The following is a 144179-nucleotide window of genomic DNA, read 5'->3' on the forward strand; positions in this document are numbered from 1 at the left end:
GGCTTTCCTTTGCCTTTTCCTGTGTTGTTCTGCTCTGTCAGTTCTTTGACGTACGTATAAACGTTCTAATAATTCGACGTCGCAGAACAAAACACTACTCTCTTGAGTGTGTTGTAGCCATATAAAGTTTTCAACAAATTTCTATAAAAAAATTATGTATTTTTATTTTTTCGCTTTCAATAATATGTTATAATTTTAGTAGGTTTGAACGTGAGGTTTGCGAAAGATTAAATCGTCAATTAAGACATTCATTCATAGGCTCTTATGGAGACGCCATGTCATCGAGAAATGTACACGATCAAACGTAACTTCAAAATTATTAGACAGAGTTTCTTAAAAAAGTAGTATTTTATTGCCGAAAAAAATAGAATGACATACAAATTTAAAGAAGCCTAACGACACTACTGAGGAAATATTTTGATTCAATGTTTATACGTAATTCTATTAGCATATCTATAGAGACTATACTAGAAAGATATACTATCCATTTATGTGATCTACAAGTAATATTATACTATTTCACTACTTTTTCATATATAACGGTATAATATCAAATAATTTGCGCGATTCATCAAGAATAATCGTATTAAAAATTTTTCTAGTAAATAGTGGGTAATCAGTAGAAGTGTGATGTATTTTGGTGGGACATGTTTGTCATAATGCCCACAGGATATAATAAAAAAGAGAGAGACGAGCGAAACAACTAAAAAATTATTCATAACAGTATTTATAAATGTCCCCAAAGCAGTAAATGTAATATCCACTTCTCATCAGTTCCTAGAAGATAACAACTCACATTTAAACGAGAATTCTACAGTTACGCCCGTTGTCGAACAAAGTGTTATTTTAACTTTTGTATTTCTATTACAGATCTGGTTATCAATAAAAATCTACAAAAAATAATTGATGAAATGGACTTATTAAACGAGAGTGACAATCTAAATAGACAGTCTCCTGCTGAGTTGCCGGGTACCACACCTTCACAAAAAGAAGTACCCAGCTTCACACACGATCGCTTACCATTCAACCGACAGCAAGTACACTCATCTACACCTTTACAAGATGAAGTACCCAGCTTCACACACGATCGCTTACTATTTAACTGCCAGCAAGTACACTCACCTACACCTTTACAAGAAGAAGTACCCAGCTTCACACACGATCGCTTACTATTCAACCGACAGCAAGTACACTCATCTACACCTTCACAAGAAGAAGTACCCAGCTTAACACACAATCGCTTACCATTCAACCAACAGCAAGTACACTCATCAACATCTCCCCAAGCAGAAGTACTCACCTTCACACAATCGCTTACCATTCAACCGACAGCGAGTACACTCACCCATACCTCCACAAGCAGAAACACCTAATCACATGCAGACACCCTTCGATACTAACAGTGTAAAATGTCTATATGTATAAAATACACAATTTCAAAATGAAAATGTACTTAGTGAAATTCCATCAGACCAGGAAATAACTTTAGATTCTGTTCATCTAGAAGAAAGACTGTCACTCAACTGGGACCAACCTCGTCGAACTTTTCATGATTATGATTTACCAGTTAGAAAAGGACAACAATATGAAACAACTGAACCCCAATTAGTGAACTTTTTAAAACAAAATCGTTCAAATAATATTGGCGATAATGAAATGCATAAATATGAACCACTTAGGAATAACGTGACAAAAAATTGTGGTGAGTACAAGTTTTTCAAAATAATTCAACGAATAACCTGGAACAGACTTATTTTAAATTTTGTAAAAAAAGTTGTAAGCGTATGTAATGATAATAGATTTTTTTTTATAATTAAATGTAAAGTTAATCTTTGAATTGTTTGATTTTCATAAAAGACTTACTAAAGAATAGTAATAAAAATAAAAACAATAACGTAAGTAGCCATTATTTATTACAATACTCTTATAGTATTGCCCAACATGTTTTGGCTAACAATGATATTTAAATCTCGTTATTAATATATTATTATAAATCCATTGACATCTTACAATTAATTACTCAAAATAAATATTCATAATACATTTTTAGACCACAACAAAAAATCTGGTTTAGAAAAAAATAAAATTGATATGTCGAGTACGGATGGTTCTTTAGACGCGCATGACTTGAATTTAGATCCTGTCCATCTAGCTGACATATTTTCACCTGACTGGACCCAACCACGAAGAAATTATATTTACGGTGTATATTTTGATAAAGCAGGACATAATGAATCTCTGACAGGAAATCTTTCACAACAAATTTATCCTAGTTGTATAAAAGATAATGAGATTAATAAGGCTGAGTCACGTACCAACAACAATAACATTATAAGTAATTATGGTGAGTAAAAATTTTATAAATAATTTATTAATAAATTTGAAATAAATTCATTTGAACATTCGTATACAAGTTTTGAATAGTTGTAATGGTCATACAATTTTGTTACATTGAATGTTCAGTTAATTTTAAATCCATTCAACATTTACAAAAGGCTTAATATTTAAATTATAATTTATACAATGTATATATGTGTGTATTCAAAAAAGAGACAAATATAAAAGTCAATAAAATAAAGACAGAATAAATCACACGAGGCACCCATTATAAGTGGTTCCAAGGGTTTGCAAGAGTTTTGAAACGATATGAAAATCTTTTACAATGTAAGTTGGCTTATCAACGACACTAAATCAATAATTAACGTAATTCGTTGAAATTTAGTTAAAACTCAATAAATATTTCCCGTATAACTTTCATTTTTGCGTTAATTTTTTTTTTCAATATTGGTGTAAAACTGAATAGACTGGTTAGTACATTTTTTTTTGCAATTTTGTGCGTAAAATTTGAGTTGACACATGGTTATGAGTGCGTAAAGATAGATTTTAAATATATGTTTGTAAAAAACATTTTTCACATCATTTTCAGTGCGTAAAAATGATGTTAAACATACGTAAGTGCAAGAAATTTCAATTTTAAAAGTAATTGAAACAAAATAATATTGTAATTTGTAATTCAATTGAGATTAAATATTTATTCTCAAACAGAAAATTGCATGTTGATTATTTTTCTAGAAATTAAAAATTTTGTCTCTAACATACAATGCCATTATGTATTTTGTAAATCATTGGCTTTCAGAAAGTGACAAAGATATTTTTGCATCATCTAAATGTGACAGTTCATCAGATTATCCACAAAGGAGACAAGGTTATTTGGGTAATAGATTTTTCTACATTTTTATTATTTGCAATAGACGAAGGAACATATCTCAACATTCTACATGTACCAAAGCCTATTCATATGATTTCTCTGACAAAACTAATATAATATAAGTTTAAGCAAAAAATACGCGCTTTTACATTTCGTACAATATGATGCTAACTCAAACACCCATATTTTATGATTCCAATCTGAATTTGCGTGCAGTATGATTCCAACTTAATTTTGCGTGCAATATAAATCAAGTTTAAAACGAGTTCTTAAGGATTCTATCTGTAACCTCATATCAATATAATTCTACTTTGCAAGTTCTCTAAGCAGTGCCTATTGAAAAGTGCATAGAATAAAATTATTATCCAGGTTTACCTCAAAATCATGTACTCACCCCTAAAATTGAAAGACAAGTTTTTTCATTTTGTAAAATAAACAATTTATAAATGTTTTCTTCAATACATGAAACAACTTTCCAAATAAAAAGTCAAAAGTTTCCAAGAACCTAAATTTATAAAAATTTGTACAATTTCGCATAGAAAATATTCAAATGACATTAATCAACTTTCAAATAATAACATCCATGTTGATTTTCAGGTAACAATGTAGAAAGATATGCAGAAAAAGTAGAAAAAGTGTTATTGTGGCAATTACAAAATGAAGAAACTGAAGAACATGTGATATCCGAGTCCGAAGACGAAATTTCCGAATTAACAAGGTATAGAAAATAGAGTATCATATTGTATACGAAAAATAAATAATAAGAACTGTACATTACAGATATTTGTTGTAAGAACTTTTATAAGCCATGAATTAAAAAAAAAAGTAAATTATAAATTAAAATTTTTTTCTTTATTAATGTTCTGTATTTACAATAATTCATGAATTTATTATTTTTAATAATGTTAAAGTTGCCATCTTAGTCCACGATTTTATAAATGCATCCCATTTGAAATATCCATAAAATGAAATTTATTACATGGGCTTTGTCAACTACAGAAAAAAAAGAGGAGACGCATGAACAGAAAAGGTAGTGCCAAGCGCCACGCCGCAAGACGTGGCTTCAGAAGCAGCAAAACTTGACATCGGCAATTCCAGAATAAAGAGTAACAGAATATCAAGTATGAGAGGTAAGTACGATCTGGATTTTGACGAATGGGTAGCATGTGTGGTCGAGTTATATTTTGACGTGGTGACGTTTAATTGTTTGGTTTTTCATTCGTGATATCATGCTCACGGCTACTTATATCAACAGCTTTTCAACAAATCTTACTGTAAATATTGTAAATGTAAGGTCATGTGTAACAATAGAAAAGTAGAAATTAATTAGTATCACTAACTCTTGAGTAAATGTCTGACAAATGTTTGCTTTAAAGTAGAAAATCCGTTAGTCAAAAAAAAGTAGTGCGTCATTTACCGTATTAAGACAGTCTTGTAGGTTTTATTATATACATTAGTAATGGGAGAAATTTTATTCAATCAACTGCATTTGGTTTCGTGCTGTCACCGTATACTTAAAAATAAAAAAAGGAAAGCAGAAATGTTGAGGATGTGCCTACTATTTTTTATAAAATTATTTGATTTTTTGCGTATGTCTTTTAAGCTGGTGTTGCTATACCCCATTCCAACCTATGTTAAAATATGATATTTAGAACTGAAATATTTAAAAAACGAGTACCGACATCCCAAGTTAAAAAAATTTGTTATAACGTAGAGAAATTTAATGTGTAACATATTTCAAATTTAAGAAAAGTTTGATTTGTTAGTGACGACGGATTTTCTACTTTAAAAAGGTAATTTTATTCAAATGATTTCAGTACTTTCAATTTTTGATATTAGTCCCCAATTATTGTTTATCCTTTTTTTATAATAAGACTGAATTAACGAATATTTTTTTCTGACATGTGGTAGAACCAATATTTATATAAATATTTGAACCTCAAAAATTTATGATAGCATTTTTTTCCCTGTGATACTTTGTATATAACATGTGTCACTGTCATAAGAATTTTTAATATAATATTTTTGGAGAGGATAGCACGATGCAACCAAATAGCATCTGAACACTCAAGACACATTGGTAACTTTTGAAACAACACTGATAATTTTCAAGCGTGCTATCTTTAAATAAGCTATAAGTATCAAGTATTGATATATTTCGAAAATCCTGTAATGTTGCACTAACTTGTTAATGTTGAAAATATTATCACCACACATGCTAATCACGTTACTAGATAGTTCTTACTAGTAAAACGGTCCATACTAATGGAATACGAATGATGATTTTTTCTAATCACGTCAAGTCTAATAAATTAAGAAAAGTTAATTTATGAATCAGTGAAGGTCTTATAAACTACTAAAGTCACGAGATTAAGTAACGTTTTGGTATTTACAATCCTTATCATAGTTACTTTAATTAAAAAATTGGAACAAATGAAATTTTAGAAAAATTTAAAAATTTGAAGTTGTAGCTGCAAAATTTTTTGTTGAAACTTACAATGTTTAAGAGTACTTTGTAAGAGCAGAACTTACCAAAAATTTAAGCCCTATAGATTTAAGTTATAAGCGTCAGTTAATATCAGGAAATTTAGTTGTTTAACGCTCAGTTCACTTATTTTCTAGGTAACAGAAAACAAAAGGACAATAATTTGTAAAAATTTTAACGTAATTTTAATTAAGGAGTATTTAACAATTTCTCACTTGTTTGCCATTAGTTTACTTGTTAAAAAACTTTGTTAATTGAGTTGTAATGAGATTTTATGTATTTTTTTCAGCTAATAGAAAAAAAATTTGCATCTTTGAGAATAATTTTACTTTACAATATTAAATATAAGGGAAGACTTTATACGGCACTGATTTTTACTTTTCGATTACGCTATTATAAGCGTCACTAAAAAATTTTAATTTTGAATGTACGCTTATTAGGAATAATATACAATTTTTTAAAAAAGTTTTAAACATTTCTTTAAATTGACGCTTAATTTTTCTTTCGATAGTAAGAGAGAACAGTTACTCATTCCTGGGTACAAAGCTTCTTAAAATAATTTATATTGCTTTTTATTGTAATGATATGAAATATTTGTTGTACATCCCTAGTCTATGAATTTATCTATTGTAAACTCCTTTTCCATAATTAGTTTCTTTAAGGCAACATTGTATTAAAAATTTTATTATATAAATTTATATTGTTGCCGTAAATATTGGTTATACTCATTTTTCATTTTTATTTAGTTGATGTATCATATTGTAAATTAAATAATCATACCATTTTATTTAAAATTACTATTTCGTTTCCCGATACTCATACACACACGTGCGCGTCACACCCACGCATACACAAACAGCCATTTTTTTAAAATGAAGAATCATGGACACTTTTCCCAGACACAATTTTCATGATGTTGTTCTAAGGATAGTTTTCATTACATATGACAAGTCAATTGACCTGGAAAATATTAATGATTGCGGCGTAATATCGTCAAGGCCGGGTCCCGGAGACATAGGTTGAGACGTTGAACACCTAAGAGTCTATCAAGAATATTTTCGGCACTCTGACGCTGCTCAAATGTAAAAATAAGGAGGCCTGTCATTTATATTATGATTGAGCTAAATTATTTCGGCATCTTAGCAGTAAGTTTTGGTTAATTTAAATTGGCTTTATAGGCTAAGCAGTTTAATACTTGGACAAACATTATTAAATAGTTGTTGTGCTGTTAGATACTTTTCCTGGTTATAAACTTATCAATTACACGTAATTAGTGTGTGACATTATTTTGTAGTACAGATTTTTAGATTGTATGACACTTCTAAAACGAAATCATGTAAGGCATGATGGTATTGCAAGTATGGTTTTAATTACATAACGAAATGCCAATTTACATGAATAATATTAACAATTGCGGCGTAATAACGTTAAGACCGGGTCCTGGAGTCATAGATTGAGACGGTCAATGCCCAAGAGTGTACTGATAATATTTCTAGAATACTTTGACGCTGCTAAGGTGTGAAAGTGAGGAGGCCTGTCTCTGTCATATGATTGGGCTACATTATTTTTGCATCTTAGCAGTTACTTTCGCAACTTTTGATTAAATTTGTATATGGAACAGTTAATACTTGTACCAGCATCATTGAGTAGTAGTTGTGTTATTTGAAACTTCTGGTTACAAAGTTACCAATGATAACTATGTAGTTTGTAACACTATTGAATGGTTAATATTGGTGTTCCATCCAAGATTTTATTGATAATATTAATTGAATACTTTCAACGCTGCTTGGGTGTAAGGAGGCCTATCATTTTTTAAATGATTGGGCTATATTATTTTCAAATTGTAGCAGTTGTTTTAGTCAATTTTAACGTTTTTGATATGTTAAGTAATTAAGTAATTGTAGAAACATTATTAAGGTTGTATTGGCGTCTAGGACCTATGTGGCGCTTAACTGATTTGGATTACCTACTTACAGTTAACTTACTAGTACTCGAATAGGCATAAAAAAAATCTCAAAAAATTCAGAATTGTTTCTCAAGGCCCTTGGATTCCAATGGTATTTATAGAAACTCAATATGTTGTTTTGTTTACTAAAAAAATGTCTTGACCTCAAAAGTTACGAATTTCCTAATTTCAATCACCAAAAGTCTGTTACAAATTTTCGAAAATCCAAACTTTTACATAATGTTTTTTATATTACGTTATTCGTTTCTGTCTACAGAATACGTACATTTAATTTCAGACAATAATATAGAGTACCAAAATTTTTACAAACAATGTAATAAAAATGCATCAAGTCGTAGCTTAAATTTTCGTGACTTTTTCATGACGCTTTTGTTAATATCTGCAAAACTATTTTCGAATCATTGCGCACAAAAATTCTGTTATTTTCGGAATTGAATATGCTTTTAATATTTTATCACTCATTCATTGACATGGTACTGTTGCTTTCAAGTGTTCAATACGAAAAATGTGAAAAATTATGAAGCCTAAGAGAAATACACGGGAATCGATATTTTCCTTCGGGATTTGTGAAAAAAAAAAAAAAGGCAATTGTTAAATACACTACCTCTGTAATTCGATGTTACATCAAGCAGGGCCATTTTGGGGTTGTACCCCGTGGCCTCAATAAATTTCTATTCTATTCTTGTTCCGTCACGAAACAGAACTTTATGATCAGAATAAAACTTCGGGTTCAAGTTTAGAATCAATTGAAAGCCATTTATTCACGTTATTCAGTTTTAGGTTACGAACAAAATTGACGGTGATCACTGCTCGTTTGTCGGTATGGTTCTGCCCGTTTTTCAAAAAACAATTTATTACTTATTATTTTTTGGTCGTCATAGTAACCAAAAACGAAAAAGAAGACAACCAAAAAAGAATCGCCTATTGGCCCATCGTCTGCGATTGAATCCCTCTGTGTTCGCTCGCTCCGTAGATCCCTTCTGTTATCGGTATCTTTTACCGGTGAAGGGAAAATAGCGTTCACGATCAACCCTTATTTGATTTATCGCAACGCAGCCTTGAAGAAACTACATCTGTTTACTTTATAAATAGACGACCCCTTTAATGATTAAAAAGCTCAATTAACAAACGAACATTAACAATTGTGAAATAATAACAATTCCATTCTATTCTCTACTATTGATTTTACAGTTTTCATAAAAGGTCTGTGTGTATGTGTAGTTGAATAAGTTGTAGATCTCATTGAAATACAACTTTTTTGTATTGTACACTTTTATTCCAAAATGTACTCTAGATTATGTAGAAGTCATCAAACATTTAAAGCCAAAAACATTTCTGTCCATTACAGTATGAAGCCAACGTAATATCTCAAAGTTGTGAGTACAAAGTTTGCATACCCAAAGAAAATTAAAACTTGTATTATTTTTATGCATTTGTAAATGCTTTCTATATGCTTTGAAAATTGCAGGAAATATTAAACATATGAAAAATATCAGTACTTACCTTTGCTACATTATCCGCTTTAAGTCTATGTGTCGTTAAAGAAAGTCATAGATTTTATTTAAATATATTTTTATAATACTCATTTTTTATCTAAAATATAATCACTATGTTGAAAATAACGAAAAATAACTATAATAGCTAAGAAAGTGATGTAATATTGCTCATGTTAAGTTATAAAACAATTTTTATGAAATTATTACCAATAGTTACACTTTCTGCTCTTAAAAAATGTATGAGTCGTGCCTTAAATGCAAAAATAAGGCCGTTTGTTTAATCTTCATATTTAATTATATAATAATTTTATTTTTGAATTGGTATATACATGATCAGAGTTTGATTTAAATAATAACAATATTGTTCAAATAAATACCAAAACATATTTAACCTGAACATTTTATTTCATTTGTAAAAAACTGTATAATATATGTACAATTTTAAACCATTTGTATTGTCTTGTTTACTTCCCTTTTTTTTAGTCATGTTGCAGAAATTTACGTCAATACAAGAAATCGTCAGACATAGTGGGGAATGAGCTCATGCCAAAAGTCATCTTATATTCCAGATACTCGTCGTTGTTACTAATTAGCAAGTTCTTTTAACTAAAGGAGGAAAGCTTTATTGATATTTCTATTTCGTTATTGATTGATAGCGATTTAAACATAATTGGTGGAAAAAAAAGTAATTGATAAACTAGATTATTTTCTAAAGGTTTCAGGTGTATTATTTTAATTATCTACAAATATTTATGATTAAGCATAGATAAAGATAGATTAATGCTAAAATTTGACAGATCAAATAAGTGATATTTTTCTAAAGTGTGCAAAAAGGGATGTATGAAATCGGTGTATAAGGCTAACAAAAAAAAAAGTTATTTAAGAGAAGCAAATATTTTCAATCTGTTTTCAACTGTAAAATAGTTAAACAAATGTGTTTGTTATTTATGTGTTTAGTATTTTTGAAATACTTTAATAGCGATTCTCACTATAACCAGTTATTTTTCTAAATAAAAATCATTAAGTTTACAAGATTTATGAGTTTATAAGAATTTGTAAATTAATGGTACACTCTCTTACCAAACTATTTTCTCTAATACCCATTTCAAATATTTGTGAAGTAGGTGATGCGCTATGTTGTATTGGCCACCATTTTGATTTGAAGGAAATTTAACACATTTTATTGTATTCTAGTTATATTGTACCTTTACATTTGATAAAGTTTTTAAACCACATATACTAAAGTGATTTCATCGAAATGTAATGAAAAATTAGATGAAAACAAGCGATAGTCCTTGATGTGTTTTTAAAAAGTGTGCGCGAACCAGACAACTTTATTTAAATTGGCAGCTAGCTGAATCATTTCGGAGTTGCGAATTGCAAGTGCCGCCATGTCGCTACAATAATGCGGATCGACATAAAATAAGTTGAAAAAAGTTAGATTTGGAAACATTCATGAATTTGCTGAAATTTTTTTTTATAAAAATTAATTCTTTGAATTACAATGAAAGATAGTATATGTTTCAAGATAACAATGTTATCTCAAATTTAAGTCAAGAGGTATGCAACCAGGTATATTGTACTGAGCCTTAAAAAACGAAAACTAAAAACAAGGGATGTAGAAATAATGGAAGCTGAGGGGGGGCTTACCCGCAATATTAGTAAGGAAGTCACAGAGCTAAATGTATTCTATTTATCAAACCTTTTTATTTGATACCTATATCAAAGGAAATATAAAGAAACAGGTTACTCAAACAATTTATACTTGATCCATGTTTTTTAATACTGTACTGCCTTTTTATTGGGTTATTGTACTGCACTAGCCAAACCCTATCATTTCATATTTATGTCGAGGAGGTCATGTAAAAAAAAAAGATAATCTACCATTTCATAGATGGCGGCCGTTTTTTGGCAATAATAATATCCATTATACTATATGTTTAAGATAGTCCTTAGAACGAAAAAAGTGTGCATAATTTTAGTATAATCGGATATTGAGAAGTGGTTGATGAATTGATTACCCACTTTGTCCCAGACATACAAACAACCAGGCAACCAAGATAAATAAAAGCTTATAAAGTACACCAACCTGCTACAATTAAAAATGTTAAATATATTGATAAATTTGTTTTAATGTGAAATTGTGTATTACTTTTAATCATTACTAATCATTATTGATTATCGTGCATCTTTAACGTCATGGACAAAAATGTATATCACGTTTTAATTTTCTATGTTTCTTTCATTTTTTAAGTTTTCTAGCCATGATTGTTAGATATTTTATCAGTTTAAATGATCTAATTATATGATTTACTGTAAAGAAAATTCGTCGATAGGCGATTTGCCGAAAGCAACATTTACCGAAAGTATTATGACGAAAAGCAATTTGCCAAAAATTTTCAGTTGTAATTCGGAAAATTTTTTTTCGATATGCTTCTTTTCGGCTCATTAGTTTTCTGCGAACCATTGTCGGCAAAAATTTTTTTTGGTAATTTTATGTATCGGCAAATGTTATTTCGGCAGAATACGAACCCCTCGATACAATTGTATGGATGTAGTAGCTCAGCTCTCTATTAAACGTGGAATGTCAGCCTTATCGACGCTAAATATTTTATTACAAGTTGGAAAGAGAAACGTCATTTTCTCACGGTTATTTGTAAAAGATCATTATAAATTTGCAAAGTTTATTATTACAAATTTTGTCAAATACTAAATCAAAAGTTCAAAAAGTTTAATGATTTATATTTATTTAGAGTAAAAAATTAGAAAGAAAACTTTTTTTTAAGGTACAAATTATTTAAAATCGATTAGCCACCAATTAAGTAATTGAAATATAAACAATTGAAAACTTTTTTTTTTTTTAATTAAAAAATAATGTAATCAAAGTAACTATCATTAAATGAATAATCATTTAACATTTTTGTACCCACAACAAAATTCAGAATTTACTAGTACTTGGCGTATACGTATATTGTAGATGTCAGTTTCGTAACCATGTAATATATAATAATAGGTAATAAACTTCCATACGAATTAATGTCTTCCCTTAAATTATTATAAATAATTTACATTGATTGGCACATTTCTTGAATTTAAAAATGAGTGATAATTTTATTCCAAATTATTCACAAAGAAAAATAAAATATCGTATTTTATATAACAATAAAACAAATCTTTTTTTATTCTAGTTTTTATATTTCGTTGGTGTTATACACACACAGAGAACATCGCTACCCTCAAATGTAGTGGAGCCTATTTACAAAAATAAAATTAAGTTGAGTATGAAGATTTTACGTTACAAGAAGGTTCGTAGGCATGCCTCGCAAGTAAAAGAACAAAAGTAAGAAAAAAAAAAAAAAAAAAAAAAACTGGTAAAACAGACGTGTTGAAGAAGTAAAAGAAGTATGCACGTATATCGCTTTTTTAAGTTTGTATGTACACGCTTGACAAGTGTACCTACATACGTACGTCGTGAATACATGCGCCAAGAATTTTGACCTCCTGGAAGCCAGCCCGCAAATGATCGATTTAAGCAATAAAAAAAATACTAGGTGACGTGTTTTTATCTGCACATTTTGTTTAAGCAAATAGTTGGAACTGCACATGCCTCAATTTTGCATAAAAAATTAAAAACTATTTGCGATTTGACGGCCGCAGTTGGATAGCCATATCTCGTTAACAAGGGCACATTTGCAACTGCACACTGTTTTAATAAACTGCACATTGTCCAAACTTAATTGCACAATTAAAATTTTGATCTGCACTGCCTTAATTAATTGAAAATCAATTAATATGAATAATCCATATTGTAGCTACGAGTTTCCATGCACTGCGCATGTCCAGCTGTTGACGTTGGCCACTGCGTGTGACGACCACCAGAGGGCGCTTAGCTTTGGTGGCAAAGTTTCAAAAAAATTTAAATACAGGACTTTCACATACTTTTACCTTTTACTCTCTGCTTTCGTTAAAATATCAGTTATGAACATGTAAAAAAAAAAAAAAAAAAAAAAACAGGATTAATTTGGACAGCTCAAATAGAGATAAAAATTTTCGAGCAGATTATTAAGAGCTCTTAAGGAATTTTATCAGGTTGGTCCGTTGGTGGTATGTACAACCAAGGTCAGGACAGTCAGGACACTCAGGACTTTTACCATCAGGTGGTCAGGACAAATACTATTTACGTCTTACCGTGGCTATCCTGTAAAATTCTGTGATGGGAATGTTGCTAAACCATTTCCACTCAAGTCACAAAAATGAGTTTGAAGTAAAAATTTAACGTGTGATGTGCATTATAAAAATATTGATACTGAATGTATTATAAGTACGGTTACATTAAAATATATGTAGGTTTACAAGTAAGGTTTGCTTTAAATAAAAAATTAAAATTCAGAGCTACTCCAATTTATCTTTTTTTTATGTTTTTTTATTTTATTTCAATTTTTCATTTACAAAGAGACTGTACTTATTATCATGATAGAGGGAGTAGTATTATAAATCTACAGTAGATTACTATATTCGAAAACCTTAAACAATAACATTTATTTGAGTAGAAATTTTCGAGGACATTCTGGATTACTTGTTTGCTTCGTACAAAAATTCAAAGTCAAAATTGTATTCACTAACTATATTAATGCTTATAGGGATCGAAGAAAGAAAATTATCTTAATAAACAAGATAATTTATAGGTGCATCTGTAAAAACTTTGTTTCTTTCGCCTTTGATGGAATTACAAATAATTTGCATAAATTACACCTTATAATACTTTTTTAGTACAGACTGAACGAGAATTTATTAACCATTACTTGACGATTGCTGACTTATTTAAGTTTACTTTTCTCTGAACATAAGTGCTAAAAAAATTACAATGTTTATATTTTGAAAAAATACACGTAGTGTTTTATTACACAATAAACTGGTTAATAATTTAGTCAGATAACAAGAGTCTAAATTATGTTTTTAAAAAATTTATAGTAGAATAAAATTTAGACATGTGCAATGTTATTGATTTTAAAAATCTGTTGGAGTTGACTGATTAAACAGTCTGCCTGTTCTGGAAACTGGAATCGAGACCTTGACAGATCCTTTATCAGCTTCTCTAGCAGTTTAGCCACAGCTATTCCTATGTGCACGCCCCACCTCTAGGCACTGACCACCCATCCGCACAAAATCTCAACAATCGGCGCTTCGTGCTGCTAATTACACTCGGTCTTTGAATTAGCTTTATTACACGTCGAAATCGATAGGTTAGCACTGCTGCTGTCACTGCTGCTGCAAGATAGCGTAACTCCTACCAATGTGCCACCCACCAGCGTCTTTTGTTGAATTCGTAAAGATTTTGGCATAAAGCGTGCCCAGAGAATTATTGGCATCCAATCAAAACTATGCCGATCTAAAGCATCCAAGACTGTTAATACTCTCGTCTTTGTCATACCTGGAATGTGATCGATTGAATGAACCAAAAATAAAATCGAATTGTACGAATCTTTAAACGAATAGAATAATTCTCATCAAAAAGCTTACCAGCACTACTCTGCTGCCACTAATTGCAAGATCACCTACTTTGAGCAGCCTATTAACACAATCGAATATTTTCTTGAGCTATCTTGAGTAAGTGCTTTGTCGCATCAGCTGCACCTGCTGATGGGATTGGCAGCGCTGCAGGTGAGCATGGCAAATGGTCCAGTGGCGAATTGTTCAGCACCGAAATTGATTTACCTAAAAATCTATAATTCATTGACTCGAGTTACCTGAATGATAGCCGAGAGTCCATGGAGCATGTTCTTATGATGCGGACAGTTTAGGTAATAGTTAAACAAAGAATTCAGCTAATGGCAGCAGAAATTTTAGGATCCTGTCGTCAGACGGAGTCGAGCACATCTTATCCAACAGATCGAGGATCTACTAAGCAGAGTGGCTCTTGCCTGTGTAGCAGGCCTTCTTCAAACATATATTTGTGTAACTGAGTACAGCAGTGTCACTGTTTGAAGGCAAGCTTATGCTCCTCGCTCATGGCTGGTGCGTGATCGCACAGATTGTTTGAAACCAAATTCGCATTGGCAGTGACGGGCTGGACGTTCAGGATACCATTTGCGGTGATAACTTGTACGCCGGGTGTTGCAGTGCCGTTCATTGTTAGCGAGCTGTTGCCACCGCCACTACTCGAAAATATTTTGTAAGGTTCATTAGTTGTGGCACCGTTTCCACTACTACTGCTGCTAATGCCACTGGTGTTTAAACAGTCGTGAAGCTTTGACAGTTGATTCTTTAGAAACTCTGTCAACGTTCCCGTCCATTCTGTAAAAGATATAATAAGATGGTTATTGATGAATTTACTCTTGAAATCATATTAATCTCGAGGAGCAATTTTTAAGATTGGAAAAAAAAATACTGAGGAAAGTTGGGCACCTACATTTAACGAATAAGTACAATTCGAGAAAAATTCGCCAGTACATCTTTGCATTAATTATAGCAAAAAGCCTTAATTTTACACAGATATAGATATGCGTAGAATTGAAATAACTTCTTTTTAATTTTAGAATATTCAATGGATTAATTAACTTTACCTGTCGTTGGATTTGGTAATTGCCTCTTTTAATTTTAGCTTCTGAAATTGCAACTCTATCAAGAGAACTGAGCTTCATGAACCAGGCAGCTCTCAACATGGGCACATGATATTCGTACAGCATAGAAAATATTTCCTCTTCCTTATTGTAGTTGGGAGCTTTTTTAACCAAAGATAATAATGGCTTGCAGCCTAATAGATCCTTGAACCAGGCCTCAATACCATTTTTAGTTTTAGCAATCACAGGCCAGAAATTATCCGTGAGAATGATCTGGTGTCTCTTCCTACCCGAGTCAGGCACAGTAGCAAGCTTGTTAATATGTTATGAAAATAAGCTCCCGCCTGAGCTGCAGTGACACTGCAATTTCCAGCAGTGCCGTGCTCATCCAACAGTTATACGGAAGTGATGAAGCCACGTTTGACGTTATTTGGTATCAGTTCATCCTCTTTTTGCTTTGGTTCTAGAGGATAGACGTCTGTTGATCCTAGTCTTTTGAGGGGCCTCTTTTCGTTGAATATTCCCATCATGTTATGGTTTCAAATGTCTACACACCATTACACTGAATCAATGGGCTAAAGATTACTGTGGAACATCAAATCTGAAAAAGAAAAAAATTTTTTTTAGAAATAATACTTGTAATCATCAATTTTTTCTATGAAATTTTTTTACTTCATTTGTATTTTGGAAATATATTTAAATTTTATACAATAAATAGTATTTATTTGCTAAAATAAAGAAAATAATTTTTTTTAATTTGTACTAATTTTTTTTTATTTTACAACAAAAACCAAAAACATGTTTAAACTTGTTCTAGCTTGCTTTAGCAGAACTTCCTACTTACAGTTGTATCTTTACTGCAGACAACTATGAAGTAATGCGTCAAAATTAAAATTGCCTTTAAATTTGCATGAGAGAGTGGCTAATAATTTAGAAAATAGTACGTGTAAAAAAAAAGTGATTGGCTTTTTGAACATTCATTAAAAATGCCTGGACCAAAGCCTACTGTGCCACCAGAGGAAATCAAAGATATAATCCTTAATTATGATATTTTGAATGACCAGTGTAAATTAAAAAGGAGAAGTGATAAGGTGTGGGTTGATATAAGTGACAATTTATCCAAACAAATCAGCACCATCAATTTATATTTAATGGTTAATCGTGACAGGCATGGCATTCGTACTTTTTACTTAGAGAACAAGAATCTTACATCAGAATTTTTATTGAACAACGCTGGAAAAAACGAAAAAACATGTGAGAAAACTATACAAGTTGAAAAGGTGAGTTTGTCAGATGGCGAGTGTGATGATAATGATGATGATGATGATGATGATGATGATGATGATGATTACACTGACATGAAAATTCGATGGGACTTGATTGGCAAAGAAAAGAAAATTCAATTTCCAGTAAAATTTACTCCAACTGAGTGGGATTTCATTAAACCGTCACAAAAAATTTATGCAAACAAGAGGGTCGTTGAAGTTTTGAAACCAGGTTGGACAGATGCCATCGGTAAGGCTGCATATGAGAGCCAAAAGTTGCCCTGTTGTTTTAATTTCAAAAGACAAAGAGTTGGAGGCAACACATGTTTCATTTTTGTCGAAGGATTTTGTAATGAGTGTAACAATTATTTAGTAGCTAGATGCTTTTTGAAACCTGCAGATGGTGAAGAAGTAGAGTTCGAAGTGATAACAAACAACTCAAAAGAAATAAGGCACCATAATAAAAGGCGCTTGGCAGGACCAGAAAGACAAAGAGTAAAGAATGAATCCAGAACAACGGCACCCAGACAATTGAGATTAAATGAAGCAGATAAACAAATGGATTACAATGATTGCGAATCTCCCTTCGTTTACAAACTAGAAACCTACCGTAAAGCTGGCCAAGAAGCGAAGTACGAAAGCCTTGGACGTATGCGTGGAGAGGATTTATTCAAATCTATGGATAGGCTTAAAATACAAGATCCAACTATGAGTGCATATATCAGAAATATTGGGTATAATAAGGCTTACATCACCTACTGGTCCAAGGAACAGATAGAAATTTATAATGATGTCTTGATGCTGTTTGATAACCCCCTTTCCTTGGTTCCGTAGCCCTTAAAATCAATTTTCCAAGTGAAAAAAGTGGTCACATTTTCTTGAGTGTGCTTTGTACTCATATTGATCAAACAATTGTCCCTGTAACACTAGTACTTTCAGAAACAAATACCAGCAACTTTCTTTGCTATTGGCTAAGAGACTGGCAGGCGTCTGGAGCCAAATTACCTAGAGAGGTGGTTACAGACATGGGAAAAGCTTTACAACATGGCATTTGTATGGCGTTTAATTCCATAACATTTAACATGTACAATGAGTATTGTTTTTTGATTCTAACTGGGAACACATACTTACAACTACATACTCAGCTAAGAACTGACATAGCTCATTTAGTTCATGCAGTTGTAAAATGGCCATGCTTAGCAAACCACACATCATCTAAAGTAAAAGAAATTTATAAAAGATGTGTTGGGCTTTTGTCGACAGTGGACAACTTGCAAAACTTTGCCTTGTTTTTAAAAACATATTTATCTTATGCTACAGAAAGCATTATGACGATGAGTGTGAAAATGCATTTAAATTTATTAAAGAAAAACTCCATACGTTTAAATTTGATGACGCTGTAAATCGTGATGCTACAAAAAATTCCGAAAATAATTTTAAAGATGACATTGAATATGACCAAGGTAGTTCCAAAACCAAAAAAGCAAAAAGTATTATTGAAGAGTTTATAGACAACATTAAACGTAGAGTTAAATCTCTAGATCTCAATCATAGCTTGGATTTCCTGGATCAAGACAATATTTATTTTTTACCTGATTTTGGTAATAACCTGGTCATTTTATGCAAAGAGTTTCCTTGCTGGACCAATGTGATGAACAAGTACTTTGAAAATCCTAGAATCGTTGCCACGTCCGCAAGGTCAGAAACATATTTCCATCATTTCAAAAATTATGTACTCAAGAACAAAATGCCAGATAGACTGGATGTGCTAATGACAAAACATTGCCAAGAAATAAACAAAGAGTTGAAAATTATTCGATCTCAAATAATCAATCATACGTCATCCAATACAATTCAGTTTAAAAAAAAAGAAGTTAAACCAGTAGACACTGAACATTTGTATGCTACTGAACAATGGAGAAACAAAAATCAATTTATACATAGTGGTGACTCTGTATTAAATGATAGTAGCGAGCAAATTTTTATCGACAGTGGTGATACTAGTATCACTGAGTTCAATAAAAACGTACTTTTGTCATCATCGATTACTGAGTGCAATTACGTGGAATCAAAAACATTGAAAAACTTTGAACTATCAAAGCATGATGTGATTGAGATTGCAGAGGTTCTAGATGTACAAGATGATGATTCGATAATAATCCCAACAACAGAGAAAGTAACAAATAAAACAAAGAAGCAAAAAGAGACTCCTATACATTCAAAACTGGAGATCAAGTCGTCAGATTTGAAAGTTCAACAAAATAATAAAAGAGGCACGTACCTCACTGCAGAGCCGCAACTTTCTTTGTTTTTGCAGCAGCCGAAGAATTTTACTACAAAAATTAAGGTGGTCATAAAAAATGGACAAAAATGTAATGCTCGAAAAGTTCATAGTATTCCTACCAGATTTTCAAACACCTGTCCATTTGATTCTCTCACAGAAGTTTTCAGCAATGGAATTTGTATCAGCAACACTTTCAGACGTTTTATAGAAAAACAACAAAATAAGGCTAAAATTCTTGCTAATTTATGTTATCCAACGACACTGATGAGGTATGCTATTAATGGCCCAAACATTGAGCTTTACACGTGCCGAGCTTACTTGTTGGCATCTCTATTTGAACCTGTAAACAACGAAATTGACAGTAAGTGCAATATAAATAAGATGATTGAAGGCTTAATGAGTGGAAGTGAAAGTTTTTCAGAAATTATTCGATGCGGAAATTGTGGAAACCAGAATGTAGTGAATAAATTAATTGTACCCTTACCCTATGGTGAAATCGCTTGGCTCGACAATTACAGCAGTCTAGAAAAAGAATTGACAGAATATTTTACAGAAAGCACAAAACAATGTATTAATTGCAAACAAGAAAGTATTACACTAAAATTTGAAATAGGGTCTTACTTGATTATTGATGCACAAGACATGTGTAGAAAATCTCTCTATGCTCAAGAAAAATACGGTATTGATACTTCATACATGACTACAAATTTAAATATTTTACCAGTACAACTACGTATTAAAAACAAGATATTTGTGTTAGTAGGAGTGATTAGCTACATAGAAAATTATGAACACTATGTAGCATTTTGCAGATCAATACATGGTTCATGGCAAGAGAGAAATGATCTATGTAAACAAAGAAAAAAAGTGGTTAGTGAAAGTGTTAAAATACACTCACTTGTGTATGTTAAATGTGATTAAGAGTAAAAAAATTTTCGAAAAGTATTACTTTGTAAATATACATGCATACCTAAGTATTGATCTCAATTTTATCTATTAGTGTGTAACATAAGTAATTGTTTCATGTCCCTATTTCAAATTGTATGGATGCCTCTTATGGTGCGTATGCCAACAATGTTATTTAAATTTAATCTCGAACAAAGCTAATGATGTATAATACCATAAGACTTACCCAATAATTTCAGTTATGACTTGACAGTTCCGAACTGTCGAACTGTATACACGGCGCATGCGCAGCAATATGTATTATGTATTATTGAAATATTGAATTGAGAAAAAATCGCACATTCCACATTCGACAAAAATGATTATTTTACCTGCTATACATAAAAATATGACAATTTGCAACTGTTCAACATAAACGACAATTAAATTGCAAACGATCGATATCAATTTTGATAGTTTAGACACACTGCAAAGGGTGGAGGAGATACTTTTTATGTCTCTCGCACGACGGTATCAAATTTTTTTTTTTTTTGCAAAACTGCGTGATCCGACAGTTTTTTACAAAGCGGTTGCAAACGTTGCTAACGATTCCACAGTTTTGGGTATTTTTTTTAAGTCGAAATTAGCAAGTTGCTCGCGGAGTTCGCATTTCCACGCGAATCCGTAGGCACACACTCGGTATACCCCTTCCACGCGTCTCCAAAATATGTGCCTACATGCCCATTTCCACGTGAATCCGTAGGAACACACTCGGTATACCCCCTTCACGCTTCTCAAATAAAAAAAAAATATGTGTGCCCGGTTTGACCGCTTGGCCGCGATGGGGCGCTCGAAACAGTTGCCAAAAGTGAACTCGCGCCGTAGCATTGCAGTCAGCAATCTCTCTACTAATCTCTGCTGAGAGTAGGAGAAGTACAGAGCTTCGCGTACGCGGCAAGATTCCCAATGCTACTTTATTAAAACAAGCCATAGAACAAGCAACTCCCTCAAGTGATTCTGGTTGTACAATAAAAGAAGCTTTAACTCCAAGGAGTTTTAAAATGACTAAGTCCATTTGAAAATAGTAAATTCCTTGTTGCAGCGACCGGATTGGACCCTAGATTTCAGCGTTTACACTTCACATCTAGTTAAGCAGTTCCTAGCTTTGGTAGTGTACCAAATGAACTAAAGCAATACCTTGATCAGCCTCTCATGGGACGAGAGTCTGATCCTGTACAATTCTGGTTAAGCAGTAGACAATTCACGCCTGTTTTATCAGAAATTGCTCTCAAGTACATGACATGCCAAGCTTCTTCTGTATCTTCCGAAAGAGTAGCTTCTGTGGTAAACTTAACTGCATCAGATTCAAGAAGTAGGTTGACAGTGGAACATATTAAACAAAGAGTGCTTTTAATGTTTATATCAGACGAGTACTGGTTTGAATAGGTTTAAATAAATGCGTTTTTTTATCAAATAACCTTGTACCTACTATTATTTAATAAATGTGTTTTAATTTAAGTTTATATCTACTAATATTTAAATATAAACCCAATTATTGTATACATAAGCTCGATGTATCGATACATCGGTATAACTTTTTTACCAATATCGATACATTTTCGATAAAGTTTTTAAATATCGATATATTTTTTTAATTTGCCCATCCCCAGGAGATTCACACAAAAACATGAGTATAACTGTCGTGTTGTGATAATGAATTATATGGAATATGAGGAAAAAAAAACATTTTCTTATAAATTTTGATCCTTATCAATTCATGATGAGAATAGCTAAACTATTTTTCGTAAATTTAGAATGCATGGTCACTTGTCAATTTTGTTTCTTAAGACGCACTGATTTTACAAATCCTGAATGCATGGAATTCCAATGTAGTAGTTGCAAAAGATTTTTACATAGACAATGTATTGAAAGAAATAATATTGCATTAAATTCTTTGGTTTGTACTTTATGCTTATAACTGTGAAATTTTTATAAAAGTAGATATACTTGCAAATATAAAACAGTTTGATTGACTACCAAGCTACAAACGTTTCAGAAATATTATAACTGTGAAATATGCCACTTAGTATGTGACTGAGAAATTCATCGTAAGTTATATGGCTGAGTAACTCGCCGCAACAAAATAAGTATGGCTGAGTAATCCACAATGACAAACATGGTCAAATGATTGAATTTTGCAAGTATAGTAAAATTATTACTACTAATAATACATTGTAAAACAAATGAATAATTTTTAGATAGAAAAAATGAAGTGCGCTGCTCCTGCTGAGTGCTAAGACAATAATGAAAACAGTTTAATCTGAATATCGATTGAACACTACTATTTAAATTAGGACCTTTCTCATTTAGTGGTTGGCAGAAACTACACATCATATTCATCTCAAGAGATAAATGTAATATAATCAAACTTTTTTAATGCGGGCGTTTAGTTTTCTAATTAATGAATCATATCGCTTTCTACGTAAAGTGTTATTAAAACAAATTCTATAAACGAAATGACAGTCTCAACCCCGTGAACCCAAAGAGAAATTGTTAAATCATATTGCATTCAAAATTATATTTTATTTTGTAATTCCAATCATTTTTGTAGCTAATGATGTATCAATATTACTTACCTACCTATATATATTTTTTTCTATATTATTTCATTAACTAAGGGTATGAGGCACGTATCAAAAATTTGAATATTAGATACAAAAGATGTATCTGATTTTTTTATTACTTTCATTTCTATTGCATTGAGTAAAACTAATGTTTTGTATGTATTGAAAATTACGTTTGTCAATATAATACATTTACAGCTAAGAATATTGCTTATAAGAATTTAATATTGTAATTTAATTTCTTTCAGATAGCATATTAAAATTAGAATAAGAGTTATATTTATAGAAAACTAGGATGAAAAAGTATTATGTGATAAAGTTATCAAAGTCCCACATGATTTCCTGTGGCACGATAAATATTCACGTAAATGACATTATTAAAATTAATAAATTACTTGAACCCACATTGATAAAGTCTATAGGCCAAACCTACTTTTTTATTATTTAACCATCCAATTATTGATGTAATGGTCTTTTCGTTACCATTTAAAGTAAGTATTTTTCAAGTCCATTTAGTAGAAAACGTTAAAGTAACCAACATTACTCACGAGAGATAGTTAGCTCTTATTAGTTTAGTTTGTGCTTTCTGGCCATTAAACTTGTAATTACGTGTACCCAATGTATCAGCTCAGATACTAAGTAGCTGAAAAGTAAGTTTATTAGTCCATATTACCCGCACGCACTTATAAATTTATCATTTATTGACAGAACCACCCCAGCTGTTACCGGTTACCTTCACCTAACCGGGCAATATTCTCGCGGCGTATCATTTGTTACATACTTAGAAGTGCGCGCGCACCTACATGATACCTCCAGCACTGCAAAGTAAGAGGAGGGCGATCACAATACACTACCGATAGTACCGATCGACGCGCGGTCCCGCAGTCAGTAGCGAGAGCTCGGAGTGCGTATACGTTGCGGTCGATGTTACTTTTCGTATAGTTACCCGTAACGTTAGTGATTCTTTGAAACACGCGAAAATCTATATGTGCATTTATGTGTTCGGAGTGCTGACCATATATAATACTGATAACGGTGAATAAGGTGCTAGTTAGTGTTTCAAGTTTAAAGTGTCTCCAGAGGAGGAATACTTGCCATGTACAACAGCTGCAAGGCTGATTCGCTGGTGGTGGCGGCGATGATTCAACGTGGTACTCTAACAATATGCTGACCCTTCAGATCGCGTGAGCGAAGGCTGCTGGGGTTCAACTATTTTTTCCCCTTGTAAGGTGTGAAAAATTGCGGAAATGACGACGAGGGAACTTTACGTCAAGGTTTGTGGTGTTTTTTCAAAGGGCAAGGGGGGGGGGTCAACGTTGACTGGAACTCGTTTACGGATGCCGCTAACCCAGATCGTGATGCTAACAGTTTTAAGGGCTCTTTGTTGCTGAGCTTTTTTTTAACTGTATTTACAGTAATAGAGCATGTGACGTTCTTACCAGGGAACGAGCAGATACGGACATTAACAATAAGATTCGTTTAATGCTTTTTTTACGTCAATCATGTGTTTATTACGGTAGTTTACGCGTCATCAATAACTGATAATATTTTCGGCAAAAGTGTGCCGTTTTTACACCTACATATATATGTATGAGCCATTTAACAGAAAATGGAATTTTTCATGTCCCAGTCGATTGAAACATCATTTATAGAAATTTCGTTTTAATAACTATGAAAGAGTATTTCTCAGATGAAGTTGCAACAGAAATTTAATCATGAAAACTATTGCTTCTATTTTTCATGGGAAAAAAGCTACATGCGGCTTTTAAATTCTTTCGTGCCATAGGATCTTGAAGTAATAACAGGGTTACCATTACCTTTCTACATGTTAGAGAATCAAAAGAAATTGCTTTGAATAGTTGTGTGATGTTTAAGTAGGAAAATGCTTACGCCTGCAGTTGTACCTACAGGTTCTCCAGCTCGAATGTTTTGTAATGCGGTTTTTCGTTGAATAGACTCGGCTGGTGATAAGTTAAAATATAACTGTTATGTTTAATACTATAAATGCTAGGGCAAAGTTTAATTTTTATTCAATTCGTCGAAAGTGCGATTTTATGACGATTTTCTCAAAGCCCATAATCCTACCCATTATGTTACTACTGTAAAATTTTTTTTGGGCAGTTCCAGCGAGGCTCAAAAAAATGACTGTTTTTGGTCACAAACCATGCAAACAAGAAAACAAATATTGAAAAATTATAAAGCCCCTTTGTCTGTTTCAGCTTACAAAAGTTGCCGGTTTTTGTAAAACGACCCATATATGTATATATCTAATCGAATAGCTACCGGTGTCTATATGTATAGGTGCAGCGATAACAACAGTCTTATCAAACTGCACTGTCACGTTTAATTTTAAATATACAGGTGCGTGCGTTGGTCATCACTTTTTCCTCCACTCGCTTTTCTACTTGTTTTCTCTCGTGTTTTCTTCTATGATAACCAGCGACAGACGTGATTAATCATACAATTATATCTGTAAGTACATAATGATGACTAATATAGTTTTGGGGGATAAAAAAAAAGTTTAGTTCTGGAAGATCTGACAGCACCAACAGCTACATTATCTGAAAACGTAATCTCGTCCGTCCGATTCGTACTCACCGCAATGCAAGTCTTTGTCACGTCTCTGGAGAACAGCTGTCATGGGTTTTCCTTATCTTGCGCTCAGTTGACGTTACTAATTCATTTTTACCAACTCGGTTAACTTGCTTTAAAATGCGAAAAGATGAAAAACAGCTTTTTCAGCTTTTAAATTTTGATTAAAAAATCGCAGGCTTTTTCTACATAAAAAAATCAACTTTACTTTATCCAATTTAATCACAAATTTGGTAAAGAATACGTGTATGCTGAGTTTTGCTCCAACGATCCAATAATATAAACAGATACGCGAGTGGAGAGTACTGGAGCATGCACGTGCATTACTATTCTTCTATTCCTTTTCGTTCCCATATAAATTCTACTTACTATATACTTACTATAGTAATATTATGCTTTGATGTAATAGATTTTTTGGTTCTTACTTCATACCTCCTTGGATACCTTACGAACTAATATTGAAAAGGTTTATCTGAAGGTATTTCGCTCGAATCTTTAGTTACAAATTCGCAAAGACCTTATCCGGGACAATCAATAATGTTGGGACGGTGTACGCCGATTACTAGACATTAATTTGCATCGGAACTTAAGTTTTCTTGCTTTTAATCTATATAAGAAAATATTTAGCACGCTGTATGAGAAATATTGTAATGTTAAATTATTCTTGAGAACTTATTTAACTTTAATAACTTAAACAGAATTGAATAATGTTATTAAAATGAAAAACAAAAATTCAAAAGCTTATGTTTTATTTATTATGCTCGATTGAATATAAATAAATCCTCATCAATTAGTCTATTTAAATTATTTATTACTATGTAAATCGAAAGAAATTCATTAATGTTAACGTATTTGTACATGGGATCTCAATGACTTACCAAAAAAAAAAAATTTTTTTGAAAAAAATTTAATCAACAATATATTGCAAGATTTACTAGTAAAACAACCCTACAAAATGAAATTGAGACATTTATATTTTAAAAGATTGATTTACAACTTTGAATACGAACCTACAAAATGTACGTGTGGAAGAAGCCATCTCTAAAAAACTGATTCTTTCTTCTTAGAGCCCTGCAGTGAATATGTCGACAAAATTTTTCTCCCGATTGAAATCAGATGCATATGCAAACTAGGGGTAAAGAGTACAGTTGTTGACCCCCCGATAGTGATTGACCACCACATGCTTTTTTAAATGGAGCCTTTATATATAGATATACAAAGTATACAGGGGTCAATCACTACCTTAAGGTGTCAATAACTGTACTGTTTACTTCTATCAGCTTCAACATTTAATCCGAAGTTACCTAAGAAATTTTAGCTTATTCGGACATTAATTACTTTAGTTAGTCGAAAAACTTAATTACATATACATACATAAATTCACCATGTAATGAACTCAGATAACCCTCATGTTAAGTTCAAAATTTGTTTTGCATCAAAAATAGACGATTTATAAATGGTTATGAATATCTCTTTTTACAAATATATTAAATAATGCTCAAAAAATGAATATTTTAACTGTGTGTTAAGTAAAAACTATTTAAATTACAGTTGTATGCAAGTTATAAAATTTATTTTCAGTTCATAATTCTCGAATGCCTATTTTTTCCAACATCGCACTTATTTTAAATGCAAGCATGCATTGATTTATTTATTGCAAGTGTAACTAAGTGTAAAACTTATCAAGTTATTTTTTTGTTGTTTTAAAATAAGTTTACTGCTACAAATAGTGTCTTTACTGCGAAAATTGAGAATTTGGCTTCGCCTTTATCTACGTTACTTTTGTAAATTGGGTGCCGAGAAAAGAAAAGAAACCGATGGTTAACAATGAAAAGTAGACAGTCTCATACTACGTCACAGTGTCCTAAAAATGAATAAACGACCAAAAAGCGAAAAATTTTTTTAACAATTACAGGTGTCTTGGTAAAGAAAGTCAGAGGGAAATAAAAGAGAGAGCATATGATTGTAATAGGTGCACCTGGTAATAAAACTAAAATTCGTATAAAATTAGAGCACATTACAAAGATCAGTTAGAGAATCGAAATATTATTAAAGCACCGAGACTCGGAATGAGCGTTGCTCTGAGATTTCTCCTTTAATTAGCAAAAATCGATATTTTGTCCCTCTTTCTCTCTCAAGATGACGTACATACCGCATATACATATATACGCGCGGCCTTGACACGCGTACGGTGCAGCTATGTTTGCTGTCTTTGTTTTATCCTTTAAAATTTTTTCGTTTGCATTTTTAATGCTCAAAAATCTGTCAAGACGCAAAATTAATACGCGTGGATTACCGAACTTTACCTGAATATTTTTTTTATTATTCCGTAAACTACAAGCTTTTATATTTTTTGCGTGGCCAATAAAGGTAGATAAACTAGTTTTGCTTCACGGGTACAGCAAAAAGTTTTTTATATCAGTTCCTCAAACCTGAAAAGATAAGCCCAAGATCTTTTGAATTTTTTATAATTAAAAATTATATTTAGTTGAATATAGCACGAATGTCACGACAAATACGAGTTAAATTTAGATCACTATCTCACAATAATCTGCATGTAAATATAACAAGATAAAAACAAAGAAGATAAATTTTTACCGAGTAGTGGGGTGTAAATTTATCAAAAAGAAACGAAAATCAGAATTAACAAATAATTATAGGAATGGTGGTAATAACAGCAGTACTAACATGTCTGATGAAATTATAGTTATGTATAAAAAATGATACGTTTATCTGAATAGCGATAATCTTACTAAAACCAACTTAAAAAATAAAAATATTAATAATAAATAAATAAAAACAAAAAAAAGGAATAATTTAATTTTATTTACATTGTGACAGTGAACCAAAATAGAATGACGCCATATCTTAAATGTAATTGAGGATATTAATACATATTATGAATTGTGTAACGATGAGGTGAAACTAGTAGATAATAATGATTAATTTTAATGTCAGGAATAAGCAAAAAAAAATTTCAACATTTTTGAAAAAAAGTGATTTTTTTATTAATAAATCAGTAAAGCTAGTGCGATTCGGAACCGATTAGTATCTCGAAAAATATTGGTCATCGATCGACCATTACCAAAAGATACTTTTGAATTCTTCAAATGCCAATTAGTAATTTGTCAGCAACCAACGAGATTTGTTACAAAAAAAAGTTTTACTCATTATCTCCGTATAAAATTTCACGTGCCCATTCACAAGTTCTGAAATTATTGATGATTAACAGCATGTTTGGATCGTTTAAAGCTTCTGAGTTGGGGTTAAAACTTTTTCCGAATAAATTGCAAGTTCTGAGGCTTCTCATCAAACGTATGAAGAATCCAAGGTTTTAGCGAGGATCTCCATGTAAGTTTTGTGATATTTTATTAATAAATTTTAACGCAAAAGTGGCTTCATTAATTCAACGCTCAATTGACCAGAGAGTAAGGTACGAGCCGTCTTTCGATTTAGTTACTAGTGATACTCCGCTGTTTGGTAGCGAGTTGATAAACATTATCAAAAGTACAGGTAAAAGCGACTAAATAAACTCGAGAGGATGAGTTTTGTTTTGGACACAGTCACGCGAGGAAAACAATACGTGGTATGTATACGTGGATTGTTTAGTTTACGGTGCTCGAGAGCAAGCCACGTTAGAATGAAATCAAAGACGGCAACAGTAAGTTTTTGAAATAACATGAAGTTTTCGTGCAGGTTGGAAAAAATCAGATCACATCAACTGAAGTGGTGAAACACAACTATTAGCTTTTGGAAATAATGCCTTAGTGTTTCCCTGGTTGGCTCATTAAACAAATCACGAATGGACGAGAAAAAACCTCACTCCTTACATTCCCTCGTATACGTAGTTGGTATTAATATCAAAGCAGGATAAACAATATTTTTCAAACATCCACGCACAATTGCTTGCTTGCACATGCTGCTGTTCTATTAACACATGACTTTGCATCTGCTCGAAAAAAAAAAAAAAAGAAAAAAAATCACCGAATCAGCATTTATTTGTGCACGAAGCGAAAAAAGAAAAATCCCGTACCATAAACTACTTGTGCATACATCCACATAAGCACGAAGATTTGTCGATTAATCAGCGATCGCGCACTTTGTACTCTCACCTACCCATATACATTATAAGTACCGAAAAAAGATTCCTTACGGTTTTTTCCATTGGCGAGGGACGTCCTCTTCCACGCGCGTATCCAAGTGAGAATGAGAAGGAAAAAAAAAGAGAGAGGGGTACATACGCCTCCGCAGTCACGTGTTAATGAGCGGGTGTAAGTTATGTTGGGTATAAAAAGAGTTTCCCGTGCATGTGGTGCATCGTGGTAAGTACCTGCATCACTTTGTGCACGACACGCGATAACTTATCTCTTTGTCGAGGGGATTAGCGGCTCGTGGGAGAGTAAGTACAGACAAAAAATGAGGATTTCGCGGGTACAAACTGCCCGAGCGCGTGTGCGTTGAGAGAAAGTGATCGGTTCAGAATTTCTAGATCGGTAATGTAACAGTTTTTTTTTTTTTTTTTTCGATAATGCTGGCACACGTGATAAAAATTGCATGTGGCGGTGGGAGCAGTTCTTGCTTCGGGATAACAGCTGCGGGTGCACGGTCAATGAAGCAAGACCTCCTTTCTACCGGGCGAGAGTAGTGCCACAATCGCTTTTTCTTCTCCCAGTTCAATTAAAGAAAATAATAAATTCTTTAGGCGCAGACAAGAAACTCCGAGCGTCGACATCGATACGAGTATATGAACCGTAAATTTCCTCGTGGTGAACTGCCAGCAGCTCGGGGCGATCCTACTCGTATACACGTGTATAGACAAAAGATCGAAATACATCCGCACTTGGGGGGCCGATCTCTGCGACAAATCACTCACCACTGGCGCCGCGTTTCTCCTATGCTCCCTTCCAAAAGGAACACCACGTAAGGTGGACTATTGACACAGTCAACGGCAGTTCGCCAAGAAGTTCGGAAGCGACTCTTCTTGTATTAATTTCACGTTGGTGGTCGTTGAACTCCTCGCATCCTTTTACTCGAACGCTCGCGTTTCGTATTTCTGAGGGGCCACATGAGATCCTTTTTTTTTATGGGGCGACTCGTCTTCGTTGTACGCATGTGCTCACCTCAAATTATTTGTTCAGGTATGGCCATGAGATTTTAGCTTTTGATGCGGAATTACGGTAATATTTGAATTATAGCTTTGTGTTTCCCACGAAAACTGTAAATTTCGACGCGTTGATTTTAGATTTTTTTTTTCTCTTTGTGTACACATGTGCTGCAAACAGTATATGGATACGGTGTGGCCATTAACGGTTCATTTTGATTTTTATGAGATAAGGTTACTCGTAGGTGTACGTTATCTTTTTTTTAAGGCGGTTCCCTTGGTGAGACAAGGACTCGATTACTATTGGAAAGAACCCGAATAACAATCAACTTGCTCGTGATTGAAGTGTTGTCATCAGTACATTACCAACAAAATAATTTAAAGGTCACATGCCTTTGATCCTCAAGTCTTATATTCACTTTTAAAAATGATTGTGACTTTACAGCGACAATTTCTGACGTTTTTGACCAGCCAACTAGCGCCGATGATTTTCTTATTTTAAACGTTTGTTTTCTTTTACACTCTTCATGCACATTTCGATGGTTAGCATCTAAAGTTTGAGGCCTCAATGCGTAAGAGAAAAAAATTGAATAAATGTAAGAAATTTTGTAAAAACGGTAAATCCTGTGTTCGAGATATTTTATACTACAAACGATTTTGCATGGCATACTGAACAAAAAAAATATACAGTACATTCGAGCCACTCGATCGTTAGTTGTTTTACATTCAATAACAAAATAGTAAATGATGATCGTTTGTAACTCACAACTGACAGTTCCAAAAAAACTCATAACAAATAGCTGTAGTTACAGCGGATCAAGTTCTACATAAAATTATTATATTGGGGACACAACGGTGAAGCATTGCCACAAGTGCATATTATTTATCCTGCCAGCGTTCCATCAACCAAATTTACCAAACTGTACACAAGAGTATACTCATACGTTAAAGAAGAAACCGTTGCATCGACAACCCAAAAACATGTACCCTAAACGGTGAAGTTTTAGAAAGTCGATGGTGAAAAAAAGAAAAATCTCGTTCGCCGATTCTCACAGGTAGATCGGCTTACCGCAAATTTTCAAGCTCAGTGCTGAAAAAGCCATGTATGTATCTCGGCCTTTCATTATCATTCCCTCCGCTCGCAACCGTACACTTATCCGCGATCTCCTTGTCCACTCCATTATAAAAATATACCCCCGCGGAGGCAACCAAAACATGAGCCCAAATGCCGTATAGCCAGAAGCACACGTGACTCCTTTCAGGGTCCTATTACGATAGGTATATATAAGGCGCACACGCGACTTTTCTTTTACTCTCCCGAATCAATGATGATAATCTACTCGCGCGTGCCTGCCACCTTGTGATACCCAGAATATCTATATATACGCACAAAGCCATGTATACTCACTTTTCCTAATGTACAAGTGTACCCATACATAAGCTGTGTAAATACTTGGGTATCTTTCAACAAGCGAGGAAGGAGCAACGCTGCGGGTACTTTGAAAAGGATACAGAGAGAGAAAAGAAAGTCGTGTGACCTATACGAGGTGAATGTGCGGTTGGGTATACGTACGTAGGTATATATACATGTACAAGTACGTAGTTGGGTGCTATGGTATTTCTGGGCCAACGGATTCGGATAGTTAATAAGCGACGTGACTCTCGTGTTCTGATGACCTTCCTCTCTCTTTTCACCTAGACATGCTCCCAGGAGGAGAAGTGTTTCATTACTTTCGACTCAATTCTGTACCAATCATCTTGACAAGCTGACAGTATATAATTTTTTTTTTTTTCGACTGATAAAACTCAGTGTCGAAATTTAAGGAATAAATAATACTGGTCTTCATCGGATGAATTGAACAAGCTTTAATCGAATGAATCGATATAATTGATACGGGGTTAATGTGGGTATTGTACCGACACTTTTTTTATCAAGACATATTTGAAGGTCTGTTGATGATTCCTGTGTACATTTTTTTCTTCTAAAGTAAAGCCTGTGCAATCAGGTATTTTAAGGAAAATATTTGACCCATTTTAATTGTAGTGTTAAATTATCATGTTGGTACTACTACCATCGTGCATGCACTATTGCCGCCACTCGTAAATAAGCTTACTTCTAACGTTATTGAAGATTGACTTTTAAATCAAAATACATCTCAACACATTAATTAAAGTGCCGTAATAAGATTAAATAGTAATTTTATAACTGTCATGTTTTGTCTGCATTACATGCAAAATTTCAGATATTCAAACAAACTTTGATCTTTTTATACAGTTACAGTCGAACTTCGAGGTATTAAGTTTATATTTTTTAATAGTAACCGTAAAATCTGAAAAAACATTGGGAAAAAATTTAACATTTTTTATCACGTAGGATACCTCTGGCTGACAATCACTGTTACAACTGAACCTATGGAAAGGCTGTGTAATATAATCGCAGCATGACCTGAAAATCTACTCACTTAAATTGAGTTTGAAAATAAAAATATCAGAGAAACTTAATAATTTAAATCAAAAAATTTAAAAAAACACGTTTTCTTACACGAGGGGAAATTAACATGTAATACTTTTTAATTTTATATTGAAAAACGCATGTTCGTTGATATTGTTATAATTAAAAATTAGAACCGTACAACCAGAATCGTATCACTGTCAGATAATTCTTACGTTTTGTTTATCCATAATTAGTTGTTACATCCATATTTGGTCGTAATATATTTGTAAGAACTTAAATAAACTACAATTTTTGTCAACCACTTATACTATAGGAAAAGTTATGTACAAGTTTATTCATGTTAAGTGGCAGTAATCACAGCAGTGAGAGTGATGCTCACATTTATCTCTATCACGTATGATTTTGTGTATCAATTCATTAAAGCTTGACTAAAATTATAATTGTACAACGTAAGCATATAAAAAAACTGTGCTTTGATTGAGAATTCCCACTGTAAGAGATTACTGATGATTTTAATTTTATTTCCCTATTTTTGAGCAAAGCACGACGAATATTCACGCGTTAAACTATTTACGTAAAATTGGAATCCATGTTGGATGTATTAATTTAATTACCAAGTAATACCGGAACGATCAACTGCAGCTACAATAATAATAGGAGATAACGGCGGTACTAATCAAAGTATAGGAAATGATTGTGTATTATTACATCTTGAAAATAAAGTTACAAGAACACACTGATAAAATTGAACTTCCATTAAAGAAGTACATTCAGTATGGAAATAAAGATTAGTATTAATTAACTGTAATCAGTTACAAAGTTAGTTTCCATCAGATACGAATATCGAGTTTTCTTTCAGTTAACCCATAGTAATTTGTATTTGCTAGTTAAAGTTCTTACTATTACTGTACGCACTTTCTCATATTTGAGACAAAGCAATTATTTCTAGTGTTTAAAAATTTTTAAAATTATGATAATTACAGTAGTAGTGGATGATGAAGATGCTGTTTCAATGCATTGCAATAAAAAAAATCATGGTACATGATGAGCGATTCTGGACGTGCAAAGTGAGATTGATGAAATGTATTCGATCTAACAACGCCTTGTTTCTTTGTCAAATATAAATTTGTATAATATTTGCAATCATAATGATACATAAGAGAAAGTTTGTGAAACAATTATTTTACAAATTAAAGCAGAAATGATGATCTGGCAAGATGTGCATAAATGCGATACATCTAAAGACGAATTCGGTTCGTTTTAAAACCAGCACTAATTATTTTATCACGTTTAAATAATAATTATAACAAAAGCTCTCATAAAGTCTTATCATAAAAATAACAAATATCGTAACCAAGTCTTTTTACAATCTATTATATTATTCCTCTATACAAAATAATGAACAGTACATACAGTATCGAACAGTAAAAATCTTGAATAAATCAGTGATTTTACAAACTTAAGTAATCGTAATTTATAAAAATCTCTGTTGAAATTTTTATGACAATATTATACTGGGAAATCCCTAAAACAATTCTACATTCTATACAATTTGTTATAAAAAATTTAGCTTACATACACCAAGAAAAATTTTTTCAATGTTAGGTATTAAAAAACTGGCAACCATACTCAACTCAATACTTACAAACCAATTAGAATCTTTTTTATATAGAAATAGATACTCTGTTATTTCTATTGAAAAAAGTTACGTTAATTTAATTTCAGTTGTAAAATAGTGGTTTTCGTACCTGGTGGCGCATGTCCCCAAGGCAAGCAACAGACCCGAGGAACTACACATACCATCTTATATTTGACAAACTCACTCGATTTCTACGTTGAGGAAAACGCAGAAGCATACAAATATGTAGAAAAAAAAAATACTCAAGTTGTGTATGTATACACGGATACTAATTGCGGACGTAATTAGATGGTTAAATGCATATATTTTTTCACACATTCAAGTACATATTAGAGCGTGTATTCGTTAACTTGAAAACTCGTTTGTTGCGTTCTCTATTTATTTCTTAACAGCTAAATTATCATGATGAGCCAAATTGTTTTACTTATAGTAATTTTACTAATAACAAACCAATTAATTTGGAAGTGAACGTTAAATATTTTATTGTATAGTACAACATGTATTACTTGCCACTTAAAAGTGAAACAACAAAAATCATTTTTCGAATGTTGACCATCCATATTCAGAGAATTTTTTGGCCCAGTGAGTAGTTGCCACAATATTTACTGCAGACTCTATTCTGAAATTCTCTGTCACTCATCATGAATTACCATCTGACCCAATTGATGAAGCGTTACTGAACAGAGCTACTGGCAGTACTGATTCACAAAACCATTAAAGCACTTTAGAGCTCGACAACGAACCAAGATTTTCAGATTTTTTAAAATCAGTTTCCACTGATGAAGTACCCTCGATGACATAAATTTTTTAGGGTGGTTTTTTTCGCATTTTTCTTTACCCCTACAGTTGAACAAAGAATTATTACGAAACTGTATTGGACGATAAGAAAAATAAAAAAGGGTTAGGAAGTACAAAATAGTTCAACAACGCGAAACATTAAGCTAATGAAACAAAAGGGGGTACCACAAAAGGCTGTGTCAGGAATGAAAAGTTTTTTTATAGTAAAAAAGTGTGAAGAATATAATCTAAAAAATACAATATATAATATCACATCAGACACTTCTCACACACAATTATGTAGGACCACCAAAAAACCATAAGCGACAAAGGCTGCCACGGTTATGGTAAAAAAAAACAAGTTATAATTTCTTCTCTATTTTAACCTCGAAAGTCTACCTGCGAAGAATACAAGAAAACAGAACATGGTAACAAATTTAATTTAAATAATAAAAGAATTAATCCCACCAACGAATAATTCAATATCTTTCGATTCTTCGGAATGTAAGTAAATAAATACACGTAAATACACTTTTGTGGTGAAAGAAGGTAAAATTCAACTAGGCCTGCATATATTTAAAACAGGAAAGGGGAGAAAACTAACCCTGTGCGTGGATATTATTATCCAGAGAAGACGTATCATTTTTGTAATAGCTGCTCCACATAGGAATTCCTCGAAAGCCCTAATACCATTAGGCACATGGGGTGCTAATATTCTGCGGTGCGCGTAGCTCTACGTGTGTCCGTGTATTTGCATGCGTGTACGTATGAACATAAAAAATGCTACCTCTTTGAAATTACAAAGCGAGTATGAAATGTACGGTTTTGGCTGCATGAGCGGAAATTCCCCTTCATTTTTAGTTTTTCAAAGTACAAAAATGCGAAGTTTAATTGAAAAGATAAACATTTAAGAAAAAAATATCCCTTACATTACAGATCTTACACAATAAGAATATTATTTACGAAGGGCTGCGCACTCTTGCAGTCATTAAAAAAGACTTCATAAGTCATTCTAAGTCTTTCAAAGATTTCAGAAGTCACCAAAAGACTTCAGAGTGCGCAGACCCTCGATTACTTATATTACCTTTTTTATTTTGGTATTTTACGAATACTGAATTTGAAAGCCCATTAATATTAACTTCCAAGATCTTTATTTTTCTTTTTCAGAAGACTTCCTATGACTTTTTTGAGAAAAGCTACGATATAAAGAGTATAAATACTTTTGACGTATTGTTTAAACTTTTTTTTTACCTCTAACTCTACTCTAAAAATTTCTAAAAATCTTTTAAGGCTGGAAAATAAAGTGCATAGGTTGATTGTTATTTTAAAACGTGCTAAAATAATGTGAGCGTTAGAATTTATAGTGGGCACATTTTGAAAGAGAAGCCAACCTAAGAAAAGCTTTATTAACTTAAGAGTCATTTTCGAGTTTTTTTGAACTTTAAATGCTTATAACTTTCGGATAGAAGACGATATTAAGTCCTTTTTTTCTTGAGATTCAACAGAACTTGAAACAAACAATTTGAGTGTCAGCACAGTTTTTTAAAGTTCTTATTTGATTTCCTGAGTAAATTTAAAAGACCGCATCCAGGTTTCGATAAATCGTACAAAATCGGATATAAAAAGAAAATAAAGTGCTAGAAGTAAAGGTAAACTTTTTATTCCTTTATTAAAACATCCCAAAATGTAGCCAGCATCAAAACTTATAAACATATGAAGTTCAAAAAAACTAAAAAATATCTTAAAGTGACAAAACTTAAGAGGCTTGCTTCTATTCTAAACTGTGAACGCTTCTAAATTATGTCGCTCACCTTATTTTTGAACGTTTTGAATGATAAATTAAATTTTACTCTATTCATTGTTTTTTCACCATGATAAATTTTTGTGCTACTTTCTTGGATAGAGGTAGAGGTGTGATAGTAAAAGCAAAGGTCTCAACCTAAAATCATAAATGTCTTAATCAAAAATCATAAAATTCATGAATATTTCGCTTTTTTCTCGAGCTTTAAATGTTTACAAGTTTTAACTCTGGCCTCTTTTTGCACGTTTAAAAAATAAAACCAAAGCTTTTTTTAAGTACACAATTTTTGTTATTAAGAAGCTCTTTATAACCTTAAAGAGAAAAATCATGATGAGAAGATTCAAAATCTTTGAGAATGGGTTTTAAAATTCGTATCATTTTTCCTTTGTTCTCAAGTAATTCTTGCAACTTGAACTTTTTTACTTATTTTTAATTTAAAACCTGTCAAATAAAAATTTAAATAATTCCACAATCTTTTGTAATAATCCCAAAAATATTTTTCTTGAGGAATGTAGAGTAAAGTTCTTCATCCATCTTACTTTCCCTGGTAAATTTTTTTCATCAATCTCATGATCCAAAGTAACACATCCCTAATGCTATTTTGTGCCGGGATTAAGATTAACTCTTGTTTTTTTCTTTCCTGACCACGCTATTCTCGATAATCCTCTTGATTCCTATCTATAGGTCTCTCATGTGTCGTATGTACGTACATTGCATGGATAGAAGCTGCCACAGTATTTTTCAGGATTAGCAAGAAATAGTCTGATTCGAAAAAATACGGGATGCTTGCTTGAAGCTGAAGAGCTTGAAACTCTTGGAACAGTTTCAATTAAAGTGGAGCATTTTGACTGTTCATAAAAAAAATCTACATACTTTGAAAACAAAAGATCAATCAAATTCATGTTATCTTGAAACAACAAAAATGAAATGGATAAGATGGTTGCAAATTCATGAATTTAACTACATATACCTGCTACACCGAAACTGCCAGACATCGTGTGACAATTTTGCTGGATGATAATTTTATTCTCTACAAACACATTCTAATCATTTATTTATCTAAAACTTGACTATTCAAAAAAATCTATCGATTTCATGGAACAAAATTATCAGGAGCGACCTGCTCTAACGATACACAAATCACTTTTATAGTTACATTGAAAAATCGTCGTCAACGAAATGAAGTAGGAAATCTTTGAAAATGTATAAGTTATAAAAAAAAATTTTTCAGTTCCTTGTGAATTGAGTCAGACTGATGCTTATAGCCTTTAATAAAACTAAGACTCACTTTTGCGTGTAAACACATACCCACACACATACGCATGCTAGTGTATTCATGTCTAATGGACTTTCCGGAGGCCTCTGATAAGATTACGGAGCAACGACTGTGAGCCAGTCGCTCTGCACGAATATCTTCTTTTTTTTCCCTCTTTCATATACGTTTCTACATACGTCGTACGACAATGACGGTAAGTACACGTAGACACGCTCGCGCGCGTCACGACCGAGTTCTCTGGGCTACTGTTGTTGTTGACATTTAATTGTATTACAAGTATACCAGCTCCCTAAGTTTTTCTATAAATATATAACTGCGGAAGCACACTCCAGTAATATACGTTTACTTGGTACTTCTTTTTCTTTTCTTAACTATTTTTTTACTCATTTCACTTGTTACTTTTTCTAATTTTTTAGAGCTACGAATCGATCCGTGTCTGTTTTTTTTTTTCTTCCTTTCTTGCTTGGACGCATTCACTATTACTGTAGATTCAAGTGTGATATTCAAATTTCCACACTAATACATCACTGCAGTGTTAGGGAGCACTTTGTCAACAATTAACTAAAAATATCTCCAACTGTTGGAGCAACTCCATTTAACAAATATATTGTGTGGGAAAAGAATATTGTAGGAATTCAATAGGACGTGAATAGAGTAAACGTCTGGCAGTTTTAAATTTTTGAAAAAGAGTTTAAAAAATTAGTTTGTGGTGTAATCAACACATTAATCATATACTGATGGAATCGATCTCATTAATCGTCGGTAAAATTAAGCTACTCGTTGATTATTTTAGTCTTCAAGCTTCTAAATATAAGACATCACGTAATCTGCTCAATCATCCTATATATATATATACGTGAACATATTTTACATGTATATGTATCTTGCTATACCTATTACGTATTTGTAAGGACAAAACTCAGTCAACAACCACCTTAACACCTCTTACTCAAAGTTTGTCGAGTTGTTCCTCGCGTTCAAAAGAATAAATACGTAACAACTAAGACAAAGTGGGTTAAACAATGAGTAAATAAATAAAAGATATAATACAAAGCGAAAGTTGAAACACATACTCATACATGGATTAATAATTTAAAACACAAATACCTAAGATAAAAAGAATTTAGACGAAAACAAACATACGCAAACAAAAATAAGTACAAAAAACGAAAATGTATATGAAGAAGAGATACTTATAAAAGCAGAGGTAACGAAACTAATATGTATACTGATAAATTTAAAGACAAAGAATAGAGTATTTAGAGATGACAACAAAACAAAAAGATGTGAAGTCAATTTTACAGACGTAGAGACACACAGGTGCAAAGTTATGATACCGTAACAGTTATATACTGTGGAGAAAAAAGTTAAGAACAAAAAGGCATAAAGATAAAATAACAACAAAATTATAAGAAAATAGGCTTTTAAGAGCAAATATATTATGTAGACACGAATCCCCTTAAAAATAGTTTTTTACAAACCTTAAATGTTAGGTAAGTTTGATGTATTGAGTTCATATTTCGTTAGAAATTTCTGAACCTTTACACACACTGGCAATGAATAGTATTCTTCCTAATGAATCTGTAGCCTTAACAAGTTCTGAAATCAAGATATAAAAACGGTCAAGTTTTTTTAGCGCAGCATACATTTTGTATGACATTTGTAGTATAATACTGTTTATTACTCGTACTTTAACATAAGCAAACTAAGTAATATTGCCTTTTGCCCTAATATTTTTATATACGTTCTACATAGCAAGGTATAAGTGTATTTGATATGAGGTTTGCATGAAATACCAGTCAAAAGTCAATATTACTTAGTTTGATTTTGTTAAAGTACGAGTACTAAACAGTATTATACTACAAATGTCATACAAAATGTATGCTGCGCTAAAAAAACTTGACCGTTTTTATATCTTGATTTCAGAACTTGTTAAGGCTACAGATTCATTAGGAAGAATACTATTCATTGTCAGTGTGTATAAAGGTTCAGAAATTTCTTACGAAATATGAACTCAATCCATCAAACTTACCTAACATTTAAGGTTTGTAAAAAACTATTTTTAAGGGGATATCATAACTTTATAGGAAAATACCATTTTTTAATGTTTAGTTTAAAAAAATTAATAATATTAAATGTTGCTCATATTAGAAAGTACTGGATAGAAACGAAGTCTGTAAATCATACCTATAGTGATCTACAACAGTCCCACTAAATTTCTACTAAAATTTGCTCATTTAAAAATGTTTCAAGTATATTTGAATGCAGTTAATTTGTAGAAACAGTTTCTTGATTCACCGAATGAAATAAATTGTTTTAAAAAATACAGTTTCAAGATTTTTATCTAAGATACTCTTTTCTTTTTCTTTTTCTTATTAAACTACTTTATCATATCATTCTTAGCAATTTTTCTTCAAGCTGACTACATAAATTCAATTACTTACTTCTTCCAAAAAATTTTTTAGATAAAATACTTAGTAATTATAAACATCAAAAATCCTAAATTTGTCATTTATTCAACGACCTTTAATCATTTTTTTTTTTTTTTTTTCATAGAATGATAAAATCCAAATATTCTAAATTACAGTTATTTAATACCTGAGGTTTTCTCACAGTAAACAATTATTTATCACGAAAATACGTACGAAAATCATAAAAGTGGTATCTAGGTTACTAAAAGAATTGTTTTTATTGAATTATTTCCTATTTTACTATAACTTAGAAAATTAATTATTAATGTATGATTAATTACCATACAAATCGCTAAATCAAATAAGGCTTAGGTTTATAGCTTGTTATTTAGGGCACTCTGGGAAATTGTTAGAGTTTCCAATCTAATCGATTAGATTATGTTGATACAGTTGCAGCTGAGTTACATGATTCATTTTAAATTGCCAATAAAAGTATACGAAAAAAATAATAAAATTTATTACTATTAATTAATTCATTTCAAATTTTAATTAAGATACTGAAATTAATGTGTTCGCATTTAAGGCACACGAAATTCAGTGTATGGGTAAATAGGGTATTGAAATATTCTTGATATTTACATTTTTATTCGTTATCAAAATTTCCCACGGTAGGTAGGTGTTGAGACTCGCAGCTAACTTAACGATAAGGCCATTTCTCGAACACTGAAAATCTTGTTTTGACCATTTCGAGATATACATGTCTCGTTTTCGTTGTCCTAACGACTTTTTGACCTATATTTTTTGGTAAAATTGTAGACTAGAATTAAAGAAACTTAATTAAACCAAAATACATCAGGTATGCCGGCAAAAATACTTATTTTTCAGTATTTGAAAATTCGAGTATGCGAATCTGAAGTAAATAGTAGCGCGGTTGCCGAGGCTTTGTCTGCTTTCTCAAACTTACTTCGTCGCGCTCCCGCGCGACTTGATACTCTGTGATATTATGTAGATACGAATACTCTGTGAGATATGAAAAAGCAAAGTAGCGATGCAGACAAAAATAGGGACGCAAGCAAAGACTTATGATAAAAAATACTCAGAGACATCTACAAACATATTAAGATTTAGTAACAAAGATACATGCATGAATGTATCAATAGCAAAAAGGCAAAGATAAATACAGAGGCATGGCAAGGACTTGTAAAAGAAAATTATTTTGAGACTAAAAGTAAGGGACGTAAGAATAAAGATATAGTAACAAAAATGTATACTTCTAAGAAATTAACGCAAATCAGTACATGCAAAAAATTAAACAGTTTAAGTGATACATCAATAGAATGCCGTTTATAGAATTGACTTAAGCGCAAAAATGAAGAAATAAAGGAATTACTGTCAAGAAAAAAATTAAACAAAAAAAGAGAGGTAATTTCTGGGTGCATAAGGTTGGGGGGGGGGGGAAGGGCTGGTGCCACTAATCACTTCAACATTGTGTCTCATAGTCTGTGGGGATCAATTCGTCAGTGACGGCCACTTGAACTATTTTTCTTCCATAAGATTAAACATGGGCTTTGGGGGTAAAATGAGAGCAGCACTGGTTGTGCACCTGGACTATAATGATAGAGATAGATGTGAAATAGTAAGACCATGAATGCGGGACATATGAACTATACCTGAAATTAATTAGATCTGATTATCGAAGACTAAATTTGAGATACATAATCGGAGAACACAAAGAATGTTTGACAAAAAACCAAAAATAGAGCATAAATAGAAAGACTCATAAATAGGAAGGGGCTGACTTCAGGACATAGGATGAGTTATACATAAAGACAAAGCAACGATAGGTATTTAGAGACAGCGAAATAAAGACAGATAGAGGTAAGAATACAAACATAGTCTTAGAAAGAAGAATCTAGTGCCTGAAATTGCATAAATGTAGAAACACAAAATACGATACACAAAAAAGATACTGAAAAAAGTAACACGTAAAAAAAATGAAGAAATGAAAATAAAGACAAATATATTCACATATTCAAGTCACAGAAAATCTTGTTTCAAACTGAATCGAAAAAGTAAAAAAAAAAGTTGTTAAAAAATGTGAAAAAAATTATACTGGACTAAGCGAAATCAACAAGCAAGTGAAATTTTATGTTTCGTTGTGTTGATTTATTTTATGTCTAAAATTTATCGTATAGGTGTACAAATGTTATAGTATGTGAAACTTGAGCCCTTCCAAAAAAAATACAGACATAGAAAGTAATAAACAAAGACCGATATAAGAGCTGAAGTACTTGTAGTTTTAAACTATAAAAAGCGAATATATATACACCTCTAAGCTAATTTCACAGTCATAAGACGTTCATTCCTTGGTTTAAGAAAATTTGCACTGTGATAGTTCAATCACGCAAAAAGCAGTTTTAATTAAATAGTTATTTAACGAAGCCGTGAATTACGTTTTAACTTTTACAAGTATCGACAAAGATGTCAAGAATGGCCACATCATGAGGTCAATTCAAAAAATGTATTCTTTAACGAGAATATGTAATGAAAATCATTATATTTTTGAGGATAGTAGGCTTTCGTAGCTGTCAAAGGGATGATGAAATGATATAAAAATATGTCAGAAATGTATGTGATCATGTAAAATCTTTCTCTTAAGGGAGTTGGGTTGCAATTCACTTAACGATGAAAATATTTTTACAAAAATACATGTTGTAAAGAAACATTGCGTGGATGTAGTCACCAAATTTGAGCACAATCGTGTCTACAGATTTCGAGAAAAAAATTCATGAAGTGTCCCTTTTTCGTCGTCTGTAACATGGGCTCAAATGTAAGTTATCAAAAAAGTTGTGAAAAAATACCTATTACTCTTGACACAGCGATGAGAATGTTTAAAAAAACTGATATGTTATTTATGACAACTTCATTCGTATACGTGCAAAGTTTCAATAAAATCGCGTCTGCAGTTATGGAGATATTTGCACAAACGTAAACAAATTTGTTTCCTGCAGGTGGCAGACAAGGACGCACTGAGTACACTGTTTGCTGTCAGCTCGACTTTTTCCGTGGCGCGATAGCTTTTCACAAAATCACTTCTAGAAGCCGTTCTACTCAAAATTATGATCTCAAACTTGGTATAGGCCTTAATGAGACTTTATACTTTAATGATATACCATTAAAACATCTAATTTCGAAAATTTATAGCACACTTTTATTAAAAGAAGATTAGATTGACTATACCGTTTACTCCTTATTTTTTATCTCTCATAGAGAAAGTATTTAGGCTATTTGATTAATACCATAAGAAACGAGATACCTTGAAGAATATTCTGTAATTTTTTTGAAGTATTTTATTTAAACGTTAACGAGTACTAGCGAGTCGAACACAAATGTATTTTCCATAATCGAAAGGGCGGATTTTTTTAGGCTAGGTTAGTACAGCAGACTTTAGCACGGTGCCTTGTGAACATACACGACTACACGTGCTCCCCTTCACCTCCCCGCGCGGGAGCGACCCAACTCCCTTAAACTACTATGCATGATTTTTCCTAAAATTAATTATGTAGCAGAACCTTCCGTCATCCCGTCACAATCATTAAAAAAATTTTTCTCGAAAATATGAAAAATGTCTGTTTGTGACAAATAATTCATTATCATACCGACGGGTTTTTACGAACAGTTGTCGAAACGTTTAAAAAAATATATTGTCGATTGAAACATCGAAAACAAAATTTTACATCTCACAAGCGTGGGTTATACGTATCGGTTTGTAAAAATGAAGCTCTCTTCCGTTGCATTAACACTTAGTAATGAGTTAATCCGGCAAAACGATTGTTATGATGTTAACATTGAAGATCAAGCATTTTTTTAGCAATGAAATACCACAAAAGTTAAAATATTTATAAACATTGCAATACATATGGTTTTTATCAAGGGTCCATATGGATACTAAAATCACATGCGCATACTCTCACTAAAAGTCGGGAGGTACAAGATACATGGTATACGCAGATTAGTTGGAAATAATATCCGCGAGTCGCGTATTAAAATCGTAAATTAAAGATCCCGAAAAAAAAAAAAATTTCCTCAGCCTCTGTTGTAAACACACGTGCACGCATTGTGGTGAATCCGTAAGCGCCTTTATAGCACAGTTTTCACGAGCAACAAACTGACAAGCCGGCTCGTTAAGTTATCAGCGCAACGTCTCATTATCCCGTCTACTGCCGCTTTTCTCTCTGGAGTATGAAATATAGCATAAAATCGCTTACTCTTTTAAATTTCATAACGATATAAGCAGCCACGCGCTTGAGAGAGAAAGAGGACGATGACGAGCTCCGATACGGTTGTGTACATACACGCGTTTGTACGTGTGGTTCTTCCTCTCTTTTCTTCTCGTGTGCAAATAGAAGCAGAGGCAAGACTCGAGTTCACTCTTGCTTTTATTTGTTCCATAATTATAAAAAAAAAAAAAAAAATGAAAGAGGAGAGGAAGCAGGATCACTTTCACGCCGACGGAGGAAAATAAAAGTTTGCACTCGTGATACGCGATACTTGCTGTTGATCTTGCGTTGCAATGTACAAGTGTATTTTTTAGGTATACATATATATGTACAAGTGTACACGTGCAATGCGTCGCTGAGTATATGGCAATAAGTGTTGGCAAGAGATGAACTCGTGGGTAAAACTTTCCCAAGGTTATGCTTATACGCATAACGGTATTAGGAAAAATACGGTGCACGCATGAGATGCTTAACGTGATCTACATCATTAAAAAGTATGTGACACACTATACCTATCCTATGAGAGTCAAATTATGGTTACGTTTTTTTGCACATTTCTTTCTCTTTGAAAACGTACATGCATCTTACCTATACAATCTTAAAATTGATTCGACTTGTTTAAATGTATTGTTGACGATGGCTTGTCAATGAAGAAATTTACATGAATTAAAAATACTTTTAAAACCATTATTCCAAAAAAGAAAAATGTCAGGGATACTATAAAATAACAATATGCGACCAATTATTTCGTCCAATTTGATTTTAACTCGAATCAAATTTCATTTTTTCTCCATACAGTGTTGTCACTTGGTAAAGGCAAGATTAAAGGGCAAGCAAATGAAATCACATCACTCCATATTATTTTCATATTCTAAACTTATTTCCTTTCAAACACTGCTTAATGATTTTTTTTAAACCCTATAAGTAAATAATGCAATCCGTCTAAACCACTTTTGCAACAAAAAAGAAAGCTGTAGTCATGTGGGTTTTCTGATTTTTAAAAAAAAAATTTTTTTTTTTATTTAGAAAAAATAACTAAATTAATTTTATAATTATAAAATCATATTCAGGTAATAATAGTTGTTTTTATTGCATAATCTGTTTTTACAGATTTGAGAAGCTGTTAACCAGATTCTTGGTACAAAATCTGACACAACGATGATGAAATTTCTAACAAAATTAGGATTATGATAACCTAAATTTAGCTTAATTGAATTTTCATTTATACTTAAATGATTTTCTTAGTAAAAACTTTTATTGAAAAAAATACTTTTTTACCTTTTCTAGTTTAATTTTTAAATAAAATGTTAGTTGATAATTTTTTTAAGTAAAAATTATTTTTGATACAAACTATCAGGATATCTTATGCCTTGTTTGAAATATTGATTTTTGTTAAATTTGTAAAAAGGAATGAGGTCATGTTACAAAATTTGAATAAAAATTATAAATATTTAGAGAAATATTTAACACGATAATTATAAGATATAACGAATTTTAAAACAACCGGCTCACCAGAGTTCGAGTCAGCTAAGTACGAGTCAACTGATTCGTAATATTGTTAAAGTAATAATGAAAAAATTTTTATCATGGTCTTTCGAATTATAAACCACAATTCTATAACTAAAGTTTTATTTGCTTAAAACCTTTTTGAAATTTGTAATACACAGAAAATTTATTCGTAAAAAACATTAAGTAAAATATAAAAATTGTGAATGAATTATTAGTTTTGTTTAAGCTCATCCATATACAATAATTCATAAGTTGACTCTCAGTACATAGCTTTATAATTTATTTAAGGTTGTTCCGCCATCATACAAAGCAAAGAGGAATCGATAATTTTTTGTTTATTTATATCAATCGTATAATTCAATTATCTATAATTTGACTCAATTTTAAATTGATCTCTTCCCTCACAATTAAGACAAAAGTTTTCAATTAACGAAAGTAGCCTTTATGCAAAAATACTCTTAATATGGATTGTCTTAAAAGAGCTCTAAAACTTTGAGTTTGAAGTAATTTTAAGAATGAGAAATTCATAAAAAATTAGTGTATTATTCTATGTGCCGTACGATAATTCTTCGCAAACATTTGAAGGATTTTTTTTGCTAGATTTTAAGATGTTTTAATTCCAAGACTAAAATTTATGGCGAAAATAATTGTCTCAGCGAGTTAACATTTGCTATATAGTCAATGTATTGATAATACTTTAAACAGAGATGAATTAGTGTATGAAAAACCTTCGATTCAAATTTCAAGTCCCTTTATGGCTTATAAAGTGACATATTGATAATTTTATTTTTGAACATTTAACTATGAGAATCAGTACTGTTTTGATACATAACCTGCAATATCTGGATGATCGACGTCAAAATTTGATTGGAATTTTTTTATAAAATAGCTAAAAACTTGGTGATTACGTAGCTATAGTCTCATCTTCACTTGTAGCTTATGGAATGAGCAATAAATTAGTGAATAAAATAATTTTCCTTCGACAGCTACCGTTAGTATGTCGCGTTATATCTGTATGTATAGTCATGCAGGTTACAATACTGCCGATCTTATGCGTCAAAAAGGTTAGGGAACTTCCTTAACCTATATTTTTTTAAACTCTTTTAGAAATTTTTTTTTAATTTATACGTTTATCATCTTTATTTTTGATATTTTGAGTTCAAGTTGAAGGGAAACAATTTTTTAAAATTGAATATTTTATTTTCAACAATTGGCAGCAAACATAATCACTTACATTCAGAGCACTCTGAGAGTATTTTTCTCATTTTCTAGACCACACCAATAGAAATATATAGAGGTATACTCTCTCAGTGATCTGAATAGTCGCTCGACACTAACAACGACGACAGAAAGAGTTTGGCCAAACAATTTACTTTTCATGATAGGTATACGTATGTATGTACACCATACTAAGTGTCAAAGCCGATAACGTGAAGAAGAGAACGCAAGAGTCTTATCGAGACATTGACGACAAGTCAAACAATCCATAGATTTTTCAAGGGAAACACGATCCATCCTTTGCCAAACAAGCGTTTTTATAATATTTTGAGTGAATGTAACTTATTATACGTAGAAAGGAGAAATCATGGCAGTTCAAACAATCACTGAGTTTCGAAAAAAAAAAAAAATATTACAAATGATGCTCTTATTACGGTAACTGTTATAACACTTTGTATTTGAAGAAAGGCAGCGATTGTGCACAAGAAAAAAATCAATGAAAGTCTGTGTGTGCGTGAGAGGTGTGAAATAAGTTACAAGTCGCCTAATTCGTTTACCAGGTGGCATAGTCGTTGTGAGACCGAATGCACGGATACGTTATATTTACTGTTTACTAGTATGATATTATAATCCCAAGTTTTTTTTTGCATATTGTAAGTCAAGCCCTTAAAAAAGTCTTGCAAAAATTTATAGTTTTTTAAAGAAGTAAAAATGAACAAAGAATGAAACTATTTCGTGCAAAGTAGAAATTGGTACCTACTTATACGATATAGTACTTTTTACTATGTGTGATAAAATATTAAGTACATAATGCACGCTTGTATTTCTACATTTCTCAGAGATGCAGTAATATTTGTTGCAACATTTTTGTTAGGACTCAAAGGTCTACTGCTATGTATAGATGATATTGAAAAATGCTGCAACATAATAATGTGCGATGTGATTATTTTCTACCTCCATCCAGTTTTAGAAAATATCCTATACGTGTTAAGTAATTCTCTCTGCTATGAATATAGTCGATTCAACTAGTACACTACAAAAGCCGCATAAAAATAGTCCCGGAATCGCTAAAAAAAAACATCTTTCAAGTTGGTTCAGACCATTGACACGTAATGCTTTTATCACAAGTGAGTTGCGTTTGGTAATAAATTGAAATGCACTCAAGTACAAAACAACTTCCTTCACCGCTTACATGAATCACGCCGAGAAATCACTTGTCCGAAACGCACATGGGTAATCGATTTTTTTTCGTCTGCGTGCTTATTTCAACTTCATTCTCGAGTGTCTCGTGGCGTGGGAATTTAATCATTTTCGTCTCTGTATCCAACGACAAAAATGAAGATACTTCCATTTGAGCCAATTCAAAAAGTAAAATCGATGCCTCCTTAAATCCGTTTCAAATTAAAAGTGTATCGTTAACAATGACACCCAAAACTAAATTCTTGTAGTTCCAAATTCCTTTTTCTGGCCCAACAGTCCCTATATTATATAAAAACTCTATCACTGTTAGAAATATTCTTAAATTTAAGAGACATTTAAGAGAAACTTTATGTTAAATTTTATGACTTCGATTCTTAAAACAGGATGCATTGTTATAAAGTTTCTTAGAAAAATATGAAATGTCATGGAGCATAGTATTAAATTCTATTAGTTAAAGTATTAATTTTAATAATTTCTTATTAATTTTGCTTCATGATGGTGATGAAATTTGCTTCCAAACCGTTTTTATTAAATTTCATGAAAATTTTTCTGACAGTGATATGGATGGTCGTTAAATTTTCCGTATTCTCATTGAATTTTATACTAATAACATGCAATAAGAATAAAAGCCGTTCTCTAATAACATACATATTATCCACATGCGTACATTGAACGATGCAGTCAGCTATTATTATACTATACTTCTCCGAGCGTCCTCTGCTTATTAAGTACTGCAGTTGAAAAGACAGACAACATTTTCACGCATACACGAGTGTGCATCATGGAAAAAAAAAGTCCTAACAAAAGAAAATGGAGCTACAGCTTTAAACTTCAAATCGGCCGTCGAACCTACATAGAAATACTATACAACATCACCGCTAAAAGACTTGGTCGTAAAAAAAAGAGAGAATTACACCTTCCGGGCGCTGCATGAGCGCCTTGCAGGGACAAAAAGCGAGAGCCGGTCTTTCTCGTATAGGTACTTAAACTTATCGTTCTCTCAGGCGGTGATTTTTTCTTCTCTCTTACCGTTAGGTATAACGTCTTGCACGTAGGTATGTGTAGTATCTACACACCCGTGTGTATCACTATGTACCTCAGGTCGGGAGGACATAGCAGAGAGAGAGAGAGAGAGAGAGAGAGAGAGAGAGAGAGAGAGAGAGAGAGAAATGAGAGTTCGAGAGCGGAATCAGCGGAACGTGCAAAGCGAAGCCGCGAGCGGAACCTTCACTTTCAAGGAGCTCCCACACCGTGACTGTGTACAACACCATGCATTGTGTGCGCGTGTATATGGGTTTTTTGAAAATAATGCTCGAGCAAAATCGCATATCAAAGACAGAATTTTTCAAATATCTTTTTGAAGACGAATTGTTAAAACTCGAAGGCTTGGAGATTTGTACGAGAGTCGTAGAAGTTACTGAGAATTTTGTGTTCAATAGTGCAGAATGGGGGTATAATTACACGAATTAGGTGAGGAAGCGGGCCATTGCGGCCTTTTTCCAGAAGTATTTAGTTAAACGGGTCAAGTAAGACAGAGCCATAATTTCATCCGCGTTTGTGCGATGTCACGTAAGTATGTGTTTTAACGAGTTTTCTTGTAGTTGTGATTCGAGAATATTTTTTTTTTTTTTTTTTTCAATGGGACATGAGTTTGCATTTCTTGTGCAATAAAATATGCTTTGTAAAAGACTAGTGTTATTTAAGGATATTAGTAGGTTCTTTATGAAAAGAATGACTGATGCAGAACACGTTTTTTTTAGAAATTTCACGAAGCAGTTAACTATATTTTTCTGTAAATTCTAGTCTAATCATATATTTTTGTGATTTTAATGTAAATATGAAGTACTTACTTTTATATGGTTAGACGAAAGATGTTCAGTACTTCTGTGATCTGATTAATAAGACAAAAAAATTGATATGGTACATTGAAGTTTAGGGTTATATTATTGGTATAGGGGATTTAAACGTGTAATTAATACTAGTTGAAACGCATCTGTACAAGTTGAGTATGTACCTATTGTTCTTGTTCCAAATTTGAAAAATAATAATTATTTTTCAATACTTTTAAAGAACATTTTTAAATACGTAAAATTATTCATCATTGATGTTTGAAAAGTGCTTGGTCGTAAGTCGCATAAATTTTACGTTAATAAAGGTTAGATACTTTATGTAAACTGTGTCAAGTAATGAGCGTTATCATTACTCTGCACAACTAATTATTGTCAAGTTTACTAATTTCAAAAGTTAAAAGACATTACTACTTTAAAATTTTTTTTAATACTTTATTTTCATTTGACACTTCTCAAATCACCCTAAAGAATCTGACCCATTACTCGGATTCGCGTCCGTATTCATGTACCCTATTGAATGTCTTCGATGTGCCCTATCCAAAAATAGAAATATATATAAAAAAAAATATAGCCCCCTAATACAAAATTACTTCCCTTTTAAATAACATAGGATTTTTTAACTTGAACTCTGTTTAATTTTTTTGTAAACTTAAGTATTTATTATGAATTTTTAAATGATACTATTTGATTTTCTATGTCTTGGACTTGATAAATTAATTTTTTCTAGTTAAAAATAAGCAAGTTGACAAAATTTGATTACTTGAATTTTTTGTTCTACGAAGGCTTCGACGGCTAAAATCGAATTTTTTCGACTTACTTATTTTTAATTAAAAAAAACTTATTTATAAAGTCCAAGTCAAGTTTCCGAAAAAATGAAACAAAGTTGAAATTTAAAAATCTTATGTTATTTCAATAGAAAATCGAAATGTGTTTAGGGGCATGTGTTAACTTAAAGTTTTTTTGGTCTTCAGGTTAAGGTTTTTATTTTAGGGCACAACGAATAGTTTTTAAAGGGTAGAAATGATGAAAAAGTTCAATTTGGTAAATAACAGACACCCTAATGTATAATGCCTATAATGGACTCGTTAGATAAAGCAAAGTACATATCTTCGAACTTCACAAGAAGTTCGTTTAACCATCAATTTAAGATGAAAATACATTTTGTTTATAGAATCAAAAGAAATCAAATCACTACATCAAAAACTACTGAAGTCTTAAATATGGTAATTTTTCAATGAGAGTTTCATTGTGATCGGAACCATATTCCAATCAATCAAATCGAAATACAGGAGGCCAACGTTTCATGTTTAAAAGCTCCCTAAGCCAAATGGATTCTGAGATACGAATATGTATAACATTGAACTGACCTGACGCGCTGAAAATTATTCACTACATACGAGACAAACAAAAAAAAGCACGTTATACTCAAGTATTTATGTATTCGTGTATGTTGTACTCAAGTATGTAATTCGTTTAATTAAAAACTGCTTGTGTATAATTATACCATGCAATACGTGGGAACAGACATGGCTTGCATGTATCACTACTGGATAGTTTTTTCTTTCAAATGTTATAACAAAGAAACAACTATGTGTCTAGTCATTGCCTCTGACTTTTCGTCTTTGATGAGCTACGCTGTACGTGTTTGTCTCTTCTACTTGTTTATTCCTCGTGCGTTTTCTCGGGGATAAAGAATTGTGTTGTACACGAGATTTTTTCTTTGACTTGCTTTTTGTGTGTCCTTTTGTTCACATTCATGGATACATATATAAAATATTTTGTTTATTGGTCAATTTTTTTACTTAATGTGAGATCACTTACTCTAATTTTTCAATCATTATCTTACTGTTTTCAAAATTTATTGAACAAATTAATTCCAACAAGTAAGACCAATACTTCTAGCCAAAGTCTTAAGATTTTAAATTTCTCACATTAATGTTTATAATTAAATTTCATTCTTCATTTAAAAATATTTACAATAATAATTGAATTTAGTTGTTGATCAACATTTTTTTGATTAAAAATTATATTGAACTATTAATTTATTAGTTTATCAATTGAGTATAAAATTTTATTGCTTATATAGCAAACAGTAACATGACACTTTTTCTTCACTGATTAACATTTTTCGTTCAATTTAAAAAATAGTGTAACTTCAACAAATTTTAAGCGTTTAAGCAGCAATTAACTTAAATGTTTTATGTAAATGATCAAAAATAAAATTTAATACTTATTTAAATCTAATTTTAGTAAGCAACTTCATTTTTAATCGCTAGATAAAAGTTCGTCTCTCGATCGTGACTACACCTTTAATAATCGTTATTGGGGATTAAAAACTCTAGTCCCATTGAATATACTAATATATCATACATAAAAAAATTATCAATCATTTTTATGAATCAGTTACATTCTAAAATAAAGTTGTTTTATGGAATACATCAGATAATAAATAAAACAATACATGCATACAGTTTTAAAATACATGTATACATCTTATCAGCAACAATTTACACTTTATCTTGCAATTACCATACCAAATCTTCATTTTAGTCCTAATCCAACGAACATTTAAATTAAGTGAAAGTCTTGGATGCAAAACTTACTCTCCATGCATGTTTAATTGTAAGGTATACGTACTCACTGAAAGATTATGTACAGAATTAATTTTCTTGAAAAAAAAAATTAATAAATAAAAAATAATATAAATATCCCAACATCCTACTAGTACATCGAAACTGAGATCACACACTTAAAAACTGCACACGAATGTTTCCCCCTCATGAAACAGAAATCGCATTTCATCATTACATAAAATGCAAACTCAAAGCCTACACTTTGGATTAAGACACTCGGGAAAGCAATCCAGATCTCACCGCACACTACACCCTCTCGCGCGTGATAACCATCCAACCCAACAACGACACATACGCAACCATCAGGCGCCACATCCAAGCCTTTGTTTACACCTCCGCGGTCCTTGCGTAACTCGCAAATCCAATTTATCTAGCCGCGAGTCTGCCGCCACCGACAACACGAGACGCCGAGCTTTCACTTTTTACCAGCGCAGCCTCATCCTCTGCCCTGTTTCCTCGATCGGATGGATGATACACCATCTCCTCCCACGTGAGCTTTGAATCCTTTTTTTTTATTCCTATTGCACTCTGCATTGTTGCGCCGTGCAATAAAAGACGGGTATGTACATGCACGCGTGCGTAATAGCACTGTGAGAAAATAATCGTGAACTTTTTCCGAGCACTGAGGCTGGATTTGTAGAGATTCGCGTGGAAAGCGTGAGAATGGACGCAGTCTTGTCGTGCTCGCGGGTTTGTAGTGCGAGCCTTTATTTTGCCTTTTTTTTTGTTCGTACCTTCGTATTGCCACTTTGCGCGCGGCTTTACAGAGAGCGAAGAAAGTTTTTTTGTTACGCGTGCAATTACGTAGTTGCGCCCGCGATAATTATTATACCATTACGCGAGTGCGTTAATGATTTATCTGTGATGATACCCATACGTACGCGTCTTGTTTTGTAAGAACCGAGGGATGCACTTTGATTGTGGAAGGAAGTAGTTAGGGTGAAAATCAGATGTAGTGATTGCTTTGTAAATTAATTTGTTCATCTTGGAAAAAGTTTTTTTTTTTTTTTTTTTTTGATACTCTTTAATCCTCGCAAAAAGATGTGTATTAACTCGAAAATAAAAACTAGGATCCATAAATAATAATATAAGATGTCCAATGACAGTTGGTTAATAATTAAAATAACGTGCAATGGTGGTACTGTCAAATTTTGTATTTATTAAAAAAAAAAACGACGTTTCGGCCGTTTGGACAATGTCCCGGCCCTCATCAGGTACAAAAATCTGTGAGTAATTAAAAAAAAAAAAAATTCTATACAATACAAATTTTAGTAAATACAATAAACGCAAATGAAGTAAAGTGTATAATAAACCTCTGACTCTTACGAAGGGGATGTAAAATCGTAATGTAGTCAAAGTTTCAAGTTTCGTTGCTTTTATACCCTGCACATACACAAATGTCACAATACACGCACATAATACAATCAAATAAGAATCGCAAGCAGTTCCTTGTGAGACATACGTAAACAAATCATGTTTTCCTAATACCATAAATGAAAGGGGCCCTGAAATCATGTACATCAAGTTAGCCTCCTTTCTTAATTGACTTAACGAGAGACTTGTAACAATTTTTCAATTTTTCTGAATCTTGTTGTCTATTAATATTATTATTGAAATAATGTACATTTAACATTTCGGAAAACAGGCTCTTTTTATAGTTTTGTTCTGTGTCTAAAATTTTTATTTTATCAAAATTGAAGTTGTGTGTAAATTCAATGCTATGTTGTGATTACGGAAGCCCGGTCACGACATCTGCAGGCAGACGAGTTGTCGTGCATGCAGTCAAGATAATGGGCATGCAGTCAAGTTAGTGGGCATGCAGTGAACTTGAAACGTATATACACTGGAATATTTCCACGAATTAACCAAAAATATAACCTCCATTTATATTTTACTATACCTCTTAAAAACCGTGGGAAACAACAAGCAACTACAGTAAAGGTAAAATTAATAATTTATTATTTAATTATTACTCGTAACACTGCATCGTTTTAATCGGTAGCTTGAATTCTGAATCATTAAGTACATCTATAAGTACTAATAAAGTAATCGACTGACTGAAAGTAGCAAACAACGTTTTATTAGTTTTCAGTTTTTCAATAGCTATACTGATTAATTTGTTTTAGATGAATGAAATTAATGTGGTTTTCGGGGAGCAAACCATTAAACTTCCTTTGAACGCTGAAAAAGTTCTCAGCTTACAGTCACTTAAGGAATATTTTCCTGAATCAAACGGTTTGATGTACACGGTCCATGGACAAAACATCGGATTACAAGTGAGGGATGGAAATTTAATTCCAAACCCACAAGTTGATACGTACCACATCCATGTTGCCAAAGGAAATGAAAAAATTGCAAATCCGGAAAAAAGTGAACGAATATCTTTTTATAAAAAAGCTATTCTTGGTGTAAATACAATTGAAGGGAAGCCAGAACCAATTCCCAAAAAATTAAAGGTAAAATTGTATATCATGTGTCACTTGTGTATATTATATCTTAACTAATCTGTGTTTACATATTGACAGATTGAAAATCTTCGAAGCATGTCCACTTCTCAATTGAAAATGAAAACAATTCATATAGGTTGGAAACACATGCACTCATCCAAAAATAAGTATGTGCTTCAAAAATTTCCAGTAGGGGGTACGAAAGAGTTGCAGTTAGATGCCTCATAGTTCTATTCGGTTGATAATGTGATAGAAGAAGGAACAAAATTATTCACCAATGAAATAGCTATTGAAATTTTTGAAGAATCTGATGTGCATCTTGGATTTTTTAGTAACTCTATCATTGAAAGTTTTTCTTTGCCAAATGGTCGTTCATGTGGTCTTTGGGAATATTATCAGCACTTTCAAATTCCATGTAATCGTATTAATTTATATCTATTTACGGATCAAAAAAGTACTTCTACAAAAGAAAATAGTCCTCATGCTCCAGTTACAAATTCCAACACGAGTGATTTGAAAGATGAAGAAAACTTTCTTAATACAGCCATGAAGCCTGATAATACCAAAGGATGTGATTCCAAAGATGAAAATTATATTCTTATGAAAGGTAGTTCTAAGGCAGTTTTAAAACCAACAGAGAACGTTCAAGCTCCAAGTAATGCTCCAGCTCTCGTTACACCTGTTTTTAACAAAGTCTGCGAAACGACTGAATTTTCTGATAGCAATGGACATCATATTTTTATTGTGAATAACAGTTTTAATAAGGTAGATATTTATTATTGTGTTTTCCTAAAATCAAGGTATGAAGACACTGACATCATCTCTGAGAGAGATAAAAGTGGCATATACTGGAAAATGGTGGACGAGGAGCAAGACAATAACTCACATATATCGAATATTCCGTTAGATGACTTTGATCCTCAGCAACATGGTTTTGAAATTAGCAGATTGATAGTCAATGGTATCGTTTACCTACAGCTGGAAGTTGATGAACATCTTAAAAAAAAATATTTGTTTCCAGAATACGCTGGCTCCAAGGAACATACTCTGATTCATAATACTGACATAATATCAGGTTTTTATTATGATAACTTTGGGATCGGTGCTATAAGTACTTGTTCTGACTGCAATCCAATGTATACTTGGTTTAAAGATGGTACTGAATATCTTAAAGGACTTCGCTTGATGTGTCTGGATAGAATACCAGTCACTGATGTAGAAAATGAATGGTACTGTACTATTACATGTGACCAAGGCTGTAGAGATCAATCTAAAAAAATTAAAGTCAGTACCAGTACCTGTAAAAATATAAAACTAGATATGAGTGATGTTCTGCAGATAGACAGATCATCTTTTACAATATCCGACGTACTACTTGGGGCTGGCTCTCAAGGAAAAGTTTATAAAGGTTCGTACAAGGATAAACTTGTGGCTATTAAAAGTATTCCAATTAATCCCCGTAGTAATAAGTATTTGGAAAAAGAAATAGCTATACTTAAGTCATTGAAGCACAGCAATTTCATTTATTTAGTGGGGGTATGTAAAGAAGAAAAAAAGATTCATATTGTAACGGAGCATTTTGATGGCAAAAATTTATGTGATATTGTATACGACGATAATTATAAAATATTGTTTAATTTGGATGAGAAGAAAAAACTGGCAGTTGCTCATCAAATAACACAAGCTGTCGTGTTTTTACACTGTCGTGAAAATCCTATCATCCATCGTGACTTAAAGCCAGAAAATGTTATGATTGATAAATCTGGTCTTGTAAAAGTCTGCGACCTTGGACTGAGCACCTTAAAAATGTTAGATAACATACTGCGAACAACTATATGCAAGCCCGTGGGAACACTACTTTATATGCCCCCCGAAATCCTTTTACGCAATGATGAAGCTTCAACCCACAGTGATGTGTGGTCCCTCGGCTGCACCTTAATTGAACTGTTTCAAGAAGAACCAGTATGGGATGCTTGCAGTGAAGATGAGTTAAAAAATATACTGAAAAGCCAAAAAGTTCCTGACGTCTCCAAAGTACCGGACAAACTTAAGTCTATCTTGGTTAGATGCTTATCTCACGATAGTTATAAACGTCCCTCAGCGATGGAGATCCTCAAAGCGTTCCTGTAGTATTCAAGTCCACATGTTAACTACATACTAGTCTAATGTCAAGATGATTTAAGTATTGATTGTAGTCTGTACCTGAAGAGTGATAACTAGTGTGTAAGAGATTATAAGAAAAATATCGGACTTAAGACTACTTTTTTTTTTATATAATTATTTCTGTAGGTTCTGTAGTTATTTAGATTCTAAGATATTGCGGAAGGAAATATTTATTGTCATTGTTTTGTTCTAACCAGTGCTATATACTTTATGTGGGAAAGTGTAATGTAGTAGGTAGTAAATAAATCTGTATTTTTGGCAAATATTGCACGCAAGAAATAAATTGTGTAAACGTGCGTTGTTCTGCATGACTCTTAAGCTGTTAAACAATACAGCCAGTAATGTAATGTTTTTATAAAATCATATTAAATATAAATAAATTGACAAGCAACATATCTTTTTACATTTTCGAAAACTACAATAATATAATCAAATAGTTTTTTGTTACATAAAGTTTTATTTAATAATGATAGTAAAGCATACATCATTTAATTACAGTAAAAATTAAAAAAAATTTTTAAATAATTTTTCAATATTCCACAATAAATCTTGACTACCAAATATACAATTAATCGTCAGTACTGTTCAATTTCTAGTAAAATTTTATGGTACATGGCAATTGCTTCTGAAGCGTTACTGGGTGCTTGTGTGTTAGGAAAAAGTTCATGAACTAATTGATAAAATTCAGGCTGACAAAGCTTTGGCAACTCTGTAAAATTTTCCCAAGCATTTAAAACTTCTTCTTCGCACACTGGTTTCCCACAGTCTTCAGTACCACTAGCACCTGGCACATAAAACAAATAGTTCGGTTTGCCATGAGAAGTGTTTACTCCAATTTGCTTCCGGATGTTATGACGATTCCACTCTTTTCGAGTTCGATCCAAATCACTTATCATTAAAGAGCCAAAACAATATTTAAGACATTCAACTTGCAAAGAATTTGAATTATCATAGTGCTCCACTGCTCTCATGTCTTTGAAAAGATCAATCCAAAAATCCATGGAACATTGTCGGACTCTGTGCCAAGTACTTTCAATTCGTTGATTTGATGTACTCTTTCCTGTAATATAGCTTCTACTTCCTGCGTGGTCGTCTGAATGATTAGCCCTCAAAACTTTTTGAACATTTTCAATAATACTATTTTCCGTCCCCTTATCAGATCTTACCAATGTTGGAACAAGATTGAATTTTCGGACTGCTCGAAGGTAGTAATAGCAAATAACTTCCGGCTTCTTGTTAGTAGATGCAACGGATAACCATAAAATTTTTCGTGAATAGCCGTCAATGCAACCATGAATTGAAAAACCGAATGGTTTTAATTTGTCGTAGCCGTCCAAGTGCCACAAAAAATTTGGGCCCGGCACGCAATACTCCCGACGTTTTAACTTGTATTTTGACCTATTTTCTACCCCTTCAGGATCTATAACAAGGAGCGCTTTTTGAACAGTTTTTCTGTACACTTTTAAATCATACTGCTGCTTTAATCTATTCCACATAGCTTTATATCCTAAGCATCTACCACTTCCATCTAATTCTTCAAGAATAGCACTGATCACTAAATCCAAATTCTCCTTGAATAATTTTCGACGTAAGCCCAATTCTTTCAAAATTCTTTGCAAATGTCTGTACGAAATTTCATATCCAAATTTTATCAATAAATTTCTTATTTCTTTGTAGCTATAATTTTCGTCAAAAAATTTCTTGATCAACTGATTTTTGAACATGGTTTAAAATCTGACAGTTTGTTTTTGTCGTTCAGATCACTACAAAATCTATTGAGGTTATATTTTTGTGTTTATTATGTTTTCAATTGCATATATATTCTTCAAGTCGACTGCATGACCACCAACTTGACTGCATGCACGACAACTCGTCTGCCTGCAGATGTCGTGACCGGGCTTCCGTAGTGGTGATAGTACAGATGTATCCTTTTTTTCTCTATGTCTCTTTTATGTTCTGCCATTCTTAATTTTACAGTTTTCGATATTTGACCGACAAAACCAGTTGCAATCCGCACATGGTATGTGGTAAACAACATTATTTTTATCGAGTGGCTCGGTTACATCTTTTCCAAGTGAAAAGATCAAATTCAATTTATTTTTTTAAATGTATACAAGACCAATGTGAAGCTTCTTACAAAAATATTTAATAGGACCGTGCAAGTGGGGAATATACGGTAATGATAAGATTAGTTTATAATTATTATTGTTTTTATTGCAAATGTCAATCATGTTCATGGTTTTTAAGGTATTTATTCTTTTGTTTAAAAATCGTTTTGTTTTTTATTAAATACAAAATTTGACAGTACCACCATTGGACGTTATTTTAATTAAAAACTAGAAGTTATACAATAGTTTAATAGCCCTATTGTCGATCCTATCCTCGTCATCGCGGATCTATTAAATTGTATCTTAGATATAATTACTTGAGTGGACTTCCATCAATATAAAAACAGCTCTTTGTTTTTTCAAGTCTCACATTTTTTTTATATAAAACAACAATAAAATCGACAGTAGAAGCACGTAAGGATCGTAACTCAATGATGGGAATCCGAATTTATATGGACCGGCCTCGGGATAATAGAGGCGTGCCAACATATCCATCGGTTACATACAAAAGAGACTCATCTACTACGGGCAAAATGATTCAATCATTCACTAAGTGTCAAAAACGTACATTATAAGTTGATTAGATAGCTTTGAAACTAAATAAAAGGAAAAAAATGTCACAAACTAATTTCGGTACTTTGAATGGATGTAGAAGACAACAACTGAAATGCCGAGTTCAACGTCCAACTAGCGAATCGTGGGGGATAAGCGGTCATGGCCATCAAACTCGCAACGAGACGTTTCCTTTTCAGCAAGAAAAAGGTGTTTGTAGTTTGTTTTTTCCCAGCTGTTCGCCTGAATGGGCACGTGCGACAATCATTTTTTTTTTTCCTTTCTCGCACTATGGTTTTTTATTCACAGTTTTTTTGAATAAATTTTACAGAGGTTGAGTTAGTTTTTATTTCGAAATCAACTTGACTGTTACAAAGATTAACTTCAAGTACCATCAAATACTGGAACATGTACGTATTAAGATTATCACATTAAATTTCAGAATATCGTTTGTATACCTTCGATAACAGGGCCATCTGCCCTCAAAATAATATAAAAATAAGAGATCTAGTTAATTTCAATGACAACATACACATTATAAGGATGCATATCGGTACCCCTTACGAATAGTGGCCCTGTTCGAAATTTACCATTTGGATTAACAAGGGGAGGGTTAATAGTGCTACTCTTCGTAAAAACCGTCTATATTACCAGCTATAATAAAATTTAAACTCGAATAATCATAAAATAATAATAATAATAATAATAATAATAATAATAATAATAATAATAATAATAATAATAATAAAAGAAAGAAGTAAAGCATTTACCAACGTAATTATTCTTCTATAAAAAAAAACCATTCACTCATCTACCAAAACTACATAATGACTATCATGTGCATGAAAATGCGAAAACTCATTTCCATACCATGACATGGACAGCAGCGTAGCTCCCTTTCGTGGCAATTACGCAATCATAAGCCTCTAGACTTCCTCAAACTAGAGATCAAAAAGCGTTTTAAGATCCAGGACCGCTGATTCTATCAGAAAACAATTACTAGCTTGCACTGAAATACGCCAAAAATTATTTAAAAAAAATCATAATTGGTTAAAAAAAAATAAAAAAATCAGTGGACACATCCGTTCGCAAAACCAAATAACAGTACCACAAAGCCGAGCGAAAGTTCCTTGTCTCTCTTTCACTCTTGAGAGTTTCATTATGCAAGCGTCAAGCGTATAGGCATGTGTGTTGCGGCGCAGTTATTCAACGCTCAAGTGTGTTGAGGGAAATAAGTAGCAATGAGAACGTGTGAATCGCTGGAGCGCGAAACAGCTGAGGGAGAGCGAGAAAAGTCCATTAAAGTTTGTTCACGCTGGCGCAATTCGATGAGCTTTTGTTCTGATGCGCAGCTTTTGGGGTAAGTTTGATGGCATTATAAACAACCTTGAGGGCGCATTAGAATCCACTTTGGCGAGAATAATGTATATGTATATTTTCAGTCTTGCGAGTCCAAAGGTGTTATTTGAATAGTGCAACTGCCATGTGTAATCTTATTAAGATGAAAAGCCTAGTTTGCAAATAGTTAATTAACTTAATTGTTAAAATCTAATTAACAAACAGTACGTATAGTATAAAAAGAGGCGTATTGTATGAGTTGGAGAAGTCTTTTTTTTTTTTTTTTTTCTTGTACTGTACATTTTCTAGTACTCTATACGTTTTTGGATGATTTATTTTATTGGATTTTAAAGTGAACTATATCAAAACCGTAATAATATGAAATTTAAAAAATGTTCTTCCATGTATACAATATTTCTCGTTTGTATTATACCGTTTTTTTGTTGAAGACGTTTATCACATTTGGGTTTTTCTGATAGACATTATTAAAACATTGAACGTATATTTGTCGTACTATGAAAATTTCCCACACAAAGTTTCAGATCGTTTTACAGTGCCGTTTTTTTAATCAATTTAATTTGAAAACAATCTTAATTGAACATGTAACCTAATGGAAGAATTACGTAAAATTGCATATATGTATGTAAGGAAATGATAGGTGGAAATCTTAAAATTTTTCTTTGTATGATATAATACTATTCTATAAATATTATTTTAAATTTTTAAACGGATCTACAAGTTGGTTTTTCAATAAAATAAGGAAGAATGGGTCGAGGATGCGTAAGGGTGTACGGATATAAGTACATCCCTACAAGCAACACAATTGCCAGCGTTACTGCATATTTCTCGTCCCCTCGCCTTTTGGAGTCCCCCCCCCCCCCGCTAACTAAGATGAACGTCCTTAACGGAACCCAAAACATAAATTTGTTAACTATTTGAAATTAGGCTTCATTTAATATAGAACTGCATTGAAAGATTTGATGTATAAACTTTAAAGTTTTAGGAACTACTAAAAAATTTTTCGTTGATAAAAATTTAAAAACATCCTAGACCTTGCTGGAATAAAAATATATTACAAAAATTATAATTGCTTCTGATACATTTTAAGAACAGTATACCTTACTTCATCTTTTTTGAATTACATCATTCAATATTATTGGTACATGTACATCTAATGATACGTACATAAGACCAAAAACAACAGTTTACACAAATCAGTTAAGTTAAGGAAGGTATGTATAATATAGGTAGTGCGGCCAAAACATTTACTGAATGTATATGTAAGTCGAAGTTTAGATGCCGACTGCGAATTGTAGGGAGTGCTTGAGGCACTTACACAGGCAGGGCTGTTAATATATCTTGAAGAGGCCTCCTCGAGGAAGAAACGTCGACAACTTTTTATTGAAATGAAAACATTCACTCCTCACATGGCTTGTTGATTGTTTCATGTATTAGAACCTAGTTGAGTGCTTTAGCTGTTTTGGAAATTTTTTTATCCATTCTGAAACGAATAACATACTACAGATAATTTAGAAAGAAGCAGGTTACACTTTAGAGGTTGATTGTAATAGCTCAACACTGTTTGAGCCGCGTGGGTCTAATTTCTTGACTTCTTATTCATTTGGCATTTGGATACGTAATTGGACTCCGTTATGCCACGTTTCATGCTTTGTTTTTGAGTATTAAATTTTTTTTGGTACCATTTTTTATTACTGACTACAACAGCAACGTAAACACCAAAGAGCCAGGAGCTATCACAGTGATAATGGAACATGTTGAGAAAAAATCCCACAGAGGTGCTGCGAGTGTACATCTGCTATGTGTAACCACGTGTGCTGCCGCCCTCCTGGTTACCTGCATAAACGATTTATTGTATGTCAACAAATCCAAATTGTATTGCAAAAGTAGGAACAAAGTCATTAAAATCAAATAATTATTATTTATTAATGTTATAACGATGAAATTGATATTTTTACGAAGGGAAACGTATGTTGAATAAAAAAGAAGTATAATTTTGCTTAATTGTATCTTATAGTTAAGACAAAAATAGAATTTTCTCTTTTTTAAGGTTGTATGCTTTCAGAGCTGAGCTGAGCATAATTACCTTAATGATATATAAGAGGTATAAATGACATGCAGGGAGCCATCTCTTGACATTTGTTTCATCATTGAGGTGATACAGATTTTATTTGGCTTAGCTCTGAAAGCATACAACCTCAAAAAAAGAGAGAATTCTATTTTTGTCTTAATTAAAAGATACAATTGAGCAAAATAATACTTTTTTTTTTATTTAAAATACGTTTCCCTTTGTAGAAATATCAATTTCGTCGTTCTAATATTAACAAGTAATAATTAATTTTATTCAAATGACTGTGCTCCTTCCTCCGCAATACGATTTGGCTTTGCTTACATGCGTTTACTCATTTCCACAAGTGGCCAAGAGTTCGGCAGCACAGGCGGTTACATAGAGCGGGGATTAAATCCTACCCCTCCTGGTGAAAGGCAAACGCTCCAACACTGAGCCACTGGTAGCTCTGTGCTGTGCGGGTCCAATGTATACAAATAAACCAATGTCAAACTGAGGAAGTAGGCAGGGGATTCCCCGGTGCGCACGCATTAATCTACGCACAGTGTATATATGAGTTAGGGGAATCACACATTTAAGTGTACTTTCTGTATGCAGCACGTATAAAGTCGTATAGTACTATTGTGAATTGTGAGTATCGAGGTGAGTATAGTGTTATGACTCGGGCCTGTATCGATGAACATCAATAAATCGGTTTCTCGACGAGAGCTTGAGGTAACTCCCTGGCGCCGGTCAAACGAGTCTTTCCGTTGTTAATTCGATATCACTACTAAGTACCAGTACTATACCGTTGCGTCATGGCTAAAATTGGAACTCGAACTTCGTGCACTTTCAGCGTTCAAATGAGTGTACGCAATTACTTAGTTGTACAAACAAATAATTATGTGGGACCGTAATTATTTTGTATACAAGCATATTTTTCTGATCACTCTGATGTATAAGATGCCGCAATATTTTTAAAATCGTCTAAAATACTAAAATCCATTAAAATTAATATTTTATAATAAGACATAATAGTATAGATAGAATAGTCGTCATACTTTGAAATACATATCTGAAAGTGCCATCGTGTCAGTGTACTTAGTTAAATAAAATTGTAATGAGAAGGTACATATATATTTACTTCAAAGGTGACGAGTAATGGGCCTACGATATCCATTTTTAAGGGGGCTCCTACGACTACTGCTGAGGTCAAAGACAAACGAAAAATAAAGTTTTGTTTTTCAATAAACAAATGTGTCTGAAAATCATTATGATATTTTTAATAACGAATGAAGTGGGAAAAATGATATTTATGTGTGTAGTTTAACTTTGTACGAAAAATAATTATTGTTTTGACCAGTCTAGTGCATACGAGGGTACTATATATAGGTATATGGTATATATATGTCGTGAACAAGTACGTCTGCTACCCACGTGACCTCCTGACCTCCCGGACACTATTTATTTATTTCCATCACAAATATCTCGCTAAAATGGTCCCTTATCCACAATTTTTAATACAGCATATTACAGAGGAAGACTTCATCTACAAAACGACTATATTCAGTCTGCTGGGACATTTAATTTAGTTTTATTATAAACGAAAACAAATTTTTTTTCACGCTGCCCCATAGGAACACGTGCTAGTAGTTACAACTTTGAGCTCGGATTTCTCAAAATTTTGACCCATTCGAAATATCATTTAGACCACCATTAAATTCAGTAGACTTTTATTTACAAGAAATAATATATCTCTGTTTGGGGACTTTCGTGAAGGATCCCCCTTAAGACTTCAAATGTTTCTGTAGAAGTCATGGTAACAGGCATAAGTAATTTCTTACGTACGTGGATGAGTTTTCGGCTTTGGTATTTTCCACCGCAGTTTTGATGTACTCTACACGATATCATATTTAATCTCTTCCAAATCAAATCCGCCGTAGATTTATTAATAAGTTTTTACACGCCTTCATTAGCCTCTGCTTAATAGAATCCTAAGTTTCGTTTAATATACGAGGTATTTTGACGTTGACCAACAACTATTTCAGTACAAACGGTTACATTAGTATTCCCCCGATTTTTTTATGAGATAGTCTACGATATATTTAATCTCGTATACTAATATTTTCATTCTTTTAACATTATCTTTGGAATTCTTTATTCCTGAGAGCACTCCCTCATTTATCTCCACCTTTTATTGGTCTTGGATGAAATTCAACTCGATTAAAGGATGATAGTCCGTTATCAGGGGAAATTTTCTTCTATAAAAATAAGATCGAAAACAGTTGACTGAAAAAACTATGTCGAAAAATTCTTTTTTTACGTAGTGTAATTTATTTCCAGGTCTCTTAGCGCCTAGTATAGAGGTGTAAGTGATTGACAGATCGCCTAACTCCACTCACACTTCGCTTGAAATTTCCCACCATCTAGCGAAAGTAAAAATTAATGAAGGCACTCATTAAAATTTTTTTTCACGCTCCATGACGATCAAACTCGTGTTTAGGACATCAGCATCGTCAATTTTTCACTTTTCATAACTTGACCAACGGCGTAATACGTATGTTATGAAAGCTTACCATTTTTCTGTTGTTTAATACGTAACCACAAGACGATTGGAAAATTAACTAATTATTATTTTGTACTGTTTCTTCAAACAGTTTTGTTATACGTGCTTCGCCCAGTCCCACTATTCTGGGTGTATTTCATCATCAAACTTGTACGCCATATACTACCTAAAAGTAAAATTTTTGCTTACATTTTTTTCTCGTTTAATGTTTAAAAATAAAAAAAAAATTTTCAATCCTTTTAAAGTTTTTATTTAAACGCTACTTACAATATGACTTAATGAATCAAAAAATAACAAAAAAATGTGTTGAATAAAAATATGTGTGATGTCAAGACATTCTAAAATAAAAACTATACATGATGATATAATTTTATTTAATATTAACTTTAATCATAAACAGCTTTTTACTTAACTGTTTCGTGTAAGACGTCAAACAAATCAATTAGCAGTACTTAAGATTCTTTTCATACTATAAACTAATTTAATGTCAATTATTTCTACAATTAATAATTGATTTTTGCAAGACTTCACCAAGAAGCCACTTACTCTGTTCTAATCATTCACTCAACAAACAAAAGGGCTTCAGTAACTTGTCAATTAATTCTTTAGGATACAGGAATAAATACTGTCCATATTTTTTAACTTTTTATAAGCCACATAAATTACACTTGGGAGGGGTAAAACGTTTGTTAATTCTTATAATTTAAAGAAAACAAAAATTACTTTCTCTTTTACATACATAGCTATATATCATGATTGTTGCAATTTAGATGATAAAACAGTCGTTAAAATTTTCTTTTTACGGAGTGCAGAATAATTACTTATACAATAAAGTTAGGTAAATAACTCGCGACTACTTTAGTCCAAGGAACAATAATTTGCTGTCGCACGAACTGTCTCACGTATTATTGACTGATTACCGCTAGTGCTTATACAAATTATACCTTGTTAAATAACAATAATCTGTAAAAAAGAATTATTTTTGTGATTCTTTAATCACGAGTCTTGGGAAAATTTTTCAAAGTTTAATGTGATATTACATGGTATTTGATGTATGTTCCATTATTTTATGGTAATTAAAATGACGAATGGGTATTAAACTAATGTACGTGCTATGTGTATGAGCTTTCTTGCATTATTAAATCAGTGATAACAGTTGCTGCAATACAAAATGTTCGTCACTACGTTCTAAGTACATTTACAAGGTTGAAAAATATCGAACGTGTGCATGCAGATAACCAATGAACGAGCCACGGTCGTTTGTAACGGATAAGCGCCTCTTTGTTCGCTGATGTCAATCACGAATTTGTACCGAAGCGGATTTTTACCAAAGAGTAGTAAAAGAGAGAGAGAAAGAGCGTGAGAGAAAAGCGGGCGATTGGCGCGAAACGGGCGCTAACGATGCCTGTAGGCATGCAACGCGCGGCCGATTCCGTTAGACCAGTTACGCAATGGGCTTTACATTTGAATATACCTGTATAGTCTTACTGCTGGTTAGCAAGTTTGACGCATACTACACACAGCCGGCGTTTAATGGTCTCGGTAAAGCTTTTGCGGTTTAAATTTCCCACGATTATTTGATTTAGTTTTTCATCGGGAACGACACGTAGTAAGTCTGTAGATTAATCGAAGTCTATAACCGAATCATTTGAATTCGTTGCTTTTTTAAACTCATTTTTACAGAACAATATTTACGACACCCTTATGTGCGTTATTCCGCATTGTTCAATGCTTCATTTAATGCACGTGGCCATGGTTTTTACAATAATGACATGTATTATGATACAAATTTTTGGTTATTAGGCATTGTACATACTTTTTTGACCAATGTGTGGCCCAACTCGCAAAAATCTACTCCGAGCAAATGCCGAGGAGTTCGTGTCCATTCCTTTTATGACCCACACATCATGTGCGATTTCTAACATGTATAAGTATCTCTTGGAGTGAATTCATATATTGCGAGGCATTTACGCGCTCAGACTGCAACAGTACCTCCTTTTTCACTCTTCCTTTTCTTATATTGGCTACCCGATTGTTCAGTTAGGTGCACTTTCTTCATTATGCCGAGATCAGATGCTTATCCCAGCTGATAGAACCGCGGCTCCTGTAAACGTACGCGAATGCATTACGTGTCTGATGTATGTGGGTTTAGTATAATATACCCCTCGAGCACGAGATCGAAATTAATTATCTGTGTTTACACGTCTTAAAGCTTTTGTACTCAATTTGCTATTCATTCAATATTTTTCAGAGACTACATTTATTTTGATGGTATGGATGCCATACACATGATACAATTTTCAAAAGTATAAGTCAATGACAAAAGCTTGCTGTAGCAAATCCAGTAAATAAAGATTCAGATTTACTTTCAACTGTTATTTTATTTTGGCGTAAAATTAATTACGAAAATAATACGTGTACTTAATTATACAAGTTAAAGAGGTTTTGTTGATTGGCATGTGTGAATACTATTTTTTGATTTACTACAGTTTTCAACATTTTTGGTCGAGATATTGTTGTTCACAAAGATGATACATAACTATGCCACTCCCTTAATGTTAATCAGGTTAATGTAAAGTTATGTTAAAAGTATTGTTTTTGTTCGATATTGTTTCAATCTTATTACCATTATCTATCCACCAAACGCATAAGTCTAAAAATTATTTAAAATATATCTCAAAGGAATCTTGAATGCTCCGAGATTTATACAAGATATCATTGAGAAGGTATTTAGAACTATTTTTTGATGGGTAATTATTTATCACGGTAATAGAATATATTTGAAATGATGGGATCTTTTACTGTTGGCAGATAATTTTTTAAAAAGATGATGATGGGATATTACTGTACTTGTGTAGATATAGTTTGAAATTAAAGACTTACTGGCACATTTACAGCAAAAAATAAAGCCGAAAGAAATGATGATATAAGTTCGGAGCACATATTTGTCTTTGTACTGTTTTTACTATTGGAACTATATCGTGAAGTCTTTCCCAACGTTAGAGTAGACACCCAACAACAAAAAGGATTCACCAAACTTTGACTTAGTGGTGGATACCGGAAAACTTCTGTGTTATACACCCCCAGTAAATGCCATTGCTATTTGCAGTAAAATTTCTAACCATACTCGAAAATATTTTCAGTACTGTACTAAAAACCAATTCATGATTCCCTGGTAACAATGGGACCAAGAAATCTTCGAAGTACAAGGGAAAGACAAAGAATCCGAAGCGCGTTTGTGATAACTCTGTACACACACATCTCCGTACGCCCACACTCGGTCGAGCTGCTGGAATGCAGCTCCACTGCGAGAGGAGTCGTTGCACCTCTCATCTTCCTCTTTTCAACCGAGGATCGGTATATCTTTCTGCGCTCCTTCTCTCTCTCTCCCTCTCGCTCTCACGCTTCTTCCTTTTTCCTCGTTTACGCTTTATCTCCGTTACAGCACTACCTCTATATTATACCCTTTTTTTGTCCCCCTTCAACCGCTCTCTCTCTCTCTTTCTCTCTCTCTCTCTCTCTCTCCATCGCTCCCTTATTCTCTGTTGTTTCGCTGAAGCTATGTAGCCTCGTATAACTACACCTTTCCTTCCCTATGCACAGCTCTTTTTCTTTATCTCTTTTTGTTTCGGTTTAATTCACGCGGATGGTAGAGATATATGACGATGATAATAGTGGCGTACAGGCTGGGGTATATTGATAATTGTTATCGTTTCCTGTATCGTGTACGCGAATGCATAGTTCGCTCGGGACGAAAGGCCGGGGAGCCGGGTCTTTTTCACGAAAGTTCTTAACAATTATAGGCTTTCTTTGAATTGGTAACAGTGATTTTTTTAATTTTTATTTTATTGCGTCAAATAAGAATTATCATTGACGCGGAAATCCTAAACAATTTATGAGAAACAGTAAAAGTTCGTGGCTTGAGGTACACGCATCCTTCTTGAAGGTATGTCTCGGTGATTGAAGATGTGCAATTGATTAATACGTGGATTCTTAAAATCGATTCATCGTTCTAAAGAAAAACATGGCGATGAATCCAAACTTTTGTATGTAAGGTGTGATTTTTACAATTTTTAACAATTTTCAAATTTTTAAAAATTAATTATAATTCCCTTCAATCAATGTAAGGTATTTTGTTTAACATAAAAAAGTCACTCTCTTTAAGGAAACACGTGGAGAAAGTTGTAATATCCTACCTTAGACATTTTTTTCAACTTCGGACTTTTTCTCACAACCGTCCAAGCCAGTGGAAAAGGTCCTATATAGGCTAGCAATTTAATCACCCTTGTTACGTCAATGTGACAAAATCAACTATTGTAAAATCTACAATTTTTCTTGATTTTTTATTTACCTTTAATCTCGGTTCAATACGAGTCACGTGTAAAAAAAAAAGTGGCTAAATTTAAGCAAAACACTATGTCTTGCTTAAAAGGCACGACCATTCTACAAGGTGCCAGAGCAAAAAGTGTTATTTCAACAATAGAATTCTAATTTAATATTATTCCGTTGATATATCCAACTGAGTATAAATATGCTAACTTTAAATTTAAACTAACAAACACTTTTTCAGCTTAAAACGTTTTTCGATATTAAGTGTATCATAACGACACTATAGATTAAATTATTCAAAACAGTAATTAGATAGTACAAAACGATTTGTCGGCTGTTTTGAAACGATTTTTGTCGATTTCATCGTTACGACGGCATTTTAGAGAAAAACTTACACAAGTTTTATTTTGATGAGCTGAAAATTTTTTGTGTTTAACATTTGGTCGTAGGATTTGAATTCATTTCTGTAGCAGGCAAAAACCGCTTTTTTCACTGTTTTCGTACGTATTTTGCTTTATAGAGCGTTTGCACTGCAAAAGTTGTATTTCAACGAGATCTACAACTCTGCCTTTGAACGCGAACGTGTGAAATGTATGTCAAAAAAGTTATAGCTGAAAAAACGATTTTTTTGTCTCAGACCGTTGCACTAAAAATTCTGTCAAAATTTTTCCTTTCAATCAAACTTCTCCAAATGCAAACCATCAGCTTAGACATCCAATTTAAAGTTACGTAAAATTTTTTAGCACATTTGGGTCATAGTTACTTGAGGTAGTCGAAAAACTTGATGACGTACATACTTTATTTCCATACATACACCATGTCACCAGTAATTGAGTCGTTTACCCTTACCCTATTCATGATGCAAAATTAAAACTATGGTACCCATTGAAACTCTTGTGACCTAAACTATTTCGTTTAATTTTATTCTTTGGTCACTGATTACCATATCGTGGATTTTATCGATCATTTCTTGCTCGCACGTCTATAGGAAGTTCCGAACGATGTTTGTCTTTCGTTTTCGTACGGAATTTAAATTCATTTATCCAAATGTAAACTGTACAGGGGCAGATATGCCATAAAATAAAATCCAACTTTGTCAGATATCTGTAGTGAACAATAATGCTTACTAAAAACAAAATTTGCGATTCTACGAGCGCTATGTCTTAGATTTTCTAAGGACTTATTGAACTACCCTCGTACTTAAAATACTTATCATTGAATATATTGAAATTTCGTTTCACGATAAAAAAAAGATTAAATATGAAAATAAAAAAAAAATTAAATAAAGGAAATACAAAAAAATAAAAAATGTAATAAAATGAAGTGTGAAAAAAAATAAAACAAGAAATGAAAAGAAAAAAAAACAAATTAAAAAATTATAAAGGAAATTAAAACAACAAACCAGGGGGTATTAATGGATCATGGGACCCACGGTAAGAATAAGAAAGACACAATTTCTCAGGTAATAAGGGGGTCGCCAGACCCACAGGAAGAACGAAGCTCTGTAAACGTTGGTACTGCATTCATGTTGTTTACTAAAACAAAAACTTGAAAAACGAATGAAAAAAAAAAAAAATGTAAGTAGTTTAGTACTCACGATGGTTGAACTTCGTGAGAACGTCGTGCATAAATACAGTACTCACGAAGTTCAACCATCGTGAGTACTAAACTACTTACTGTTTTTTTTTTTTTTTTCATTCGTTTTTCAAGTTTTTGTTTCAGTTAACAACATGAATGCAGTACTAACGTTTACAGAGCTTCGTTCTTCCTGTGGGTCTGGCGACCTCCTTGTAACTTGAGAAATTGTGTCTATACCCATCTCATGTTTAAAGAACTTCGTTCTTACCGTGGGTCCCATGACCCATTAATACCCCCTGGTTTGTTGTTTTAATTTCCTTTATAATTTTTTCATTTGTTTTTTTTTCTTTTTATTTCTTGTTTTATTTTTTTCTTAATTTCTTGTTGTATTCTTTTTTTTTCATTTCTTGTTTTAATTTTTTTTCACAATTCATTTTATTACATTTTTTTCATTTTTTTGTATTTCCTTTATTTAATTTTTTATTTTATTTTTATATTTAATCTTTTTTTTTCATTCCCTTTTTTACTTCATTTTTTTTCTTTCCATTGTATTTATTTATGTCTTTTGTAATTTTATTTTATGTTATATTTATATTTCATTTCATCAATTTAAAAAAAAAATTTTTTTTCACTTATTTTTTTGCGATTTTATAGCCCATCAATACAATTTATGTTTTATTTTTATATAATTACTCAATGACAGTGTGCCATTATTTAATTATCAAATGAAAAATAAGTGCCCATAAAAATCATTAAACTGATATGAAACTCGAAATATATTTATATAATGATCATACATAATTCATTTATAATTGATTTAATGAATTACTTTATTTATGTAATTATGTGATAATGTAACTTAATTTGTTTGTCAAATTCGAAATAAGCGCCTTTAAAAACCATTGATACGTTCTTCAATTGATACGTTCTTCAACTCTATTCTAGATGTTTATTTTAATTTTTTTTTTTTAAATGTATTATTGAAAACAAATACATAATTGAATGTATTATCAGTGAATACATTTAAAAATGGAATGTTATAGTTACGAACCACACGATACGTAGTACAAAACCGAGTTACCATAGTCGGCAGCGCTCGTAGCAGAGTGGGTATGGTACTGGACTCATATGCAGGAGGTCGAGAGGTTCATATCTCTTTATTGTTGTGTGGGCAGAAAATTGATAGCATAATAATTATATAAGTCAATAAACAAATAACCACATAACCTAAAACCCAAGCTATTTAACCCAGTGTCCTGGGGGCAGAAAACTGATAACATAATAATTATATAGGTCAATAAACAGATAATACATAACCTAAAACCTAAGCTATTTAACCCAGTGACCCGGGGGGCAGAAAATTGATAACATAACAATTATATATGTCGGTTTTAAAATTCCAGCCCCCCGAGTAACGCGACATAAAGAACTTCGTTCTAAAAATGAAAATTAACTGTTTTCAAGATTGATCAGAAGACTTTTCAAGTAACATTAACTTGACAATTATCAACTTTGCCGTTACTTAATTTTCTTTCTGCATTACATTATTTTATGTCAAGTTGTTTACAATATATATGAATTTAATACCATATAACCTTGACTTACCCATCGCAACTTTGATCCCCAGGGTGCTCGCGTCTGGACACCCAACCCCCAAAAGGTATGGGAGTACGCAGTGCTACTCGAGGACTACAGCTCCGAAAAGTCAACTCTTCAGCTGCGCATCGAAGATGGGGACGAGATTCGCAGTATAGAGATAAAATCGGACAGCGACTTACCACCTCTGCGCAATCCCGATATTCTCATTGGCGAGAAAAACCTAACCTCGCTGTCGTTTCTGCACGAGCCCGGTGTTTTGTTCAACTTGCAGGTCCGATTCCAGAGACACAGTATATACACCTACTGTGGAATCGTGCTAGTGGCGTTCAATCCATACACTGAACTGCCAATTTATGGCACCGACACGATATGGGCATACAGGGGACAGGCTATGGGTGACCTCGAGCCCCACATCTTTGCCGTTGCCGAGGAGGCTTACACCAAACTAGAGAGGTGAGAGTTTTGAATTATTTCATCTATTTTTCATACATGTCGCGCATTAGAACAAAGTATGAAAATGAAAGTTTGCCAGTCCTTAGTAACTAATTACAACCCCAGGTTACAGTCAGAAGGTTATACATATTTTATTTGGCTAGTATACTGTATCGCAGATTAGCAACATTATATTTCGTATGTGATCGATTTGATTGTTTGAGGTATGAGAACAAAGTGAGCTATCTTTATATATCCCTGTACTGTGCAATGACGCCACGTGCAAAAGATAAAGCTGCACAAGGGCCCGCCAGTTAACATGCATTTACTGGGGCCTCTCGGCAATGGTCTCTTTTGCACTCACGGGAGCATGAGGGTACAGGGTTGTGTAGAGATAGCGCACTTCACTTTTTATATCTGTATGATCAATTCTCCCGTAACTGTCTCAGACCAAATTAAAAAAAAAAATAAAAAAAACATTATCTTCTCAAATTTTTATTGTTAGGCTACGCTTATATGTAATTTATTTAAAATTAAAAGGCCTCGGAAAAGTTTGAATTTTTTTTGGTCTTACAAATGTAGTATGTTTAACTAGAAGAAAAAAATTTTTACCGACGTTTTAGTAAGAAAGCATCGATACAATAATTGTGTTCATGATGTAATTTGTTAAATAATAATTTACAACTTTTATCTTTTACATAGATAATAATGGTCGGTTAGCTGGGTCTCTTGCATAATCTTACATATATAACAACATTTAATGTGCCAACAAAAAGTGTTATCTCACCTATTTTTTCTTTAGTAATAGCTAATGCAACAATTCTATTAATATAAGGTGTTTTTTTCTAGATTTGTTGATAATTTTCAGAAACTAAAATTTAAACATAATTCAAATTTTGAACAATTTAAGTAAATAATATTGCATGTAAACGCAGCTTAAATGTCATTTATAAAGAAGACCAGAAAGGATAAAAAAAAAATTTTTCAAGCAAAAGATACATGACATTTTTTAGTAGTGGATTTTAATTAATATTTGAAAAGAACGTTCGTCTTTAGTGCGTCTGGGTATGCTGCAGCTGAAATAAAAAGCCATACAGATAAACAAAAATTTGTTTAATTTAGTACTAACGATCAAAAATTACCAGTGTCAAAAGAAGAGCAATGAAATTCCCAAAAAATGAGATATTATGGATATTTGCTGAAAATTTGTTATTGCTCTTTACAACGGTATAATTTAATTCAATATTAAATGCTTATCTCACATAAAAATCTTTGATTGAAATGAACATTAAGACACATGTCTTATATTTAGCCAAACAGAGCTGAAACAAAGATTTCTCCATAAAAATCTATTTCAAATTTATAAAAACTGTAATTATTAATGTTTGGTCTCAAAGGTACAAGGTCTTAAAAATTCTTGTTAAAGTATCTGTTAGGTATTTATTGTGATGTCAGTACACTATCGTCAGTGCACGTGCACCAAGAAAAAAAATTATTTGCTATAAATAAAAGTTAAATATCATTTCTCAAGTCGATTAACTGAAATAAAAATTTCATTACTTGAATTTGGAATACAAATTATAGTCAATTGGTTACAAGACTTCTCCTCCCCCAAAGTTATTCTAACAATTGTTTCAATGAATAAAGTGCTTTCTTGGTTGGTTACATGTATGGAAATCAATAATTTTTTTTTTCATCTTTCATCAAGTTGTTAAACTCAAAATTGAAAAATCGAGATCTTGGTCCTTTGTGTAAGTTCTATTACTATGAACAATTCCTTTGAATTTTCATTTGAACATTAATGTAGAGAAAGTCACGACCAATCGATCATCGTATCAGGCGAGTCTGGCGCTGGCAAAACTGTATCGGCCAAGTATGCAATGCGCTACTTCGCGACGGTCGGTGGTTCGTCAAAAGAGACGCAGGTCGAAAAAAAGGTGCTAGCCTCGTCACCAATTATGGAGGCTATCGGTAATGCTAAAACCACACGGAATAACAATTCTTCGCGCTTTGGAAAGTTCATCGAGATCCAGTTCAATAAGAACTATCACATTATTGGGGCGAGCATGAGGACTTACCTGCTTGAGAAATCGAGGGTTGTTTTCCAGGTAAAGCATAGAGTCACAAAGCTGATGATTTTAGATTTCAAGGTAATCATGGTTGATAACATTGGAGTTTTTTTTCAGGCAAATGATGAGCGGAACTACCACATATTTTACCAGATGTATGCAGCTGCAAAACGTCTGCCACATCTTTATTTAAGTGATCAAGAATTTCATTACTTGAACCAGGGTGGTAGTTTGGAAATAGACGGTGTCAGTGACCTTAAGTGCTTTGACGATACCACTAGCGCGCTGACGTTGCTCGGCTTTACGTCCAAACAGCAGGACGACATGCTACGCATTTTAGCAGCGATATTGCATCTGGGCAACGTCAACGTGTTGAGTAGTTCGAATGGCAAGGGTTCACAAGATAGTGACAGCTGTCATATATCGGTAAGCTTGTAAGATTGTTTTGGATCTTAGGGTCTAGTATTCCCTTGTAGCACATCGTAAGTTTTGAGAAGCAGACCCGTGCAATTCTTAAGGAATTTTTACGCACTTGCGTAACAAGTGCATGGGTCTACTTCTCAAAACTTACGATGTGCTACTAGGATAGACCAACCCACCAAACACAGGCTTCTAATGTTAAAAAAATCTTTTAGATAAATATCTTAAACCTTAGGTATAGGCCTTAAGAAATCTACAAAGTTTATTTGTAATTAACATTAAAAGTCTGTGTTAACAGAAAAACCTGTAGAGAAAATCTGCTTCATCGATTAATGGTAATCTTAACGGTATTTCAAAATACTGATAAATCCAGCAAAAGGAACAATTACTAATCACTCTGTTTTATAAACTCTTATTCGATTGCTTACCAAAATATCAAATTTGCTGTTCTGAAGTGATTTTCTTTTGAAACGTCATGTTGAAATGAGCATCAACTCTAAAGAAAACTTATAAATCTTAAAATTACTGTCACAAAATAAAATATCTTATCCGTAGATCTACTGATTCGAATTGTTCTTCGTTAAAAACGTAAAATAAATTTAAATTTATCGATAAAAATAGATTTCACGTTTAAAGTTGTCATAGTGCGTCCCCTTAACTAGACGACCATGCAGATTGAGGACTAATTTCTTTTAACATTAACAGCCAACCGACAGACACTTACTAATAATGACAGAATTGCTGGGTCTCGATCTATCGGCGATGCGCAAATGGCTGTGTCACCGTAAAATAGTTTCGATGCGCGAAGTAATCCTAAAACCCATGAGCACGGAACAGGCGATCGGCGCCCGGGACGCTTTAGCGAAACACATTTACGCCGAAGTGTTCGCTTGGATCGTAGCCCACATCAACGCATCCCTGCAAGCGCCATCCAATGTTCAGTGCTTCATCGGAGTCCTCGACATCTACGGCTTCGAAACATTCGACATCAACTCGTTTGAACAGTTCAGCATCAATTACGCGAATGAAAAGCTGCAGCAGCAGTTCAACCAGCATGTGTTCAAACTGGAACAGGAGGAATATTTGAGGGAGGAGATCGAGTGGACGTTCATTGATTTTTACGACAACCAACCGTGCATCGATCTCATCGAGACGAAACTCGGCATTTTGGATTTGCTGGACGAAGAGTGCAGGGTAGGTTGAAAAAGCAGAAATGTAAAACGCGGCAAAAGGACGCTATGGCCAAGTTCTTCTTTTCAGATGCCAAAAGGTTCGGACAGCTCGTGGGCTGAAAAGCTCTACGCGAAATGCTCGAAGTCGAAGCACTTTGGGAAGCCGCGTTTCGGGACGTCCGCTTTTGTCATTCATCACTTTGCTGACCTGGTCCAGTACGAGACAACTGGATTCCTCGAAAAAAACAGGGACACGGTTGTTGAGGAGCAAATAGAAATTTTAAAGAATAGCGACGTAAGTATACATGTATATTAAAATCATCACATACAAATCAACGTTCGATGATAACGATAAAAAGAAAAAAAAAAAAAAATACATGTTAACCTTGCGACAGAACGCGCTTCTAAAGCAATTATTCTCCAACGAAGACCCCAAACTGTCGGTACCGAACGTCAGGGTGAGAATTTCGCCCCAGAAACCGAGTGCTCCCACGCCAACGGCGAAAAACAAAAAAACAGTGAGTATTTAAAAAGCAAACGACTCATGGACATAATACATGCTTATTGCAATGTACTTACACACCCAACGTAAACCGACAGGTGGGCTCGCAGTTCCGTGACTCGCTGAACATGCTGATGGCGACGCTGAACGCGACGACGCCCCACTACGTGCGCTGCATCAAGCCGAACGACTCGAAGAAACCGTTCGAGTACAATCCACAGCGAGCCGTGCAGCAGCTCCGGGCTTGCGGTGTTCTCGAAACCATCCGCATCTCGGCCGCGGGCTTCCCCAGCCAACGCACTTACACAGACTTTTTCCAGCGTTACCGCTGCCTGTGCAAGTTCAAGGACATACGCAGGGACGACCTGAGGGAGACTTGTCGCCGGATACTCGGGGCTTACATAAAGGACGCGGACAAGTTCAAGTTTGGCAAGACGAAGGTACTGTTTCGGGCGGGACAGGTGGCCTATCTGGAAAAGTTGCGAGCCGATAGGCAGCGGGACGCCTGCTTGATCATCCAAAAGACGGTGCGCGGGTTCATGGCTGCGTCGCGGTACCGCAAGATCCTACGAGCGGTGCTGGGCTTGCAGAGACACGCGAGGGGTTACTTGGGGCGCAGAAGGGCTCGGGCGATCAGAGAGACGCGGGCGGCCACGAGGATACAGGCCTGGGTGCGGAGATGGATGTGCAGGAGGAGATATTTGGCGATCAGGAAGACTACGCTGGCTTTGCAGACCCATGCCAGGGGGATGCTGGCCCGACGGAAGTTCAGGCACATGCAGGACGTCGCTGCAGCTATCAAGATACAGAGGTGACTTTTCTTTTCTTTGGCTCTGTTTGATTGAATTTGATCAATACACCGTTGAACTCCGAGTTATGTTGATAGAGTATCTCCAATCTCTGGTGTTTGCATTGAAAAATATCGTTTAATAATTGTTACTAGAAAGGAAAATTTTAGCTTAGTAATCAATTAAGTAATTTGGGTAAAATGGATCGCACGTTTTGAGTTGGTGCGCAACATACCTTTAGTAAATGTACAATTTTGATGAGCGTGGTATATACATAATGTTACAGGTACGCGCGAGGTTACTTGGCGCGACAAGCTTACAAGCGAAAGCTTCGTGACATCGTGATCGTGCAGTCCTGCGTGCGCAAGTATCTGGCCAAAAAGGTATTCAGGCGATTGAAGGCCGAGGCTCGTAGCGTCGAGCACGTCAAGTCGCTGAACAAGGGCCTCGAGATGAAGATCATTAACCTGCAGCATAAGATCAACGAATTGGTAAGGTCATCGAGTTTTAGTAGAACTTGGCTGCCTTATCTTCGAGCTGTACTGCTGCTTTTTTTAGTTTTCTTGTTATGCTGACTCATATAGCTTGTTGTTATTTTTTATTCATTGGCCATTACAACATGCGTAGATTACAACATTGATGCTTTTCTTACGTTTCTCTCATTTTGCATTAGAGCACTTGGTTTGTAGATCGATTTAACATTGCTTGCTTATACGTATACATACATGTGTAATTGTACTTTTGTCTTTTTTGCCATTTATTTTATTGTTTGATGTTTTATAAAATTTTCTTCATGTATAATACATTCGGCACTTATCAAACGAAAGAGCTCAATAATAAAGCAAATTCTTTTGATAACTGTACATCGTTCCCTTCATCTATTCTTCTTTTACACAAAAAATAGTGTATATCTATATAGTACAAGTTTATGAAACTTTTGTTTTCTAGAAACTTTTCAACGCTTAATTTTTATCAAACTGGTAAGGAATTATTATTTTGAGGGTCAGCGCACTTTTGTTCGGATGAAAACTCTGAAGTTGTTTAGAGACTTACGAATTTTCCAGACTTCATTGGACTTCTAAAGTGTCATTCATTGACCTTTAAGGTTCATAGCCCTTTGCACAGAAATCATGTAAAGTCATTATAAAGTCATTCAAAGACTGGAAAGTATTAAAAAGTCTTGAAATAACTTGAGTCATTTATAACATATATAGTCTAATAGAGACTTTTTTTCTGGTTCACCTGCACCAACAGACTTTGAGTATTTTAAAATTACGGGCCACGTAAAATGATTTCAAAAATTTTTTTCACCGTCTACGGGATTGTACAGACTCTCACGTAATCTAAAATTTTTTCAAACAAAATTATGCTAATCGAGTACTTTCTTTTAATCGAAAAACACATAGTCATTTTTCACAAGGTATTCTTTCATTCTTCACGGTAGTTTCACACACGTACGATCAAGCATACCAGTTGAATCGACGAAACTATAATTCATTTTCATAGTAACTTTTTTCACCAACTTGCAATATCATTGTTTAAACATGACTATTGACATTCGTCTGGCGTCTCTCGTGTACCCCAATAAAGTCTTCGTAAAACGAAGAAAGGGGTAGTTTTTGAAATAAACTGCAAAAACAAAAACAAAAATGAGGGAGAGACGACCAAGTCGAAGATAAGGCACGTGGACGTGGCCGTATCTTCCCAAGAACCCAAATGACCGCCATCCCTAATAGAAGCGAAACCCGCTTTGCGCTCGTTTCAGGCGAAGGAGAATCAGCATAACAAGGCGATACAGCTGGAAATGGGTGAGATGAAAACGAAGCTCGAGAGCCACAAAGCTTTGGAAATGGAACACAAAAAGCTCAACGGATTGCTTCTCGAAAAGGACAAGGAGCTAGATGCGTTGAGGAAACAAGTAGAGGACGAGAGGAAAGAGAAGATGGAGCTGATGGAGGTCAGTGCAGGGGTCGACAGGGCGTGTGGTGTGAAGATAGTGAGTTTTTTTTTTTTTTTTTTTTTGACACTACATACGGGTTTTTGGCTTGATTAAATTCTGAAAAATCATCGGTGGTATTCAGCCATAATAGCACACAATGTTTCAAAAGTCAATTATATGTGCCAAATATGATTTGTGAAATGGTTCGTTATTCTAGTCATTTTCACGAAATAATTAACAGCCACTGTAACGATATCGTTGGTTTCTGCAAAATCAGTAAGGACGTTTTAATCCAACTGAACGCAGAGTGACCGTATATTTATTTGAAGTCAAAATGTTCGATGGCGAATAAACATTGCCAAAAATAGTTTCTACTCCATCAGAAAAAATTAATGTCAAAAAACATAACAAACCGTAAATTTCTGTGATATTGCAGTTACTGCTTGTTACGTTTTGTTATGTTTGATTATAGTCTACTACAACCCAACACATTATCTTACGACTCGTTACATTTTAATAAAATTCTAAAAATCTACTTGAATCTCGTGAAAAAGCAACTGTAGTAAACTCTAATTAACTGTAAGGGAGTGATGTCATCTGTAATATTTTATAACAGCTTACAGTTTTTGGCAGTTTATTACACTTTTTTATATTTTGTTATCATTAATAATTTTTTGACACATTTTCTCACATTTTCAAATAAAATTTACTTTCAATGAAAAAAAAAATTAAAAAATTATTAGTTTGATTGTAAGTGGTAAATCATAGTAAAATGTAACGAAAATGTAAGCAAACGTAACACAACATGATAAAATTTAAATAACGTCCAAAATCCATGAGAATATTACAGTTCTTTACATTTTCTTACGTTTTCTTGCGGGTCACGGTATATTATTACACATTATTACTTTTTCTTACATTTTGTTACGTTTGCAAATTTACGCTCGAGTAAAATAGTAGTTTTCCTGCGAGTTTGGAAAGTCTTTGTTTGTGAGCGGCCCGAGCCGAAGGCGAGGTCCGTAACGAGGTTTGTAAAGGAGACTTTTTGAACGAGTATCGAAAAACTGCTTTTTTGCCTGAGGAAGTACCAGCCTCCCAAAACCACCCGAGGGCGGAAATGGTACATTATGTGACTAGGGCACAAAGTACAAACATAAGTGTCCGAAGGGTACGGTTGTTGTATGTTAGTGCCCGAGTCGCGTATAATATTTTTCTTATCTAGGGCGCAAAGTGCAATTTTGCGCCCGTGGGCACACTTTGCGCCCAGTAAATCCCTTTGGGCTCTAGGGCAGAAAAGTATGTTGGGCCCGTGAGCCTAAAGTGATTACAAAGGCGCAAAAAACTGCTCATCTCCTCTAGAGATCTGACGATCCACGTATGAGACCTGGTCTCCGTACTAATCTCAAGTAACGTTGTTCCGTACAAAAAAAAATCTATAGGCCAAGGAGCGAAAGGGAACAGAAAGGGACGCGGAAAACCGCAAGCTGACGGAGGAAAACGAGCGTCTGCGTGCTGAACTGGCTATCCTCAGTGAGCAGATGCGCAGCAAGGAGCGGGGTGCCGAGGACTACGTCAAGTCGCGCCTCGAACGCGAGAAGGACCTCCTGCTACTCGACCAGGACCAAGATCGGGGTGCCTACCAGCGCCTTCTCAAAGACTACCACGAGCTCGAGCAACGCAGCGAGATGCTGGAACAAAAACTCGCGCGCTTCGCTCCTGGACACGCGAGGTCGCTCAGCAACGCGTCCAGCGGCAGTGGACAGAACAATGCCGTTACCGAACTCGCTCAAGATCACGAGAACATTGTAAGTTTTTTTGCGTGTTTGCTTGTTTTTGATTTACCCAGAGGGCTCGCTAAAGTATCATACGGAATAGCTAAACGTTGTTCTGTTATTCCGATAGTGTATGTTACAAGTCTCTCAAAATCGGTAAGGTAGTTCGTGATTCGAGAGTCAATTGGCAATTTCCTCTGAAAATGTTGTAAAATTACAAGTGTTTTTTTCGCAATAAAACTCCCTAAATGACTTATTTTCAATAACCAGAATCAGATGGAGCGTCAAAACTTAGTCCCCAACAAACTTTATCGCTATTTTATTGACATAGGTGTACGAATAGTTTACTTTATATGTAACATGTGGTAACACATTGTTTATTTGAATATTGAGTGAATTAACGAGTGGAATTATTTTATTTGTGTTATTTCAAGATGATGATAAGATCTTGGTAATGTAAAGTATACATTCATTTGTCATTGAAAACCCTTGAGATCGAATAAGAGAAAAAAGTAAAAAATGGTATTCTTACGAGAATATTGGAACGTTCATAAATGTTCTCCCACGAGCCGATGCTAAAAGCTTGCATCTTGACAGTGTTACGATCTTAGTTTCTAAATTTGTAAAAAACTCTTTATTTCAAGTGTGGCTCGCATTTGCAGGACTTTGGTTACGGCTCGGTGAGATCAACGGCGTCCTCGAGCACAGCGTACTCGCGAGTCGAGACGATCGACTGGAACCAACAGCAGCAACAGCAACAGCAGATTTCTGAAGGACAAGCAACACGCTCGCACAGTCCCTCAGAGGTCAAAGTGAATGGGCCAAGTCACGCACCGGTCGACGTGGGATTGGTGCTGAAGCTTCAGCAAAAGCTCAAGGACTTGGTCAAGGAGAATGGCCGGCTCATACGTATGGTGGAAGACCTGGAGCGCGAGCCTTTCGACGACCCGCATAGGACACAGGACTCGTTTAGGGTAGGCTTGGATCATTTAATCAAACATCGTCGCCGTGCATGCTCGGATTATACTAACGCTAACGGAGGAGTTGTGGAAGTTGATCCTCGATTTGAGATTATAATATGCTTTTGTAATATAACAAGGTTGATGGTAAACCCCACCCCGTTGCAGGTGTTCGTATGAGTTCCAAGTGGATTTCATACGTATTAAACATAGATTCTACATAGTATCCAAGTCTATTTTACGTAGATTCCATGTTAAAAAATTTGATTTGTACAATATCTAACGCCATAAGGACATTTTTCACACTATAATATTATCCTTTGAATGTTTATACGCAATCAATATTTTCAAATACCAAATATTTCATGATTCCACTTATACAAGTAATTACAATGAAGTACAAATTGTTAAAGAATGACGCACGATGGTATATTAGGTTCGTAGATTATAACCTTGGATATAACCACGATAACCCCAATAACCAAGAGTTTTTACAAATTTATCTCTATTTAGCTCATAAAATTCGCATTGCCACAATATGTGATTTAGGGTTTCTTTAGATTTACCGCATTTAAAATGAGGATCATCAACAATTTGAATGCGATGGAGAGATCCAGCTGAATTGTAATGATTTGATCTAATTCTGTTTATAGTGGTAATATAAGTAATGGTAATAAATTTTCGAGAGAGTTTTTCGTTTCTCTTAAGGTGGCTCCAGTGGCCTCAATGTTAAAATTACAAATAACCCAACCGAGGTTAATCAAATTGAATTATATTCTTTGAATTCCCATCTTTCTATTCGTATAAAAAAAAATTAAAGTTGACGATGAAAATTGTCAGAAATCATGCTTACAAAATCGTAGTTTTAAGACGGGTTGGATAGGAAATGCAAGCTTACGCGATATACAACCTACTGCTGCACTTATATAAATAACCCGTAAGGTGTAAAAAACATACTATCTTGTATATATTATTACGCAGTTTTCGATGACATGAGAAAAGTGTCTTGTTATCGAACAAAATCTTTAAATAATCGGAGACTAAGTATACAGTTGCGAGTGCAAGTCAGCTCTCAGCTGTCTGCATTCTGCAGAGTACATATACATAGGTATAACTACTCTTGAACTTAGGAGCGTACCGTAACAGTTCATCAATTAGGGCACCATAAAACTTTTTTGTTTTTTTATATTAACTCACTAAAGTAACAGATGAAATGTAGAATATGGCTTACAACAGTCTCTACGATAATTTTATACTATATTGTAAAGAAAATAATGATTAATTTTTAGTCTCCCCATTTTGATACGGCACTAGGCGCTGGAGCCACCTTAAACCTTATGTTCACGTTATTAGCTATTTTTTGTTTTGCATATCTTGTATTAAAAACTCCAACGTGAGTTCCACGCAATATAAAGTAGAGTTTCAATAACTTCTTGTTCTTATTCTTTATTTGGCTTTGGGTACCTAATGGACTCCGTTATGCCACATTTCATGTTTTGTTTTTTTGAGTTTTTAATTTGTTGCCGTTTTTGATAACTGACTGCAGCGCGGTATTATACCGTAAAAGTCAGTAGCAGTCACAGTGAAAATGGAACATGTGGAGAAAAAATCCCACAGAGGTACCAAGGTACCTCAAGAGTGGATGGAGCGGGGAATCGAACCCGAGCCTCCCAGGTAGAAGGCAAACGCTCTACCACTGAGCCACTGTCAGCTCGAGAGTTTCAATAACAAAATACGTTTTTTAAATACGTACAAAAAAGAAACTAATGATATAAAAATTTATGTAAGAACTTAGGTGCCCTAAAATAATATTAAGGTGGAGTTTACAGTGTAAACCCATGTGGAAATCCAGTCATTTCCAAACCCCATTACGTGGATTTTCAAACAATCTAAATAGATTTCAGGGTCTTTCCATATCAATTTTCAAGTCAATACAGATAAATTTTCAGGCCTTTTCATGTGGATTTTTCAGCCAATCCAGATGAATGTATTAATCCACGTAGAAAAATTAGACATCTACCTGGAATGACTAGAAAATCGATATAAAAAGATCGGAATATGGCTAGATTGACATATGGATTTCTAGTTTAAAATTCTCCTAGATATTTTTTAAATAGGGCGATTATAAAGCATTAATTATTAGTTAATATTGATTTTGTGGAAAAATTTAAAGATGAAATTTCTTGTGAAATATGTGTTCTTATAGTGTTAATTATTGTGTAACATAAATAAGAAGTAAATAAGAAACAAAACAAAATTAAAACGTGCAATCAATGTACCGTGTGATGGTCATATCACGTAAACTTCAGAAACGAAGAATTTCAAAATGTCCATTTACAAATTTGTAAATCTGAATAGATGAAACTTATAAAGCTGACAACTTTTTTTGAAATCCCCGACTACGCCCATCAGCTGAGTTCTCACCTGAGATTTCAGGTGACTATCTTATACCAAAAACTTACCTGAGCCCACCTGCTGAGGATACAATTTGAATGGTACATCGATAAACACATCTTTAATAGTACATTACGATACTAGTGCGCGAGGAAAGCGATTGACGCACGCGTGTCAATCACCTAACCTCTCGCACGAGTGGTGTATACAACTTTTCGACACATCGTGCGCGGGGAACGAGATTATGAGCTATCTAATGTGGCTCTAAAGATCTCGACGTACACTGTACACACGCACTCGCACGCGTGCGCAGCACGAGTTGTGAGTTGTGAGTCACGTGTGTAAAATGAGGTCTTTTTAGAGCCACAACAGATGCCTCATAATCGAGGTCCCCGTGCACGGCGTGTCGAAAAAGTGTTTTATGGCACTTTTAAAAATGGAATGAATTTTTCGAATTCTCAGGTGAGATCTCATCTGATATTTCACTTGAGAAAGCACCTGAGAATTAAAGATATTTATTTTATTTTTAAAAATTGACATAGAATACTTTGAAAGATGCATTCTTCCATGTACTATCCAAATGGTATCACCAACTATGGTAAAAGTACCAATGCTGGAACGATTTTTTGTGAAATTTTGTTTTAAAATTCATACAAAATTACATGTAGAAGATAACACGAGTATTTAAACTCTTGTTGATATATTTTGCTGCCTACTTATTAAATACAGTTTTTGATGAATTTCATCTCAACAAGAAATAATTTTAATTTAATAAAAACTTACTATGTCATGTTGTACCTAAAGTGAAACACCATTGGGAATATATGTCCCAATAGTGGTACGTGATGTTCCAATGGTGAAACGTACATGTTATTTCAATAGAATCTATGTGTTTCACCAACGGGACATCTGGAATTTGAGGTTATGTTTTGAATTGTACGTATAATGAAACAGTAATTTTAATAAACTTTTTATTTCATTGTAATGCAATTGAAGATAGATGATAAGTTTTGTGGGTGTGATAAGACACCACTTTAAAGATCTGTAGTAAAATTTTTGAAGATAAAGATCTCAAACGTTTATCAGTTATTGACTGTTCCACCATTGGGACAGAATTAAAAAGTGTGTTCCAGCATTGGTACTTTTACCTTAGTCAGATAGGATTAGCGAAAAAATCTTGAAAAATCCATGCAATTCTTATTGGACCAAAAAAAATTTTTTTGTGAAGATTCAAGTGTCAGGAATTGATTTCAATGAAATTTATAGAGCAAAAACTACAGCTTGGATACAAATAGTTAAGCGTAACAATTCCTGACACTTCAATCGTCACAAAAAATAATTTTCCCGGTCTATTAGGAATTGCATGGGCTGAAAAGGTACCTATACGGGAGCTGTCTGCAGATTTATGTGCAGACATGCCTGCATAGGGGTAAAGGGTACAGTTGTTGACCCCCCGATAGTGATTGACTGCCACGTGCATTTTTAAATGGAGTCTTTACATATAGGTGTACAAATTATACAGGGGTAAATCACTACCTTAAGGTGTCAATAACTATACCCTTTACCCCTATTTATTGCTCCAGAATTCTGCAGACAAGTCTACATTATTTACAGACTCTTTATGAAATCAAAGTGATGTAAAGTAAAATAAGACTTTCTGTAATATCTTATTGGATATAAAGCGATGTATCCTAATAAATTTTTGGAGACTTCTACTCTACAGCAAATGTGAGATTTTTAGTGAGTTATACAATAGAAATTAGAGTTTCGGTAGTCTTAAGGTCCTGAATATATTAATGACATTAATAATTTCGAATGCTTCTTAATGAGTAGTAATAAAAAAGCCATGTTTAAATATTGAATTATATAACTCTTGTTTTTATGAAACTGCACATTAAAAAAAAACTCATTTGTACTGTAGAATACAACACATGATTACCAAAAAATTGTTAGATCGTAAATAAATGAAGTACGTATTCCAGTGGATTCTATGTACGTTCCAAAAAATGGATGTGTTTTTTGTAAAATCCAAGAAGATTTCTCGATACAATCCACTGGACTTCGTAATCAAAGTGCGCATAACAAAGGGGCGTACTTGTACATTTATATACTTGTAGTTTTTTTGAATTTGTGTGATTTTTATTTAACTTTACTATTTTTTCAATCCCATTGACTGCATGACTCTAATGTTGTAAGAATTAGTACTTGAAACAGTTGCAGGAGATGGAAATGGAGAACGCCCAGCTCAAGAGGGATTTGGGCTCGTTGAGGAAGAGCGTGGTCGAGGCTGACTCGACGACAAACGCTCCTAAAACACTGATAGGTAAGCCAAGCGTTGAACAGTTTTGAAGTGGTTATGGAAAATCTTTATGAATAATTTTTCATTACTTTTGCGACAGAACAATTCGAAGCGCTACAAGAGGAGCTGCAACGCCGGCGCGAGGAGTGCATTCAGCTACACAGTGTGTTGGCCGATCAGATGCGGCGCATGAAGAGTGCCGGCACGAATTACGGCCACGACGTGGACATCGTAAACGAGGACGGCGAGTTGGTACTCGCTTTCGAGGCTCAGAAGCAAATTAACAGGTGAGAGGGACCTTGAATTTTTTTTTTTTTCTTCACGTACGTTTTTGTTTCAAAATGTTCTTGTGGATATCATTTTTGTTGGACATAAATGTTTCGTGATTAACAATTTGTTGAAACTTGTAAAACGAAATAAGCAAGAACAACATTTTTACATTACTTAAAACAATCAAAGATCCTCATCTCACAAAAGTCTTATGGTTTGATGTCTCGTTTTGTGCATGCCATTAATTTATAAACTATGTAGAGCTGAAAGAATAAGCAGGCTCTCTAACGAGTGAGTTTTCTACTGCTTTTTAACAATGAATTTGCTCGATCGGCTTTTTTATCCTGTTCAAGTAGCAGATGTAGAGCGTCTTTGTTATTTCAAAATTGTCAAATATTTAATCAATTTTATCATGGTAACTCTTATTGCTCCGTAAAAAAGTGACAATACGATTTGTTTTTTAATTGAATTTTTCGTGGATCAAAGACATTTTTTTTGTTTTTGTTTTATCGACAGACAATTAGAGGACGAACTGCAAGGGAAGGACAGAGAATGGAAGTCACAGAGGGAGGAATGGTGTGCTGAAATTGACCGGCTGCAGGAGGAGATCCAGAAACAGCAGAAAATTCTCTCTGCCAACCTGAGCAAGCCATCGCAATCACAGTCCGAGATCTACATGCAGTACGAAATTGCGAGGTTGACGTCCGAAAATTTGGTAAGTTGTCACATACGCTTGTAGAACATGATATTGGGAAAAATTGTTTCCAAAATTTGATGACGTTTAAAAAAATTTTCTGAAAGCTTTAAAATCGTCAGAAATTTCTGCTGTTTTTTTTGTCAATGAAAAACAGTTCTGGATTTCTATTGTGTTAATTATTGTGTTATTGTGTTATTGTATTATTGTGTTAATTTGTAATGCTAAGTTAATTTGGTTAAAAACTATCATAAAGTCGGTTAATCCTCCACTTTATACGTTGTCATCTAGATGGTAAGGAAGAAAACCAGAATTCGTTTTGACAAAAAGCAGCAAATATTTTCAGCATTTTTAAAACTTTTTCAGAATCGTACTGCAAATTTAACGTATTGAAATTTTGGCAACAACGTTTTTCAATATTTCAAAAACCTTGTGTGCTTTTGAAGATGGTTTGCTATAATAGATACTAAATCATGTGAAATTTCAAATTGCCTCTAAAGGAACTTCAAGAAAAGTATGACAAACTATCCGAGGAATGCAGGAATTTCAAGAAACAGATCAAGAGCCTTCAGAAGCGACTTTTAGAAGCAGGGCGTAAGTTTCTCTCTAAAAATTCAATTGCATACTGTACAGCTAAGCTACAACTAAAAGCTACTAATTTTACGTTGCATAAAATTATAAAAATACAGTATCATGTTTCAATTGTTAACACAAACCGTTATTGAAATACTTACCCTTTTTAAATGCAAACAAAACAGAGGAAGCTGAAAGAGATGCGGTATACCATTCGCAGCCTCGTTTGCGCACTAAGAAACGTTCAACCGGTGAGGACTCATTAGTTGTCCCCCCTTACAAAGATGTCGTTTATTGTTTCATCGAAAAACACTCCTTCGATATCACATCTGATTCATATACTTACTTTGTTCATTTTGAATCATTTTTCTATAAAAATCCATCAAGTTTGCATAACCGTACGTTGATATCTTACATACTACTTGACGTTGACTCATCATACAGGGCGTGTTCAAATTCTGTCTTTCGTTACGTAATTAATGCAGCTTACACACAAAAGATTATTTACATATTAATCACATGTTAACTAGATGTTTTCAATTTTATACGACTCAAATCGACGTGAATAGATCAAATCGACTCAAAAGATTCGATTGATTAAAATGAATTATATTGTGAGGAATTCTTTATACAGTTACAATTCACCAACCCTCTAAATTTTAGAGTGAATTGACGACTATAAACACAATCATTGGATTTTTGTGTGTAGTACTGCTACTATGGTTTGCTCCGTATTTAGTTCAATCTGCACTAGTTCTGGAACAAACGATCTTATGAACGAACATTAGAATTCGAACACGCCCATGTTTTTTTACGTGAACATAATTATGCTTATTGCCAAGTACATTTTTATAATTATTACAATTGATTATTCCCTTGAAAAATCATCCTGCAGAATTGCTGTAGGAAATCCAGCAGGATCCATGGAAGTAAAATGCAGTAATCCTTGCAGATTTATTGCGCCCATTTCCTGCAAGAACTCCTGCAGACTGGGTTGCCTCAAATTTTAAAGAAGAAAAATTGTGTCCAGATCGAATTTATTGACGGTATCATTCGAACGATAACTCCAAAACTAGAGAGTTGAAGTGTTTTTGAACAATTTTTGAAAAACTGTAAATTAGAAAAAAAAATTTATTTTTAATGAATCGTTCAAAAACACTTCAACTCTCCAGTTTTGGTGTTATCGTCCGAATGATATCGTCTAATACGGCTGATATACCGTCAATAAATTCGATCCGGACACAATTTTTTTTCTTGCAAATTTGTGACAACCCAGTCCGCAGGAGTTCTTGCAGATAAAGCTGCTGGAGATCCCGCAAGAAATCGGCGCAATAACTCAGCAGGGATTACTGCAGATTCACCTGCAGGGTTCGTGCAGTGTTTTCTGCAGGATTTTTTGCAGGATGGTTTCGTATGGGATTTATCTTAAGTAGAATATAAAACAACATTAACCTATTTTTTGTCTAAACAATCGTTTTATCATAATAATCATTAACTGTTCTTTTGTTGGAAGGATCTAATTTTATCTTGAAGCTAAACATATTTGTTATATATTATTTTACTGTACTAACAGTTCCAGAGAGTGCAGATTCGAGCAGCGATTTCGGCATAGTGTCAACGACAACGCATTCGTCAGGTGAAAGCAACAATATAATGCCTGTCATCCGCAAAAAAGAACGAGATTACGAGGGTATGTTCGAGTTCAAGAAGGAGGACATCAACGCCATCATGCGTAACCTCATCACAGGTATATTTATTTATTTATTAGCAAATGCTTGTAATGTCAAACGAGAACTGTATACGGAGAAGTATTGTTTGTCTTCATGTGGGATGAAGTTTTCATGACGTATCTAACGTACAATACTTTGTGTAACCATCCCGTTACCAGTGTCCTCGCGGATTTTATGTTCGCTTCATGTGGATTCAATTACAATACGATCGCAACTTGGGTTATACGTGATAAAATTTCTTTTACTTCCCATTAACTTGCATTTACGTTGTACAATATCCGACGTTATAAAAACGCATTTCACTAAATACGCGCAACAACAACCCACACGAATCACAAAGTAGTGTTCACAAGTCACCGTATAATTCGCAGAACTGAATCCTCGAACGGCAATAACTTTGCTGCCCAGCTTGCCGGCTTACATACTGTTCATGTGCATCAGGCACACGGATTTCATCAACGACGATGAGAAGGTTCGCGCGCTACTGACGGCCTACGTGAACACGATCAAGCGAGTCGTCAAGAGGCACGACGACTTCGAATGGAGCGCGTTGTGGCTCAGCAACACGCTCAGACTGCTGCACAACGTGAAACAGTACTCTGGTGACAAGCCCTTCCAGATCGGTAAGTTATTCATTCTCAAGGAATTCCCCCCCCCCTACCCCTTATTGAGAGAAAAAACCATAAAAATTACTCTGCTAGAATGGTAATCTGGTGTCATTCTATCGTCTAGAGACTTTTTACTTTGGCCAATCTAATTTTTATCTTTCTGGACGGTAAATTCTCCAGTAAAAACAGTAAGAATCACTACACTTACAACAAAAATTAATGTTATGAACATTAAAAATTATTGTTCAAATAGTAAAAAGTATCTAGACGGTCCAACAGTACGAGTAATTTTTACTATTCTAGCACAGTGATTTTTACTATTTGTTTCTCTCAGTGGCCCCGCTTTATTATTTTGTGACTGATATCAACGAACATGCATTGTTGAAACGTATATTTCCGTGGATATTGTTTACTGATTGACTACGTATACGGAGAAAGGGGTCACAAATGTTGGAAACACACTGTGAAAATATTGTGTGAATACAGAAAGTTTTGCAGCACAATTACGGTAAAAATTACTCTCGGGAAGGGAAGGAAAATTTTATTAAACTACAGTAAATCATGGCTTCTCAAAGTAACCGTGGTTTTTTGGTAAAAATTACTGACGGTACTGATCTATGGCATCTCTTGGTTTCCGATGGTCAGAAAACACCCTGCGACAGAACGAGCAGTGCCTGCGCAACTTCGACCTGGGCGAGTACCGCGTGGTCCTGAGCAACGTGGCACTCTGGATCTTCAACAACATAATCACGCACCTGAAAGAACAGGTCCAGCCACTGACGGTCCCTGCTCTGCTGGAGCACGAGGCGATAGCCGGTCTGGACGGTCATTCCAAGCGGTCGAGGAGGCCGTCCTCGCAAGACCACCAGCAGGAGTCAGATCACACTCAGAAAAAGCTCAACAAGTTGCTCGAGGAGCTGATGGCTATCAACAAACAGCTCCAGTACCACGGCGTCGATCAAGACATCATAGCCCAGCTGTTCAAGCAGCTGTTTTACTTTATGTGCGCCAGCGCGCTCAACAATCTGCTGCTCAGGAACGAAATGTGCCACTGGACCAAGGGCATGCAAATTCGGTGAGAATAGTCTTGTGATACATAAGTATTAATGACTGTGCTTTTATTTCTCAACAGCAATGTTGTGCAAGAATTACGTAAGCTTACTGTGGATAGTATTTAATTTTGCACAAATTTTGCGTTTAGTTAATTGTGAAATCATTAAGTTACCATAGCATAGTACAGTATAGTTTCGAAAATGTTGTTTAAGATAGTTCTCACACGGTTGAATGGGGTACATCACTTGTATGATTTTTTATGTAATTATACATTTCGAAGTAACTATTGATAATTTACGCAATTCAATTTAGAGTCAAATTTTTTTAATTGTATAAATATTTTAAATGTTTTTGTATTTTTTAAAGGAATTAAAGGGATTAAAGATTTTAATATACCGTCCTTAAAAGGTATTAGAAATAACAGTTAAGTATTTGAAAAAAAAGTTGAATCAACGATTTTTTTTGCTAATGAATTAAAACGTCCATTTCTTATGCGGCTTGCATTTACTTTAGATTCTAAAATATATTACTTTGAAATTTAATATCTTTAAAACGTCATATAAAATTATTGTCAAATTTTAGTCAATACTACAAAGTGATGAGATAAACTACCTTAAGACCAAAGCATGATTAAACTTACAAAGTCATGCGGTATAGCAGAGCTCATAATGTTTTATGATCTTTTTTGCCTTATCATGGAAAAAGTTGTACTTTAAGCAAAAAAACCTCGAGAAAGCATGAACCACTTTAAGTAATGCATTTAATGTCTGTTTTTTGTTTTTGTTTTTTTTTTTTAAATACTTGTCTAAAGTTCATTACTTGACTTTTTTTCGACACAGCTGTAAAGTAGGTATGTACGAACGAGTAAACAATAACATTGTTCTGCATCAGGTACAATCTGAGTCACCTGGAGCAGTGGGCAAGGGACGAGCGCCTGATCATAGCCATAGACGCTCTGCAGCCGATAGTACAGGCTGCACAGCTGTTGCAGGCGAGAAAACAGGACGAGGACGTCGACTCGGTTTGCGAGATGTGTGACAAACTCAGTGCCAATCAGATTGTCAAGATTTTGAATCTTTACACGCCAGCCGATGAATTCGAGACTCGCGTGCCCGTGTCGTTTATCCAGAAGGTGCAGGCCAAACTCAAGGAACGCGGAGAGAATCAAGAGCAGGTGAGATTATACAAATTTTCTTTCACGTGTCTCCAATTCTGAATAAGCTTATTTAACTGACGAGATACTTGTATGAGTTTTGATGTTGTTTGCATATTTTCGGGGTTTCAACTACTTATCCGAAGGAAAATATTATCCCTACCTCCCGTAATTGTATGCTCACTTTGTACGATGTACCTTTTAGTTATGAAACTTTTCCTGTCCGTTCTTATTGTATCTTTTTGTGCAAGCTTGCAAAAGTCACTAAATCGATCATTTCTTTCAACGCAACGACTGAAAAAATCTTACATTGACAGCGATGACTCGAACTATTGTAGTCTTAGATCTGGGAAAGGGGCTTAGTATATTTTTCATACCATGAGCATTGTTATTAATTGCAATTTTAATAAAAACTCTCGTTTCAGTTACTCATGGATCTCAAGTTCACCTATCCAATCAGGTTTTCTTTCAACCCTTCTAAAATCCGTCTTGAAGACATTGAAGTGCCACAGGCGCTCAATTTGCCGATGCTCAAAAAGGTCTAAGAAACCTGTCCAAGTCGCTGCTTCTTTTTTTTCTTTTCTCATTGTACACCTGCGTCGCACGACTCGTGTGATTGAACACTTAAAGGTCTCACCAAAAGTTACACTCGGATTGAAAATATGCGATAGTGTGGAACTTGGTAAGATATACACATGTAACAAAAAATTATTTACACACGAACAATGTAATCGTGTGACGTGAAAATAACATTGCACGGATATAAAAAAAAATGTATTTAATTGATGTATCGAGATAAAAGATAGAGTAGACAGGAAGAAATGAAGATTTTATTGGAAGTTATTCAAAGATCATGTTTTATATCGATTTATTTTTTTACACGTGTAAATTGTATTTTTTAATACATACTATGAGCTCCAAAAAATATATGATTATATAGAAAACAAAATGTATAAATGAATGAGAGTCTCTTTGTACTGTAGTTATAGACAAAGCAATCATGGAAATCGCATGAACGCAACGGCCAAGGATTGGTGACAATAGTGCAATCAAATTAGTAGTTGTAGCATATAGAGGGTAATAATGTTACGTATAATTAAGACTAGGTCATTAATTTATTCTATAAATGGACTTGATGATTTGAAGTTACTTTTTCTTAACTCTATTTGTCTCTCGTGGAGCATATGAATTCTAATTATCAGAAAATACAGCATAGAAGATTAATTCTTTCGGTCAAGTTTATACATTTTTGATATATTATGCCTAAAAAAAGTGAATCGTGTTGAGGCACAATATTTGTTTTCCATGTACATAAGGTTTGAAGCTTTTCGGTTAATGTATAATATCATAAAAAATATTTGATTAAACATGTTTATGAGACAAATTTATTCATGCTTTGAAAACTGTTAATATGTACTTAAAGTAGGTATAAAATCATAGAAATAATTTATTTAAATTAAAAATATTTAAATCGTTAAGTAAGATGAAGTATGTAAATTTATTTCAAGTTGAAATGGACTTAGATGCTTGTGATATTCATCAGTGATAAGTAATTGATTATAGGTCGATGAGGAGCTTATGACAGCCATAATTTGAGAAAATTAAACTAAATTAATTTATTTGAAAATAACAGAAGAGAACTATTACAGAGACAACAGTGTAATTTTCAAAAATGCAAAGCTTGCATTCCTCGAGACCTTCCATTCGCACACATGCAATTGCAATACAGTAAGAAAATCATTTATTATGAATTAAATTTTTTTATAAATAAATAAAAATATGTATTAGTTATGAGCTTGTACAGTTTTTAAAGTAAATATCTAATGTATTGTAAAATAAATAAATTATTCAAAATTGTAGCTGTTATTAATACTGCAAGATACAAAAAGGAATGGATCAATGTGCTACATATGTATGTTAAATGTCGCGATAGTGATAAAAAATTTAAGTTGAATACACCTTGAGAAAAGCGGAAAATTTGAAGGAATAAAATTGAATATGCTCTTTTTAAAATGTATTTGTAAAGACATAGAGAAATCTTAAAAGTGTTCGAATGTGTACAGAATAAAATTTTAGGCTCCAGAGATTGGTATATTTTGTGATACGAAAAAAAAAAGAAAATATTTACTATCTCTCTGAAACATTAAACATGTAACTAAACCATTACTGTTGTAAAAACTCTTTACTCTATTAAATTGGAACAATAAACATGCGTGTGGTTCAGGTATTCACTTTTTAGTGCCATTTTTGTCCACTTTTTTTACATGTATTTTTTTGGGTAAAAAATAAAAATGCAATAATAATTATTTGGACCAACTCTCTATTTACACATCAATATAATCATATTGATAGATTGGTTGGTTTGAGACTGTTCTAAAAATGTACCCATTATACAAATATAAAATTAATAAACTTTATAACTATAGCTTACAGCCCACTGTAAGGTACTAATAAAAAATACCCAAACTATGTGTCCCGAGATCGATATGTATGCTGAATCATTTACATTTTCGATTCTTACAAAACCGAAAAAATGAATTTGATTTTGTTCCTAAATAAAATATACATGATTGTTACTAGCATCTGTTTTCTTGACCCCAATATAAGTTAATAACAATAGCAATAAATAAGCTCAAAGTGTTGCTAAAATAAAGTAGCTTTGCGCTTTAGTTCAGTAGAATCCGGTAGGTGGCGTCGAAGTCAAATTAAAGCCACTCACAATTAAAGATAGTAAAAAGTGATTATAATGTGCTCCATCGAATTGACGATTATCGGAGTCGTTTATCGGCAGTACACCCAGAACAGAGTTATTAGTCGTGCAGTTGGACATCCCGGCTACCGATGACACTCTTTTTTCATAGGCAAGCGAAATAAATCAGTTTTCATCCCGGATCGCCAACATAATTTCCACGTATAATCTAGATATCTCCACTCCTCTTCAACATCTTCTGCCACGACATCCCACACGATGGTCGCATTGGAATGAACAATCCTATACGCAGACGACATCGCTGTAATCCGCGCAACTAAGATGATTATAAACTGCACCAACTTTCTCAATAAGGACAACATTCGTCTTACAAGTCCTGGTGTCTTTGCATCATGAAGGGAAAACCGAAGCTGTATTTCTTTCCAAACGAAACCGAACTCCTCCTTCGATTATAGTCAACTTCCGTCCTATAAAGTGGAGCAATTCCTTCAAGTATCTTGGCGTCACCTTCGACAGAAAGCTCACCTGAAACAAACACATTCAATCTACTCAGCATAAAGCAAGGGCTGTCTTTTTGTCGTTACGACCTTTCTTCAGCAACCACAAGGTCGTTCGGGACGTCAACGTTGCCGGTGAAATTCGAGGAGACGGGTCTAGCCAGAGCACACCTATAGAGAAGGTATTCTCCAGGCCCTACTATCGATGAGCGGTTGGTTATCCGCAAAACAACCTGAAGACGACATGTTCTTTGATCACCGACGTACCTCTCTCATGTACGGTCTCCATACACAGAGACTCCGAGGGTAAGAGTCAAGCTACCCACAGCTGGCTCTCCATCATCAAGAATAATAATAAGGAATAACTCGAAATTTCACCATTGATAAATATGACCTTTTTCAGGGCCATTATAAGTATTTACGTTCCCTACTTAATCATCAATCTCATCAGTTCTTTAAAGGGCTAACTATGTTAAACTACTTTGCCAACAAATACATGTTTACTACCGTTTACGGTAACGATTCATCAACTAAAAGACTATGTAAAGTCAACCACTATTAAACCATGTATGCCAGTAAAGCTTTTGGTGGTAGAGCTTTTGATAAGCATATTTTCAATTATTTAAAAATATTTGAAAGATTGAAGCCCACTAGAGATGCAGTTATGGTAGACATAGGCTTTAATATAGAAGTTGAGTGACTCTAAAACAACATTAAGTTGATAATGCCTCCTAAACTGAGAAAGAAGAAACTGATGAGCTCTTCAGATTTTAAATAAACTGCAATAGCTAAGACCAGGGTTCATGTGAAGAGAACAATCTAGCGTCTAAAAATTTTTAAAGTATTAAAACACAAACTACCATGGAGTATTGTTCCAATCATTGATATAAAATCTGCACAATTGTGATGGGTATTATAAATTTGAATAAACCAATACGTTCACATCATAAATTGTAATTAAGTTGCCCATTCAATGTGAGACTGAATGTTATTTCAGGGTTTCCTATCATTGTTTATGTAAATAATAAGTTAACAATGAAATTTATATTGTAAACATGTAAATTTTTTTTTAGAACCATAACATTTTTTTTTCAAAATGTTAAAATAGTTTTAAAATATATAAATATTTAAACTCTCAAAGGTACTGCAAACTAAATAATTATCTTTATTTAATATCTAAAATCAACTTTGGTTCGGGGACAGAGCAGTACCACGCAGAGAGAGAGAGAGAGAGAGAGAGCCACTCAGTGCAGAGGACCCATCAGCCCGACGGTGTAAGAAAAACGCGTGCACTCCCATTTTCGCTGGTTAAAAAAAAGCCAAATTGGAAAGAATTTGATTACGAATCAAATTAAAAAAGAATTTTTGCAAACGGATATTATTTGAATAAATGGGAGCACTTTTTTGGCCGACATGCATACACACCACTCTCACACTCATCTAAGTTCAGGCGCTACGATCACATAACCATCAGTAGGAAATTGGTGGCACATTGGAATATTAAAATTAATAAAAAAAATAGACAGAGCAAGTGTGTGCGCGCATGCCAAGTGTAGTGTTATGCAAATTACTATTGCCGTATCGTAGTGTGTTACTGTGTGCAGTGTCCACGTATACAATGTATAATGCACGTATGTAGCCTATATATGCGAGTGATTGAAAAAAAATTTTTCTATTATCTCACAACTTTATTACCACAGCAAAAAAGTCCTAGAGCTTAATTTCGACATTTTTTATCGCTACAAAAATACAAAAACATATTCTACATATTTAAAAATTTGGAAGATTCAAAAGATTACTATGAGGGTTATAGTAAAAAGCTGATTCCTCACTTAAGAAATTCTTTATTTATCGATTTTAATACTGCTTTAATATCAATAAATGTTCAGCGTCCTTTTCTTAACGCCTCAAATTGTGTTTATTAAACGCATTTGAAGTAGTCCGTCCAATTCGACTCCCTGCGACTTTTGGCATAGTTAAAACTTTTGTGTGCTCTGAAGGCTATTTTTTCAACTTTATAAGATTGTAATATATTTGTTGGCAAGGTAGTTCGACGTCCGATAACCCTGAAAAGGACCGGTGAGCTTCTTAAGTAAACTCTTTCTTGACTGAAGTTTCCAACAAACGTGATTGCCTCTTTGCCTCAGGGTGATCTTTTCTGGCCTGTTATTGTAGTACCACAATGATCGGAAGGAAAACTACAACGTTTGAAGCTTTGGATCTAGTTGTAGAGCTCTTCCTCGACGTCTCCTGGTATAACGTCGATGACGTTGGTGTCTAAAGCACCTTCTTTTATTGCAGACTCAGTTGTTTTGGTGATCTAAGGTGGAGAGATTGGTTCGTGATGCCCGAGAAAAATTAAATATTCAATAAACAAATTGATGGAATCGTCGTATTAAAAACTGCTCTTTTCAGATATGCAATTGGTAAAAACTGCTCCTCTCTATTTATTTAAATAACGCAAAGTGTCCGGTAACAGGCGATACTTCGCGAGTCATTATAAAGCTAGTGTTACCAACGTATATTTGTAAATATTACCTTCTTTCTTTGTTAACTCTGCACTGTTCGTTTTTCAATACTAACACGTATTTATTTTGCCTTTTAATTGCTAGTGTTCTATTTTCACCGGTCAAAGGGCATACAGAACCCCGAGATCTAGGCTACGTGCACGAATACAGATGCCGTATTTGGGGCCGTTTTACCTCTCTTCGGTGATTTGAAATACTATGAAGAGCCACGACATAATGAAGGTCATTATGGGCGTTTTGCCATTTGAAAATAGAACAAGTAGTTACATAGTTACGCCGTTACCAGACGACCTTTATTTTTATTATATTTTGTCGAACGACTTCAGATCACGACACAGAGCAGAGCGCTTTGGTTCTCCTTTTTTTGTATATATTTTTTAGAACCTTCTGTTCATTAGAAGCCCAACTATGCATTTTCCAATTTGCGCCTTTGTTTATTTTTATCACTTCAGAAATTCTTTCTTCAGCTTTCTCCGCGGATTCACAAGAATCAAGATAGTCATCCATGTAAAAATTTTGAATACGCTCGTTGAAGATTCTGGATATAAATGTTTATATAGCTCAGCATTCTTATTCTTAATAAATAAGGCTGTAGCTGGAGAGGATTTGGCACCAAAAAGAAGAGAGGACATCACGAATTCTTTAGGAATGGAAGATTTGTCTTTCCCCCGCCACAGAAATCGCTGAGCATCACGATCTTTTTCGCGAATCTTTATTTATAAAAACATGCCTCTCATGTCCCCTTTGAAGGCAATAGAGTATTGGCAAAATCGCAAGACTAGTCCAATTAGATTTTGTAATAAGTCGGGACCGATTAACAAAAAATCGTTGAAGCTAACTTTACAAGACTTTGCCGCTGCATCAAAAACCAAACGTACTTTACCTGGCTTATTCACATTTTGAACTCCAAAATGTGGTAAGTACCAGAGTTTTTAATGGGGTTCTGAACGAGCCTTTTCTGCGTATCCTAACTCAAAAAGGCGCTCCATTTCTTTGTAATACAAAGCTGCATATTCTGGTTCCCGATCTAATTTTCTTTCTAAGTGGTGTAATCGGTTTAAGGCGTTTATGCGACTATTTGGAATCTCGTATATTTGGTCTTTCCAAAGTAAACCGACTTCCCATTGATTGTTGTAATTTTTACTTGTTTTTTCTAATATTTCTATGGCTCGTTTAACGCCTAAATTTTCTCGCGGGATTGTACTGATTCCTAATGCATCCAAATCGAAATTTTGTTTGATAAGATTAATTAAATTGAGATCGGTATTTACTGTTTCGATTTCACAAAAATTAGCCTGAAGATTTTCGAAATTAAGATTTTTATTTATAATTTGACCATGTAAAGACCAACCAAGTAAACAGTTAGAGATAAACAACGAGTATTTTTTGATTTCAAAATATTTTTGAGTAATAATTAAATTGCAGTGATCTTGACCGATTAAAATTTCCGGAACAATTGAAAAAGGAGAGATTTCAATACCGGTTCTCAATCTGCAATAATCTGACAAATCTTTTGACAACATTTGTTTAGGTAAAGCCATATTTTCGACAACAAGTACATGATTTAGTTGAAAAGAAGAGTTAGGAACTTGGATCGTGAGACAGACTTTCATGTTTGCAAAAGTAATCGGATTTTTATGTCCCACGACACGTATAAAGCAATATTGGTTGAACTTTCAACAGCTCCGATTTGTTTGACAATTGTTTTGTTAATTATAGAAATAGTTGATCACTCATCCAAGAGAGCATATACGTTTTTGAAAGATTTTGACCCTATTACCCGAATAGGAACTATTTTTAACAAAGTTTCACTTCCTAGTCATGCGAGTTCTTTGTTTGATAACAAATTCGGTCTTGGGGGAAGATTACGCTTGATTACATTGGCCGAAGAGCGATTAAGCTCTCGTTCTTCATTTTCTTTATTAAAGTTGTGTAAAAGAGTCTTGTGTCTTAGTTTACAATGCGTGCAACGATTTTCAATTTTATATTCAGGACGCGAATGACCTTTTTCCAAGCAATTGAAACAAACACCGATCTTTTTGGCGGTCTTCCATCGTTGTTCTACTGATTTTTGAGACCATTCTTTGCACGCTGTTGTTGAATGATTATTTCGCATGCATAAAGCACACAACTTTTGCAAGCTTGCACTTGAATGTGATTTTTGTACACAAACTGAAAGAACAGCCTTTTGATTTGATGCGCGCGTATGAAAACTTGATTCTTTCAGAATTTTATCTGAACTACCAACTCTATGCAAATCAAGTATTCCGGCAGACAAACTCAAATCTGCTTCACGATGCAAAAATGTACTCAAAATTTCTAATTGCTATTTTTTACCCTCTTCGGCTGTTGAAAATCTTGCGTAATCTTGTAACATTATTTTATTCCATATCGCAGTTGTAAGGTTTCAATTATTTCATTCGCACTAATACCCGAAGCAAACAAGGTTTTTACTGAATCTCGAGCATCACCTTTTAAAGATTCAGTTCTATTGGGAAATTTTGACGGAAAAACAGAACGCATTTTGGGTTTACAATGGTCAACTATTTCTGATACCTTGTTTTTTATATTAAGCGGAAAAAAGATCTCTGCAGAATTTTTTTTATGCGCAAGGAAACCCACTAAAAGGAAATTTCTCAGCATAATTATGTCTATTTACGATCCATTAGGTTTTTTATCTCCCTTTTCGATTCAATCGCGTATCTTAATGCGGAAAATTTGGCAAAGCAGAATCGAATGGGAAGATGAACTAAAAGAAAAAGAATTTATTCTTTGGAAGCGTTGGCTTAAAGATTTAGTTTCGATAGAGGCTTGCGAGATTCCGCGTTGTTATCAACTTCGGGGTCATTCCGTTAAATCAATATCTTTACATACTTTTTGCGATGCAAGCCAAGAAGCTTATGCCACGGTATCATACTTTAGATTTTTGTTATCAAATGATGAAGTTCAAGTTTCTTTTTCAGTTTCAAAAAGTCGAGTGTCTCCTTTAAAACCGTCCACAATTCCACGTCTAGAACTTCAGGCTGCAGTTTTGGGAGTAAGAATCGCGGATTTAGTTGTAAAGGAACATACCTTTAAAATTGATCAGCGCGTATTTTAGTCTGATTCAGAGACAGTCTTAAAATGGATTTTTTCCAAGCCTCTCTCTTTCAAATCCTTTGTCATGAATCGTTTGGGGGAAATTTCGGGAAAAAGGTAACCACCGGAATGGAAGTGGGTTTCTTCGCATAATAATCCCGCAGAAGACGCGACCAGGCACGCTCCTGAAGCTATTTACAAAAATAGTAGATGGTTTCTCGGACCTGCGTTTCTTCGCGAAAACAAAAATTCATGGCCATTAAAAACCTTCGGAGAAAAGGTAAAGTCAACCATCACGCAAGTGTTTTCAACAACAGAAGCTAATGTTTTGGCTCCCTATCTTCCCGATAACAAAAGATTTTCGTCGTGGTATAGATTAATTCGTGCAACCTCATGCGTCTTAAAAGCTTCAGATATTTTTTTAAACACTATTTTAGAACAAAATACGAATTTATTAGAGATTGAACGTCAAAATTACGCAGAAAAACTTTGGATCCAAGAAATTTAAATTTCGTCATTCAGAAAAGAAATTTCAGTCCTTAAAAATTCGAAAGCGCTAGCGCGGGAGAGCCAAATTTTAATTTTAAGTCCTGTATTGGACAATCAACGGCTTTTACGTGTAAGCGGTCGAGTCAAATCTATTCTTCGGAGCTCCGTAGAGTTTCAACAATTTATTTTAGATGGAAGACATCCAGTCACGCGGCTTTTGATAAAACATTTTCACAAACGATTTTTTCATTGGGGAACGGAAACAGTTTTAAATGAATTAAAACAGTTGTACTGGATATTGGGTGCACGCGGTGTATTAAAAAATATAGTACGCAATTCTGGAATTTGTAAAATTTTACGAGCTCGGCATCCCAATCCTATAATGGCAGATCTTCCGTCTTCACGTTTGGGTTATGGTTACCGTCCTTTTACTTTCTGTGGAGTCGACTACTTCAGTTCTATGTTAATTAAGATAGGTCGAAGACGAGAAAAACGCTGGGGTATAATTTTTACATGTTTCTCTACAAGAGCAATTCTACTCGATCTATCTCACAGTTTGACTACGGACTCAGCAATTATGGCAGTTCAAAGATTAGCAGCTGAACACGGTTTTCCTCAGGTCATTCATTCCGATGATGGCACAAATTTTAAAGGGGGTAGTACTGAATTAAGAGAGGCCATCATGAATTTCTACAAAAAATCTCAAGCAGAATTTGCCTTAAAAAACAATTTTACCTGGAAATTTAATCTTCCTACAGCTTCTCACATGGGGGGAGCGTGGGAAAGAGTGATTAGAATTGTCAGGAAAACTTAAGAAGTTATTTTAAGAGAAAGAGTCACAACTAAAAAAATTCTTAAAACCTTACTTGCCGAAGTTCAACATTCAATTAACTCAAGGCCTTTAACTCATGTTTCTGTCGATCCTTGTGATAAAGAAGTCCTTACGCCCAACCACTTTCTTTTTGGTGCATCTTCCGGTACATTACGTTTTCAGAAATTTGAATATCAAAATACTTGTCCTAGAAAACAATGGTGGTACACTCAATTCTTAGCGGATTGTTTTTGGCGTCGTTGGTTGCACGAATATTTGCCATCATTAATACCAAAAAAAAAGTGGTTAAGGACAGATTTTCACTTAAAAACTCGCGATCTAGTTTTAATTTTAGATAATCAAAGACCATGAAATACTTGGAAAAAAGGCGTAATTGTAAAAACTTTCCTAGGAAAAGATAAGGAGGTTCGTGTGGCAGAAGTCAAAACTGCTAACGGACTTCTTACTCGACCAATGCGTAAACTGATTAAATTCGGTGAATCATTATAATGCGATTTTTGTTTGAGAGGAGAGAATGTTACCAACGTATATTTGTAAATATTACCTTCTTTCTTTGTTAACTCTGCACTGTTCGTTTTTCAATACTAACACGTATTTATTTTGCCTTTTAATTGCTAGTGTTCTATTTTCACCGGTCAAAGGGCATACAGGACCCCGAGATCTAGGCTACGTGCACGAATACAGATGACGTATTTAGGGCCGTTTTACCTCTCTCGGTGATTTGAAACACTATGAAAAGCCACGACATAATGAAGGTCATTATAGGCGTTTTGCCATTTGAAAATAGAACAAGTAGTTGCATAGTTACGCCCTTTTCAGGCGACCTTTACTTTTATTATTTTTTATCGCACGACTTCAGATCACGACCCAGAGCAGAGCGCTTTGGTTCTCCTTTTTTTTGTTCTTTGTAATCTTCTACTGAAACAAGAATATACTCTTTTGTAATTAAATCAACGTTTCCTAATTTTTTAAATCAAGAAACACGGAACAGCTAATAATCAATATTTAAAAGAAATTTTTATTAGAAAAAGCTGCTCTTAGGGCTCTTCAAATTGCTTTATGATTTAATTGCAGATTCAAAGTAATTAATATCAATAAAGTATAAAATAACAAATAGCTTTGGTGAACCAATGGTAGATAGGAGTTTTTGTTGCTGTGAGTTGGCTACACTTGGTTACTTCATGCATGCGCGAAACGCGTCGTCTGCCAAACAGGCACCAGCCACCAGTGGCTCTCATTCAATGAATTACGTATTATATCTTATAAAATTCATATTTTTTAAGGCATAAGTATACTTTTAGTTTTTTTTTAAACTTTGCACACTTTTGTTGCAAAAACATTCGCTCTTTTCCATTGAACTAAAAAGTATTTGAAGTCAAACAGTGAGGAAAAGTAATACGTAACAAAAAAATTTTCTAACCAACTTAAAACGATTATGATTCCAATCTAGAATTCTTTCGTTAACATCCGTAGGTAAATGATAAAAAAGGATAATGAGGTTTGTTTAATTCTATAATTATTATTTTATAATCATGTATGAATGCACACGTTACACAATGTGCAGCAAATATAATTGCAACTGTACAAAAACATCTGGACTCTTACCACAGCATTTCATGAATCATACAAATGTATTTACATTAAAAATTAATTACTATAAAGTATTATTGATTACCATATTACCTAGTTTTTGTTTCTGATCTCTTTCTGGACATAATAAAATAATATATATATCTGAGATTCACTAGTCTTATCGTTCATCTACAGATACAAATGTTTATTCATCAAGAAAAATAGGTTGAAAATGATTTACAAATTTTCTTAATGATCACTATCTCGCACATTGAAAGTTGCAATAGGTATTTTCTTATGCTGATTTCCCCGTTGTTGGAGGACACTTTGCTCTGAGTGCACATAATCAAGTGACCAAAGGGTCTCCGCAGGTTTATTATTTACTGCTCCACTCTTTCCCATTATGTTGATTCAAAGTGTCGAAGTTGGTTATAGATTGTGTTCTGGATGTGATCTTTCACAATCAAATGCATACTTTTCAGCCAACATACCAAAGCCTAAATTGTAATTGTGGCCATTTTTTCTGGAGCAATCAGCACCTATTTATGTGTGAAAGTTTGGTTATCAAGATAGCAATGTGAAAGAATGATAATGTTTATGCAAGACTACTTGTATCTTTTCTAATCCATTGATGATAAAATAATCTATTGGGTTTAACGGCCCCTTGTTCAACTCATGCTTGTAAGGTTTTTCAGTTTAGTTTCATTGGGCATCAAGAGGGACAGTGCTCTATTTTTCTCCCAGTGCGTCTGACTAAAATAAACAAAAATTGGATAAAGTTACAGAAAAATATGAGGTTGCTTGATGAAAGACTAAAAATATTAATCACTTAAAAGCTTTGACAGACATATCTGCTCGAACTTCACGAGATGCCTTATCGATGTGACTCGTCCTATGCTGTACCTCGACCCGGAGCTCGATCTACAGGGAGTCCTTAACGATCCTCTGTATCGAAGTTTGTATAAACTCATCGAAGCTGTCAAGTTTGCTGTTGGACAAAACCTTTCTCATCGAAGTCAGCGTCAATGACGATCCAGAAGGCTTTGTGATACAGGTTCGCCAAGATCTTCTCCGTACAATTTCAAAATAGAAGAAAACCGTATGCAAAAATTGCCTGGGTTAGCTTAAATCACAAAAGTATATAGTTATCATTATATTAAAATAACAAATACGACAGACAAAGTAGAAAAGTATAATTTTTACTGCTTAAAAAATCTTAAAAACACTTTGCGTCTGGCAATTTTCAGACTGACTACTAAAGCTTCGGTGGGTGATTCAATTCAAACTGACATATACTTAACACTGATAAATTTTGTTTTAAACAACGAAATAGACACCTTACTTGTAGTACAACTATAAGGCGTGATTGCGTTATAACAGTAGAAAAACAATTAGCTTTCAAAAGTAAAAGTTTTCTCGTTAAAGTATAATCGATAAAAAGATGTTTTCAAAAATGATTGTAAATTATGAGATTTTCCAAGTGTGGTATCTAAATGACTTAACAATGTTGTGATACAATCGCGCATAACAATTTTATTACAAATAAGATGTATTATCTATTTTGCTGTTCAAAACAAATCACATAAGTATTCAGTATATACGTCAGTTTGAATTGAATCATCCGTCAAAGCTGTGACCCGCAAAGTTTGAATTTACTAATGTATTGTACTTTGCAATAATGTATACTTATTTTAAAAATTAGGAATTAGGAATTGAGAAATTTTCTGTGTACATATTAGAATGCTTTCATCTACTTAATTCTTATACGATGCAAAAATATGGAAATTGAACAAATTTTGGCATCATATAAAAAGCAATACATAAACTGGAAAGCAAGAAAAACGGAGAATTACAAAGCTGCATGTTGGCGTGAGATTTTGAGAAACTTGTGTGTACATGTCAGAGATTTGTTAATTTTTTTCATGAGAAGTGTGCAGAGAAAATTTTCTAATATTTAGTTCATTTTTTTGAATGCGAGTGCATTACTAGTGATATTTTTTTCGTTGTATGAGATTTAATGAATTTTGTTCTTAGCTGAGGGCATAAAAATGGGAAAAAGAGGGCCAAAACCATCTATATCGATACTTCAAATTATAAATAAATTGATTCAATTTGACATTATTGATGGTGACAACTTGAAAAAAAAAAAAAAAAGGAAATCAAATATGGTCAGATATCTGTGATTCCTTTAACAAACCGATTTCACCCGAAAATTTATATTTTTCTGTACGACAAGATCGCAATAACTTGAAAACAGAATTTTTAAATCGTAGGGGCTTAACAGGAATTTTTAATGAAATCAGCACTAAAACAGTTATAAGAGACGGCAATTTTGATTGCAAAAGTTCCAGTGATCCAGAACCACCACAAAAAAAACGAAAAATTAACAAGAAAATTTGAGATTAGGATTTCACTTGAATCTTGGAAAAATATAGTATCTGTCACTATTGTCAACAAAGATGGAAAAGAAACCGAACGATTGCAGTTGGGCTGGACCAATGAGCTTGTTCATACAATTTACAGCCAGCACAAAATTCAATGCCCTTACTCATTTAAACGTCATTTGGTGAATGAAATTGATTATTATTTAAAAGCTGAAGGAGAATGCAAAGAATGTGGTGCCCCTATAAAAATTGTGTGTCATGATAAGCCATCTAGTCAAGAGGATGTTATTATAACTGTAAACACTATTGATACAAACGAAATAAGACACAGTAAGAAAAGACGACTGCACGGAAGATTGTTGTTACCAGAATAAGCTATACCAAAAGTGATGAGCATAGAAAAATAACGTACAGGTCTTGAGATTTCTGCAACCAGTCTCACATTTTTACATACTTATCTGGATCACCGAAAAACCTGTGACTAGTTGGTTTTATAACTATACTAGTACAAGTTTTTCAATAGCTTTTGTGCAGGATTTTTCTGTACCATGGATAGTCTATTAAATTTGTATACTGCGCATGGCTTTCTACTGTACCGTCTACCGCGCATAGTATAACGTGCGCTTGTAATATACAGTAGAGATATGTATGTATATACATGTGTATTACTTGCATACATGTATGGGATTGTCATTGTTATTTTGGCTCAATATGTAAATTGTTCTTTGCGAGTGAAAACCAATTATTATACGCAACAGGAAAGTGACTACAAGTGCCTACTGCACTTATCATTACATCTTGTTAGATTCGTATCAATGTATTGAACTTTATATTGTGTTGTGGTGGATATACTGAAATCCTAACCTCTTGAACTTTTACAGCTACGTATATATATATATATATATATATATATATATATATATATATATATATATATATATATATATATATATATATACACTGACATTCTGAATGCTCCCACTGGCCGGCTATTTTTCTGTACTGGTACAGGAAAAACGCGTACCACGTATCGGATTTTAACGTACTAAGTATAAGGTTTATCTATACTCACTAAGGTACTTTAAAGTATACTACCGTACTAAATATACCTGTACCAGAACACATTTTTCTTGTACAGAGTATCGAAAATACTTGTACTAACATAATATGTAGTACAAGTATATATACTATATTATAGTACCTGTTTTTCTGGTAACAACAATCTTCCGGGTGACTGGTGCAAAGAGGGCACACGTAAAAAATGAATTTTTGCATTTAAAACCAAAGCAATGGAGGAAAAAAAAAACAGCTAAAAATACGAATCATGGAGACCCTGAGCCTCCTGATATGAGTAATTTACGTTCTCTTCGAAAGGTATGACAAGAAGCAAGAAATGAAGAATTAAGTGTGCTAGAGGGATCTACTGTTTTTGAGTCGTTATCCGACATCAACGCAAAAATTGAATATAGTAAGTTCACACAAGATATTGATTACGATAAATTCCATGTTTTTTTTTTTCTCCTGAACAAACTGCATTGCACAATGATATTGTGAATTACTTAAATAACCCAATGGTTCTAGATATTACAGGCTCAGTTATGCTTAAAATGCAAAGAGGTAAAGATATTGTTTCTCCAGATATTTATCTATCAGTAATGAGCACATATGTTGATACCAATATAGTTCCTGTGGCTCAAATGTTATCTGAAATAAATGACACTAATACCTATTTGTATTGGTTAAATACATGGGCAAAAAAGGAACTGCTATACTCAAAGACGTTAATATAGACACGGGTGGTGCCATTCAAAATTCAGTCTCCTTATGCTTTAATAATATGACATTTATTACATACAACGAGGGCTGTTTAAAAATACTAATGGGTGAAAACAAAAATATAAAATTTAAAACCCAGATAAGGATAGATATTGCTCACTTGATCAAAGCTGTATCAAAGTGGCCTTGTTTTAGTGTAAATACAGATTATAAAGTTAAGCTACTATTCAAGAAAGTTGTAGGATTTATGTCAATAGTATCTAATTTTAAGTTTTCACAAGTGTCTTCAAAATTTACTGGTGCTAGCTCTAAGCGAAAATTACTCTGCAGTTACAAAGAAGGCTTATGAATTCATTATTTTGTGTATTAAAACTTTTAAGCTTGATCATGACATTTTGAGCACTATCGATGGCAATGATGAAAAAAAATGAAATTGTAGACATTTGTGCAGAAAACGAAAGTATTATGAGTACCTACATTGAAATGTTAAAATCCAAAGTTGTGGACATCATAAAAAACTCAAGCAATACTGTTTTTTCTCAAAACAACCATTACTATTTACCAGATTTTGCTCAAAGAATCATGACATTGTGTCATGAATTTCCAAGCTGGAACCAAGTCATGAATGTTTATTTTGAAAACCCTCACGTTGTTGCGACATCAGTACGAGCTGAAACATGTTTTGGTCAAATAAAAGATAAGTTAAAAGAAGATGGTAAATGTAAAAGAGAAGACAAACTTTTAAAAAGACACATGGATTCTATAGATGCAGATATGAAAATTTCTAGGGCTAAATTTATAAATATAGTGCCAAACAAAAATAAAATGCCCAAATCAAAAAAATCAAGTCAAAATTCACATTTGCAGGAAATAGAAAGATGGAGAAACAAGTTTCTAAAGATTCAGGCTGACGATTCTATTGAACTTAGTGCTAATGGTAGTTTAAGTATTAATACTAGTAAAGAGCAAGATGCAGCTGGACTCACCATAAAACAGCTTGACGCATCAATTTCTTCAGATCACTCGTATACTTGGCCATCAAACTCGTTGTATCATCCACTTAATCAGGTACAAAATTCTGAAAAAAGTTTAGATATTAGTCAAAATTTAATGTCTTCCACTTTTCAAGAGAATTATGAATCAGAAATCAATGTTATTTGCTCTTCTGCCACAAAAGAAATCAATCAAGCTGATATTAATACGTCTGTTAAAACAAATAGATAAGAAAGTATACAAGAGAATAGTATGAATAATACATTTAATGTGGTAGTTAAGAAAAAAATTGGAGTACATGTTAGTTCTGAGTCTAATATAGAAATCCTTTTACAGAGATCATCTGGCACTAAAAGCGGGAAAAAGCAATGGACAAACAATATCCAAAATGGAAATCTAAAAAAATCTATTGTTAAAAAAGGTCAATCCATATTATTAAAAAATACATACAGCTACGATGCTATAACCGAAATTTTGTCAAATTGCTGTTCTGTACGAAGTTTCTTAGATTTCATGCACAAGTGTGTATGTTACAAAAAGAAAAAAGAAAACAAATATTATTCCAGTAGCTTAATCAATCATTACATGAATGGTGTCAATAAATCAGATTACACAAACCGTTTTAACCTACTATTAGCAAAATTTAAATTTCAAAATGTAATAGTCGATTGTTATTAGAGTCTGGGCCAAATGTTCTCTTATCTTATGCAAGATTATGGTAGTACGATAGAAAACACGAAGTGCATCGTTTGTGATGTAGAAGAAAGTAAAAAGGTTCTAATTATACCGTTACCACATGATGCAATTGTTTGGAAGGATAAATACAGCAGTCTTGAGCAACATTTGAATAAATATTTTAAAAAAGACCCCTTCTATTGTCAAAACTGTTGCCAAAGCATGGATGTAGCTTATGAGCCTGGACCATACCTGTTCATTGATGCAGAAGCTGCTTATTTTGCTGAAAAAAAATGTTATTACTTGTTTATCAGACATTCCAAAAGTTATCATAATAACGTACAGGGTAAGCAACACCTACCAAACATTATTAGAAGAAACGCATACTTACGTATTATTATACGTAATTAGGTTGTGTTATTGAATATCAAACCGGGCACTACGTTGCATACAATAACTCTTTAAATGGTACATGGAGGAAAAGATATGGTTCACGAGACAAGTGTGGTATGTTAGGAGATACAAACTTACCTGCAATAAAAATTAGTGCTATAATTTATGTACAGGCCAAGTAAATATGTAGTAAAAAATAGTGATCAATTGTGTAGAAGTAAAAATACACAATTTTTTCGTATACTAATGCCTTTTATTTACCCATTAGTCTTAAGAACAATCCAAAACTTGATTCGTTAGCTGATTCAATGTTACTTTTTAGCCTGTCTCTCACTTGATTTAATATGTCCATTGGTGTTTTTCTATAAAATAACAAAAATAATTTAAAGTACATATCAATGTATGGATATTTTGTAGCCAAATAGTTTTAATGTCATCACTTTTCAGAGGATGTACACCAGGGCCCTCAAGTTAGCATCAGAAATGGCTGATCCAGTCGTTTTTTGAAACAATGCCAAAATAACGTGATTATTTAAGTACCAATTTTCGACCAATCATACGTCAAAGTGTGCAACATGAGAATCATGAATCATGATACACAGCTCTTCGTCTATCGTGTCTTTGGCATCATCTTTCCCCCTTCTGTTACGTAAGCTTTTAACATTTCTTCTACCTCAGTTATTCTGTTGTCATTTTTCTGAAGTTCTGCAAACTGTAGTAGGGTTTATGAAAGTAAATAACAATCAACTACCTAAAATTATACAATTTAGTAAAAAATTTATTGCCAATATTTGAACTGGTATAAAAATACGTAGAATCAGGAATATATTGCAAACGATTTGCATACCTAGTGTGAATTTTACTGAGCAGATCGTAAAAAAATTTTTCATACTCGATTACATCTTCCAAAGTAAAATTTTCTTCCTTTCTTCTACATGATTTTTAAGTAAAATAAATTTACAAACAAACATTTTTTGTCATCCTTATTTCTTTAATTATTTATTTTTATTGTAAAAAGCACGTTTCATATCCAACTTTTATTTCACTACCATAAACTATAACGGCGTTTCGTTCCAGAGTTCTGTGAGTCATTTAACCAACAACAACAAACGTTCGACCAATGCATAATGCATTCCACTACCAGAGACTTTAGTCGACGTGATACCAAGTCAACAGCCCGGCAGAACCCTTTTGTGCCATGTGTTTTTTTATCGTTATACGATAGTAAAAAAAATTTGTGAATTAACTTTTTCAACATATTTTTTTTATAATTATAATTTCATTTTCATGTGTATGAATTTAGCGATCATGAGAGCCACTGGTGACTGGTGCCAGTTTGGCAGAAGACGAGAAGACGCGTTCCGCGCATGCATGAAGTAACCAAGTGTAGCCAACTCACAGCAACAAAAACTCCTATCCACCAGTGGTTCGCCAAAGCTATTTGTTATTTTATATTTTATTGATATTAATTACTTTGAATCTGCAATTAAATCATAGAGCAATTTGAAGCCCCCTAAGAGCAGCTTTTTCTAAAAAAAGTTTCTTTTGAATATTGATTATTAGTTTTATAATGACTCGCGAAGTATCGCCTGTTACCGAACACTTTAATTTGTGTTAATTAAATAAATAGAAAGGAACAGTTTTCACTAATTGCATTTCTGAAAAGAGCAGTTTTTAATACGCCGATTCCATCAATTTATTTATTGAATATTTAATTTTTCTCGGGCTAGGGTGGCGTTGGTGTTAGAGACTGTCCCGTTAGTTTAAGTTTATTTTTTATTCGTAGCTGTTAGGTTCTCCCAGCGCAGAACTTAGAGAGGATTGGTGAGTCCTAGTTAAATGCTTCGAGTCGAGAGGCTAGTATATAGGGTCGTCGGTCACCGGGGTTTCCAGCCTTGCGACAAACAACTACGCTCATGTCGTCTGCCAGTAAATTACTGGCTTGGTTCAATAGTGGCTGGCTTTAGTAAACGTGGTCTTTTAGTCGATAAATCGGTAGTAAACATGTATTTGTTGGCAAAGTATTTTAACGTTAGGTAGCCCTTAAAAGAACTGATGAGATTTGTGGTTAAGTAGGTAACATAAATACTTACAATGGCCCTGAAAAAGTATTGTATGGTTTATTAAAAGGTTCATTAATAGCCCCGCTCATCGTTAGTAGGGCAAGTGGGCCTGGAGAATACCTTCTCTGTAGGTGTGCCGTTGGGATGACCAATAAGGAGGCCGTTGTAATTGCCCGTACTCTTTAGGGCTGTCTTCCCTGACTTTCATGTGGAGTAGAAAATTCTCTGACGGCACAAAGCCAGATGGTTGAACGGACACGAAACTCTGAACTGTTGGAGCATGTTGTGCTTTGGCTAGACACGTCTCCTCGAATTGCATCAGCAACGTTGACGTCCCGAACGACCTTTTGGTTGCTGAAGAAAGGTCGTAGCGACAAAAAAGCAGTCCTTGCCTTATGCTGGGCAAATTAAATGTGTTTGTTCCCGGTGAGCTTTCTGTCGAAGGTGACGCCGAGATACTTGAAGGAATTGCTCCACTTTATAGGACGGAAGTTGACTATAATCAAAGGAGGAGTTCGGTTTCGTTTGAAAAGAAATACAGCTAAATTTTCACCAATGGCTGCACTGGACGTGAATGGCACTGCACCTGAAATGCGAAAAATACCACCGCTTAACAACGCTCGCTGCTCGGCCAAACCCAGCTCGGCTACTGGAGACTCACCTGGAGGAAGTCTCACCGGTTGTATCTTGTCGGGAAGCAAGCTACTCTTCTAGGGAAAAACGAGTCACACGACCTGAAAGAAAACGCCGTCTGGAAATGGTATACAAATAACGACACGAAAGGCAGGTTTCTCGGATTGTTAAGATCACTTTATTCGGTACCACAATTCTGCGGGCGTCTAGGCCCGGAAAATTTCGGTGCGATCCGGTGCTATGCCATGGCACGATATCCAACGATCACGCCTCTCTCTCACCCGCTCTCACTCTAACGATCTCTTTGATGCCCGAACCGAGAGGATGGCTCCCGCAGCTAGCCCTGGGGGCCTATCGAAGCAACGAACGCGCGCGTGAGTGAGCGAGTGAGCGCGCGTGAGCGAGCCCGTGGGAGGGAGCAAGCGCACGGTAGCGTTGAGTACCACTGCACTCCCACCGACTACTCACAAGGCGCGAAAATTAAAAAAATACAAAAATATCTCCCATACTACTACCAAATCTCCCAAACCTTATAACCTAATAGAGTATATCCTAATTACTCAGATGAGAGGCAGGCAATACATTATCTATTTTTTTAATAACTCTTTAACTGCACACATAATTATCTGGATGAACGACTGACATTGAATTTATTTTGTAGTTCTCGTAGTAAGTATTCACAATTAATAATACTACAAAATCATGTTCAGATTTTTTTAAAAGCAAAAAAAAACTTATTTGTATTTTTGTCATTCAAGAGCGAATAATACGTACCTGCATGAAATCCTGTCTATGACTCTTAATACTCCTAAACCAATCGATTTTAACCTATTGCAGGGGACAGCCGTACAGTCAATTATTAATAAAATATTTTCAAATAATATGCAATATAAACAAATAATATCATAAGAGTTTTAGAAGTTTTAATAGTAAGTTGTTTTACTTGTGAATTGATCTTATTATTTTTTAGGTGGTAAGTAACATTTCCACTGTAAGTTATTATTAATGCTATGGATAAAGACTCCAAAAGCCAGGTTTCATATTCAAAGCTGCAAATATAACAGAACTTTATAAGCTCAGTTCTGAGAATCTATACACAAAACTGCTGAGTTTACAAGCTTGCTGGTTAATCGTTTGTATATTATTTATTAATTGTTTTATGTGTTGCATTGTACTACATTCATACAGTTTTTTGCTCATGGCAGGTATTGCATTGATACCTTTTGATGTATATTTTAAATAAAAACTACATATAAAAACACACTTAAAAAAAAATATTTTATTCTTTATATGGATAGTAGCAAAAAAATCAATGTCCAAAAACACAACCTGAAAGGTTGTTTGTTTGGGAAGCAAACGAGTACCTTTCGTAAGATTGAATATCGTAGCTCGTAATACAATCAATCATTTTGAATAAAAAATGTGCAGACCGATTTCCACTGAAGTATACTCTCAAGTTTCCTGATCATCTGTATCTGTATGGAAGTAGAGTGATCAATTAGGAAGCAATTTCAAAGTAGCGATTGTAGCACGTACAAATAATTCCAAAAAAAAACTTTTCCAAAAAAAAAACAAAGGTTTATTTGAAAAGAAGCATGCTAGGATAAACAACAATTTATGTGTAGCTCTTAATAGCTGTACCAACTCTGCAACTCAAAATACATAGATAATTTTCAATCTTTTCACGATATCTTTCTGACGTTATAAACAAATCCAGTGGAAATTATGGTAATCATAGGTTGTAAATAGTGTTTTTTTATGATTGAAAAATATATTTATTCATTTGATTTGCGTATGTTCAGACACTTGTAATTCTTATAAATTATTGTACATGTTATCCACAAAACAATTTTACTTGCAACCTCATCCTGGTATTAAACTTAAGCCATTACCATGACTGGTTCCAACAATGTTGCGTACTCTTCTGTAAATTTCATCGATTTCAGGAGGCTCTTCCCCAACAGGATTTCCCGTGCGTTTCTTAAATGCATTTAACTTTGCGTTTTCACGACGTGCATCGGATTTCAAAGTTAGTCAGAACTGAAAGTACAAAGAAATAATAAATAAAAGATATTATCACAGAAAATTATCTAACAAACTTTTACATCGATCCTTAGTATTCTTACCCTCTGCCAAGCTGCCACATCTTTCTCATTTCCTTCAGAATTTAAAAACGCTGTCATTTCAAGCCATAATCTTCTCTTCGTCGCTTTTGGATCAGAATCCCCTTTGAATGTCCCTAAAGCTAAATTTGAATGAGATTCCATAAAGCCAATCATAAACTCTATTTGGAAGTCGGTCACATCATATCTGTTTTAAAAAAAAACCATTTGAAGGATCAATAATGTCTGTAAAATTACAATGCTGATTGATAAACATTACAAATTTAAACGGAATTAACAATTACCGAACGAGAGCAGATGTGTGGGCTTTGGAGGTTATGATACAGAAAATTGTAAAAGCTTACTTCTTAGGTATCTAAGCTTCTCTTGCTTTATCGCTAATACTTACCGTCTCTCTCCATGAGCAAGATTCTCCATACCGTAAGGCCCATTACTTTTTTCTTGCAAGTATGATATTAAATTTTTTTGCACCTTTTAATTCTACGATTGAGCAAAAAAAATGGACGTCTCCTACGATTTCTGTTTTGGCCGTCTTATGTCACGCTGATACTCAGCTTTTTTGGTGTGGAATGCGGATTCAAGTTCAAGCGACATAAAGATACCTGCATATACCTACATGTTACCCTGACAGACTGGTTAGAACGTTCTACTCATTCCGCTCGTCCATATTTGACCAAATCCGGATCCACAAACAGTGTCCATTCTACTGTTATCTCTTTCAGACCGTTGGTTATTGTTCAACAATTTATTTATATTTTGCTCGAAAGTGTGTCAGCTTTGCAAATATAACCACGAGAATGGAAATTCGTACAGCAACCAAGTAAGTTGCATATATTTACCGCGTCAAATATTATGTATCAGAATAATTAATAGTATGTGTGTGTCATACCGAACACATTTTGCTTTGGCTTTCATAACGTTTATTTGTAGGGAAAAACATGCGAAAATCCCTAATGCAAAACAAAGGAAGCATTTGTTTGGTTATATTCAAAAGAACCCTCACATCGTTGTGATGTATGATGTTGGGACCGAGTAGGAAAGCCTCAAGAATGATTTGAATATTTTAGGACCACCGCATAGATCTGTCGAAGAATGGCAAAGGGTATAAATACTGCATTTTTTAAGTAACTATTGTAACAAAATCAGTGAAATAAAATACTTTTTTTTTACTTCTAGACAGTTAAGGTTAAAATCAGAAGAGAAAAGGCTAAGCTGAAGGAGAACGAGAATACTAGTTCACATAATGAAGTAGCAAATAGTACCTCACAGACTGGACCTTCCACTGCTCAGCGTTTGGGTTATTTAGAAGTGACAAGCGCAATCAGTAGTGATCCTTTAGGTACTGCTGAAGAAGCAATGGGCTCTCAAGGTCATAGCAATTATCCATCATCACTGGAGAGTCATCTACTGCAGGTTTGGATAATTCAAAAGATACTGGAGGACACTCTTTCTCTAATACTAGTACGTTGTTATTTAAGATGTTAAACAATGTAATTTTAAGATAAACATACAATTCAGACATATTATAAATTGAATTATACAATAGGTCTTGATGCCATGAACGTTGATTATGAGCCAGAGGATGATGTACTGGGCCGGATCAATCACTCATGTAACGAAACAATCAACGTAAATCAAAGCACGCCAACTGCTTCAGAAACACGTTCAAAACGAAGTAATGTCCGATATCAATTTTTAATATTACTATCAACAAAAGAATTGTATCACGCACCCTGTTTTCTCTTTTTTAGCCAGCACAGCTTCTGCTGCCTACGATGCAGTCGATGCATTGGAGAGTACAGAAAGGGCAATAACGTCATGTACTCAAGCATTACGAGATACAAAAACCGCATTGTTGAGCGAAGCAAAAACCAGAACTATCACTGATTCCAAGCATCTTGAAGTGTTAGAAAACATTCATGAAATAGTGAAAAAAATGTTATGTTCACACGAGACGTCTTGCTCAAATTTTCATTAGAATTTTTCAAATGTAGATTCCCTCATGTATCTAACAGTATTAATTGCATGACATAATTATCTCTTACGCATCGTATTACATCATCTGTGTCCTCAAAGCTACGGCAATAAAACTATGTTAATGTAATAGACTGCCTTGAAATCATTTTTCATTAAAAAAGAAGATGTTTTATTCCTAGAGAAATTTAATTTTACAACAAATAACTGTAGCTATCTTAACAGTTCTTTCAACTATTAAAACTTACTATAAGCAGATTAAATTTTGTACCGTAGTAAAACAGAAATTTTAATTGGTAAATTAATTACAGATTTTTAACTCTATAATAAACATAAGCCAAGTATCTAATTATTATATGTATACATTAAATCAGTTCCATCGTTCAGGCCAATTAAAAAAAAAAATTTCAATTACAGAATTAAATAAAAAGGTTGAATAAATACAACTCGTATTTCTAGTAATTGATTGAATCAATTTTAGACTAAAACGAAACAAATGTCAAAGTGTGTACGTAGAAATATCATAATTGTTTTTAGACAACAAGCCTTGCCAAGAAAATCTTATCTAAAAGTAAAGAATTTTGATATGGAACCAAGATACCAACAAATCAATTTTCCCTCACTTTTTCAAAAAACCACTCTGTCCGGGTCTTTAAAAAATCTAAAAAAATTACAGCATACTTGTCTACACATACTCTTTCAAGTTCTACAATTTTAGCTGGGTTTATTGATATTTGGTTGAGTTACCAGCAAAAAATTAGTTTTACCTTATTCGTGCAAAAATGCTTTTAACAGTGATTTCACTCTGTCCAGGTCTCTAAAAAATCTTAAAAAATTACAGCATACTGTACCCTAAGTACACCATGAAGTGGATTTGAACCCTTAAGTGCAAAACAATCTACGAAGGGGCATAAGCCTTATCCATCTTAGCTATCCGAAGAACATATTATGATCCTTTCGAAGTCACATATGTTCATGGATTTCCTCCGAAGCTTGTCCTACATTTTACAGCAGTTAGGATGTGTCAAATTAATAAATTAGTTAAAGCTGTACTGAAAACCTTAAAAAATAGTTGAAGAGACATATTGTTTAAAAACATAAAAGGATTTGTGAATCTTAAGAGTACGGGAGAGTTAAAAAATAATGTATTGAAATCAAAATTCTATATATATAATTAATGAGCATTTAGTTACACGATTTAATTAAATCAGATTTATAGATAACATTGAAGCCAGAGCGAGAGCAAGTCAGTTAAATATATACATAGCATGTACACTCGCAGTATCTTAATTTGAAAACCGCGAAATTTAAAAATGTTTCAAGAGTTTTCAATCTAATTAGAGAACCACTGTAAATTCGTCCGACTGTCGGTAGGGTAGATTGCGGATTATCATAGCAGTTTTTTTATAGGAATCTTTTGATTTTTATAAGGTTGGCACGATACTTCCACTTCAAATCAAAACACACATTTTACGTCAAGTGTCAATCAGGTTGAAAGTTAAGTAATAATTTGATGAGAATATATTATAACGCCCAGAGTATTGGAAAAAAAGTATTCGAAGAAAGTTGCAGAAAAAAACGAATGGAAAGTAATGCTCTGGATTCTTTAATAACATCATAATCAAGTTGACATGTGAAATTGAATAAGCAAGTAAATGTATATTATTTTGAAATATGATGATTATTTAACCATTGTAACTTCTTTGTTTATGTTTTCCTTTGTTCATAAATCATGAAAAGCAAGGTGAAATTGGAATTTGAAGCAGAAATTATTCAATAATCATTTTCAAAAGTGAAACTTAAGAGCACTTGTCACCTTTGTTTCATTTCAACCAAGTTTCACTTGCTCCTCGACAAGTAAGTTTTTTTGAAACTTTTACCACTATACATTGTTATACTTTTGTTATTTACTTTTAGGTTATAAAAATATGATTTTTGTCTTTTTACTGTAACTGCCTCAACTTGGACCTCTGAGGACGCATTCATACCTAACCATCGATTAATGAGAAGAGGCATAATAAGAGGTGTAGACATGGACATTGAAGACTCAGACATCCTTGCTGATTTTAAATGCCAGACTAAATTGATCGGAGTGAAGAGGATCACAAAAAGAAATCGTGCTTACAACCAAGACAACACCTTATCCAAGTGGATTCCAACTACAAGCGTCATCATGTCCTTCTCTGGACGAAACCTTCCCAGATATGCTTATTTGTATGGCATTTCCCACGAAGTGCAAGTTTACATCGCCTCTCCTAGAATATGCTGTTCATGCTACAAGCCTGGTCAAAATTCTAAAGACTGCAAGGCTAGCTCTGTATGTAAAAACTGTAGTGAAAAAAAAATACAGGCACATGTGCTTCCAGCCAACTAAAGTGTCCTAGTTGCTATGGCGAACATACAGCATTGGACAAACAATGCCCAATGATGATAAAAGAACATTACATCCAATATATAGCAGCCACAGAAAACAAGTCATTCGACGACGCCAGGAAAGTTGTCATGGGAGATTTCACAACTAAAAACCTTTCTGCAACCAAAGAGGCATTCCCGCATCTTCCTCAGACAAACAAACAAAGTTACAGCAGTACCCATCACCATCAGGACACGAACGGAAAGTTTTCGTGGGAGATTTCACAACTAAAAACCTTTCTGCAACTAAAGAGGCATTCCCGCATCTTCCTCAGACAAACAAACAAAGTTACAGCAGTACCCATCAACATCAGGACACAAGTAATATTATTGACAACTATGTACGTGTTAAACCTGTCTCTCTCACTCAAGTCACAAATCAAAATAACAAACACCCCACCGCAAACAGACACACTGAAAATAAGTCGTATACTGCACCTTCTGCGCTTGTCAAGCCGCCTACCCCTAAACATAAAGAGCCTAGATTCAACTGGTATAAATTCTGAAAAGAAAACTGCCCAAACTTCTTGACAAACAGCGACATTCTGGGATTCAAAGCTCAGTTCTCAAGCCTCCATGTACCCAACAACAAAAGGGACATGAATGAAATCAAGGCACAACACCTCAACCACAACCAACCAACGGAAAATCAAGGAGCTCACTCTTTGGAACAGGACAACTCAGCCTCACTATTTCAAAAGAAGAGGCAGCTACATTACCTACCAAGTTCATTTCACCAAAACAAACACTATCAACAACGTACCGACACCAGTCAGAGCCAAGTGCACTATTTTAAAATTCTAACATATTTTCAGTCAAATTAAAATACTGTATTGAAATTTAAAATAATCATTTGTAAAAATAAAAAACGTATTAAACGCGCCTTTTTTCGCTTCTTGCCTTTGACTAGACTATCTTTGCATATATCTTATGTGTTCTTACGTACTTAAGAGCCTCAATATAGATCATTTCTCAATTACTAAGTATTTATTTAATGTAATATAGTTTAAAAATTTTAGTCTGATAATTATTATTATTTATCACGTACTTACATAACGTTATATTAATTAACACCCTAAAAATTAAATTTGAAATATTTTACCGTGAGCTTGAATCGAGCCGGAGTCCACAGGTACATGAATCCAACGTGTTACCGCTGAGCTAGAAGCTAGAAACCAGAAAAATAACAAGTTAGCTCCGGGTATAGATGGTATAAATTACGAAACCATCAAAAAGATCCCCCTGAAGTACAAACTATTACTTCTCGACATATTTAATGACATGTACTCTAAGGGCATGTACCCGGAGGCATGGACAGATATTTTTGTTTATTTCATCAAAAAACACAATGGCAATGGCCTTAGACCACTGTCACTTACTCCTTGCCTCTGCAAACTCCTTGAAACCATGTTAAAAAATAGAATCCAATGGTGGCTGGAAACTAACAACCTACTGCCCAAAAGTCAACATGGTTTCAGAAAAGGCAACTCATGTATAGATAATTTAGCCAACTTAGTCCTAACTTCAGAAGAAGCTTTTAAGGAACGTAGCGATGTTTATGCAGTCTTCTTAGATATCGAGGGAGCCTTCGACCATGTTGACATAGACATTCTAATCTACAAACTGGCTGGCTTGGGATTCTCTCCCACAGTCATTAAATTTGTTAACTTCATAACTAGAGAACGGAAAATTTACACAGATCTTGTTGAATCCAAGCACCTTGTTACCCATCGAGGAGTTCCTCAAGGTGCAGTACTCAGTCCAATAATTTATACTCTATACGTTGCCTCTTTAACATCTGATATACACAGCAATTATTTCAATCTCGCAGTTTGCAGACAACGTAACCCTATACACAAAATCCAGTTCCGGTACAAACATCAAAAGCATCCTGGAAAACACAATGACTACTTTGAATATCAACCTCAATAACATTGGACTCAGCATCTCATCACCCAAATCTCGATTTTTGCACATAAACAAAAAAGGAATTGAACCTGGACAAACTAAAATTAGAATTGATAATTCCATTATCAAATCCTCCAAACACATAAAATTTCTAGGTGTAACCCTATCATCAACTCAACTTCAACGAACATCTCACCCAGATTCACAGAAGGTGCATGGCTGCCATGAACATTATCAAGTATTTACGTGGCACTTGGTGGGGTACACACCCTAACACCCTCTTAATTCTATACAAAAGCTATATTCGTTCTTTGATTGACTACGCCTGTTTCATATACTTACCCAACAACTGTAGCAAAGTCACCAAGCTGGAAAAAATACAATATGCTGCCATCAGATACGCACTGAGCTATCGCATGAGTACTCCGACAAACTTTCTGATAGCAGAAGCTAAAATGATTACTATCAAAGAACGATCTAACTTCTTATGCTTATGCTACTTAGCCAAAATACTCGGCAATGTAATATCTGAAACAACATTAAAAATATTATCATTCCACGACAAGTGTAAACACCATTCTAGATTCACCTCAACCATTTCCAGATGTATACTCACCTTTCTTGACACGAACAATAATTATAATATTGCCATCAATACCCACTACACACCTTATACTCACCATTTAGTTATGCTCTGAAATATTGTCACAATAGTGGGGGGAAAGGGGTATACAATTGTAATGTCGAGAACGAGGCTTCTGATGTGTAATTGAAGTTAAAATACGCGTCTGCCTAGCCCGCTGGTCGTAGAGATTTTTAGTTGCAAGATGAATTTCACAGCAACAAAAGAACATAACTTTGCCATAGCGTTTTATAATAAATATTTTTGTCTAGGTCGTGATTTTCACTGGAAGTTTCTTACGTACTAAGTTAATAATTTGGGATTTTTAACTTACTTACGTATTCATACATGTATATACGGTTGTTTTTCATAATTATATACAATGTCGCTCTTGTGACTCTTGACATACGATATAAAAATTGATGTACACACTTTTGACTAGATTACATCAAGTTATTTAATACATCATAAGCACACAAATAACAGAATATGACAGTAAAAAAATTTTAAACAATATCACATTCATCCAAGACGTTGAAGCATGGGTTCAGCTGCTGCTGCTTCTTCTTGTTTTTCCCTCTTTCTGTTCGTCTTCTTGCAATTAATCATTCATAATTTCAAATAACTCGTCATTTACCTTGTAGTTTACAGATGCAACGTCCTCAATAGTATGGTAGAATTAGTTTTTCGACCCAGGAAATTCTGACTAGCTCAAAAAAATAGGGAAATAGTTTTAATGCATATTAAAAAATTGACACAGAATTTCAAAAGTAGAAGTGTCAGCAAGAGCTCCCAAAAAATGGCTACCCAAGAGCTACAAAAAAATTGTTAGCCAACATAGGTACATTTTACAAACGTATATTTCTCTTTTTCTGTATTTACTCTACCAGTTTTTTAAACGCCGTTTCTTTTTACCTTGATTAAAAGTATCTTCAAAGTCGATCGAAAAAAGCACCTTTTTATTTTGAACGATCGCACTCAGAACCTCCGGAGCATGCATGTGGACGTGGACGTGGTCTTTATGGTCAGCTCGCCTAGTCACCGATTCCACTGAAGCATAATATGTTTTAATAATAATTTTTTTCGAGCTAGTCAGAATTTTCAGGATACTGATATGATTTTTAGCTAATACTACCATACTATTCGTACAAATTAAATAGGGGAGTGTAACAATGGATACTGGAAGTTTAGAACGTGTAAAGAATGATTTAGCTCAAGTCAAAAGGGGATAACGTGCAACTCTGGTTTTAGATGGTGTTTTGAGGGAAAATACTTCGTAAAAAACGTTGGTGTTTCGGTGGTGAATACAATTAGTTACGAAAGTTTGAACAAGAGATACTTTTAAAAATCCTATATTGTTCTTGGAAAATGAAAAGTATTTTTCAAATAAAACTTTGTTTATTGCACTGAATAGAATAAAATTCTACTAATTTCATTCATGAACAAAAAACTGTTTCAAAGTATGGAGTTCAACTCCTTTAAGAAAAAAAGAAGTCATAATTATGAGTAAATAAAGTTAGTAGATAAATTATAACTGTAAGACAAATTTTTTACAAAATATCTGCTGTATAAGAAAAATTTGCACAATTTATTGTAAAACTTAATCAAATTACTTGTACAAAGAGTTTTATCAGCTCAAACTTCAAACATTATTCTTATATTATAACACCAACTATTAACATAAGTACGATGTAGCTGGACCTTGCACTGTAGGCTCCGTTACGTTTTCTATTTTCAGTATTCAATGGCTTTGATGTATTGTTACCTTGTACTGTAGTACCATCGTTTAATGAATTTTGAGATCTTATGACTAAGTTGTCACTGTTCACTTCCGAAGCATCAGATGAGTTTGAAAGCTTAAAAGTAGCAGTAGTAATGGTAAAGGATATGTTTAAGTTTTCTATGTGATTACCGTTAATTTTTAAACGCATATTATGGTTTAAGTTCTGAATTTCAGTGCCACCTTCATCTGCAGGTGGAAATATGAAAGTCAATCACTATTTGGTAAATTTTTGTCTAGAAAAGAGAATGATAAAATTTTACCTTTAATTGGATCTTTTACTTCGGTTTCGTTTTGTTCTTTTCTATGAAATATAACTGCTTCGGTCACATTTTCTGCTATAGTCGTAATGAAGTTGTCGCCTACAATGTTAACGCTACTATAGATGCTATCATTAATTTCATTCCTTATCCAATCAACACGTGGAGAAACTTTGGTGAAAATATTTCCACCCACACTAGCAACTCCAATCAATACGTATGAATTTTTCTTTTTTTTAATCATAATCCTGCCATCCTATTCGTAATAAACAGTTATAAATAAAAAATTTTCAGTGACCATGTGAAAATAAAAGTAGATTTTTAATGTTTACCAGGGAAAATGTTATGTTCTTGTAGTTTTTAACACAAATTAGCGATGATGACGCCATGGTTTGTTGACAAAACTTCTTGTTCAAGATTTGAGCATCATAATTGTATATTGTGTAAGGAAAATAAACTGAGCCATTGTTGTATATGCCCCATGATAGAACAAGACCTTTTGTGTTTTTGTTAACTTTTTCATCAGCTTCAGGCAGATGGACGTAATCATCAAGCTCTATTACTTTCTTCAACTGTAATATAGCTACGTCATTCATGGTATGGTTTCTAAAAAAATTTTAGAATATTTCATTTTACCTCAATTTATTGCAATAGTGTAGTTATTTAATTAAAAATAAAAGTCTCACTGAGGTCTAATAATATTCTTGACAGCAACTTTTTTGCTCACATCCGTCGTATTCAATAAAACATACAGGTCATTGTCACTTACTTTGCAGCTGGTACTAATTAGGACATAATTTCTATTAAAAAGTGCACCACTGCAAATATTCTCTTTCACGTTATTATTCTCCTTTTGATGGACCACTATAAAAAATGGAAATCGTCCCAGCTCAGCCTGTCGCACAGTAGCATTGGTAACTAATAAAAACAAATATAATAAAAAAAGTCTACTAGTTTGTTAATCCAAGTACATTGAATTTATAAATTGAAAAAATTAGTTGAAATTTGCACTATACATTTTTATATAAAGAGTGGCTAACATGTATATCGATATTGATAATAATTGTTTGTTAACCATTGTATTGTATTTAAATAATTTAACAATGACTGTAAAGGTTACATAGTTATAAAAGTGGCAGAATTATTTTCTAAAGTACGATCTTAGCAACAAAAACTTACCCTGAATCGCTAAAAATGCCACCAAAATCCTTAAAAGAACCATCTTGATCGGGAAATAAAAAACGAGTGTTACTTTTGAAAGTTTTCCATCCATATTTATAGCCATGCATGACGTATCAAGATAATTTATTTTTCATAACCTTAGGACGTATATACGTGCCCAATGTATGATAAAAAATAATTTATCCATGCTTTCTGTTACTTCATTGTCGTATATCATTCAGCCTGTGCCCGTTTTGGCAAAATGATTTTGTCACCTAATACATGTTGCTGATGTATCTCATACATTTAATTTCACACACCAAACTTGTCCTGTCAAATTGGAATATAAGAAAAAAATTTGGACTTACTGAAATCAATTCGTATTATATTTATATGATTATTGAAATCTGTTAGTAGTGTACAAATAACAAAACGGTTTTACTAAACTAAGTTTTTACGATTTATGTTCAAAGTCAGTTAGCTATTTTCTAATTACTCTGTAAAAACTATAGCTATAGGTTCGTATGAACTGAAATCCATATGAACTTTCAAATTGAACTTGATTCGTCACGTCATGTACAGAAGGAAATACGCTTTCTAAATGTGTGATACCATGTGTCTCACATATCTGTAGATCGTTATCACTATAGTGTGTTAACGATGACTCCCCAAAAACATTTTAACATTGTAAACCCTACAATTTGTGGTAGAATACTTGTCTGATTCGCTTCGAGTGCTATGAAATTATTTTATCTTAACGGGTTGAATGACTTGAACAACTACTTGATGTCTCAATTTTTGATAGATAACGATGTAATGGCGATGATCTTATAAATTTGGAAATCACCCCATAGTTTACGGAAGCGAGTGGTTACTAAGTTATCTGACCAAAACACTTCAAGTAGAGTTGACAATACATTTTTCTGCTCATGTTTGCATAATTTTTCGTCCAAAATGATCTATCAAATAAATTGTGTAATATATGTACAGCTATTTGTAAGAAAGAAATCCCTATTCCCTCTCTAACGTGAAAAGTGTAACAGCTCATGTGAGGACAGATCCGGATTACAACTTAACTCCTCGAAGGCGAAATATATGTAGTTATTATTTCTTGCATTCAACACACAGGCACCAAATCAACAGTCGTGCCATTGCAATAAGTGCTCTGTACCTATATATTGATGTGTGCCATTGTCGGTAGGTATGAGAACTCGATTACATGTAAAAATAAAACAGTAAAAGTGTCAATACAAGACTTAACTCAATACGATATGTAAATGGCTGATTCTGACGTAAGTGGCTTAAAATGCCTTATGTAATCGTTCCAACAACAAATTGGTTGAAAAAATTATTTTTCATAGTAGTTCTACCTCAAATACCATCCACAACAAATATCCAAAGCGATTCTGCTACAAAGTTTTTGGGTCAAAAATAAATTTGGTATTTTGTATAAGTAAATTTTGGTCAATTTTCGAAAAAAATATCTCTGCTTCTAATATGTGCAACTGAGCTACTTATACAGTTGAATTGTTTTAATTCAGATAAAATTAAAGCTAGGATTAAATCCTATCGATTGAGAAAATTTTGTTTCATTTAGTGCCTTCGTTCAAAAGTTATAGTCGTTAAAAGAGGAGCATTTCATATCATTAAAAATGAGATTTTGTAGATTTTTGCTAAAAAATCGTAATTAAAGAAAAAAATTCCTATAACTTTTAATTGGTGACATTAAAATACAAAAATTATCTAAGACAAATTCAGGTGTATCGGGACTCTTTTGACGGTGTGAAATTATCATCCTCGGTTTTTCAAAAACTACATCGCAATAGTACGTACAATCGTTTTCAACCGTTAGCGCACATTTTTTTCTATCAATTAAAAAAAAAAATTTTTGATTTGTTCCTTCATAAGTGTTTCAAAATCAAATTTTTAAACTTATGTCTAACTCAGCTGTAACAGGATACACTTAATTTGTATTAAGGTAATTCGGGACATCGATTAAGCGAATTCTGGACAAACGCCCAATTTCCAATTCAATTACGTATAATCCAGTCCATATTGCTATTACAGTGATTATTTCTAGATAAATTAACTATTTGTAAATAAAACGGAACCGGAGCTTATTTTAGCCTACAAACTGATAAAAGCTGTTTGAAATGGAGAGAGTGCATCCTCACTTCCGTTATGTATTATCACGTTCTGAATCGAAATTTTAGTGATAGGTAGTCGAAAAATGTGAGATTCAATTTTTTTAATAGTTTTTATACAACGAACCGTGCCAAAAAAATGTATGCTATATTTGAGCATATCAAGAGTGCATATGAATTTTTTCAGATTTTTCACCAGGGAAATTTTTGAGACAAAAATTATAAGATAATGTCAGTTTAACATAGTTTCTTCTGAGAGAACAAGGTTAAGATGCCTTTTCATTGAAATAAGGGTACATTATAAATGTGTTAAAATAAAAAAAAAATAAAAGACGATTTTATAGATTCTTTAGTACAAAACAATGCTTAACAAAAAAAAATCACGACTTGCCTGGCATTTTTCAAAAATATAACCCATTACAGTCGTACAATTTCAAGTTTGTAGAGTAAAAGAGGAGATGCGCGATAAAGGGTACACTGGCCACGGTTTAATTCGTGCACCGCGAAATTTAAAATTTTAATCAACCTTTTCATTGAAATTTGAGAACCACTGTACATCGTCCGACTATCGATAAGGAGTCTGAAGAGTCCTAGAAATTAAAATGCAATACTATACGATTTAATTAAGTGTGATGCTTTTGTTACACATGAAGAAATTAATAAAAATTTCTTTTCTCTTTTAATTATTTTTTTATTATTATTATTATTATTATTGTTCCACAAAAATGTACAAAACGATGCGCACACGTTTTTAAAATATGATGAAAAGTATATAAAAAGCCAAAGCATTGGTTAAAAATGATAAAAATGACAAAGGGCACCAGCAAGTTATATACATAAGTATTAAGTACATATATTTTTATAGGACTCATGGAGAATTCGGCCACCCATACGCGTGTTGAACAAAATGCCTCAAAAAATCAAGATGACACAAAATGTCATTGTTCCTAGGAGTGAGTAATTCGCGGAACCATGTGCCATCATGCAATTTTTTTTGAATCCTATGGTACTGTTTTCGCAGTTTCAAATAAATTATTTTTGCGTTCCCTCTTTCAACTAAAACAGAAAAAAAAAAATTAAAAATTTGAATCAGCATGATTCAATAGTGAGGTGTAAGGGTCTACAATTTTTTGTAATTATTGATGCTACTTCAACTGTAGCACAAATATTGCTATGTAAAGGTTTTTGTTTCAATTTTAAGCACATTTACCTTAGTACTTGGTGGAACTACCATTGGCTTGTATGACACATTGCAGTCTTGTAGGCATAGAGTGACTTAAACTCACAAAATAGTCTCTACGATTTGCCAGTGACATCCAGGAGTTGGTAATATTTTCAATTAATTGACGATTGTTCACAGCTATTGCTGGGTGCCACTCTTTGACCATTGCTGACCAGACATGTTCAACTATATTAAGATCCGGTGTATAAGATAGCGTAAATTAAACGCAAGTTACATTGAACAAGGTTTAAAGCAGGCTTTATTGCAGGTTTCCGAAACCTCAACTCTGTTCTTTTCACCAAAGACTTTCTGATGGTTTCTTCATGGACATACAGCTCCATTTCTGCGGGTAACCGACAAACAGCAGTGAATGGATTATCCTAAATTATACCAACAATTTGCTCTAAATCGGCATCAGGTATTTTTCATGGCCAACGATTAAAATGACGCAGATCACGTGCAGAAATGCCTAGTTCCCTTTCAGCTTCAAACCGACGCCTCCACTTTCTGACACAATTTTCAGAGCACTCAAAATAATTACAAATCTGTGTGTTTGTTTGCCCTACTCTAATTAGAGCTCTCATTTGGTCTAGATGGTTGTCAATTGGTCTAAATGCCATTGGTAAAAAAACTTTTAAATCTTTTATACACTTAATTAATATTGTATAAAAAAGGGATATATTTCTTTGCAACTTTCTTTAAAAACTCAAAGCATGGTTTCCAACTTTGATCTTACAAAAAAAAAAAAAAAAAAAAACATTTGAAAAGCGCTGGCTATAACTTACAATTTAAGAGTATGAGTTTATGAAATTTTTTTTAAAAGTTGGTATTAAAAACAGTTGAAGTATGAGAAACAAAACAAAAACGCAACGGTCACTTAGTTCAGGCATATAGCTATAGCTACAATGTAGCATTTTGTCAGTAACAAAGAATAGTGTAAGTTCAAGTATACAGTTGTAAAAGTATTAAAATAAATCCTCAAGAAATGGAAATCGCGCTTCAAGTAAACCGAAGGCCTCTACTTTATAATCCAGGGGCTCCTTTGTACAGATGCCAAGATACAAAGGATGCTGCATGGAGAGAAATTGAGGATGAACTTAATCATGTTCTACCTGACGACAGGCAAAGTAAGAGTTTATATGTGTACAGTTTTACATAAGTAAGCGTAATTTTGAAACATTTTTGATACCTCACTATTGAATCATGCTGATTCAAATTTTTTTTTTTTTTCTGTTTTAGTTGAAAGAGGGAACGCAAAAACAATTTATTTGAAACTGCGAAAACAGTACCATAGGATTCAAAAAAAATTGCATGATGGCAAATGGTTCCGCGAATTACTCACTCCTAGGAACAATGACATTTTGTATCATCTTGATTTTTTGAGGCATTTTGTTCAACACGCGTATGGGGGGCCGAATTCTCCATGAGTCCTATAAAAATGTATGTACTTAATACTTATGCATATAACTTGCTGGTGCCCTTTACCATTTTTATCATTTGTAACCAATGCTTTGGCTTTTAGTATATTTTTCATTATGTTTTAAAAAAGTGTGCGCATCGTTTTGTACATTTTTGTGGAACAATAATAATAATAAAAAAATAATTAAAAGAGAAAAGAAATTTTTATTAATTTCTTCATGTGTAATAAAAGCATCACACTTTACGATTATTACTATAAATAGTACTGCCAACTGTGATGTAAATAATATGATTATCATCACCAATTTGTCACTAAAGAAAAAATCTGCCTTATCGATAGTCGGACGATGTACAGTGGTTCTCAAATTTCAATGGAAAGGTCGACTAAAATTTTGAATTTGTCGGTGCACGAATTAAACTGTGGCCAGAGTACATGCATCTACGCGGGCTGGGGGGACTCCCCGTTCCTCGCCTCTCTTAGACCAAGAGCTGAAGCTAAAGGGTGGTCAAAATTTTAACCAGCCGCCACTCTCACCAGAATTAAAAAACCTTATAAATCTTGGAAATTCGAAATATTTTGGCCATATTTAAAGGTAAAGATGTGGTAATTATAGTAGTGCAATATGGTCTTTTTTATTAACCAGCCGCAACTTACATCAATTGATGAAAAGTAAAAAGTTGTTAACTGGAAGTGCCATTTGCGGCCAGATCAGAATTTATTTTTAAAAAATGGACCCCTACACAAAGGCAAAACCAGCCGTAACTTTGTCAAGTGGTTTTTTACAATAATTTATAACTAATGTGGAAATTGCGGCAATTTTTAAATTTAATAAAGAGGGGAAAATAATTTTGTTATGATTACTGATGTAGTGTGCTTTAAAACCCGTGTGCATTTCCTCCGAATTCACGCACACGTTCACATAGATACGATTATAAAAGCTATTCCGGTGACTCCAGCACTTTTCGGTCGTACATTTTTCCGGTTGCTCCAGATCAAACACTTGTAGAGATCTTCTTACTTTCAATATTAATGTTGGTTTATTTTGTAAAATCGAACATGTTATTATAATTATAAATTCGGCAAAAGTATTCAGTAAATAAGTAAAAGACATTAATTGTACAATTTATCATGACTCAGGACCCGGGCGTAAGTATACGTTTGTTTTCAAAAAATAACCAAAACATTGTAATTTTAAAAATGATACATATTATTTATGGATGCGTATTATTACTGTTAGAAACCGTTTTGTACTTTGTGCATGGAAGAAGATTCTGTAGAAGCGAAATTGAAAGTGTACATTAACAATAGTGTTTATTTTAACCAGTTAAAGTCTTTATAAGTTATAAAGCACTAGCAGCCCCCTGTCTCGGCTTCGCACGAGACTCACTAAATGGAAAACCGTGTTGTGTGTTGACATGTAATGTGAAACGTTTTCAGTTAGAAATTTTATATTTATTCCTGACACATCTCAGAACAAAAATCTTCTTATTAAAAACATAATTGTTCGCAATCCATACAGTTTTTATGGTCAAATAATAAGCTGTAAAAATTAAAAAATTATAATCATGCTGAAAAGTACCGTGCGTTCCTTATGCCATAAAATAATCGTTGATCATAAGAAGCGGTTGATTTGTAGTTTCTCCCGTATAATTTAAGAGAAGGGCTGTTTTTTAAAGCTGTTAAGATTTTAAACTCCCAAAAAATATATAATAAAAAAAAAATTTTTTCTCTTATTTCTCAACTTTATTACCAGAGCAACAAAGTCTTGGAGCTTAATCTCTACATTTTTTATTGCTACAAAAACACAAATACATTTTCGACTTATTTAAAAATTTGAATTTAGATCTTCAAAGATTTGAGAGATTACTATGAAGGTAAAATGAAAAGCTGATATCTCACGTAATGGATTCTTTATTTGGCGATTTTGGCTGTTCCAATCTTGATAAATTTTCTGCTTCAGTTTCTTGACGCCGAAGTAAAATTTTATTTATTAGATACATTTGAAGTTTTTCTTTCAGTTCACCCTCTTGCGACTTTTTGCATGCTTAAGATTTTTGTGACCCCTAAAAGCTGTTTTCTGTCAACTTTGTTAAGTTCTAATATATTTGATGGCAAGGTAGTTCGACGTCCGATGGCCCTAAAAAAGACCTGTAAGCTTCTTAAGTTAACTCTTTTCTGACTAAAGTTTACAACAATTGTGATTGCCTGGATACCTCAGGGTGATCTCATCTGGCCTGCTGTTGAAGACCCAGACCGATCGAGAGAAAAATTACTAAGTCCGAAGCTTTGGGGCTAGTTGTAGTACTCTTTCCTAACGTTGAAGACGTTTGTTTCTAAAGCACCTTTTTTTGGCACACTCTGTTTTCATGATCTAAGGTGGCGAGATTAGTAGAGATTGGTTCGTGATGCTTGCCCGTTGGAGACTCCCGTTGGCTGAAGTTTTTTTTTTCCTTCATAGCTGTTAGGTTCGTCCAGCGCAGACCTTGGAGAGGATCGGTGATTCCTGGTTAAATGCTTAGAGTCGAGAGGGTAATATAGGGTCATAGGTCACTGGGGTTCCCAGCCTTGCGACGAACAACTCTGCTCGTGACTCTGTCAGTTGATGACTGACTTGGTTTAATAGTGGCCGGCTTTACATAGTCTTTTAGTTGACGAATCGTCTTCAGAAATCAAAGTAAAAATGTATTTGTTGTCAAGGTAATCTAAACGTAGGTATAGCCCTTAAAAGGACCGATGAGATTAATGGTTAAGTAGGAAACGTAAATGCTTACATTGGCCCTGCAAAGGGCCAGTGGTAAAATTTCCAGTCATTCCTTATTATTATTCTTGATGATGGAGAGCTAGCTGCGGGTAGCTTGACTCTTACCCTCGGAATCTCTGTGGACGGAGACCGTACATGAGGGAGGTACGCCGCTGATCAAAAAATATCTCGTCTTTTGGTTGTTCCCCGGACCACCAACCGCTTATATAGTTACACGGAAAATAATTTCGAGCATAAGGAGATCAAGTACATGTGCTTATAGAGTTCAAATTACTTTGAATTCCTACACGTAAAATAATTTTGAACACTGAAAGCTGGTACACTGTGGCTGTGAGAGTTCAAAGTATGTTGAACTGTGATAGCACGTCAGTATGCGCTGCTATAGATCAATGCATTGTGTATGTACAGTTCAACGTAGTATTGAGCTGCATGAGCCCGAAGATTGTGCTCTCACAGCACAATCTCTAGGCTTGAGACAACACAACTCCGGGCTCGTACAGCTCAATACTACGTTAAACTGTACATACACAATACATTGAACTATAGCAGCGCATACTGACGTGCTATCACAGTTCAACATACTTTGAACTCTCACAGCCACAGTGTACCAGCTTTCAGTGTTCAAAATTATTTTACGTGTAGGGCTAAGATCAAAGATCGTGTCACACTAGTTCAAATGTGCATTGAACTTGTGAAGCACAAGCATGAGAGCCACTCAGCCACTCTGCCTGTAGATCGTGCGCGCAAAGTACGGCGCAGCATTGAACTGTAGAAGCTTGTAGAGGGGAGCCCCTGGAGCTCAGCGATTGTGCTCTCCCAGCACAAAGTCTGAGCTCATCATATGTGGATAGTATAGGTATACTAAAGTACGTGTTTACAATCTTTGCAGTGCAAGCCTTTTGCCACTTTTGTGCATCTACATTAATATGTAATGTAGTAATACATTCCACTACGGTTCATGATAAAAAGTGTAAGTAATTTGTCATAATTATTGTTAGGTAGTCTATAAAATTAGTGGTATCAGCAATACCATGCAAGTTGAGGTTTTGATATTTTTATTTACATTGGCTTAACCTCACATTTATAACGACGACTTTACATTCATGTCAGCAGCAACGCGACGTTACAATTTAATTTCATATCATAAATAAATAACTGTAAAGAATTTATAAGTTTTATGCTCGTAAATATTTCGTGTATACATATTTGTATGATGAAAATATGTTTAGATGACTGCTCATATTTAAGAGGTAGAAAACTATTTTATCGCTCTTGTTCTTGGATAATGAAACTTATTTGACAAAAATTTATTGACAGTTATTTTTACTAAGTAAATCAATGTGACTGCTGACATTTTATGTGCAGTAATCCGTAGTATTAACACTTTCAAAAAAGTATATATTGTTTTTCACTCTTGTAATATGTTTTTTTCCCCATTACGATTTTTTTTTTTTCTTACACAATCTTTATTTTTTGTACACATCATTCCACCAAACATCAGATATGCACAAGTTTTGTTCAAACACTTGATTAACAAAATCCAAGATGAACAATCACAATCCAAATTCACAGGGCACTTTTACTTACATAATTTCAGTTGGGAAACTTGGGTCCTCTGGTAAATCGTCATAAGTCTCACTCTTCAAAATGTATTCTGTACACTTGTACAACATCTCAGTAATACATAAATATGACTAATGAAACCGTTGTATTAAATTGTTATTTAGAGAAAACGTATAGTAACGACCACTTTTCACCAATTGTATCATCAAATGAGCTCAAACCTATCTCACAATTGAATTTTGGTACAAGACAAGAGAAACTTTATGATACATCACAATTTTCATAACTGGTTGGTACCGAGAAAGAAGCCCAGCCTATCGTCAAAAGAGCAAAAGTTGTTAAACATCAGATTCATACTGCAAATCAACAAAAATTTACCCCACAGAAGATAAGATCTGTTCTCAAAAATGGAGTAATTTTGCAAATAAAATAGTAAAATTTGCCAAAGACAATTCTAAAAATGATGAAATAAAGAAAATTGTAGAACTTGACTTGGTAACTAATGGTTTGTATTTTTTTTTTTTTTTTTCTTTATTTTAACATGTTTTAGGAAAATATTTTTTGTTGTTGCAGATATTCGAGCTTTTTTCCTAATTTGATTGCTATGTCCTCAGCCAGGAAACGTTGTGAAACTTAAAAAAGGTTTTATTATCAGTAAACAAGAACTGTTCGATTCTTTTATCTTTCATAACAAGGTATTGTACAAGCGTAGAGATATAACCCAATCCTTTCAAGTCATAAATGTTGGTTTTCAAAGTAAATTTTAAATTTATTTAAATTTATATAGGATATACAAAACTTACATAGCACTGATGATTTCCACCTAGTTCACGCGCATCAGCAAAACATCTATGACAAAACGTTTGAAAATGAAATTCAGCCATACATCGTTATTTGTGGACCTTGGAATCAGGTGACTCAGTATATTTAGTTATTAATAAAGAAACTAAATTCCAATGTGAATCTGTAAGCACGGGTGTTGATAATTTATATAAATTGTTAAAAGTACTGGGACCAAGTCAAGTTAAACTCTACAAAAATATTTTAAAATTTCTGGATTATTCTATATACGAATTGCACAACGAGACACCTTTTTTGAACAGTGTAAAATTTAATCAAAAACTAAATGCGCTCCCTTCAAATTAAACGATTTCTGCAGCTTATCATTATATGTATGCATTCAAAAAATGATCGAAAATATGTTAGATCAGAATTAATATATTTTTGAATTAAAATCTCACTATATTAAAATAAACAAATTGTTATACTGCACCTATATATATTTCCACCCTTGTTTGAGTTCTGCTCCTAATATTTGTTGTAATACCAATAGCTTGAAGAAAATTAATAAAAATGCCAGAGGAATCAAACGTTAATCTGATTGTGGCAGAATTGTGCTTAAAAATGTACAACAACCCATTTATACCTCGCAATGCTGTTCAAGAATTTGTAGATGCTATAAAAAATTTCGTATGTGAAGCATTCATTCCAATGTTATCAAAAAATATTGAGAAATAATTTAGCCAACTAGCTGAAAAAGAAATCTTATACTGATATATAAAGCAAAGTCGCTAAAACCGTTGTAATCGCTAACCGCGAAAAGTACTGAACCGATTTTGCTGAAATTTTGCACACTAATTCATGATACTTCCTAGATGGTTTTAGTAAAGTTTTTATCTTAAAAAATTTAATAACAATAGCAATAAATGAGCTCAAAGTTTTGCATAAATACACCAACTTTTCACTTTAGTTCAGTAAAATCCGCTAGGTGGCATCGACATAAAATTGAGGCTACCTGCAACAGAATTGAATAAGTGTGGTTATAATACGCCGGAGCATCATCGATAGTGATGCAGTTGTGCCTGGGCAGTTCAACGAGCTGCATAGAGAATGTTGGTGATAGTCTTGCAGCTGGATATCCCGGTTCCAAACGACACTCTTCTGTAAGGGGGAAGGTACGTAGGTGTCCATTCACCCTGAATCTTGACGAGTGCGATCAAAAAAAATTCATTCCAACCAATGACGTCTCTGGCATGATACCAGGAGACATATCTAGCCAGAGCACAATCTGCACTAACTCTTCAGAGTTGTGAGGCAGTCCCACCATCCCGCCTGGTGCAGTCAGACAATTTTTGGCTACAAATGTAAGCCAGGGAAAACAGCTCTGAGGGACACGGGCAGTCACAACGGCTACCTTCTTGGTCGTCGCGTCCCCAACGCGCTTACCCACATGTTCCCGTCTAACGATGAGCGGTTGGTTATCCGGGGAACGACCCGAAGACGAGATATTCTTTGATCAGAGGCGTATCTCTCTCCATCACAGTCTCCGTACATAGAGACTCCTGGGGTGAGAATCAAGCTACCCGTAGCCAGCTCTCCATCATCAAGAATAATAATAAGGAATTACTAAAAATTTTACCACTAGCCCTTTTCAGGGCCATTGTAAGTATTTACGTTCCCTACTTAACCATCAATTTCATCGGTTCTTGTTAGGGGCCACCTAAGTGTAAACTACCTTCCAACAAATACATTTTTATTACCATTTCCGGAAGCGATTTGTCGACTAAAAGACTATATTAACTAAAGACGGGCACTATTTAACCAAGTCAGCCATTCACTGGCAGACGTCACCTGCGGAGTTGTTCTTCGCAAGGCTGAAAAACTTGATGACCGACGACCCTATATTACCCTCTTGACTCTAAGCATTTTTACCAGGAATCACTGATCCTCTCCAAGGTCTGTGCTGGGCAAATCTATAACAGCAATGAAGGAAAAAAAAATTGAGCAAACATATCAGCCTCCACTGGACAAGTATCACTAACTAATCTCTAAGATCACCAAAACAACTGAATCTGCAAACAAAAAAGGTGCCTTAGACACCAACGTCTTCGACGTTATACCGGGAGACGTTGGGAAAGAGCACTACAACTAGCCCCAAAGCTTTAGATTTTGTAATTTTTCTCCCGATCAGTCTGGGTCTTCAACAGCAAGTCAGAGAAGATCACCCTGAGATATCCAGGCAGTCACAATTGCTGTTAACTAAAGTCAAGAAAGAGTTAACTTAAGAAGCTCACAGGTCTTTTTTAGGGCCATCAGACGTCGAACTACCTTGCCAACAAATATATTAGAACTTAACAAAGTTGACAGAAAACAGCCTTTACGGGTCTCAAAAATTTTACGCATGCCAAAAGTCGCAAGAGGGTGATCTGAAAGAAAAACTTTAAATGTATCTAATAAATAAAATTTTACTTAAGTGTCAAAAAACTGATGCAGAAAATTTATTGAGATTTAAACAGCAGCGTCAAATTCGACACATAAAGAATCCATTACGTGAGAGATCAGTTTTTCATTGTACCCTTATATCAATCTCTGTTATCCGCTTGCCAAATTCCTCGCAACAATAGTCGGACTTCCCTCCGATTATTGAGAATTCGTATATCATCATGATATTTATTAAGGATTTTTTTCGAAATCATGATAATATATATAAAAAAAATTATTATGACACTACCCGTAACAACTAGCAGCCACTTCAATAGTTTATAACTTATTATATGCTACTAATTCAATGTTACTTAGTGTGTGCAAGGTGTAATAGTTTGTAAGAAAAACGAAAAGAAAAACGAAAACAAATAAATTTCTTTCTTAATAGCTAAACTTCACCTCTCACGCAGCGAAACTTTTTCACTTACGTAGTGAAACTTCACCTCTCACGGAACTTTAACACGTGGGATTTTCGTCGGGCGCCATTTGTAACGCTGTACCCGGTTAGCTTGGCGCACTCACACCTCTACTCCGGGCACAACGCTACAGGACAACTGTGCAGCTCCGGCCTCTTTGGTATGACCCCCGTACCCCGGTGTCGTAACCCAAAGTACCCCGTACAGCTGTAGATTCCTCTTTCCTCTCTTTCAGTTTCTTTAGGAGCCACTAGTTTGCCCCCTAAAAGCCACTATCCGCGAACCCCAACCACTACCTGTTTTGATCGAGGAGGGCACGGAGTGCACCTCGTGACTCAAATCACCAGATCGCGCAGCCACTAACGTAAACAGACAATACTCACAGATGATGCCTTTGACCCCTAGCTTCTTTGCGGTCTCCTGTACCTGATGTCGGCGTCGGCTTCGGTCCTTTACCACCCTCAAGCCACCGAACGCACCAGCCAGCCAAAACCCAAAGACAGATTTCCCGGTCAACGAGACACTCGGGAGAGCTATCCAATAACCCAAACTCAAAATTTGCGATGATCTCACGTTAGTCAAGGAAACTTCCGTACCAGCGCGACGTAGCAAAACCAATCGAATACTAACTCGCCCCGCTTTCTTTCTCTAGCTCAAAACCTCGGAAAAAATCCCTACCAGCCCTTTGATCGATCGCCTACCGTCGATCAACGATTTCGGATTAGCTAATTAATCAACAGCGCCCTCTTTTATTAAATTAAACATCCCTTATTCCTTACCCGCATAATATTTTGACCGATGAGTCGTGCCGGCGCCTCCACCGGTCTGGTCCGTATGTTTCAGGCCGTTCCACCCCTTCAAAAGTGGAGGCGCCGTCACGAACCATTTACCCGCCACTAACCAATAAGCCACACCTATCATGCCTAAGTCACGTCAGCGCCGCTCACCAAGCGCGCGCGCACGACCCATGGCCTGAGAGGCAATATCCGATCACGTCGAGCACACACACAGGCACGCGCATATGTAACTTAGGAATTTACCACAGCCAGGCCGCTGTGTGCGCGCTCGACGCTGCGACTTCGTCGCAGTTAAAAGATTTTTTAGAAATTTCGGGACTATTTGATAAAATACTTTTGTATATTGAAAATTTGCAGCGCGAAAATACGGTTATATCCAATTTAATGTAAGCAGGGTTATGGAAAAAAATATTATTGTGAGGACAAATGTGTTTTACCTTTGATTTTCTCTTTTGATGATTTTGAAATCGGTAACGAATCAGGTAGTCATGCAGGTGAAAATAAACTTGGTGGAGGATATATTGTGTGTTCTTTTTTACCCCCAAAACTAGTGGCAAAACTTAACAATATATTCTTAGCTATAATATTTTATTCTAGTGATCGAAAAAAGTATGGTAACAGAGCCGTATTTTCAAAATTAATTGAAGATATAAATTAATTGGGTACTGAGGAATTAGTGATTAATGCAGGTCCTAAAAAATGTCAAGTTTTCTTTAAATGCCTATTAGTAACTGGTGATAATCTTGGAATGAATGAGATTTGCGGTTTTGTCACAAGCTTTTCAAATACTCGCTGCTGTAGAACCTGCAGAGCAGACTCATCTCAAATTTCGAATATGAGCTCAGAAAATAAAGAATTGCTCAGAAATCGACAGAATTAAAGTAACGATGTTAAGGAGCAGAATATTATTACGGGAATGTCGGAGCCATGTGTTTTTAATAATTTGGTAGATTTCCACATAACAGAGAACAAATGTCTTGACTTTACGCATGACTTGGCGGAGGGCATTTTGAAAAAATCTTTGTCTAAAATTTTGACTCAAATTGTATATCACGATAAATTATTGAATATTGAGTGACTCTTATATAATAAAAAATTTTAATACAATTAACAGTCAGATTTGGACATAAATGTAGTCAACAATAAATTAACATTTGCCTTTTTATTATGTAAAATAATCACGTTGATTAGGTCCTTGTAAAAATAGTTATTAAAAAATAATCTAGTGTAAATACAACTCAATATTAAATTACGTGATATGCGCACGAATTTCAGACTAAAAAAGGCACTGTCAGACCTCTCTCTCTTTCTCGAACCCTTCTCCAAATGCAGTCAACCTCCTTAACAAACCAAAGACTAAAAGAATATTATTTTTTTAAAAAGCCAAGAACTAAATAATTTTAGTGCAATTAATAAGTAAGGAGTTATGCCATACAAATAATCTAAATCTAGAATTGTATTACATACGAATCTGTTATTTATTACAAAAGTCTGTAATGTGATAGTTTTTCAACCAAAAAAAAAAAAAATTAAAGTATTTTAGATTATTTAAATCACATTGTTTTTCTTTTCTTTAACACATGATCCATTTCCTAAGTTAGCCACACTTGTACAATCTTCATTCCAGGAAATTTCGTATCAAATATTGTTTTATATCGGTCGTTATTTTTTCTTTTCTTGGGTATTTCCCTTTTATTTGGAGTTTCTCCCTTGAGCTACAAAATACATCTTCATTTATAATTAATGCTTTTTTAATGCTCATAATTAGTGCATTTTTTATTTATTCCACCCTGTTCACTCCCATCCTCCGTTTGAATAAATTTATTAAAGGTTTTTTGTTGTATTTTTTTGTTTGTTATATGTCAATTAATCATATTCAGTAGTTGTTGTGCCGCGATCCCTTGCATAATTATAGTAAAAAATCAGTTGACTTTGTCACGTAGATGCAGTCAACAGGGCAGCCACATTCTTGCTATATTTCATTTTTATTTATGACGCTTTATTTGTGGAGCCTACATTTGACACTTTTGAATTGCGACTGATTTTTAAACACTTGGAATTGATTGTTTTATATTTCGGAGTGTACGAGAACACTGTAAATTTTTTTTTAATCCAAATTTAAATATGGTTATTTGTAGTGCCATCGCAAATACAGAGCGTTTTTCACAGTAAAGTAAGCGGTCATTACCATAACTCCCCTAATCTCGAAGAGATTTGAAATTATTGACTATATGACTGTAGTGTACGAAAGGGTCTGGGGTGCAGATGTGGTAATCGAAATTTCGTTGAAAATTTCGACTTGAGGCTTCACAATCGCAAAAAAGTACCGTAAAGCTCTCTTAAATTAAAAAAAATTGCATTCATATTAACATTTTTAAAAAAATAATCGTAAGATCGGACTCACAATTTTTCATTTGTTTTAGACCTCACATAACTCGGAAAAAATGACAAAATTCTAAGCACTGAGTTTAAAAAATTTCAATGAGGGCTTAAAAGTATCGCATTTTTGTAAAATTACCCCTGTACGAGAATGCGGTAAAACTTTGAAAACATTCATTAAACATTATGACTATTTTATCTCACAAGTACACCTTGTATTGGAATAAATATTGTCTGTAATGTTTTTTTACTACTTTTTTCCA

At 33.8% G+C, this 144179-nt stretch overlaps 1 protein-coding gene and 1 long non-coding RNA gene across 2 annotated transcripts; one reads left to right on the forward strand and one right to left on the reverse strand.

Moving 5' to 3' along the window:
* Positions 1-15303: 15303 nt before the first annotated feature.
* Positions 15304-19599, reverse strand: LOC149373339 (uncharacterized). The gene is made up of 4 exons (XR_016293409.1): positions 19384-19599; positions 19262-19313; positions 15719-16316; positions 15304-15449 (listed from the first exon to the last, which is right to left on the reverse strand). It is a non-coding gene; the product is annotated as an uncharacterized LOC149373339 (long non-coding RNA).
* Positions 19600-23677: 4078 nt separating this feature from the next.
* Positions 23678-96787, forward strand: didum (dilute class unconventional myosin). The gene is made up of 22 exons (XM_089597257.1): positions 23678-24047; positions 74289-74713; positions 76500-76800; positions 76879-77187; positions 77887-78375; positions 78442-78648; positions 78749-78871; positions 78954-79666; positions 79930-80134; positions 81409-81600; positions 83022-83387; positions 84017-84328; positions 88922-89030; positions 89107-89293; positions 89538-89567; positions 89793-89991; positions 90471-90564; positions 92117-92290; positions 92645-92896; positions 93527-93956; positions 94826-95108; positions 95513-96787. Exons 1-22 carry the CDS (start codon positions 24021-24023, stop codon positions 95630-95632), a joined length of 5547 nt encoding a protein of 1848 aa, XP_089453383.1. The 5' UTR covers positions 23678-24020; the 3' UTR covers positions 95633-96787.
* The last annotated feature ends 47392 nt before the right edge of the window (positions 96788-144179 follow it).

The sequence above is a fragment of the Copidosoma floridanum genome, unplaced genomic scaffold (assembly GCF_036245765.1).
Source record: "Copidosoma floridanum isolate Cflo_tuat_1 unplaced genomic scaffold, Cflo_Japanese_pri ptg000032l, whole genome shotgun sequence".
In the NCBI taxonomy this organism is placed as follows: domain Eukaryota; kingdom Metazoa; phylum Arthropoda; class Insecta; order Hymenoptera; family Encyrtidae; genus Copidosoma; species Copidosoma floridanum.

Coding starts and splice junctions, on each gene's coding strand:
- didum (XM_089597257.1), top strand. CDS start 24,021: ATGACGACGAGGGAACTTTACGTCAAG. Junction 79,667..79,929: donor GCAGCTATCAAGATACAGAG/GTGACTTTTCTT, acceptor ATAATGTTACAG/GTACGCGCGAGGTTACTTGG. Junction 90,565..92,116: donor GCGACTTTTAGAAGCAGGGC/GTAAGTTTCTCT, acceptor CTGTACTAACAG/TTCCAGAGAGTGCAGATTCG.